This window comes from Pinus tabuliformis, chromosome 5_2 (assembly GCF_031772625.1).
Source record: "Pinus tabuliformis cultivar Carrire ecotype Pingquan chromosome 5_2, CPIR1, whole genome shotgun sequence".
NCBI classification, from domain to species: domain Eukaryota; kingdom Viridiplantae; phylum Streptophyta; class Pinopsida; order Pinales; family Pinaceae; genus Pinus; species Pinus tabuliformis.
Window position 1 is genome coordinate 747,996,115 of NC_142306.1, and position 144,179 is coordinate 748,140,293.

The 144,179-nt window shown below is 39.3% G+C and overlaps 1 pseudogene; it reads right to left on the bottom strand.

Moving 5' to 3' along the window:
* Positions 1-2,820: 2,820 nt before the first annotated feature.
* LOC149161399 (COP9 signalosome complex subunit 5 pseudogene) lies at positions 2,821-103,051 on the bottom strand (annotated as a pseudogene).
* Positions 103,052-144,179: the final 41,128 nt, after the last annotated feature.

Genomic DNA, 144,179 nt, shown 5'->3' on the forward strand with positions numbered 1-144,179 from the left:
GTGATGAATGTATGTTGAGTCTTTTGGTGATAGGAAGGTCTTCTTTAATGTATAAGTCTTTGTTCTTCTTGAAGAACATCTTTTGCAGATCTTGCCTACAGTCAAGGGGAGCATGAACAACACTTGATAAGCAGGACGGATAGATTGGTACACTTTGGCATACACAAAGGGGAAGCACACTTGGAGATTTCAGCATGTACTCAGGGGGAGTATGGACAGCAGTATGGACAGCAGAAGGAATACCAAGGAAGAGAATATTTTGGTCCACCCTTTGCCCTTGATGTCAAAGGGGGAGAGTGACTTGGTGTGGTGGTTGCCATCAAGTCCAAAGGGGGAGATTGTTGGCATTATGGTTCAAGTGTTGTCCTTGATGGCAACTCACTCAGTGGATGGTACAGGTGCTCAGAGGTTAGTACAGGTGATGGCAACTTAATCAGAAGACAGATCTCAGTACAGCATGCCAAGGAAGCTCATACACGCTGTTTCGTTAAGCCCAAGTCGCGTGTACACGCAAGTTCGACTCAGAAAAAGTGCGTGTATGTGTAAAGGTTCCTTTGGTTCATGGTGGTTAGTCCTTGGAAGTTGTGCCTATGATTTCGGACCATTATGTCTCGACAGGCGTGTCGATCCCTAGTTTTAAAGTTGATGGTATTGTGTTACTATGGTTTTGGCTCTTGGTATTGAGAAAGGCCTAAGGCTATATAAGGAGAAGAAGATCATTAGGCAAAGATCATCTTTCGACAAGGCATGAATATCTAAGAGAGAAAGAGATCTGATATGCAGGTTCTGAGTTGGTTGATCTAAGCCAAGGAGAGATCACATCGGTTAATGGAAGACTAGATCTAAGGATAGATCGGGATCTAATGGTTTGAATTGCACTATCATGATATGGTTGATTATGCGTATTTCTAGATCTGCATATTGTCGCAATGTTACGTTCTGAGTCTAACTAATATCTGGTACAGCTGCAAATTGAGAAAGTTTATTTTTAGATCTGTACGCAGGTTGGCTTCGGTAAAAGGGCGTGTATACGCGGTTTCTGCTCATTAAAGTAGCGTATATCTTTTGAAGCTTGATTTGGGTTTACAGTGGGGTCTGACTGTTATTACAGAGTTCTGTAGTCTGCTCTGTGTTCTGGTAACTGGTGATTGACAGGGCTCAGTGGTTCAGTGATTCAAAGTTGGGTTGTTTTATGCTTCAATGATCTGTTGTGAAATTGAATGAATTGTGGTCTTCAGATTGTAATGTTGTGCTTCAGGAATATCCAAGTCTGAAAATGTATGAAAAGTGATACCTGGAAGAAGGAAGATTGTAGGTCAGCACCTACGTACTAGTATCTTGGCTAGTACAAAAGCAAAAGGGGGTTGAAGCTCCCTTCCAAGGAAGTTTGGAGAACGAGAGAAGGTTGAAGCCTTCTGCAGGTTGTAGCCTGCGTACTGGTATAAGGCTGCACCAGTACAAAAGATTGTAAACTGAAGTTTCATATTAAGAAAGATAGAGACAACTTGCAGCAGGTGGTTTTCACCCACATTGGGTTTCCACCTTATATCTTGGTGTTCATGTGTGTGGCTTTTTATCTGTTCTGTTATACTGCACATGTTTACTGTTAATATGATGAATAATGTCCTGATGCACTTAATTGAAGAATAAGCCAACTAAATTGTGAGTTTTCTGCTTATACGCTGTTTTACTTCGTCACAGTAGCGTGTACACGCTGGTTCACTTAACTGAAGTAGCGTATATGTTTTGGGCATTTAAAAAGTTTGATTAATCTGATAATACTGATTCACCCCCCCTCTCAGTATTATTTCCAACAATATATATGTAGACAAAAACTATAATGAGTTTTAAATACAATGCTACACTGGGGTAGCAGCAACTGCAAACTTGCTTGGATCCTTCAAATACTCCACTTTCAAAGCAGAAATGATGGCTATCAAAACTTCAACAACTATAGCACCATGTCTTGGACAAGACTTGAATGCTCATATATAAATGCTTTGACTAAGGTACGAAAAAATATTCTCTGATCTACCCACTTCTTCAAAGAAAAAAAATCTACCCTTATATATCACACAGAATTTATGGAGAGCTAACAACGCATATGCCAGAATGCAATATATAGATAGTCAACGATACCTCTAATATTATAATAAGAATGATGAACACAACAATGATCCACTTGTAGGAGCTACACACCAATGAAAGAATTATTCCACATGTTCATGCATGTATGAATGCACAGCGATGAATCGACTAGCTCATTTCTTTAACACACAACTTCTCTTGTGCAAGTCTCTCTGCTCTCCACGCCACCTACAAAGCTATTCTGTGGTGCTTCTGATTCTCTAGGCTTTCACATCTATAACTATTTGATCATATCGATCATGTTGAGGCTTTTGCAAGATAAGATAGAAAATATATTCAATTTGTTAAACACAAATATTTCACACATAACCTCCATCATATGGTTGATCTTCAAAATATATATCGACCAGAATATAACTCCAATTCCTAGTCAACACATGTTGTTAATAAAAATGATTTAATGTAGGTTCATTCAGTATTCCACCAGTGATCAACACTCCAACATCATCCATGGTCTTCCACCAAAAGCATAGCAACGTTTATGGGAACAAAAATATCAGATGCTTCTTGGCTAATGGTATTTTACCACTGCCCAGCAAATGATGGAAATGATTTACAGATTCAGAAAAAGAGACTGATGCGATGGAAAAATATCAAATCAATGAAATATAAAAATGAGACATCAATTGGCAAATGAATTTGCACAATTAGCTAGGCCTTTTCAGTCAAGCATCAGGTCTCAACCATGGGCTCAAGTCCTGATCCCTCACCAAAAGCAATTTCGGTTTTTTTGTTGATTGGTGAATTGAATTAAACAAGATGTCCTTGATAACCTGTGACATCAGTCCATGCACTTTATCAATAGTAATTTTTGAGCTGTCCTTCGTAATCTTTGCAAGTTGTGATTCCTCCTCCTTCTTCCTTTGTGGAGGCGTCGGGAATGAGCTTACACGTGAATATGCCAATTGACTTTCTGCTTGCTCTAGCTTCTTTGCAAGATCTGAAATTTGACCTACAACATAATCTTGATTCCCTAAGAGTGGCGAAGATGAAAGAGTATTCAACAAATATTTATTCCATAAGAGGTCTAAGAGGTGAGAATCAAAGGATGATTTGAAGTATGTAATATCCAAAGCATAATACCGCTTGCAGTGAACACCAAAATCCTCAATTTTATTCAAAGGGATATTTGATACTCAGAGGCAGGCTCATTAGGAGGTTTGTATTCATCAGGGTATGTTCGAAAAGCACCAATGTCAACTTTTCCAGCAGATACAGTTCTTGTGGGGTCTATGGCTACTGCTAAGAAAGGTTCTTGAAACAGTTGATTAGAAACTTGTGTATGCACATCAATACCAGAAAGCCAGCGACCAAATTGAGGCTCAACTCAGCCACTCTTATGGTAGATGCTTGAAGCACTCTTGCAAAATCAATCTTGATGCTTTCTCCTGGAATCAAATATAAACTAAAATCAAAATGAAAATCATAGAGATCAAGGAACACATTCGTTCTTCTTGGTAGAAGCTTGTTTCTTCTTCGCGGCTTCGAGTTTCATCAGGGAAAGAGATTGATTGACCTTCAAGCAGTGGTAGAGAGGAAGGATGAGTCTGAAACAAAATGGCAGACAAAGAATCAAGATAGATTTTCTATCAAGGGAAAGAGGTAGAGGACAAATAATAATGGTAGTGGAGTTACGATGCAAAAACCTAAATTTGAAACCTGCGCTTTAGCTGTCAGTGATGTCAGTTTCTGCAATATGGGTAGAACAGGCAAACCATTTCAAGGTTGTGCATTATATGAAAGAACGGATTATATCATGTCATGGCAACACATTATATATGCATCAGGATTATATGTCAGGGCAGCACACTGTTATATGCAGGTAATTATAAAAAACTGGTCAGAGAAGAGCAGAGGGACATCACTCTGGATGCAAGGCAGAAAATAGCCAGAATAGGGAGTTACAAAGCAGAGGAAAGGCAAAAATGGTTCTGGAGAAATGACAGAGGTGGCAACTAGAATTTAGCTGAGAAAATATTCATAAGTGATGGCAGAAATGACCTGCACATACAAACCATAAAGCAAATGGCTCAAAGTAATTATGCAGGGTAGAAATACACCTACTCTGATACCATGTTAAACACACACATGGCAGCAACATAATCTGACAAATAAAACATGAAAATACAATTTTATTAACAAATGATATACATTTATAGTACATATTGTGACCTTTGGGTTCCACATCCCAAGGTCTCTTGGACTCCTTTTGTCTATTCGGCTTCCATACTAACCCAGTGAGGATTAGGTGTCCAAAAGATCTCAGTCAAGATGAATGGATTAGGTAAAGGATTTTAGGCTAGGTGTGTTAGCTCGAAAGGTTTTGATTGAATTTTTTGGTGTTTTGTTGGATCAGATGGAGCTGGGCAGTTTAGGTCTAGGAAATTAGTTCAGAAATGCAAGGCGTTCTATGGAGCAAGGTAGGAATAGGCTTTAGCACTTTAGGCTTAATGGTGTGAGGTGTTTAAGACTAATGAGGAGCTTAGGAGGGCATGTGACAATCATGGATCCTTCTCAAACAGTAGAAAACATGAAATATTGGATGATTTCCCAAGGCAGAGCACTGTTACAATGGATTCTACCTATCAAACTTGATAACATTCAATAAGAAGCAATGAAATGGATGATGGAATACATAAAACATGTAATAAAATGATTACAAAAGAAGAAACTGTGCTAAAACTCCATACCACAGGGATCCCATAAAAGTAGCTGCAAATCCTATTAATCTCCTTGCCAAACTGCTTACAATGATTTACAATCAAGCTCTGAGCATCCAAGTGAGTCCAACCTCTACAAATGACTCAGAAAACACATGATATAGGCATCAAAACAACCCACTATAGCATCAGGGGTCGAATCCATGAGAAGAGGAGCTGATCTAATTGATACTAAACAAGGAATAGGAATATAGGCATTATCAACAACTTGCCTCCAAAAGTGAAAAAATGATTCATTTGATTTCAAACTAACTCCTAAAGCAATGAATCTACCCTCTACAACTTTTTAACCATCATATTTACAAGCCATGACATCATTTACAATATTAAATCATCCACCATGAGAGAGGATCCATGATCATAGTCAAAAATTGGAAAAATAGGCATCTTGAGCAAAATTTTCTCTACACGCAGCCCCTCTGGCTCAACGCGTAGTGCCATTTTTAGGTCCCTTTTGAATGCCTTACCGGCATCCAAATTGAGCCCATGATAGCTCATTGGAAAGGTCTTCAATCATATTTTCTAGAACACCTAGAAGTTCTGCATTGGGAGCTCATTTGACCCCTCACAACTTGATTTTCCCAAGGCTGCTTCTGTGTGTCCAAAAAGTGGTAGAAAGGTCATTTTTAGGGTGTTTTTTGACCTTTTGGTGGACTAATTTTGCTCCACCAAATTCTAAAAATTTCTAGGATGCATTTCCTCACTACCCTGAATCCAAAAATGTAAGCCATTCCTCCATTGGGTTCGCCTAGGAAAAGCGCAGTGCTGGTGGCGCCGTTCTTCTGGGCAGTTTTCCTGTGTATTAAAATTCAAAATTTACAAACGACAAAATTTCCCCAAAACTTTCCCAAAAAATGTGTGAAGCACCACCATCATGTGCTTTGATGAGCCAAGGAAGCCTCAACCAACATTCTAAGTCTACATTCCTCTTTCTTTCCATTCAAGGCCTGCCTTAACCTAGCTTTCAACTTTTTGATTTCTTATGTTGCAAATCCTATTGCGAGTCCTGTAATGAGGGGCCATGTGCCTTATCATCTGATTGTCTCTGTTGGCCTTCTGTAGCATCTTCTCAAGGTGTAGATTGACTCTCTCAAGCCAAATCTCCCTATCATTTTCAATCTACTGCTCAATAGGGGTCAAAGTAACTTGTGCCTCTTTGCCACTTTGTCGTTTCATCTTTAGCATTTCTAACTCCATGAGGACTTGTTTGTCACTCAACTATTTGTTTTCTTGCTCTAAGTATGTAATGACATACTTCGCCCTCTCCAAATTATCCGCAAAAGCTTGTATTTGAGCTTCCCTTTCCTTATGATGATGTCCTTTATTGTTTTCCTCTCCTGAGCCTCTAAGTCAATGGTCTCAATGTCATGCTACTCAGGTTCATCAAGTTTTACCAACTCAAAGTCCCTTTCCTCCTCATCATCATCTGGCATCTTTTCCTTTCCCTTATGCAACTATTGTACCTGTACTTGATAAGTCGATGAAGAAGGCAAGGTCCCTTCCACATTCCATGGAGCAAACACTTGCCTATTAGTTGCAAACAATCTCCTTGTGCCTCTTTGATATGTCAAGTAGACTAGCACCTCAACAGTTCTTGTCTCCTTGATCTCTTTCCTCGTTTCCACATGACTAGAAGGCCCACCTATTTCTTGAAACATTGATGGAGGAATATGAGGACCCTTAAACATGTCATGAGCAATAAATTTCTCCCAAGAGATGCTGAGGAGATTGAGATGATGAAGAACAATAATTTTGATCAAGGAGTAGTGATAGATGTTGCTCATCTGCTGAGGGTATGGCTTCTTCTGCACAAGGTAAGCCATTTTCTCAATGTTTCTGAACAAAAAGTATGGGAGGTTTAACATCTTCACCCTTGTAAAATGCATGAGGAGCCTGATGTGGTAAGTGTACAACCTGGAAAATCTGCCCTCACAAGTGAAGTATTTGATGATGATTCTCATCAAGGGGACATACTTGTTCTCAAGAAATTTGAAAGGAAAAAGCCTCTTCACCTGATTTCTATACTGAGGTTTAATGTAAGGCTCATAATAATGTTCATCAAGATCTTGGGCCTTATACCACTTTTCACCAACATTTGGAATCCTGGTGGCATCTGAAATGATGGATGGTGACACTATGAAAGTTACCCCAGCAAGGGTCACTTTATTGTTTTGAAGATGAGCTACAAAGAGTCTAGTGAGCTCTGGTGAAATTGTACTCTCTCCACTTGTTCACAAAACTCATAGCATCCCTAATATCTAAAACATGAAACAACCAACTGAGAAGCCTACAATTCCCTTAGGTTTTTTGGCTCTTCTCTTGTGATCTTGCCTCCCTTATGAGGTTTTTTGTGCTGCCTGGCTCAATCTGCTGAATTGTCACTAGCTATGTTTTCCTCTTCATATTCATGATCTTCTCTATCCATGTTTACAAGATTTGTATTTGCACACCTTTAGAAAGGGTTGAAGGGAATGAGTGGGAGCCTTTAGGATTATTGTGATGTGTTTAGGGTAGATTTAAACAAAATATGAATTATGGGAGTGAGGGAAAGGGTTTTTAGGATGAGGGATATAATGAGGGGATATGGATGAGGGGATGGGTAATGATGTAAAAAGGGTTTTAGTTCTAGCGATGGGTGATGGGAAACAAAGCAGTTAGGGTTTTGTAGAAGAAACTAGGGTTTGATTTTAAGTGTGAAGAAAATGTCTGTAACTTTCATTGTGCAAGCTAAAATAAAGTGGAGAAGGGAAACTTACTTGTAAAAGAGGAAATAGTAGAGAATTTGGTGAATCTTTTGGTGTTATGGATGATTTGGTGGCTTACTGCCCAGATGCGCAACGCCTAGTCCTACGCGCAGTTCCTTTGTAAATTTGAATTGGTGAAAATCACCAGGAGTGCAGCGCCCTACTCTACACACAGTGCCTCGTCCCCTACATGCAACGCCTTCCTATTTTCTCTAGAAGCGCAACACCTTACTGCCTACGCGCAACACCTATTTTCTTCTACCCAAACTCACTTGAATTTTACATTTCGCTCTTACCTTTGGACTTATTTGCTTGCAAGATGAGCAAAATGACTTAGAAAATGGAATGTGAGGGTTCATATATGAGTACAATTTTGATTTTTCACTTTAGAAAAACCCATTTTCCAATGTTCCTTGTCTTTTTCAAAACTCTGTTTTTTAATGCCTTTTCTCATTGTGTCTTTACAGGTGGATAATGCTAAAACTAACTTGATTTTTGCAGTGTTTCTTTGTCATGCAGTGAGGAGAGGTGCTTAGATGCAGCTGGGATCCATTATTACATATAAAAACTTAAAATTACATAGGAAATATAAACAAATTCCTAATACTCTATTTTCACCTCAAAAACATGTTTTTGAGGTGAAAATTACATTAAGTTACGAAAATAATATTTTCAGTAGGTTATGACTTCCAAGCCATCATGCTTGATTTATTGATCATCCTCATACCCTTGCGAACTTTATTCACATTTAAAAATCAGTTTCTTGACCTTGGTAATGAAACCCTAGACCTAATGAAATCAAACCCTAGAACCTAATGAAATGGACTGCATATTTTTTATGAACCATGACTAAACCATGATTGAAGACAATTATTGAGGAAGATCAACAAATATAGTCCATGAGGGAAAAACTGAATAGAACACAACCATCAGTGGATCCATGACCTAATGGAATGATGCAACCTTGTCAGTATGGGACTCCTACTATGAAAATGCAAAAGAGCAAATTTTGATCACTGATGGAAGTATGAAAAGACTGACACTAACATTGGCTCCAATGGGGATGGTAGCTCCTTGGAGGTGCCAAGAACATCGTAGACCTAGTAGCCTTATCCATTGGGCATGGAGTAAGAAAAACTCAATCTGAAATACATGACTGAATATGGATGATTCAAAGACACAAATTGACTTTTACTCAACTAAAAACTGACTCGATACTAAAACACAACTAACAAACTGGAAAATATGCTCAAAATAGAGCTTATTCAATAAAAACTTCTCTAATTGTTCCATTCATCACCTGATCAAGTGAAATGAAACAACCAATGCAACCAAGTAAGCATTTTGGCTGCTGTTTGAATTCTCCGCAAGTGATTGTTTATAAGCAAGAAGAGAGAACTACTGAAATGCAACTCCCATGAAAACTTGTAAACAGATCCAAATTTTCCCATATTGAATAATATGGATTCTCTATTTGACTTCAAAAATATTGCATAAGGATCTAGAAATTCATGTGCATTGGGACTTAGTTGATCCAATGGATTATTTTGCTTCTCCTCATAGCATGAATGCAAACTTTCATCTGAGATTTGCAACGAGACTCCTGAAAATGACACAGAAACCGGCTGCTGGATCGAGTTTGTATCAATACTTTTTTCAAACTCATAGTTAGCTAATGGAGAAGGACTTTGACTGCAGATATCATCCAACACATTAGCTATTGGATTGTGAAAAACTTGAAAAGACTATTGCAACCCATTTTCTATTGGTTCCAAGGAGATTGGATGATTTTCTACGGGCTGCTCATTTGAAGATATACTATGCAAAATTCCCTTTAAAAAATGAAATGATTCAAAGCATAACGGTATGAAATCATCTTGCATCATTTGATCATATGTTCCAACTTCCAAGTCTTCATCTGCAACCTAACATTCAATGGCATTCGGGGGCTGCAAATCTAGATACGAGAAGTATTGAACAAGGATTTCATTACCCTCTAGATGGTCCAGATCAAAACTCATCGACGGTTGATTTCTGATTGCATGAAAGTTATCTCTGATGAACTGAAACAAAGTAAAACAAAGAGGCAAAGATCCTTCACTTACTTTAGAATTTGCTGCACTTTCCTCCTCACTTCCATAGCTAATATGCAATGGCTGATCACCAAGCTGCTGAAAGTGAACTTCCTCCTTCCACAAACCAGCTGCTGATTTGTCTGCAAGACTTGTTTCTGTTTGGAGAACATAATCATCATCATACTGATCAAACTTAGGAAAATCATTAGTATAAAACACATCATCAAGCATACATGTCAGATCAACAGATCTCTCTTCTCCAAGATGATCTATAAAACAATCATTTTCAGATCTATGAAAACTTGGATAAGAAATAAAATGTTTTGGATCAGCCACTTGTTCTTCTTCAATCAGTGAGCCATGGTCTTGAAAATCATACTCATTCCTTGTGGTGATCTTTTGCATCATCTCTTCCACCGCACTTACCAAAATGTCAAGCTTTACCTCTAAAGACATTGATTCCTCTGGATCTATGTTCTTCCTCTCTTCTCCCTTCAACTTTGCCCTTCTGATCAGAAAATTATCCTCTACATATACTGCACTGTTCTGCATCTCTTCAAGTGTTGCAAGGTTCCTTTTCCTCAACTGAAACTCCATTTTCGGATCAAAGGCTTCCGGGTAGTGTAAGAGAGCGGATCTAGGAGGAGGTCTTATATTAATAGGCATCGAACAATAAACTTGTTTAAATCTGGTAGAAAATTGTTGTACTCTCTCCCTTGGTAGTATTTTCAGTTGATTACATTAGTCTAGAATAAAGAAAGGGTTCTATCTGACCACCCACTTGTTGAGGAAAACTTTGACGAACCACTAGAAATCTGAGATGCTCCCATCAGGCAGGGTTTTTAACCAAATCTTGAATTTGCCTCACAAAGAAAGAGCAAAAAGCCTAATACTAACATCCTCTTCATCAACTTCAAAAATGTCAAGAAAAGACTCAAAATTTAGTACATATCTCTCAGCAGTGATGTTGTCACATTCACCATCAAATCTTGGTAGATATAGGTAATGATTTTTAGGGAAAGCATGGGATATAGGAGGTATAATCAGAGGCTTGTATCTATCTGGAGTTTTACAAGGTATAGGAATATGTACAGAAGGTGTAGAATCAATCTTGGTCTCTTGAGGCTCATCAGTTTGAAGACAGTCATCATAATATTCAGAAGAAGGGTCTTGATCAAGATCAAAGGCATGTGAATATTTTGTATTCGCAATCCCCAAAGGGAAAGAATCATATGTAGGTCCAGGATCTTTTCTCAAATATAGTATACTTTGTAAAACCTTCTTGACATTCTCGGGAAAATAGAAGAAATAATTTATAACAAAGAACATAAAGTCTTGGATGAAATTCTAACTTGAATACCTGAACTTTCCATATTGTCCTTTCATGTTTCTTTTGGTCAGGTTCATCCTCCAGTGGAGTCCTTGGATCTGATCTCGAAACTGATGTAGAGTTGCCAGGTGAATGATTTCAGCCTTTCAGTGTCTGATCATTGTCCACCATCAACAATTAGATCTAGATATGAACTTGATACATAATTTTTGCTGAGGAACATAAAACTATGTTCCCCAGTATGGTCGCCACTATGTTATAACTTAGATTGACCTCAGGCTGAAGGGAGGCAATTCTAGGATAACCACAAACCAAGCTTAGCATGGTAGCTAGCCCTACCAGGTTGTGAGAGGGCTCTCCCCGTAAGGATCTCAGTCAAGATGACTGGATCAGGTAAAGGATTTTAGGCTAGGTATAGTAGCTAAAAAGGTTTTGATTGAATTCGTTGGTGTTTTGCTGGATTAGATGGAGCTGGGTAGTTTAGGTCTGGGAAATTAGGTTAGAAATGCAGGGTGTTCTATGGGGCAAGGTAGGAATAGGCATTAGCACTTTAGGCTTAATGGTGTGAGGTGTTTAAGATTGATGAGGAGCTGAGTATGGCATGTGACAATTGTGGATCCTTTTCAAATAGTAGAAAACATGAAATATTGAATGATTTCCCAAGGCAGAGCACTGTTACTGCTATCACTAAAAAAGAAAAAAGAAAAAAAACTCCAAAATTTTGGACAACTAGTATGGTTCCAAAGTTTTATGTTAGCCTTGGTCAAGTTTTTTTTTTTTTTTTAAGAGTCTAAGTCATAGAGTGGGGTCTTGTTCACTAAATAAGGTCAACAATCTTGTTTTACTTACCATTGATCCCACATTATTTCATAAGTGTCTTGTGTTAAGGCTATTTCAAAATTGACATGAGCTATAAAATTGCCTAGGATTTTTCGTAGCACAAAACTCAGAAAATACACTATGTGCGCTATGAAATCAGGGATTCGTAGTTGGGAGTTTTCGTAGCGCAAAACCCAAAATTTGCACTAGATGTGCTACGGAATCGAGGATTCATGCTGATTCATGCCAAATCTTGTCTAGTTGTCGAATCCATCAAAATCCGTTAATGTTTCATCATCAGGTGTCAGTCCATGAACCTTGCTTATCACCTGTAGCCATCCACCCTCATCATTAGATTCATTAGGGGTTTTGTACGCACTCTTTTAAAATTTCAAAAAGGGTAAGGTAAGGTGAATTGGTCTTGGTATTTTTCGTGTTCCTTTCATGCATAAGAGACAATTGGCAAGCTCAGGGACGACATTCACCATAGTTATTTAAAAGCTCAAGTGAGGTAGTCCTTTGTTTCATCTCAAGCGAGGCAGTGTTCAAACTAGCTCAGTGCAGGTTTTTTCAAGTCTCCTTGTTGGGGTCTCGCAGAAATGTCTAAAGAAAAGAAAAATCATAGACCAGGTCGGTGTCTTAGAGCTGAGCCTGAAGGTTTAGATGTTCTCACGAGGAACAAAGAGGTTGAAGATGCATTCAAATAGGTAGGCTACTGGAGGTTTTGTGAAAAAATTTAGGGAGGTCACATTCAAGTAACCAAGGATTTGTCTTTCAATTTCACTGGTTTGAATTCAAAGGTTGGAGTGCTAGAAATACCAGTTTCTCCTGAGGTTATATCTACAGTCACAGAGATTCCTAGAGGCCAGGAGAGATGGTTTAAGAACTTCAAATTTGACATGGTACCTTGCAAGGAATTTCTGAAGCCAAAATACATAGACTCGGACTTAACCAAATCAGTGCCTAGAAGCTTTGTAAAAGATTCATATTCCAGCTTACTTTCATGCATCCAAAGATATTTTACATGTGAAGGGAGATACCATAAGGTGTACTCTTACCATTTTAAGCTTCTATTACATCTCACTGGAAAAATATCTCTAGATCTTCCTTTTGTATCTGTTTCGTAGCTTAGGCAAGATGTTTGATAAGGTTCAATTGAAGAAAGAAGCTTGTGAAACCTCGTTGTTCCATCATGCTTTGATAAAATGAATTTTTTTAGATGAGATTTAGAAGATAGGCAGAGAATGATTTGCTTTCTTGTTTATGACAGGCTTTAGAATCGAAACAGGCCTTAGCCCTAAGGCTAAGAAAATATCTTCACTAGTAGTAAGTCATCATAACAAAGAAAGATCAAGCAGGTTTGTGAAATTGAAAGCCAAAAAGTAGGTGAAGGAGCCTATGACACCACTAGTGGTTCAAGATATCCCTCAAGAGTAACTAGAAGTCAGTTAGCTAAGGAGAAGGGGAAAACATGGATTAATAATGAAAGGCCAGCTTCAAAGGGAATTTTGAACAATCTCCTCCAGGCTATCGACATAAAAGAGTCACCTCTGGTCCAAGAAAATCTACTTGAACCCAACAAGAATAAAACCAAAAAGGTTAAATTTTCCAAAAAGCTTCAATTTGATGACCAGGTCTTAGAGTTTGTGCTCAAACCAAGAAGATTTGTGACAAGGCATTCAAGAAGAGTACAAGAGGCACCGCCTAAAGTAAGTGAGATAGGGGAGGTAGCATAATTACATGAAGAACCTGTGGCTCCATTAGAAACATCATTACATTGCACAAAGATGACAGAGGTAAAGCAATTATTACTCAACAAGAGGAATATATCTTTGAGGAGGTTAAAAAGAAGTTGGTATCTGAAAATCTTGAGATTGCCCAACTCAAGGAAAGAGCAAGAAAACATACGGTTGAAAAGGTAAATTTCAAAAGAGCAAAGGCTAGTTGGGAAGATGGGAAAGTTCCAAGGTATGAAATAGTGACACAAAAATTGAGAACTAAAAATTTGGATGTTGAAAAGATAGGTTGAAGACTTAAAGGTTTAGTTGAATGAAACAGAGGAATAGCCTCAACATAAATGAACCTAACAGTAAGTGAATAAATTTTAACTCAATTTTGATGTGAAAAATTACTTTTTGAAGATTGAAGGTTTTTGTTTGGATGGATAATATTAGTTTTGTTCAGTCCCTTAGCATGTAGAGAAGTTATTAAGAAAAAAGAAATCACAAGAAACGACAAAAACTATGCTCTTGAAACTGCTAAAAATGACATATAATGCACAGCAGTTTCGTAGCGCGCTACGAAACTGCTGAAGATGCCAATTTTGTTTCTGAATCAATTTTGAAATGAAAAGGGGGAAATATATGAAAAATGCTACTGTAGAAGGCACAAAAGGGCCACCTCAGAAGTTTTGAATACAAAGCAAAGGCAAATTCAAAGAATAAGAAGCATTTAATATCTCCAAACTCTACGCTACGAAAACAACAATTATTTCATAGCTCAGACAACTGTCATGCTTCAACAAACACCTAAGGGGTTTTGTCTTAGCATGAGTATTTGAGCAGGATCATGGGACTAATTCAAGGAATCACAGGCTATTAAAAGGGATAAGATGGTTAGCAGTATTCAAGGAACCACTTTGGAGACTAAAGCAGAAAAAACAGGGGCAGTTTTCCTAATATCCAGAGACAGTTGAAGGCAAGTAATCAAATGCCAGTACAAAGTTTAAATTCAGCACTCAATCCAAAGATGAAGAGGGACAGATGTCAAGTAATGAGTTAGTTTCATAGTTAAGTTGTTGCCAACATAGATAAGCAGTTACACTCCTAGTCAAAGTGGGTCTCTAAGACTGTTAGTTTACAGTCAGTTGTAATTAATAGTTTTTTTAAAGTTCAATAGGTGTCAAGTCTATAGAAATTCGAATTCCCCTCTTGCTGGAGCAAGGAATTCAAGCTTGTAAGGAAACTCTATATATGACATGGGTTGTAATGCACTAGTGGTTGGAAATTTTCAAAAAAAATACTCATATTGTGTTACTGTACCTGATTATGTTTTTATGAATACAGACTTTGGCTTTACTTCTCAGGATTTAGAAAGAGTTCAATGGTGGCTTGTTTATGTTTGTCTTTATTTCTTTATTTGCAGTAGTACAAATGTATGACATTTAGAACTCATTGGCAATGCTCTAACTTCATTCATGCATCTGTAAACTGTGTTTCCTACATGTTCCTATGTGTTAACTGATATATTGAACTTTGATGCCCTGACTTCCATGTTTAGCTAAATTTGTTGTCATACAAAGCATTTTCTAACTCCGTAAGCCCAATGGATATTTAATGACTATGTTTCAACCATTCACACTTCTTCATTTGTTCCATAGAGTTAGTCATCTAATCCATTTTCAAAATCTTTAATCTATTGAGAGAGCCCTCTAAGGTTGAGGAGGCTAAGCCTTAGCCAAAAGTTGGTTTGAAACAGTTACCCAAAGTCTTCTTGATCAGCAGCCTATCAGGTTTAGGTTTTGAGATAACAGTTATAATGGATTCTACCTATCAAACTTGATAACATTCAATAAGAATAAATGAAATGGATGATGGCATACATAAAGCATGTAATCAAATGATTACAAAAGAAGAAACTGTGCTAAAAATACATACCATAGGGATCCCATCAAAATAGCTGCAAATTCTATTAATCTCCTTGCCAAACTGCTTACAATGATTTACAGTCAAGATCTGAGCATCCACGTGAGTCCAACCTCTACAAATGACTCATAAAACACATGATATAGGCATCAAAACAACCCACTCTAGCCTTAGGGGTCGAATCCATGATAAGAGGAGCTGGTCTAACTGATACTAAACAAGGAACATGAATATAGGCATTATCAACAACTTGCTTCCAAAAGTGAAAAACTAATTCATTTGACTTCAAACTAACTCCTAAAGCAATGAATCTACCCTCTACAACTTTTTAACCATTATATTTACAAGCCATGACATTATTTACAATAGTAAATCATCCACCATGAGAGAGAATCCATGATCGTAGCCAAAAACTGGAAAAATAGGCATCCTGAGCAAAATTTTCTCTACGCACAGCGCCAGTGGCTCAACGCGTACATTAGCCCTTGCCAAACATGAAGAGAAATCAAAACGCTACTTCTGCATTGAAGAATCCAAATTCATTGCTAGGGTTGATCATTTCCACTACAAGAAACTTAGGGATGCAATCAAAATCGAAAGGCATGCTAGTAACCTTAATAGGGATGATGGGTGGAAATTAAGTAAACGTTGGATTCCAACCCTCTCATCATGACTCCTCCTCTCCTTTTTTCTCCTTTCTCCCTGCATCTCCTCCTAAGTTTGTTCTTTCCTCTTCTAGTCTTATCCCCTAGTTTCCTCTTTAATTATCTTTATCTTCATTTGTCTAATATGATCGGCTTATTATATCTTTTTTAACATCCTTTTTTTTAATCTTGATTTCATTTTGCAATGAATAATATTCTTAGCTATTAATATTGCAGTTAATCTTTAGGGTTATCTCTGCTTTCCTCCTATTTAAGGACAAGTTTTCCTCTAATTAGGAATAATCATATTAAATGGACAACATTAATAAATTATTCTTATTAGTGAAATTGATAATATTAATAAATTTATCACTAAAATATAGTGAAATAATTTTTGTGTTAGTATTTATATATATATATATATATATATATATATATATTTAATTATTGTTAAAATATATTTTTAATTTTGGATTATTCCTAACAGTTAGTTTTCAACCGAATTTATTTTAATAAGTCAATTCATATTATATAAATTAACTATTACCATATAAACTGTTATCATTAAATTATTATTTTATAATATCGAAATTAAATAATTAATTATCACATAACAACTAGTTTTTAACTAAATTTTGACTTATTAAATAGATAATCCCTTACCACTTTTCTTAAAATAATATTTTACCAACAGCTAGTTTCCAATGGAAAACTCTGGGCAATGATGCATCCATGCTATTTATTCCTTTAGACCGATTGATTTCTCACCTTGTCTTGACGATGAACCACATTAGTTGGTTCGAAATGTTGAACAAATCCTAATGATGTGATTAATCCAAAATATTTATAACTAAAACATGCATTTGACATGCCAAACTTTGCTTTCACATACAACAACATCATTGTCCCGAGCTGACTAGACTTTGATTTACTGCCAGGTCCAAAGAGAGGGGTGGTGGAAGCAAATTTTAGGATTTTGAATAATGTATCAATGATATGAGCATCATCCCCTAGCTCATCGTTATGGAATGAATCTAACAACATTACCTCCATGGCAGTCATATCCCATAGGTAGTCATCCATACCAACCTCTATTTGATTTCCTCCATTTCCAACTTGTAGTGAAGAACTAGTATTGTTGTAGTCATTCCTATTTGGTGAATATGGAAGTAGTGGATATTGAATGGGTGGTTGATTCAATCATTATTTGTATGATCCTCTCCAATTCTTGCTCTTAATGCATCCTTCACTCGATTTAACATTGTAGTGGGGTGCACTAGATGATGGTAGGTGGGTTGCTCATCATCACTAGAATCCTAATTTCAAAGAATATTGAACATCATTAGTATGATATAAATGATATTAGTAACCACATTAATTCAATTGGTTTGTTTAAATTACATTATACTAAACAATTATTACCATCGTTGTTACATGTCATTTTGTCGCATTGAGAAAATGACCATCGATTTTGTAGAAATTTTGAATAATTTAACACATATTCAATGGAGATTATCCTGATCATGTACTATTGCGGAAAACATACACAATACATAAAATCCTCTACGTTGATCATCAATATAGCAGCATCAATAACAATAAAACATCAACAGCATTCACACATTAACACAGTATGTATCCCGGGGAAAGCATCTCGCTAAAAACCCCAACTATCTGTATATTAATGATTGAGTCATGTAACATTACACAACATAATACTTCTCACAAGTATCTCCACCTCTGTTACACACAATACAGCTCAGATCTGATCTCCAAATCTCTTCCACTGCTTGCCTGCCTCCACTGCTCAATACCTGCTCAAGAACTGATGAGAATGGCTCACCAAACTCGTTTTTCACCTGCAAAATAGTCACTCACACTTTGTTGGACGTATGTGGGCAAATACGTGAGCAAACTCATTGGCATACTCAATCCCTTGATTGTGCAAGATCTGGTGCACAACTATAGTCACAACTGATAACAATCTGATTCTCTACCACCTGTCCCTGTTGAACTGAACATGCACTGACATGCAACTGAGTTAACTGATGTATTCATTAGTTGTATTATGAGTTAATAACTTGTGAATTAATTAATAACTAATTCACCCAACTCATCTCTAGTCTATTTGCTAGTTAGACTAAATACAACCAGTTTAACAAAGCTAAATGTAACACAACTCCATCAACTCCACAATCAACTCCACCAAACTCAACTGATTGAGTTCTAACTGAAGTCATGCATGCAACAACTCAACTGATTCATAAGAAAAGCGTATTTCCTTCTGACAGCTGCATGTGCCACCTCTGTAGCTCAAACTAAAGTGCTCCAAGAGAATAAGATTAACTTTTTAGTCCAAATATTATTGTGATAATATTTGACTTTTCTATTTTTGACAGCCAGTCTAAAAATAGACTTTGATCACTCACACTGTGATCACTCACACTTTCATCAAAAATAGAAGTCCATCTATTTTTTCCCAACTTGATCAATCATCCATAAAAAACAACCTGAAATCCATAGACATGATCCATATGTCTAAAAATAGACATAGTCTAAAAATAGACTTGCGCCAAAAATAGCCTGCGGGCCCACTTAGTGAAGGCGACTCGTTTCACTAAGCTCCATCATCTTGTTGCAATCTCAACACTCCCTCTCGACAAGATATGGATTATCAGCAACCCCTATCCTGCCTCGGTGGTACTCGAATTTGCTCCTGGTGAGAGCCTTCGTCAGAATATCAGCATCCTGATCCTCCGTTGGAATGTACGAAAGTAACATGATCCTCCGCTGCACACATTCTCTGATATGATGGTACCTGATGTCAATATGTTTAGATCTATCATGAAATACAGGATTAGCCGAGAGTTTAATGCAACTCTGGTTATCACAGTAAATCACAGTAGGATCCAAATGAGAACTGAACAAACCAACCAGGATCTTCCTCATCCATATAGCCTCGCATGCAGCCAAACTTGCTGCCATATACTCGGCCTCCGTTGAACTGAGTGCCACGGATCTCTGTTTCCTGCTGTACCAAGAAACTGCTGTCGATCCAATACTGAAGACCCCTCCTGATGTGCTCTTTCTGTCTGTTGGGCTCCCTGCCCAATCTGCATCCGTGAAGCCACATAGCTTCACCTCATCCTCCTGTCTGTACCACAAACCATATCCCGATGTGCCTCTTAAGTAGCGCAATACATTCTTGCCCGCCTTCAAGAAGAGCTTGGTAGGCTTAACCATAGATTGTGAAAGCTGGTTAACTGCATAGCATATATCAGGTCGTGTATTGACCAAATACATCAGCGACCCAACTAACTGTCGATAAACAGTGGCATCCACTTCTTCTCCCGAAGTGGAATCCTCCTTCCTCCAACCTCCAGGAAGAGGAGTATCAACAGGCTTGCAGCCATGCATGTTGAACTTCTCCAGTATCTCCCGAGCATACTTGCCCTGAGAAACAAACAGTCCACCATTGCACTGCCATATTTCCAATCCCAGGAAATAGTGAAGGAGGCCCAAATCCTTCATCTCAAACTCTGTAGCAAGATCCTTCTTGCATGACAGTATCAACAGCTCATCACTTGTTAGAATCAAATCATCAACATACAGTACAATGATAAGCAACTTACCCTCCACCACAATCTAGTATAGGTTCGGATCCGCCTCGCTCTTGGAGAATCCAAGTCCTGTGAAATAGCTGTCTATCCGTGTGTACCAAGCACATGGTGCTTGCTTCAACCCATACAGCGCTCTCTTGAGCCTGCACACATGTGACTCACTGCTGAAGACTTCAAAGCCTTCGGGTTGCTCAATGTACACCTCCTCCTCAATGACTTCGTTGAGGAACGCAGTCTTCACATCCATCTGATGAATGTGCCATCCCATCTGCGCTGAGAGAGCAAGAATCGTCCGTATGGAAGAATACCTTGCGACAGGTGCAAAGGTCTCCTCATAATCGATCCCCTCAATCTGTGAAAAGCCTCGGGCAACAAATCTTGCCTTGTACTTCTCCACACTCCCGTCAGCTGCCTGCTTAACTTTGTAGATCCATCTCGAACCCACCACTGATTTCCCTTCCGGTCTAGGAACAATCTCCCATGCACTGTTTCTGACAATAGAATCATACTCTTCCACCATGGCATCTACCCATACGGGATCCTCCACAGCTTCCTCGAAAGAGGATGGCTCAGTCACAACACACTTGCTCATAAGAGCCATGTATCCAGTGTACCGATCAGGTGACTGTCTCTGCCTACATTGGGCTGAAGGTGGTCCTACAACTTTCTCTGCATCTTGAGCCAGTCGCTCAGCTTCTGTCAAGCGATTTCGCCCTCTGATGGTTGGCGCTGCATGAGTGAACTTGTCCACTCCATGAACCTCATCCTGTGGCTGATCCACATCCTGAAGCTCATCCTTAGGAACTAATAGCTCCTCATCTGCATGCAAGCGTAGCTCCCTCTCAAGCGAACACTTCATGGCTTTCTCCTCCTGAAATTTTATATCCCGTCGCACAACAGTTTTACCACTGTCTGGCAAATACACACGATAGTTGTGGGGCGTATCAGTGTACCCCACAAATATCCCAACCTCTGCGGTCGGCTCCAACTTCTTCCTGGAATCCTTCGTCACATGCATGTAAACTTTAGCACAAAAAATCCTCAAATGAGAAAGATCAGGCTTCTTACCAGAATAAGTCTCCTCAGGTGTACTCATGCCAAGTATCCTATGAGGACAACGGTTCTGCACATAAACCACTGTATTGCATGCTTCCACCCACAAGTGAAGGGGTAGGCCCTGATCATGCAACATTTCCTGTGCAGCACCCACAATCGTTCTATTCTTACGCTCAGCTACCCCGTTCTACTGTGGGTTATGGGGAGCTATGAGCTCTCTACGAATCCCTTCTGTCTTGCAGAAATCCTTGAACTCGTCCGAGATGTATTCACCACCATTATCACTCCTAAGAGCCTTCACCTTCTTCCCCGACTCCTTCTCGACCAGTGCTTTGAATTCACAGAACTTTGAATATGTCTCGCTCTTCTTGTGCATGAAGAAGATCCAACACTTACGAGAGAAATCATCAACAAAAATCACATAATACCTGTGTTTTGCTGTCGAAGCAACTGAGAAAGGTCCACACAAGCCTGTGTGAATTCTCTCAAGGATCGTCGTGGCGCGACTATCCTTCTCGTGAAAGGTGGCTTTCACAAACTTCCCCAAAGTACACCCCTTGCACTGATCTGACTGCGCAAGTGTGCCTTTAGGAAGCCTTGTAGTGATCTGCTGCAGTATCTTCAAGGCTCCATGGTGAAGGTGACCCAATCTCCTGTGCCACAACTCGCCATCATCCCAGCTCACCAATCCTTCTGCCTTGCCTGCCATTGCTGCGCATCCATATACATGCAACTGATAAAGGTTCCTCACTCAAACCCCTATCTTCCGGGTCTCACCAGTTGTCTTGCTGCGCAGGAAGGCCTTTCCCTCGCTGAAAACAACATCATACCCCTTGTCTTCCAACATCGCCACTGAGATGAGATTCTTCTTCAATCCTGGAACATGCATTACTTCCTTCAATACAAAGGGTTTACTAGACTCCCTCTCAAAGGAAATGGTACCGATACCGGTCGCACTGAATCTACCATCATCGCCCATCTCGATGTGCACTCCAAGATCTTTGTCCTCCAGATCAGAGAACAAATCTCTATCTCCCGTCATGTGAAAAGACGCACCACTGTCCAAGAAACACACTGATCCCATCACACTTGAAACCAAGCATGCGATCAATGAAAAATCAAGCTCAAACTGAGAAGCTAAGGCCTCTCCCCTGCAGATCCAGCAGCTTGCTTGTTCTTCTTCTTCTGCGGACAATTTTGTGGCATAGTGTCCGTGCTGGTGACAGTGAAAACACTTCACCTTGGACATATCCTACTTCTTGCCTTTCGCATCGGAATGAGAAGCTTTCTCGTTCTTCCCCTTCTTTGCTTTGGCAGCCAAAGCACAATTCTCTTCATCAGATACCTTTGATGAAGATCCATTCTCACCTTTATTATTTCTGAGTTTATCCTTGAGTGCCAGGTCGCTCTTGCTTTGGAATAACATTTGCAATCTGTTGAAAGACATTTCAACAACACTGCTGCAAATTCGATTTCCACCAGCTCCAAACTCAACCGCCTCCGATCTAGAATTCGTGAGAACACAATATTTCTCGTACAGAGATTGACTGTATGGGCATTCACCGGATATCTCACCTTCCAAAGGAAGGATGAATCCAGAGGCTACCTGGCCCGATTACAGACTCTGCCTGAAGAAATAGAATGTAAACACTTCCTGAATAGTAGATCTGATGATCAACAGCTCCGATACCATGTAGAAACTTTTTCTACAATTATCTAGCTCGCTCTGATACCATGTAGAAATTTTGAATAATTTAACACATATTCAATGGAGATTATCCTGATCATGTACTATTGCAGAAAACATACACAATACATAAAATCCTCTACATTGATCATCAATATAGCAGCATCAATAACAATAAAACATCAAGAGCATTCACACATTAACACAGTATGTATCCCGGGGAAAGCATCTCGCTAAAAACCCCAACTATCTGTATATTAAAGATTGAGTCATGTAACATTACACAGCATAATACTTCTCACAAGTATCTCCACCTCTGTTACACACAATACAGCTCAGATCTGATCTCCAAATCTCTTCCACTGCTTGCCTGCCTCCACTGCTCAATACCTACTCAAGAACTGATGAGAATGGATCACCAAACTCGTTTTTCACCTGCAAAATAGTCACTCACACTTTGTTGGACGTGAGCACAAGCTATAATGTGGGAAAATACGTGAGAAAACTCATTGGCATACTCAATCCCTTGATTGTGCAAGATCTGGTGCACAACTATAGTCACAAATGATAGCAATCTGATTCTCTACCACTTGTCCCTGTTGAACTGAACATGAACTGACATGCAACTGAGTTAACTGATGTATTCATTAGTTGTATTATGAGTTAATAACTTGTGAATTAATTAATAACTAATTCACCCAACTCATCTCTAGTCTATTTTCCAGTTAGACTAAATACAACCAGTTTAACAAAGCTAAACTGAACACAACTCCATCAACTCCACAATCAACTCCACCAAACTCAACGGATTGAGTTCTAACTGAAGTCATGCATGCAACAACTCAACTGACTCATAAGAAAAGCGTATTTCCTTCTGACAGCTGCATGTGCCACCTCTGTAGCTCAAACTGAAGTGCTCTAAGAGAATAAGATTAAGTTTATAGTCCAAATATTATTGTGAGATAATAATATTTGACTTTTCTATTTTTGACAGCCAGTCTAAAAATAGACTTTGATCACTCACACTGTGATCACTCACACTTTCATCAAAAATAGAAGTCCATCTATTTTTTCCCAACTTGATCAATCATCCATAAACAGCAACCTGCAATCCATAGACATGATCCATATGTCTAAAAATAGACTTACGCCAAAAATAGCCTGCGGGCCCACTTAGTGAAGGCGACTCTTTTCACTACGCTCCATCATCTTGTTGCAATCTCAACAAATTTGAATCTTTTGCTATCCATAAATGTGTCCAAGGTATTCCCCTGAAAAGTCAAAATCAAAAATATACCAAAGAAGGTGAAATTACTAGATCCCATGGTTCACAACCTTGATTTTGGCTTCATGTGCAGTTCCCTAGTCAATCTTTGTGCATACGCAGAGACGCCCATTAGAAACTGCATATAAGTGTGCTCTATCTTACATTGTGGCATGTGCACCTAACTTAATGAATGTAAAATAAAAAGTAACTTATAGAAGCATTGTTGGTTGTATCTATCCCAACCAACAAGCTTCGAATATGTGCCTATTCAACCCTGATCCCTCCCATCATGGAGAAAATCCCTTTCTTTTTGGAACCCTATCCCACTATTAGTGCATCTCATCCCTTGGAGAATGGATCCCAAACTTCCCATTCTTGCCCTATAAAGCTACGACATGTCTGAGGATTGGAAGAGGATTGTTGGAAGTAGGTTTATGCTATTGGAATAAGGTTGGAAGGATATTCATTCAAGGAGAAGGTTCGAGATTATGGGAGGGGACTTGCAACATCAAGGATTCAAGGTTGTAAGTTTATTCTCCATTTTTATTAATATAAAGGAAACTGTTCTTTCTCAATTATCTCTTTATTGTTATAATCTTCAAGATTCCTTGATCACCTACATAGGCTTTGAATGCATATTGATCCATTTTGGTTTATTATTAGGCTCATTAGTCCATTATCTTTTATGCTATATGTTGGATGCTTTGATCTTGTGTGTGTTTCCATATATGCAAATCTCCTTCAAGACATCTCAAAGAAGCTGCGAGAAGTGATGGAAAGATCTCTAAAGCATCGAGGAGAAGTAGATGGTCGAAAGATCTGAACATGACTTCATCAGGCATTTCGATTTAAACGATAAGTGGCTTCTATCATACTATTGGTTTCGGTCAATCATATTCTAGAGAAAGGTAGCATTCTTGGTTATTTGTTACTAGGTTTCTCTGAAGTCTAGGGAGATCAATCTTTTCTGCAAGAGGATAAGTCCACATAAAAATTTTGTGACTCCGTTGGGGACTCATATCACTCTCCATTATTTTCCTTGTTTGACCTTTTGAACCTTCAGTAGAATCCCTCTCTCAATGTTTGGAAATTTTAAAAATCTCGATTTTGGGTTTTATTTGACTTGTTTTTTTTTTTTTTTCCAAAATTTCCCACTATGAGCACTTTAGCTTTAGGCATAGAGTGCACTCCTGCGCAATTTTCTCTTTGCAACAATGCATATGCACATTGTATTTTTCTATGACCTACACATATACCTGGAATTTTTGAAAATTTAAGTTTTCTCCTCATCATGTCCAGGAATTTTGATTTTTCCTATTTAATTACACTTGTTGTACCTTCAATAAATCTCCATCAACTTGATTTTTTGTTTTGAATTTCATTTTTGAGAAATTCTTAAGTTGATTTCCTTTGGTCATTACTCAAAGGTTTGTCTCAGTTTATTAACAATTTTTACATGTTTTTTCTTTCATTTTCCCTCCTCATTCGGGGGGGGGGGGTTCTGAATTGTGACTGAGTGTTAATTGCCATTGAGTGTCTTCAATTTTGATCTTCAGAATTTTCACCCAATTTCCTTTACTTACACTCGATTTATTCTTTAGTTACATTGGTGAAGGAAAATAGTCTTGCTTTTCTTTCGCTGATTTTCAATTGTCTTGTGTTTGTTTTGAAGAATTCTCTTGCATAGATTGCATTTGCATGGTTAGAATTCTCATTTCATCATATGAATGGAAATTGTGCATATATTACATTTGTATAGTTGTTATGAAATCAACTCAAAAAATAGAAGAAAAGATAGAGCAACGACTTCAAAATTAGCCTCTTCGAGGGGAAAACCTCCTTTACATTACATAAATGAATAATTCTTGGATGCTACAAATGAGAAGACATCCTTTATATATATAGGAGTCTAAGGGGTCAAAATATAGTTAAAGCCGACATGAAAATTATAATTTATGGGCACGATAATAACAATAATGGGCTTATATGGGGAACAATAATAACAATATGGGGACAACATGGGCACAACAATAACAATAAGGGATACAATGACAATAATAATAAAGGAATACACTAGTATTATAGGGATGTAACATGCCCCTCTTCTTCATATAAGTGTTGTCCTCAACGCTTGAGTAGTTCTGGATGCTTATGTATAAAATTCTCATCATCCCATCTGGAATCTTCAGCGGGAAAGTTATTCTACTTGATGAGATAATCTGAAATTGATCGATTTCGTAACTGTTGAGTTCTTGTTTCTACGACTGCTTCAGTTTCCAATATTATTTTTCCTTCCTCCTCTAGTTCTAGCAATATTGTTTGAACTCAGAGCTTGTCACCTATAACCTTCTTTAAGAATGAAACATGGAAAATTGGGTGCACTCGGGAAGTTATAGGAAGCTCCAATTTGTATGCCATAGTACCAATATTTTGCAACACCTTGTACAAGCCATAATACTTTGGTGATAATTTATCCTCCTTCTTAGCTTGGTTGAGGGACATTTTCTTGTATTGTTGTAGTTGTAGAAATATCTAGTCGACTACATCAAAACTTCTTTCGCTGCAATGTTGATTTGCCTATTGTTTTTTTATTCTGTGCCAATGTGAGGTTATCCTTTAAGAGTTGGAGAACTTGTTGTTGACGCTTGATGTGATCTTCCACTGCTTGAACCTTAGAATTTTATATTAAATATGATGTGATGGATGGTGGATGATATCCATAAAGTGCCATAAATGGGGTCATTTTTGCTACAATATGGAAGGAAGTTTTATACCACCATTCATCTAGAGGCAACAATTTGACCCATTGTGTATGTTTATCGGATACGAAGAAATAGAGATATCCTTCCAAACATTTGTTCACTATCTCAGTTTGCCCAACAGATTGAGGATGATAAGATGAGCTATGAGTTAATTGAGTACCCAGACAAGAAGATAATTCTATCCAAAAATTTCCAGTGAAAATGGGATCTCTATCACTTACAATAATTTCTGGGTTTCCATGGAGCTTTTGAATTGTTTCCATAAATGCAGTAGAAATTGTACTAGATTTAAAGGGATGAGATAATGCACAAAAGTGTGCATACTTGGTAAGTCTATCAACTACCACCATGATGATACTCTTTCCTTCAGACTTGGGTAAGCCTGTGATAAAATCCATTGAAACCTCCTCCCAACATTGACTTGGAATGGATAAAGGTTGTAATAGACTTGGGGTCATAATTGTTTCAACATTATTTTGTTGGAAAACCAAACATTCTGCCACAAACTTTTGAATATTATATTTAAGGCCACCCCAAAAAAATTCCTTCTTAACCTTGTGGTAAGTTTTTAAAAATCCCGAGTGCCCTCCTAAGGGAGAGGTGTGGAATTCCATGCAAATCTTTTGTTTGAGTTGGGAATTCTTACAGAGTTATAAGTCATCTTTTTACCATAGTGAATCATTTTTCCAGCTAAATGTATCAAATGTACTGGGGTCTTGCTGTAACTTTTGAATGAGTGCCCACACTTCTTCGTCATTCTTCCATTCATCCCTTGCTTCATTTATCCAATTTGGTTGGATAATAGAAATGGCGCAAAGAAATGCTTCCACATCCTCATCCTTTCTTGAGAGTGAATCTGCAACAATGTTTTTCTTCCCTTTTTTTAGATGATTTCAAAGTCATAACCCAAGATATTTGTGACCCATTTTTGATCCTCTTTTGAAGAAAAGATTTGTTCTAAAAATTATTTATGATTATCATGATCTATTTTTATCTTGAAGTGTATTCCCATTAGGTAAGGTCGCCATTTCTTAAGTGCATGTAGTATTGCCAACATTATCTTCTCATAAATAGCTTTGTGTAAATACTTTCCTTTGATTAGACGACTTTTGAAAGCAATGGGTCTTTCTTCTTGCACTAAAACAACCCCAATTCCATTTCCTGAGGCATCACATTCCACAATAAAGGTTTTTTTGAAGTCTGGCGTAGCTAAGACTAGTGCTTGGCACATTGCCTCTTAAGATGTTCAAAGGCTTTTGTTGCTTCTGGAGTCCAAGAAAATGCATCTTTCGTGAGTAATGTTGTTAGAGGTGCTGCTATTCTCCCATAATTCTCAACAAACTTGCGATAATACCATGTCAACTTGAGGAATCTTTGCAGATGCTTTATGGATGTTGGGATTTTCCATTCCTTAATGGCATTATTTTTTCTAGGGTCTACCTTAACACCTTCATGAGATACAATATGACTCAAATATTCCACCTCTTGTACTCCAAAGAAACATTTGGAGGTTTTTGCATATAACTATTTCTCCTCCAATAGTTTGAGCACTCTATCAACATGTTGAACATGATCTTTCCAAGACTATATATTAGTATATCATCAAAAAATACTAACGCAAATTTTCTAAGGAAGGTTTGAAAATGGAATTCACCAAACCTTGAATGTATAAGGTGCATTAGTAAGGCCAACAGGCATGACCAAAAATTCATAATGACCATCATAAGTTCTAAATGTTGTTTTTGAAATGTCTTCAATCTTCATTTTGATTTGATGATATCCTGAAAGAAGGTCCAACTTGGTGAAGTAAATTGCTCCATGCAATTCATCCAATAATAAATCAATGACAGGAATGGGAAATTTATATTTAATAGTGAGCTTGTTGATCTCCCTATCATTCAGACACATGTGCCATGATCCATTCTTTTTTTGCACCAATACTACTAGAGTAGAGAAAGAACTTTAGATAGGTTGAATTATACAAGCCTCTAGCATTTCTCCAACCATACGTTCACTTTTATGGGCATAAGGATATATGTAAGGCCTGATGTTTGGAGGAACACTTCCTGGAATCAAATGATTATCATGATCATGTTCACAAATAGGTGGGAGGCCTTTGGGAGTCTCAAATACCTTGGAATGATTGTCCAATACCTTTTAGAGATTTGGAGAAATAGGTGATTTCGATGTGGGAAACTCTAGTGAACATAATTGTGAAATTACCTCACGTTGTTATTTCTTTATAAGCTTTGTCATGCCATTAGAGATGATTATCTTCCTTGGTTTCCCTATGATATCCATTAATTCAACTTCCTTTCATTTTGAAAAAAATAATTCAAGAAAAGTTCTTGAAAATTAAAAACTATCGTACTCGAAGATTGTATCCATTGGATTCTTAGTACAACATAAGCACGACCCCTTGGAATGGAAAGCATTGGAATATTCAACACATATTCTCCCATGGATAGCTTGATATTATGGCACTTTCTAGAGAAATTTATGGTTCTTCCATTTGCAACCATCACTTGACATTCCGGTGTTGGATATAGGAATAAATTAAATTCCTTTGTTATCTTACAATAAATAAAATTATGGGTACTTCTCGAATCAATCAACACTATTATCTTTTTCTTCTCGATATGTCCTTATATCTTGATAGTTTGAGGAGTGGTTATTCCAGCCAATGTATTACAAGATATGATTAGATTCATTTCTTCTTTCTCTAGGATTTTTTTCTCGTGTGTATCCTCTTCTTTTGATGTTTCTTATTCATTTTCTTCTTCGTCTTCACAATCTATGTAAAATAATTTCTTCTCAGCACACTTCTGACCTTTAGTGTATTTTCTATCACAGCTGTAACAAAAGCCCTTTTGCTATTTTTTCTTCCAATTGTTATGGTGTCAACCTTGTAGGTTGCGGAATGCTATGGGCAACAACACTTCCATCTTTATAGTTGTGATTGGTAGGCTTCCTTGTTTCCATAATTTTTTTCAATTTTTCTTGCCAACCTAAATGCTTTCTCCAATGAATAAGGTTCCCAAAGTCAAACCTCATGTTGGATGTTATCCTTTAATGTCCCTATGAACACATCAGTCCTATGCTCCTCTAGAATATCTTTTACCCTTATATTCAATTTTTGGAAGTCCTCAATGTGCTCCACCCTTGAAACTTTTTTTTTTAGATTTATCAATTGGCTAAAAAGGTGTTTCTTTTTGTATCCTCATAATGTTCTATCATTTATTCCATAAAAATTTCGCAAGTCACAAATTTTTTACCAGAGAAAAGCCATTGATACCATACAAACTGATTGGATTCCAAATATAAAGTTGCAATGTTTACCTTTTGTGTGTTTTCCACATTATGGAGATCGAAATATTGCTCCATCTATAGTATCCATGTTACGAGATCCTTACCATCAAACTTCCTCATATTGATCTTTGGAACATGGTGGGTCTTCAATCCAACGTTAGAGTCTATGAAATCACAATTAACAATTTTTTTTCTCATCATGAGTTTCCTTTACTTCCCTTTTGCCATTAGTAAGTATTTCTTGCAATAGCTTTGTCAAATATATCTTAAAATATTCCATGTTCAGATCCATCCTAGCTTCCATGCCATCCATATTAGCTTCCATGCCATCCATCTTAGATTCCAAACCATTCATCTTAGCTTCCATGCCATTCTTTAAACCATCCATCTTATCTTCCATGCCTTTCTTTAAACCATCCATCTTAGCTTCTGTTACCTTTTGTGAGAGTGAAATTTGTTGCACTTGGTCTCGTAATTTTGATATATCATGTTGTATTTCTTCCCCTTCTTCATGAATCATGCTAGAGCTTTTAGGTTGCTTACTAGGTGTTTCCATTTTCTTTCATCGGGGCATCAATTAATGATAATTATGCTTCACTATGTCCTTTGAATTCCTTCAAACTATTTTTTCAAACCAAACTTATGCAAAATTTTAAAAAGACTACACACCTTTTTTGGTTTTGTAGGAGCTTGATTTTGAATCTATTGTATCTCTGTAATTTCGGATCTCCAAGGTTTGAAATTTCATCATGTGGTAGACCTATGAGTACTCATTCCAAATCCACAAGTCTGATCAAGATTGGATTCTCCAAGAAAGGGTTATTCCAAATCTCCTACGATGGCATTATTATAAACTAGTTCAATAGAGCGAACATGTACGAAGTGCCACATGTCACTGTTTCGACCTTCGGACCTAAAACCAATACAAAGAAAACTATAGTTCGTCCTATTTCTGTACCTTTTTACTAAACTTAAATCTAATTCTCATAGAGAAAGTTATGATAATTTTCCCTAGGTCACATGTTTGAGATATAACTCTGGAGCCTCCAAAATCCCTAAAGTCCTTGTATCATATAACTGAAAATATAGCGAGACAAGATATAAAACTTCCTACTTGAGGTTCATCAAGATTTGGTATCAAATGGGTTTTAATTTTAGCTTCTGAAACAATGTAGAAAAAAATTTATAGCAAAAATTCCACGATGACCTATTTGAAGCTGCAAAACCCTAGAATCCAAAGCTCTGATACCAATTGTTATGAAACTAGCTCAAAAATAGAAGAAAAGATAGAGAAATGAATTCAAAATAAGCCTCTTCAAGGGGTAAACCTCCTTTACTTACAAAAATGAAAATTTTTTGGATGCTATAAATGACAAGACCTCCTTTTTATATATAGGAGTCTAAGGGGTCACAATAGAGTCAAAGCCGACATGACAATAATAATGTAAGGGGACACCAATGTTATATACCTAGGGGGGATAATATGGGGTACCAAGAGAGGTACCCAAGGTAATAATGTAATAATGAGATGGGCCATAGTAATAAATAAGGTGGTTAACCCATGTCATGTAAGGGACCACAAGTAGTTAATAATAATGTAAAGGGCCCATGGTATTAGTTGATGGTATGAGGAAACCATGGTAATGATGCATGGTATTGTATGTATGAGGCCTATATAAAGGCTAGAGACTCCACATGGAGGGATATGAAGATGAAGTGAATTATTATTGTATGAACAGGCATATGGCTTGTGGAGTGCTCTCCTTCCTTAAGGAGTGAATGTATGGTGTTGCCCTACCTTAAGGGTTTGATTTATGAAGAAGCATTTCTATCTATTTCTCTCTTACTGTTTCTTGGGTTATTTATATTCTCATATATTTTTGGATTAGATCTATAACAATTGGTATCAGAGCACTTTCTTGGGCAAACCGTGGAGAATTTTTTTTTGCAGGGTTTCTGGGGCGGCGAGTTTGCAGATCAGATCTGGAAGTCCTGGCACAAGATCTGCAAAATATAATTGTAGATCTGTATTCTTTGTGAAAAAATAGCCGATTTCAAAAAAAAAATCGGTCGAATCGGAGTCCGGATGAAGGAGATATCGCTGATCTAAAAATCAGTGGGGTTGCAGACAAATTTTCGGGGCAGCGAATTTGCGGCGCAGATCTAGACATATTGGCACCAGATCTGCAAAATATAATTGTAGATCTGGAATCTTTGAGAAAAAACACCTGATTTCAAAAAAAAAATCAGTCGAATCGGAGTCCGGATGAGGGAGATATCGTTGATTTAAAATCAGCTCTTTTTGCAGAAATTTTGGGTGACGACGGGAGAGTAGCAGTGCAGATCAGAAATTCCAGTGTCTGAATCAGGATTTCTATCACATGGGCAAATGCAGAATGGTTGTTCCATTTTCAAAAACAGGTTATAATAGAGATTCTGAGCAATATTGACGAAACTGTGACATTTTCAAATTTTCGCCAAGTAAGTGAATTTTTTCCAAACCCTTCATGGCTTCTAGCAAGGATCCATATTTTACAGGAAAAGATGATGGTCCTACTATTGAAGAATTCATACAAAGATACAAGTCCAAATTTGGGACAACAAGTTGTGGGACATTTTGGAAGTTTCAAATGCTGTCTAACTTTAGAGGTGAGGCTCAAAAATGGAATTTATTACTTGACTACGAGCAGTTGAACAAAATTTCAGATGCAGAATTTGAAAAAGTCTTTTTGGACAAATGGTCTCGGGCTAGGAAAAAGGAGAATGAGACACATAAAGGGTTAATTCCTACTGGTATATCCTTATTGCAGATTCATGGATTGCTTCAGAAAGAGAAGATCATTGTTTCTATCAATCCTAGTTGTAAACATAATTTTATCAGTGTTAATTTGGCAAAAAAATTGCAAGTCCCAGCAAAACAAATTGAACATACACAGGTTGATAATGAGGATGTTCAAGTGTACAAGGATTTGAAGATTTCTATGGATAAATATGTGTTGCATGGTGATTTTTATGCTTCAGAGATGGATAATATGGATGTTATTTTTGGATATCCTTGGATGGAATCCGTGGGTACCATCAATATTAATGTGCAGAAGAAATTCCTGAAGCTATGGTATAAAAAGAAGAAAATTACATTACAGGATATTTCCATCCATAAACAGGTAGAGCACATGGAGGCTGAAGCAGAAGATGTTCAAGGGATTGACATACCAGATGATGAGCCTTTGATGATCGACAATCAAACACAAACAGAGGCTGCAGAAGAAAAGGTTACAGGTGATGATACATCAGAGGAGGGCTCAGTGGTTGAAGTCATATTGAAAAAGAAGACACCACAACAGGCACCACAGCAGGGTGAAGTCAAGCAAAAGCCATCGTGGGTTAAAACTTCAACATATCATCACCCACATCACCTAGCAAGACAACCATCAAGATGGAAACCAAGTAGTCACATGATGGATAGAAAGGAGAGACGATCCACCTACTACACATCAACACAAAAGTACTACCATGGTCAACTTCCATCTCAAGCGAGCGAGGCACCAGTGAGATCCAGGGTTCACCTTTCCCTTGGATGGCTAGATGCACGTGCATGGTATCAGTGGACTACTCTTTTGAGTAGATCTTATTATTTGTGTTCTTCCCATGTTTCGGGGACGAAACATGCTTAGGGGGGTGGAATGTTATATACCTAGGGGGGATAATATGGGGTACCAAGGGAGGTACCCAAGGTAATAATGTAATAATAGGATGGGCCATAGTAATAAATAAGGTGGTTAACCCATGTCATGTAAGGGACCACAAGTAGTTAATAATAATGTAATGGGCCCATGGTATTAGTTGATGGTATGAGGGAACCATGGTAATGATGCATGGTATTGTATGTATGAGGCCTATATAGAGGCTAGAGACTCCACATGGAGAGAGATGAAGTGAATTATTATTGTATGAACAGGCATATGGCTTGTGGAGTGCTCTCCTTCCTTAAGGAGTGAATGTATGGTGTTGCCCTACCTTAAGGGTTTGATTTATAAAGAAGCATTTCTATCTATTTCTCTACGATACCACTTGTTGTAGATCTGATCCAAAAGATATATGAGAATAGAAATAACCCAAGAATAACAAGATCAAATATAGATAAATGCTTCTTTATTATCAAACCCTTAAGGTAGGGCAACACCATACATTTACTCCTTAAGGAAGGAGAGCACTCCACAAGCCATATGCCTGTTCATACAATAATAATTCACTTCATCTCTCTCCATGTGGAGTCTCTAGCCTCTATATAGGCCTCATACATACAATACCATGCATCATTACAATGGTTCCCTCATACCATCAACTAATACCATGGGCCCATTACATTATTATTAACCACTTGTGGTCCCTTACATGACATGGGTTAACCACCTTATTTATTACTATGGCCCATCCTATTATTACATTATTACCTTGGGTACCTCCCTTGGTACCCCATATTATCCCCCCTAGGTATATAACAAACAATAACAATAGTGGGCTTCTATGGGGTACAATAATAACAATATGGGTATAACATGGGCACAAAAATAGCAATAAGAGAGAGAATGACAATAATAATAAGGGAATACATTAGTATTATAGGGACCTAACAATAGTTTTCAAGAAAATTGTGCATAGATTTCATTGCATGGTTTGGAACTTAGGTCTCTGAATTGCATTGAAAAATTAGAAGTGGATTTTTTTTGGAGCTAATATTTTAAAGAAGAAACTCTCTCCTTACTTTAGCTAGGATTCATCGAAATGAAAATACCACAATATCATGTTCAATTGCATTAGATTTTTGAGTGAGGTTATAACACCATCCGTTTCACGTCCATTTACACTGAAAGTAAATAACAACTCTTAAAATCAATGTTAATAAAATCAATCTAGATTTTTTATTTTATTTTTGGGGTTGCTTTTCACCTACAGTAGATTAGGTTGTAGGGATTTGGAATAGGGAAGTGAGTTAAATTTCCAAAGTTGTAAACAAACATTAGCATCTTGGGACAGGGAGAAAAATCCATTCGCTGCAATTTGTCTCTAGGAAGCTGCCCTTATAAAGGAGTCAAGCATGAGATCATATTGGACCCAATGAAGTGATCGACCCTAATTCATTGGCTATGGTAGAGTGATGTATACATACTAAAAACGACGCTGAAAGGTACTTGGGAGTCACTTGAAAGTAAACCTCAGATTAATCATGTTGAGGAACTTTCAAGGGGATTGAGCTTTCTTACTCTGCCCTTGCGTGTATGTTCGATCTGCGATTATACCTCCAGGTTAAATTGTTTTGTGTGGTAACCTTAGAGGCTATAATGTTATGGATTTTACCCAAGGTGACGACGAAGGGGAAGTCTTTGCTATATGCGGAACACACATTGGCTAGACTCACTTGGACCTTTCTGGAGGGTATTCTTCATTTGAGATGGCATAAATTAAGTTTACTTGCACCAGATTGTGTACATTCAATAGGTTGCCAACGTAATTGGTTGCACCCACTTTATCTATAGCCACTTTTCACTTTGATCTATGCGATGTTAGGTTTCATCACAAACTAGTGATTTGGCTATGAAAATCTTGTTTGCATGGTTTGAATCCTTAGATTTACTAGTGCGTGTTAATTGTTCATTTTTACTTTTTTACAAACCTTAGGTGTGGATTATGTTTTTTAATTTATAATATTGATAGTAAATTTATATAAGTTGAATCTAATGACAACAATGCCAGAAGTTACCGATAAAGATCTCCCTTTTAATGGGAACCCTAATCCTCTCCTTGATTTTGCAAATGTTGGTCCTTATATGGCTACGTTGTCACTTCCGAGATTCATGATAGGTTTACCGATGTGGTTGTATTCAATTTCTTTGATCCCAAATACCCAAACTACTCCACCTTAATTGAGTTTTTCACCTCAACTAAGTTCACCATCTCAAAATCACCAACCTCTTGTTAACCCTTTACGTTCTTCACCCAACATGTCATCTTATCCTTCTTCTTCTTCACATGGTAAAATCCTTGATGCTTCTAACGAGGTGAATAAGAAGAAGAAGAAAAGGAAGAAGAAGAATAAGCAAGATAAAAAAGAAGTCAACGAACCAACCATTGATGTAGGTAATGGTAATGTTAAGGAAACTTCTAGCATGCATCACAAGCCTAGATACCCTTGCAATCCTTGTAAGAGCAACCACTTCCTTATTGATTATCTTGGTATTCCTGAGGTGTTGGAACTATCGTCAAAAAATTCTTATCAACCTACTGTTCATCCATCAACCAGTGATTGTGAGGTTCCTAGGAAAAAGGGTAAAGTTGGGTTTCCCTGTAATTTGTGAAAAGGGATTCATTATAGTCACCTTTTCACTCATATGTATGAAGCCTCAAAATTGTCAGAATAAATTACTGTTTTATAGCAACAACTTCAAACTGGTTACTGTAAACTTTCTACTACCATTAGTTGATGAAGTGATTGATCTAATTCCAAGTATAGTAAATCACACTCTTCCACTGTAGAGTGAAATCCATATCACTAAGGTTGATGAACCATCGGTTGATCAAGTGGTTGACTCGATTCCTCATTTGGTCAATCTCACTCTCCCTTTAGAGAGTGAAATTAATACCGCTCAGGTTCTTCTTGTTACTTCAGATTCTTCTACACATGGGCGCATGTCACTTGTTTCCATTGATTCCCCTCCAAGTTATGTGGCTACTTCCTTTGATTCAAGTAGAATGCCAGGACCTTGTCTTCCTTCTTCCACCCCTTTCCAAATCATTGTGAAAGAATATGGTAAGAATGTGCAATGCATAAATGTAGATGAAGGTACCTCTATCAGTATTTTTTCCTAATCTGCTTGGCAAGATTTGGGTTCCCCTCATCTTGTACCTATTACATATAATATTTTGTCTTTTAATAGAACCATTAGTGAGCCTTTAGGGATCCTTCCTAAGTTACCTATTAATTTGGAAGGTAAAACTGTCTGTATTGATCTTATGGTAGTCCAAGATCCCTTAGATTTCAATTTGCTCCTTGGGCTAGACTATGTCTATGCCATGTGTTAGGGTCCTTAAATTTTTATAGGATTTATTGATTATAGCCGATTATTATTATTTCAAATATTGTAAATAATATTCCATGTTGTAAATTATTTCTAGAAAGGTCAAAACCTTGATAAAATAAAAAAATATGCTTGCAAGTCGAAATGCAACATTAGAGAATAATGAAGTGTGTTTAGATTAAATTAATCACTTCATTTAAATGTGATTAAATAAATTGTAGTAAGGCGCATATGAACAAATTTGTTCTCTCTTATATGGTTAAAGGACGCTTCTGTCAAAGCATCGGGATTCCCCACTAATCTCGATCAACGATTCATATCTTTTTTCGTCCTCCCCTCTCCATCCTACACTTACTATCCGGGTTGGGGGGGGGGTCCGAAAAGGACATTTCTCCCATTGTTCCCCATCCACCTAATGGTAGATTCCCCACATTTCTCACCCCACCAGCCTATACCACCTAACACTCCCTAACCCCTCCAAAAACAGCTTCCCCCTCGCCCCTTTACCGTTGTCCCTACCCAACACCTCCGCTACTCCTATCCCGCCACGTATCCTTCGCTTATTACTCCCACGCCAAGGTCCACCCACCATGTCCTCCCCATATTCCACTCCTATTTTACAACCTAGTCATATTTCCACCAACCATGTGCCTCCATGACACCTCCCGCCTCCACGTCATATGTCTCTTTCATAGTCAAGTAAACTATGTTTTTCCATATACAACGCAGTAATTGAAAACGTGGTTTAAAAACAACTGAGAATGTATTTTCACAAACTGAAAGATTTTTTTGTTTATAAAATCCGAATTCACACAAACCTCTCTCAGTTTTGTAACATATGTTATTTTTTGGGAGATGCTAATGATTCTTTGAAGGCGTATTTTCCAGAAATTTCTTGTTTTCAACCATTGTTTTCAAATGCAGTTTCCGAGTAGGTGGTAATGAATTTTCAAAAAATGAAAGAGGGTTTTGTTTACAACATCATCATTTACGAAAACCTCTACAGTTTTCTAACAGATATAATGGTTTGAGATATAAAAAGGTATTACTAGACCCTATTTTTCAGAATTTCGGGAGGAAAAATCTCAAAGGCAGTTAGTGACTTGGATGCCACCTCATCAAATATGAGTTTCTATCAAATTCAAATTTCTCTTCTTTGTCACCAACAATCAACAAAGATAGTGCCAAGTAGATTCATTAGTTTTTAATGTCCTATATTTTAGTTCTATTTTTGTAAGACAGTTTGAGATATTCGTAAACAAATCTTGATATCTTTTCAAGATATTTTTATAAATACTTCATCATTTGAAATAAGAGAAGTTGATTTCTGAATGTAATTTCCTCTTCATATTGTAATTTTTCAAAGTTGCTGGAGCATATATAATACAGGGAAATTTTCACTTGATTCATGTGGTGTACCAAATGGTGATGTGTTTCTTCAGTTTATTTGTTTAAACATTGTTTTTCCCTCTGTTATTCTAAATATCTCAATTACTTCACATAAACTGTGATGATTGGAATATGTTATTTAGAGCACCCTATTCTGGTTATTAGTAATTTTCATGTTTTCTGCTGAAGTCAAATTAAGGAATTCTTAAGTTCTCCTTAATTTCTACTGAACCTTACACTTATGTTATTTCACAATCCATTTAATATTCTGAAAGATCCAAATGGTGCAACCTAGCTTGCCCTATGAAACACCTCTAAAATTTGATGCCAAATCTAGTTAAATATTCAGACTCCATAGCCCAATGGAATTATAACACTCAAATTTATAGAGATATCCCTCTCTGAAGCTGGCAGGGCTAGATCCCAGCTTCGAAAGGATTTGATGCTGTCCTATGTGTTTACCCACTCAAGCTCAAAAATACAGAATGACAACATAGTGGCGACCATACTGGGGAAAACCTAGAAAAGTGTATCAAGTTCCAGATCTAATTACTGATGGTGGAGAGTGATCAGACACAAGAAGGTTGTATCATTCACCTGGTGACTCCACGTTCAAAGTATCCAGAACTCAAAGCTTTCATGGTGACTCAATTTTCAAAGAATCCAGATTTGTAGAAAACTCATGGTGACTCCACTGTAGGTTGATTAGATTTCTTGCTAAACAAGATGACAGGTTATGTGGCAAATCCTCTGTCTTGTGAAGTTTAAAAAAAGTCATGGATAAATTAGCTGATTTTCAAATTGATGAAGATTTTTCAATTACCGTGTTTCGTTGTTTGAAATCGAGCAATTTTTCTCTTGAAAGTAAAGTTTGTTTTCTTGAGTTAGTTGTTGAAATATTCGAGAAGGATATTGAACTTTTGGATTATAATATTCAGTCTTATAATTTCTAAGATCTTAAACAACGCTTGGAAAATCTTCCTTCTCCAAAAAAAGAGGAGATTGTATTTCCTTTTGATTTGCAGATTGATAAGAATTATCTTTTCGAGTACAAGACTGAAATTGAACAGTGGGAATCAGGGTTTAACCTTGAGAATACAACTGAAGAAATTTTCCACGCTCAATTGGTTAATGAAGGCCTGCAAGGTAGACTAATTAATCACGCCTTTACTGATCCTATAACAAACTACATGGAGATTCTTTTTAGCTCAAGTGTTCAATCATGTTTTCATGACCAGATCCAACAATATTTGCCATTTCACTCTACAACTTTGATTTTATGGACGAAAAGGAAAGTTGTCCTTTTGATTGTGCTAACAAACAGGCAAGTGGCCCACTTGTTTAAGCAACTACTTGACTGGCTTCATTGGCATATTTTTATTATTTGAGTCAGCATAATTTTCAGCAGTGTAGAGTAGGTAGCAGTGTGCAAATAAGCTCAGCACTTCAAGCATCTTTTTCAAGCATTCTTTCCCATTTCAGTTTCACATTGTAATTTCAGATTTTAGTTCAAGTGTGTATTTCAGTTTTCAGTGTGCAGAATCGTTTTGATTCCAGTTTGAAGATTATCAGTGGCAGATATTTTTTATGACAAAGAAGGTTGCATATTTGGGATCGACCCAATGGATCAGGCTACTAATCTACGGTGTTCTTGACACTTCATCAGGAAGTGCCATCCCTAGCTGATGATGATGAGCCACTGTGGATGGCTCGAAACGTCGATTCAAATAATTATGGATGTGAGAACTCTGGAAGAAAACTGCACACAAAGCACTAATCGCAGAACCCTCAAAACAATGATTATTATATTTTTGATATTGTAAATAATATTCCATTTTTTAAATTATTTCCAAAAAGGTCAAAACCCTGAGAAAATTAAAAAATATTCTTGCAAGTCGAAATGCAGCATTAGAGAATAATTAAGTGTGTTTATATTAAATTAATCACATCATTTAAATGCAATTAAATAAATTGTAATAAGGCACATATGAACAAAGTTGTTCTGTCTTATATGGTTAAAGGACGTTGCTTTTAGAGCATCAAGATTCACCACTAATCTCGATCAACGACTCATATCTTTTTTCGCCCCCCCTCTCCATTCTACCTTTACCATCGCGGGGGGGGGGGCTCCGAAAAGGTAATTTTTACCTCTGGGACCCATCCATACGTGGCGCCTTCCCCACATTTCACAACCCCCTAGCCTATACCACCTATCGCTTCTTACCCCCTTCGAAACCCACTTCCCCCTCGTCCCTTTACCGTTGTCCCTACCTGACACCTCCGCCACTCCTATCCTACCACATATCCTCCACCTACTACTCCCGCACCAACATCTACCCGCCATGTCCATCCTCATCTTCCAATCCTATTCTGCCACCTATTCATATTTCCGCCAACCATGTCACCTCCCGCCTCCACGTCACATGCCTGTTTCATGGTCAAGTAAAACTATGTTTTTCCCTATACAACACAATAATTTCAAACGTGGTTTACAGAAAAATTATAACACATTTTCACAAAATGAAAGAGATTTTGTTTCTAGCATCCTCATGCACAAAAACCTCTCTCCATTTTGTAACAACTATTATTGTTTGGGAGATGCTAATGATTCTTTGAAGACATGTTTTCCAAAAATTTCTTGTTTTGAGTTAGTATTTTCAAATGCAGTTTCCATGTAGGTGGAAATTAATTTTCAAAAATGGAAAGAGGTTATTGTTTCCAACATCATCATTTACGAAAACCTCTCTTAGTGTTCTAACAACTATAATGGTTTAGGATATAAAAAGGTATTACAAGACTCTAGTTTTCAGAATTTCAAGAGGAAAAATATCAAAGGCAGTTAGTGACTTGGATGCCACCTCATTAAATAAGAGTTTCTATTAAATTCAAATTTCTCTTCTTTTTCATCAGCAATTGACAAAGATAGTGCCAAGTAGATTCATTAGTTTTAAATGTTCTATATTTTAGCTATATTTGTGTAAGAAAGTTTGAGATATTTGTAAGCAAATCTTGATATTTTTTCAAGATACTTTTATAAATACTTCATCATTTGAAGTAAGAGATGTTGATTTCTGAGTGTAATTTCCTCTGCATATTGTAATTTTTCAAAGTTGTTGAAGCATCAATAATACAGGACATTTTCACGGGATTCATGTGGTGTACCAAATGGTTATGTGTTTCTTCAGTTTGTTTGTTTAAACATTTTTTTCCCTCTTCGTTATTCTGAATATCTCAATTACTTAACATAAAATGTGATCATTAGGATATGTTATTTAGAGCACCCAATTTTGGCTATTAGTAATTTTCATGTTTTCTGCTGAATTCAAATTAAATAATTCTTAGTTGCTCCTTAATTTCTACTGAACCTTACACTTCTACTATTTCACAATCCATTTAATATTTTGAAAGATCCAAATAGTGAAACCTAGCTTGCCCTGTGAAACTCCTCTAAAATTTGATGCCAAATCGAGTTAAATCTTCAGACTCTATAGTCCAATGGAATTATAACACTTAAATCAACCAAACCATTTAAACAAAACAATCAGTACAATCATAACTAGTCTAAAATTTACATAAACCAAAGCTAAATTTTACAAAGAGATCCCTATCTAAAGCTAGCAGGGTTATATCCTAGCTTCCAAAGTGGTTTTGATGCTTTCCTATGTGTTTACTCCCTCAACCTCAAAAATACAGAATGACAACACCATGGAATTTGTCGTATCGACACTATTTCATGTGATGTCTTTTCCCCACATTGGAAACATTGTGACTATTGAACAACATTCGTTGACCTTGATTTGACTACCGACCATTCATCATCCCTAAATGTTCCTTATATGAAAGTGGTATCTACCCTACCAAGGGTTAATTATGTGGCAACCAATCTTGTGTTTTTAGTTACTAATACAAGCGAGCCTCTCACTGTTTTCTCAACTTATTATGGCCTATATCTGGTAATTGACATAAGGAAACCTATGGGGGATTTTGGAATGGGTTTTCTTAACCATTTTGATTCTCTTCACATGTCTTCTTTCCAGAGATCTATTCTTCCTTCTGATGAAGATATTTTGGAAGACATGGTCGGGAAGTATCCCTTAGCATGTGTTTCTTCCAAATGGACGCCATGATCCAATTTACTATGAGGATGGTTTTTTTACTGTGTCAATTTCGTTAAAAAATGAAACATGGTTCTAAGAGGATAATTCTTCTATCATGTCAACCTCGTTAAAAAATGGAATAGGTTGTTATGAGCACAGTTCTTTTCTTATGCCATGATCGTTAAAAAATGAAACACTACCCATGAGGACAGTTCTTTTATTGTGTCAATCTCGTTAAAAAATGAAATGGGGGATTATGAGCATAGTTCTTTTCCTACGTCAAGCTCGTTAAAAAATGATTCATTACCCATGGGGATAGTTCTTTTATTGTGTCAACCTTGTTAAAAAATAAAACATGTCACCATGAGCATAGTTCTTTCCCGTGTCAAGCTCATTAAAAAATGAAACAAATCCTCCCCTAATTAAGTTTAGTCTTTCACCTGATCTCGTAAATGAACCTTCATTTCATTTGCCTATTAGTGTCTATTAGTCTACTCATGCAGACCAAACTAATATTGGGGAGCATGTGCTTATGTCATTATGCTAGGGGCATGAAAAATTATTTCAAGAATAATTTCCTCTTTATTTCAAGCTTGTGTAAAAATGAAACCACTCTCAAGCATAGTTTTTCTCTGTTTCAAGCTTGTATACAAATGAAACCTATCTTGAGTCCATTTTGTTTATTATTTTAAATACTCATTAAACTCATGAAAATATTGAGCATATTTTTCTATATTTAAATGCTCGTAAAACATACATTAAAATGTCGAGTTATTTCTATCTTTTCCTACTCTTTAATTAAATTGAAAGTCAGTGATATTGATTATGTTCTTATCACATTTTCAGACTCGTTAAAACTTATGTCAAAGAGAAACAAGGATTAACTTTACGCCCTTTTCATATGCATTAAAAATGAAACGATCTCCAAGTACATGATTGTTCGAAGTCATAAAAGTAAATGAACAACTGTTTATTAAGTATAAGTTTACCCCTTTTATGGGTTGCATTAGACTTTTTACAAAAAAGGTATGTGTTGACTAATCATGGTCAATAGAGTTCCCTCATGCATTATTTTATCCTTTTTCGAGCTAAGGGACTCAATTTATGAAAAAGGATAATATGGAATTTACTTATGTTTTTCTCCTCACTTCCTAAAACTAAAAACACTGAGGTTTAATTTCTCTGGTCCTGTTAATTTTTTTTGTTGAAAGAGATGAAAGAGTTTTATTTTTGTGTCTTTTCAAATTCTTTAAACATGAAAACGATATCAATTTATCCCTTCAATGGATTCGTAAATACCTAAACAGTGTAGGACTCATTAAGCATGAGGAGACCGAACCACTCCTTCTTAGGGACTTGTTAAGCATGCAAGACAAGAATATGTTATCCTCCTCAATCTTGTAAAAAATAAAGAGGTACTTGCCAGTAATGGCAGGGGAAAAGTGAGAAAGAACCTATGTTTTAGTTTTATAAATGGCAATATGTTTCTCTTGAACATGACACTCTATCACTTTTTTCCGGGTTGGGAAATCCATTTTCCTCTTAGTTAACCAAACCTCATTGAAAGTCTTCAGTTGGTTTGGGTGTTATTTTTTATTCAAATACTACCAAGTCATCATGTCATGCCTCTGATATGTTCAAGAGAAGTTTAACCTCAGTCAAATTACTTTTCCATTCATTACCCTTCAGTTGCATCAACCATCCCTGAGTTAGTCCTGGATTACTCTAAACTATTCTTATTTAAAACTTGACATGAGTTTTGTGTCATAGGACTTCCTGCGATGGGTCACTTCCTATTGACTTCAGTTCATTATCTAGGAAGTTGAGTTAGAAACCTTCAGTACCTTGGAGCCTGCATACCTTAATGGTAGGTTTCACTACCAAAATGTTACATTTCACTACAGGAGTCTTTGAATCCATCTGCAACATTAAATTTAGAGACAAATGGGTCTTTGGATCCATATACAGTTTTAAAATTATGAATACCCTTTTGTCTCTAAATTTTAGCACTGCAGGTAGATTCAAAGATCCCCTTCTTTGAAACAATATGTAGTGTTAAATTTAGAGGCAAAGGGGTCTCTGAGTCCATTTGTAGTGTTAAAATTTAGAGACCCCTTTAAGAGGGTCTCTAAATCTGTCTGCAATGTTAAAATTATTTAGGTAGATGGATTCAACGACCCCCATAAAGGGGTCCATGAATCCATCTATAATGCTAAAATTATAATAATTTTATACATTATAGAGTATAAGTTTACAATATATAATAGTTTTATACTCTCTTTGGAAGGAGGGACAAGAAAGAGAGACATAATTCTTAAATACTTGTTCAAGAAGATTGATCATGGGAAGATTCAAATATGACCCAAGCACCTTATGATTCTTCTTTTACCATGGTTAAGACCCCAAGTGCCATACATGGTGCAAAAAAACTCCTAATGATATTGAGGCCAAACTTAGAGGCCCCAAGACCCAACTATGGCACACAAAACATTCAAATAACACCCATAACATCAAAATTGAAGCTAGATATATCTTAGATAAGATATGTGTGGTGGTTTGAGGCCTTATTCATGTCCATTGAACTACTAGAGAAATTTTGTTTAGGGACTAAGGATCTTATTTTCCTTCCCTATCCATCATAAAGGCCATAAACCCCATTCTTATTATGCAAAACATACTAATTGTGCTCATATTCCCATTATAATATTTTGTTCATGGACATTAAACATGAGAAATATTTTTTTTAGGCCTAAGGCCCTTTTTCATTCCTTGGTCAAGATATAAGCCCTAACTCCCATATATTATGTGGAAAACCTCATAATGGAGCCTTTATCCTAGATGGAGGCCTAAATTCCCTCAAAGATGATTTATATTGTTCTTTATGGTCTTTTTCATGTAGTGTAAGCTAAATAAGTTTCATTTTGGGCTTGAGGCCATTGTTTTCATTCCTTTGCCATGGTACAAGCCTAAGACCCATAATTCTTACTATGTAAAACATACCAATGAAACTAAAGATCCCCCATAGATGCCTAAGATCCCCTATAGTGGTCATGTGTGGTTCTTTGAGAACTACTTCACAAAGCTTAATCATTAATGATTCAAATAAGGCCTAAGCCCCTTCTGTTCTTATTTTGACCAACTCTACACTTGTAAGCATCATATGTGATTTAAAAACCCCCTAATTTCATTAAGGTCCAATGATGAAGCCCCAAGACCCAATCACGATGTGAAAAGTATTTTAATGGAAGACACATCCCTCATAGAGGCCAAGAATATCCCTTAGAGAATATAATTAATGTGGTGGTTTGAAGCCTTTTTAATGACCACTAATTATTTAGGACTTAAGTTGCTTTTATAAAATTTCCTTCCTTGTCCATAGTAAAGGTCATGAGACCCATTCTTATTATGTAAAACATACTAAATTCCCATATTCCCAGCTAGAGGTCTTGTTCATGGAAGTTAAGCATGAGAAAGATTAATTTAGGGACTAAGGCCCTTGCCCTCCTCTCCTAATCATAACATAGACACTAACTCCCATATGTGGTGATAAATACCTCTTATGGTGCCTATATACTGTCTTAAGACCAAAGATTCATTAAAGAAGATCTATGTGGTTTTTAAGTCTAGCTCACAACCCTTGAGACCAAAAAGCTTCTTGTAAGGCCTAATGCCCTTGATTACCTGCCCTACCCATGGTACATTCCTTGACTCCTATACATGGTGTGAAAAAAATCCTAATAGAATTGATATCCCATATTATCCCTAAAATTATTTAGAGATGATCTATGTGGTTGTTCAATGTCAAATTCATGGCCCTTGAGCACAAGAAGCTTCATTTTAGAAGTAGAGACCTTTTTCTCCTTACCCCATACTAATTTTTATTATGCAAAGAATAGTAATGATGCCCATATTCATAGTCTAAGGCCCTTTTCACGTCCATTGGTAAAGGCCTTGAGAATTATTCCTAGTGTGCAAAATGTGGTAATATTAGTAAAGATAAAGGCCCCAATAGAAATTTCTCCATTGTTCATAACATTTCATAATGTTAAATGTGGGCAATTGGCCTCATTGTAATAGGAGGAAGCTTAGTTCAAAAAAATAATAATTGTCAAAGTTTTAGGAGAGGGTATGTTATCATACATTTCTATGTCTATGTTGAAACAAGAAGAAACCTTGACATGATTTTAATGCTGAGTCTTTTAATTTATCTCAATACATGAAAAATGGTGTCCACATTAAAAAAATCATACTCTTTGACACACATAAATATAATTACATAGAACCACAAATTACATTGTTTAAAACTTAAATTTTACATATTATATAGTTTATATACAACTAATATTGTGTTTATTTCTATTAAAATTTTAAATTAATGCTATGTATAATCATTTTTTTTTATAAATATTATTATCATATGTAATTTTCGCTATAGAATTGGATTTTCAACCCAACGAATCTTCTCGCTCGCTTTTAGTTGTTCCCTCTTATCATAATTAAAATTTGGAAGCCACATATAAAACCCACATATAATTAACACATGGAAACCACATAAAACCCAACTACAATAGCAAAAGCTTTTGCAACAGATTGAGCGACAATTAATTTTAAAATATTTTGCAATAGAAAGAGTGTCAATTGATTCTAAAGCACGATCAGATCTCAGACAATGGAATTGTGGGAAGCACTGGTGCCAACCAGATCTAGGACTCATCCAAGCTGCCTGACGTCTTTCCTGAAACCATCTCATGACAGAAAATTTGCCGTTAAAATGCGTTGCCTTTGAAGGGCATAGAATGTAGTGACCGAGATGATGCATGGACTCTTTCAAAAAACCCTAGGACCTCGACAATTTTTACACCTTATCGAATTATTTCCTGCCACCAACATATAACATTCTTGAGATACATTACAATAGTGATACCCATCTATAGTTATGCAAAGACATGTTATATGAACCCCGAAATCCATACCCACATTATTTTCTATTTTGTTTGGGTCCCTGCACAATTCATCACTTAGACTAGCAAAAGTGTTCCTTGTACAAAATTTCCTTATAGCCCGCTGGACTTTAAGGCCTTTAGGTAGAAGACATTTTTCCCACCACAAGGGTAACTTCATTAATAAAATTTGCGAATATATCATGCGGGGCAGATGGGGTCTCTTACAGCAGGATTCAATGCCTTCCACATTACCCCCATTGATGATCACAAAAGTTCTGTTGAGGACACAGTTAGAACTAGAAATGACCTTCGAATTCTTCAATTGGGCAGAACGAAAAAACAGAGTAAGACATAGTTTATAGGGCTGGTGTGTCATGGTCAATATTTTGAGCTTTGTTAGAATATTTCAAATGTAATAACTATGATTCACCACTCAATATCAGGTCATGAGACCTGCAATGAGGTATTTGACGGGCTTCTAGAGACATCAAACTAGTGCAATTGGAATCTTGTGGTGTTTGATATGCTCATCAAGGCTTATGTCCAGTGTGGGAGGATGCGAGACATTTCTCAGATATTCAGGCTAATGGAAGTTATTGATTCTATTCCTTACATCGCTTCCTACAATAGCATTCTGAATGGTTTATTGAAGTCCAATTGTATCAATATGTGCTAGGAAATCTATATTGAAATGGGTAAGAGACAAATACCTCCCAATGCTTTTACTTTCAATATAATAATTCATTCTTTATGCAGAGAAGGTAACTTGGAAGAGGGCTTTCAGTTTCATATTGTAACATATAATACTCTCATTGATGGGTATTATAAGCCCTCTCCACTATATAGAAGCTACAAGAGAACCCTCCAGAATATGGTACTCCATGTGTTCGATAGAATTGTAGTCGCACAAGGGTGGCAAGCCTCGTCACTCCCCTCTTTAATTGTATGTAGAGTCAATGGGGTGAGGGGTAACCTCCCTGGAACCCATTTGTCACTTGTGTATCCACCCCATAAGGGAATAATTAAATTGTATTTTTAATAATATTATGTAATTTCATTGATAAGAAAACCAATAATATATATATATATATATATATATATATATATATATATATATATATAGATGTACGTATGTATGTATGTATGTATGTATATGGAAAAAAATGATAATATGTAGTTCACTCATGAGCTCACATAGTAATACGCTTATGCAATAAAAACATTTTCACATTTTAAAACTTATATTTGTGTCATTTTATTGTCAAAAAGTGTTTTCTCTATGGAATTGGCTGGAAAACACTGTTTAGCCCTGCCAATCTCCTTGCTCCCTCTTCGTCATTCTCTCTTATCATAATTCAATGCGTGGAAACCATTTGTTACTCACTTCGTACATGGTTCTTTGAGTCTCGTTTACTCCACATATAAAACCCAACTGTAATTCCAAAAGCTTTTGCAACAGAAAGAGAGACAATTGATTTTCAAGCATCATCAGATCTCTAACAATGGAATTGTGGGCAACACTGGTGCCACTTGGATCTAGGACTCATTCAAGCTACTTGACGTCTGCATCAGAGTTTTTATCGGTGTGTCTCACATAAAAATTCAGACACTTGAGAAGGAAGACTGTGTTGAGAACCACGAGCCACGCCAAGGTTTCTTCCTTGTAGTCGCTGACTCAGACTTGAGTCCACTGAGTCTTTTTGAAATTTGTGAGTAGGTTGAAGTTTGTAGGGCTCCATGTCATAGATCTAAGATCTCCAATGATGATAGGAGCCGATGGAAATGGACTCAGGAGTGTATGCTTCAGGTTTCACTGCCAATAACTCTTTGGGCACATTAAAAATGAACATACATAATTCCTTCACTTCTTCTTATTCTTCTCAATAAAAAATTCCCTTGATTTCAATAACTTAACCATTTTCATCGATCTTCAATTGAACATCAGTTGTGGACTCCATGTTTATGAGTCAAAAGCAAATAGTCTCGGAAGAAACATAGGAGAAGAGGTTGGAAATATGTGAGATAGTTGAGCAACTACGAAACCTTATATGGAGCTTCTCTGGTTAATGAATACATAGATCCGACTAGAGGAATTGGGTGCTAAAAACTTTCTTTATTTCCTTCCTTTGAAACAACACCCAACATGGGTCCTTATACAATGGCTTTGTAGACAATATCTTTCACATGTTTAACAAGATTTTTAATTTACACTGAAAGGTGTTTTATCTATGGAGTTGGTTGGGAAAACACTATTTATCCCAACCAATCTCCTTGCTCCATTTTTGTCATTCCCTCCCACAAAAATTCAACACGTGGAAACCATTTTTTCCTTGTTGTCAGTCCATTCATCTAGAACAGGGTTCTTCGAGTCTCGTTTACTCCACATATAAAACATATAGAACTGTTGGCTCACATGTTCTAGTGATATAAATTCAAGCACCATTCTTCAAACTTCTTTCCGCCTTCCGCTTGTTTCAACAAGTTCCAACAATTCCATGAAGATTATTGCAGAAGAAAGTTCCAACAATTCCATGAAGATTGTTGCGAGAGGGCAGCGGAATGATAGATGCTTCCCAACAATGATATGGACAATGCAGCCGTTGAATGTATCATTGCTTTTTCCCTGTTTCTACACCGAAAATCACTACTTGTTCTTTTTTGTTGGACCCCTTGGTAGCCTTTGCCTTCTTAGTGGCCTTGGGCCCCTTGACATTTGTTTCAGGCTTCGCTGTAACAACTTCATTGGTGGGCATAGAAAATCCTTCAACAGGAGAATTCTCGGCAGATGTGAGGGCAATGATTTTGTTTCACATGATTCAATCACAAGAAAATCTCAAAGAATTGCAGGGGACTAACGACTCCAACACACAACAATGCAAACATGCCAAGGCAATAGAAGAATGCGCATGTATAAATTCAAGAGAGCAGTAAGTAAATTCTATATAACATAAGGAAAGAATTTATTAAGTGACTAATGTAGCATGGGTGTCTTCTGGCATGTAAATTAATGGAATGAATTGGCTAGACAACTACGTGTGACAACAAGGTGAATTTGTGAAATGCCATGTATGTACCAAAACAGAGTATTGTCACCTGAATTTTGATTGCCAAACAATGCCACTGAGGTTCCTCTTCTTCACATACAACACCTATACAAATTGAATCATTGAATGTATACTTTAGAGACATGAGGATTATTCAATGAAGAGAAAGATGGGCTATTAGAGTTAGCCTCTGTATTCAACACATAAGATTCTGAAAAATCATGAACTCATGTATCATTTAGTGGAACTCGAGAAGATTTCAACCATTCTCTAAAATGTGAAATCTTAAAATCAATTTCCACACATGGTGATTGGTAGAGACAATAGCTTGATTTCAGGGTTTAGTTTTGAGTCACATTTCAAAAATATAGAATCCTAGTGTAGATATCATGTCAATTGTTTACTATGTAGCATGATATTTCTCTCACAACGATAATGAATTAGACTTCCACAAATTTGAAACGGCCTGTTGATTTAGTGTACAAGAGGGTTTCCACCATTAGCCACTCACCTCTCGGTTTAAATGGTAGAGTCACTCATGGTCATGCAATTGAGTCATCAGAGGGCAATGATTGTATAACACACAGAGATTTTTGAAGTCCCTTGGAGTATATAAAATCACTAGGTCGTAGGTGTTCTAGCACTATAAACAAAGGTGAAAGCTCTACTGTAGGGAAAACCTTGAACAAGGAGGTGGATAAATGCAGTAAGGCTTCTATTTTTTCGACTGGGATTCAAGGAAGGAGAGCTCTCAATCATTTCTTTAGGCCATATTAGACTCGAAGTATCGGGCATGGAAGATGATTCTACTATGTGGATAAATAAATTATACAACACTTTATACCAAGAGGGTCGTGATGATGGATTGACAATCCATGACACCTTTTGGTTATCATATATTTCTCAGCTCAGGTTTGGTTCTTACTATTCATTTCTCAAACTTGGAAACTATACCATATTCTCATCACAAAAATTTTGTTTTGATATCCAATGAGATGGAAAAAAATATCGACGAAAACCGATTTGCGTAGGTGAGACACTCTTCTCCTGATACCTTTGGTGCTTTGTTATGGTAAAATGGTTGAAACTTGAAAGTATATATTTTTAGGTTATAAGTCTAGCTCCCCTTCATTTTGTGTTGGAGTTGACGTATTTCTCCCACTGCCACTATATTGGTCTTCTAATTTCCTCTTTACCAAACTCCTTCAGGGCTGAGTTGACTCAAGTCTAACACTAATCTTTGGGGAAATAATAAAATCAAGCCCATTAAGAGATAACTTGGTTCAAAACATTTTCGTAATAGTCAAATTATCTATAAAACTTTATTCTATCTCCAAAAGGACAAAAAAAAGTCATTATCATTGTTTATTTATCCAATTTCATAACTTGGTCTCATAACATACAGATGGAAAACCACCTGTCAATGCTATAAAACAAAAAGAATCAAGTAGAGATCACATCCATTGACATGACCCCTTTTGATGGCAAGGATTAGAGTGGTTCATGAGGTCTGGAGATTAGAAAGTTTTTGCCCTTCAATGTGGCATTGTGCACCACATAAGGTAACACTGATGATGTACCCTAACATGTAGGATAAGGAGATAGTTTCCTTCCACATTCCCAACTCCTTCTTTTGGCATTCCATTGCACCTCTTGGTGAAATTTCTAGTTTTATAAACATTTGTACTTGAGGTGGGCTTCACCCCATCCTATCCTAAGCGTTATTTTTGTTGGCCTCCAACAAATTACACAATGACTTCCAGGAAAGTTTCGTAGAATTTTGGGTGAGTTTCAACCATTCAAGTCGAGCTTTCAACTCATTTCAAGAAAGTATTCAGCATGACTCATAAGTCTTGGGCAATATCAATAATCCATCGTGAATGATTGATTTGATAAATTTGTAGGTTCCACTCTTCTATAGCACAGGGAGCTACATTTTGCACAGGAAACCCTCCAGGGAAGGAAAGAAGGAACCACAAACCCATACCCTCCATTCACTCAAAACAAAGGATCACCTTCCAGAGAAAGAAAATCTTGTGAGATCATAATTTTTTATAGTTTGGCATGGGGATACTTCTGTTAGGTCCCTATAATACTAGTGATGCCCCCATTAATATTGTAATTGTATCCCTTATTAATATTGTTGTGCCCCTATTGTCCCCATATTGTTATTACTGTGCCCCATAGAATCCCTCTATTGTTATTTTTGTGCGTTTATATTATTATTTTTAGGTCGGCTTAGTTATATTGTGATCCCTTAGACTCCTATATATAGAAAGGAGTTTTTGTCATTTGAATAATCCAAGAATTTTTCATTTATGTAATGTAAAGGAGGTTTCCCCCTTGAAGAGGCTGAATTCTAAGGCGTTGAACTATCTTTTCTATCTTTTTGTGAGCTGGTTTCATAACATTTGGTATCAGAGCTTTGGATTCTAGGGTTTCACTGCTCCAAATAAGTCATTGTGGAATTTTCACTATAAATTTTTTTTCTGCGACGTTTCGGAAGCGAAAAAAAACCCAGTTGAGAAGAAATCGCGCTGAACCTTGTGTCCGAATTTCAGAGCTTTTCGCACTATATTTGCGAAGATATGATCTGACGAAGTTGGTCTTTTTGCAGACTCCTGAATTACATTCCAAACAGGTTACCTAGGGAAAATAATCATAACTTTCTATCTGAGCATCGGATTGAAATTTTGGAAGAAGTTATAGAAAGAGGACAGACTTTAGTTTCTTGTATACATTTTTCAGAGCCAAAGGTCAAAACAGTGACACGTGGCACTTCATACAATTTCTCTCTTCTGGAAAGGTCTATAATCAGGTCATCTTGGGAGATTGTGCATAACTCTTCCTTAGAGAATCCAATTTGGATCAGACTGGTGGCATTGGAAAGAGGATTTAGAGGGCTACTACAATTCACAATTTTAGAACTGGATGATCCAAAATTACAGAGATACATCAGATTCAATATCAAGCTCCTACAAAGTGAAAAAAGGTGTGTAGTTTTTTTAAATTTTTTCATAAGCTCGGTTTGAAAAATTAGTTTGAAGGAATTCAAAGGGCATAGTAAAGCATTATTATCGGTAATTGATGCCCTGAGGAAAGAAAATGCAAACACCTAGTAAGCAACCTGAAAGCTCTAGCATGACTCATGAAGAAGAGGAAGAAATGCAACATGATATATCAAGATTATGAGACCAAGTGCAACAAGTGTCACTTGCACAAAAAGTAACAGAATATAAGATGGGTGGTTTAAAGAAAGATGTAGAAGCTAAGATGGATGGTTTAAAGAAAGGTGTAGAAGCTAAGATGGATTGCTTAAAAAAATGATTAGAAGCTAAAATGGATGGCATGGATGATAAGACGGAAGAATTGAAGATAAATATGAATAAGTTGATACAAGAAATGATCACTAATGGTGAAAGGGTAGTAAAGGAAACTCATGATGAGAACAAAAGAAATGTTAATCATGATTCCATAGACTCTAATGTTGGATCGAAGACCCACCATATTCCAAAAATAGATATGAAGAATTTTGATGGCAAGGATCCCGTAACATGGATATTGCAGATGGAGCAATTTTTCAATCTCAATAATGTGCAAAACACACAAAAGGTACGTATTGCAACTTTATATTTGGAAGCAAATCAGTTTGTACGGTATAAATGGATTTTCTCTCGTAAACAAATTATCAATTGGGCCATTTTTACGGAAGAATTGACAACACATTATGAGGATACAAAAAGCAACACTTTTTTTAGCCAATTGATAAGTCTCAAACAAAAGGGTTCAATAATGGAGCACATTGAGGAGTTCCAAAAATTTAACATAAGGGTAAAAAATATTCCAGAGGAGCATAGGATTGATGTGTTCATAGGGAATTTAAAGGATAAAAACCAACATGATGTTCGCCTTTGGGAACCTGATTCATTAGAAGGCATTCAAGTTAGGAAGAAAAATGGAAAGCAGAATTATGGCAACCAGGAAGCATACCACTCACAACTATAAATATGGAAGTGTTGTTTCCTCTAGCCTTCCACAACCTATAAGGTTGACACCACAACCATTGGAAGAAAAAAGAGCAAAAGGGCTTTGTTACAGTTGTGATAGAAAATACACTAAAGGTCATAAATGTGCTGAGAAGAAATTATTCTACATAGATTGTGAAGAGGAAGAAGAAAAGGAGCAAGAAAGGTCAAAAGAAGAGGATATACTCTAGGAACAAAGCCTAGATAAAGAAGAAATGAATCCGACCATATATTGTAATGCATTGGCTGGAATTACCAGTCCTCAAACCATCAAGATAGAAGAACAAATCAAGAAGAAAAAGGTAATAGTGTTGATTGATTCAGGGAGTACCCACAATTTTATTCATTGTAAGATAGCAAAAGAATTGAATTGCTTCCTATATCTAGCACCAAAGTGTCAAGTGATCGTTGCAAATGGAGGAACGATAAATTTCTCTGGAAAGTGCCATAATATCAATCTATCCATGGGAGAATATGTATTGGAAAGCCCAATGCTTTCCATTCCAATGGGAGGTGCTGATTGTTGTACTGGGAGTCCAATGGCTACAATCCTTGGGAACAATAGCTTTTAATTTTCAAGAAATTTTCATGAAATTTTATGCAGAAGGAAAGGAATTTGAATTAAGGGGTATTGCAAGGAAACCAGAAAAGATAATAAGCTCTAATGGTATAACATAGCTTCTAAAAAAGGAACAACGAGGTGTAATTGCACAATTATGTTTGCTAGATGTTTCCACATCAAAATCATCTATTTCTCCAGATCTCCAAAATGTCTTGGAAAATCATTCCAAGGTATTTGAGACTCCCAAAGGTCTCCCACCTATTCGTGATCATGATCATGCTATTCATTTGATTTTAGGAAGTGTTCCTCCAAACATCAGGCCGTACAGATATCCCTATGCCCAAAAGAGTGAAATTGAACATATGGTTGCAGAAATGCTTGAGGCTGGTATAATTCAACCTAGCCAAAGTTCTTTCTCTGCTCCAGTAGTATTGGTGCACAAGAAGGATGGATCATGGCGCATGTGTCCAGATTATAGGGAGCTCAACAAGCTCACTATTAAAGATAAGTTTCCCATTCCTGTCATTGATGAATTATTGGATGAATTGCATGGATCAATTTACTTCACCAAGTTAGATCTTCGTTCAGGATATCATCAAATAAGAATGAAGGCTGAAGACATTCCAAAAATAGCATTTAGAACTCATGAGGTGACGTCACTATGAGTTTTTTGTCATGCCTTTTGGCCTTACCAATGCACCTTCTACATTTCAAGGTTTGATGAATTCCATTTTCAAACCCTTCCTTAGAAAATTTTTGTTAGTATTTTTTTGATGATATGCTAATCTACAGCAAGTATTGGAAGGATCATGTTGAACACGTTGACAGGGTGCTACAACTATTGGAGGAGAAACAATTATATGCAAAAAGATCAAAATGTTTTATTGGAGTACAAGAGGTGGAATAAATGGGTCATATTGTATCTCATGAAGGAGTTAAGGTAGACCCTAGCAAAATTAAAGCCATTAAGGAATGGGAAATCCCCACGTACATAAAGAATTTGCGAGGATTTCTCGGATTGACAGGGTATTATCACAAGTTTGTTAAGAATTATTGGAAAATAGCATCACCTCTAACAACATTGTTGAAGAAAGATGCATTTTCATGGACTCCAGAAGCAACAAAGGCCTTCGAATATATTAAAGAGACAATGTGCCAAGCACCAGTCTTAGCTACACCAAACTTCACAAAAACCTTTATTGAGGAATGTGATGCTTTCATAAATGGAATTGGTGCTATTTTAATGCAAGATGAAAGACCCATTGCTTTCGAAAGTCGTCCAATCAAGGGAATGTATTTACACAAAGCTATTTATGAGAAGGAAATGTTGGCAATACTACTGCACTTAAGAAATGGCGGCCCTACCTAATGGGAAGACACTTCAAGGTAAAAATGGATCATGATAACCTTAAGTAATTTTTAGAACAAAGATTATCCTTTGAAGGAAAACAAAAATGGGTCACAAAGATGTCGGGTTATGGCTTTGAAATCATATACAAAAAAGGGAAGAAAAATGTTGTGGCAGATGCACTCTCAAGAAAGGATGAGGATGTGAAAGCATTGTTGAGCACCATATCTATTATCCAACCAGATTGGATAAACAAAGCAAGGGAGGAATGGAAGAATGACGAAGAAGTGTGGGAACTTATTCAAAAGTTACAACAAGGTTCTAGTACATCTGATACATTTAGTTGGAAAAATGATTATTTATGGTACAAGGATCGCTTATACCTCTTTAAGAATTCCCAACTCAAACAAAAGATGCTTCTAGAATTGCATGCTTCTCCCTTAGGAGGGCACTCAGGATTTTTAAAAACTTACCACAGGGTTAAGAAGGAATTTTTCTGGGATGGCCTTAAATCGTATATTCAAAAGTTTGTGGCAGAATGTTTGGTATGCCAACAAAATAAAGCTGAAACAATTAAGACACCAGGTCTATTACAACCTTTATCCATTCCAAGCCAACATTGGGAGGAGGTTTCAATGGCTTTTATCACAGGTTTACCCAAGTCTGAGGGAAAGAGTGTCATCATGGTGGTAGTTGATAGACTTACCAGGTATGCACACTTTTGTGCATTATCACATCCATTTAAAGCCAGTACAGTTTCTACGGAATTTATGGAAACAATTCAAAAGCTACATGGAAACCCAAAGATTATTGTAAGTGACAGAGATCCCATTTTTACAGGAAATTTTTGGACAAAATTATTTTCCTGTCTTGGTACTCAGTTATCTCATAGCTCATCTTATCATCCTCAATCTTATGGGCAAACAGAGATAGTAAACAAATGTTTGGAAGGATATCTTCGTTTCTTTGCATCAGATAAACAGACACAATGGGTCAAATGGTTGCCTCTGGATGAATGGTGGTATAACACTTCCTTCCATACTGCAACAAAAATGACCCCATTTATGGCACTTTATGGATATCAGCCACCATCCATCACATCATATTTAAGAGAGAATTCTAATTATTACCTTTTTCTATGCAGAAAATGAAGAAAATGGAAGATCACCATTCTAGAGGAAAGGACAAGGCAAAACCAACTACTGTCCCTTTGACAGGGAACCACATCGAGACAAGGCAATCTAGATCGGAGTGCATGAGCCAGGAAAAGGAAGAAGAAATGCCATATCATCACAAGAGGATGAAGAGATAACTGAAGGATAATGATATGGCGAATCCCTCAGGATCCTTTGATCCTGAGGGATCACAACATTAAGAATATATGTATCTTTGGTATTTCCAACTGGCCACTATAAAAAGGGACAGCGCTGTTAGCCCAAGGGGTGGATTATGGTTGTTTTTATAGAATCTGTTGTTGCAAACTAAACTTTGATCATCAACTCTCTTTAAAGAGTGATTACTGTAACTTTGTTTTCATGATTAATACATAAACTTTGTTGCTGTTCCGTCTTTGATTCTGGAGTAACCGCAGCAGTGCGTCCCTGGTGGCTAAGGGCCCGACCCTAGTGGATCACTTGCTTTCTGTACCATTATTTTCCGATTACAAGTCGTTTGTGGTTTGATTTCTTTTACTTGCTTCATTCAGTAATCTGCCGTTCCTTGACATTTCATTTACTGGCTCTGTTATATTTAATTCGTATTTGAATAGTAAGGTTATCATTTGCAACTAAAATGTTATGCTGTGTATTCTGAAATCATATCACATTGCTGTTCTTTTACAGATTGACATTACTGTTCGTTTATAGAGTAACATTGCTATTCATTTACAAATTGGTAATGTTGTTCATTTAGCTACATGTTACCTCTAATTATGATTTTTGTTCATTCGGATTGTGTTCCATTGCAACTGCAATTGTTGTTCCTTTATAACCGTGGTTAATATTTATTATGCTCAGATTACTGATTCTATCATTATAGATTCACCGTGTGTTAACATTTGAATTAGTTCATTGTGCGTTTACATTTGCTTTAGCTCGCTGTTCAATATTTCATAGACTTACTTAAGTTTGCTGTTCCATTCTTGGTTTGCTGTTCAATTCATTCACTAGTTAAAATATTGTTGCTCAGTTCCTTTATATTACGATTGCTGCTTAATTCATTCCTGTAAGTTAAAGCTTTTTTGTTCAATCTTTTCAATAGATTAGTTGTTGCTCCCTTTTCTGTTAATCGAACTATCATTTCGAGTGATTTCTTTGGTGTGAACAGAATGATCTGCAACTGTAGCGAACATTGACTATTGCCGTCTAGTTCCTAGATTGGAGATCTTCTCTTTTATTGCTTTTCATTTGCATCAGTTTACAAAGGAAAGAGTTATCATTACTGCATCCTTGACTGATAAGTGTTGTAGTTTCTTAAATAAATAGTTTAGCTACAAAGCATTTCAATTTCTTGCCTTTACATTTAGAGTTTGTTTCTAGCATTTATTTAGTTCTGTAGAAAACACTATACTACTAGCATTACTCTTGACAAGTGACCGCCTCAGACTGAGTACACTCTTGAGATAAATTTTTTTACCTGGATTGATAATTAATGTAGGGTAAATAGAGGTTAAAAAGACCCTTTTAACTGCTCAGCATTTTGGTGCCGTTGTTGGGGAAGAGTGTAACCATTTGTTTCTATTGAGAGTAGTGTAAGTACTTGCTAGGAGAGAATTGGGTTTTAAAAATGGAAGGTAAGAACCTGCGTACGGAGCATATAACAGCCCTGCTCCCCCACCCACTTTCCTGCAGATTTGTTGTTATTTTGGGTAAAAATCAACATTTGATTTGTGTGCATGACTAAGCAAAAAAAGCCTGAAAAGAATCTTAAACCACTACCCAAGCCTGATAAAGCTAAGGGGCCGTTGACCCTTAGCCGATCGACCTTTATAGATGAAATCCTTAAAAAGGCAGAATCTCAGCCTTCAGTAGGACCTAGGAAAGCTGCTTCTAGACAACCTACTAGTTCCCTTCAGGCCACAGGATCACCATCTGTAGCCTTTGTTGAGGTGCACAACCAAACTGAGGAGCAATATTTTCAAGAAATTGAGAATTCTAGTCCAAAATCATTGCAAGAAGGGAACCTTAGTAATCTCTATGAGGGAAGAGGAGAAACAGGGGAAACTGAAGAACCAAGATCTCCTCTTGAAATAATTCAGCCATTAAGTAGCCCAGATAAGGGAAGTGCTGTAAAAATCATCCAGAACGAAGAACCTCAAGAGCTAAAATCCCCCCAAACATTAGGAACTCTCATCATCCCAAACAAAGGAAGTGTTGTTAAGGCCATTCCTGCTCCGTCTAACCAGCCTAGGAATACCCTCCTAGAAATCCCAGAAGGTTATTGGCACATATTTGACCAAATGGCCCAGAACCAGCAAACCCCCCAAACCTCCACACTGCAATATCCCATTGTAGATACTATAGTTAATGCACCTATGAAGGCAATTCCTCTCCAACATATCGCTACATTCCATGGCTAACATTGAAAGACCTAGATGCATTTTTGTTTGAATTCAATGTGCTCTGCAGGGGATACGACTATACCACCGATCCCCAAAAGCTGAAACTGTTTCCCTCTACATTAAAAGGAGATGCTTTATGATGGTTTATGAGGTTAGGTGGAGGTGTTATAAATGATTAAGATTAGATGAAAGGTGCCTTCCTGAAGAAATATCAGGATTATTGTACATCTAGAGAGTTAAAGGATGAAATATTTCAGATGGTAGCTAGATCTAATGAGAGACTAGAAGAATATTTTGAATGTTTTCAATATAATCTTCAAAGATCTCCTTATGCATCATTACCCTTACCGGACAATGTATTAAAAACAACATTAATTAAAGGTATGAAGGAAGAATGGATTGAAACACTGAATATTATGGGAAAAGGAGACATCTATTAAGAAGATTTTGCTAACATCATTGATTTATGTATCAGGAGCTCACGAGGTAGCACAAGGCTAAAACCAGCGAAACATGGCAGGTTTACAAGGGACAACAAAATCTCTAGAGAAGGAGTAACTCGCGCAGAAATCAGAAATTTACTGGAGAATTTCAAAACTAATATATTGGGGACTTTGAAAACGCAACTTGATATTATGCAAGTGAAACAGAAACAAGCAGAAGCAGAAAATTTTTTGGCAATATTCTGTCCCAGATGCAGAAAGAAACACAGTGACAAAGAGTGCCCACTAGCCGCAGTTCAAGTCTGCGCCATTTGTACGAAAGACCACTCTATAGAGAGATGCCCTTCACTTCTTGGTTTGAAATCAATATACAAAGAAGTAGAAGAAGAACCAGAACCAGTGTACCTACTTAATCAGCGCCGTCAATGGCAGCTGCGACAATCAGGTATGTTCACCGATCCATCTTCTTCTTTCCGGCGTCTGCAATATCATGCTCAGCAATATAGTACAATATGGAAAAATCAACCTCCCTTCTCAAATTGGTCACCACAACCATTTTTTTCATCATCACCATGTTCGAATCTAGCAAGCCAATCTAATTGGCCAAATTTTCCCTACACTCCACCATATTGGCAAAATAATGCATATCCAACACAATGGTCCCCTCTGACTTTCCAGAGTCAAACCTGGTAGACAAACTGGCAAAATATCGATGAATCAACCAGTAGGAACCATTCCACTCCCTCAACCTACACTGCCAGCACTACAACAAAACCTCCAGTCCAACTTAAGACTGAAATTCCCAGCCCAACCCAACCCGAACCCAAATAATAGACCGATTCAATCTGTTCAAATAATTGAAACACCAAAACTAGAAACCGATCTAAGGGAGTGCAACGACCTTCAATCAAGGTCTGGGTGCATTATAGAAACTGAGGGAGATAAAAATGTTGAAGTTGAAAATCAGTTACTCGCAGAACAACCATTACAAGAAGAAGATGTGGTCAAACAACAGACTCATGACCAAGCAACCACATCTTCTCCCCCATTCCCAAAATGATTAATTATACTATGCCCTACAGAACATCCTAACTTTGATATTCTGGGAGAACTAAAGAATTTGTTGTAGAAATTTTTAATAATTTAACACATATTCACAGAGATTATCCTGATCATACAATTATAAGCGGAACATGTATAATACATAATCTCCTCTACGTTGATCATCAATTTACAGAAGCAAAAACATTCACAGGCACACATAGAAGCATCAATCAAACTCATAAACACAGTATGTGTCCCGGGGAAAGCATCTCGCTAAAAACCCCACACTATCTGTATATTATATTGATTGAATCATGTAACATTACACAGCATAATACTTCTCACAAGTATCTCCACCTGTTACACACAATACAGCTCAGATCTGATCTCCAAATCTATTCCACTGCTTGCCTGCCTCCACTGCTCAATACCTGCTCAAGAACTGATGAGAATGGCTTCCCAAACTCGTATTTCACCTGCAAAATAGTCACTCACACTTTTTTGGACGTGAGCACAAGCTATAATGTGGGCAAATACGTGAGCAAACTCATTGGCATACTCAATCCCTTTATTGTGCAAGATCTGGTGCACAACTATAGTCACAACTGATAGCAATCTGATTCTCTAACACCTGTCCCTGCTGAACTGAACATGCACTGACATGCAACTGAGTTAACTGATGTATTCTATAGTTGTATTATGAGCTAATAACTTGTGAATTAATTAATAACTAATTCACCCAACTCATCTCTAGTCTATTGATCAGTTAGACTAAATACAACCAGTTTAACAAAGCTAAACTGAACACAACTCCATCAACTGCACCTCCAGTCCACTAAACTCAACTCACTTGAGTTCTAACTGAAGTCCTGCATGCAAATATTAGTCATCCCATAGGTAACCACGTATTTCCCTCTGGGATCTGCATGTACCACATCCGTAGCTCATCCTGAAGTGCTCCAAGAGAATAAGATTAAGTTTATAGTCCAAATATTATTGTGAGATAATAATATTTGACTTTTCTAATTTTGACTTTGATCACTCACACTGTGATCACTCACACTTTCATCAAAAATAGAAGTCCATCTATTTTTTTCCCAACTTGACCAATCATCCATAAACAACAACCTACAATCCATATACATGATCCATATGTCTAAAAATAGACATAGTCTAAAAATAGACTTGCGCCAAAAATAGCCTGCGGGCCCACTTAGTGAAGGCGACTCTTTTCACTAAGCTCCATCATCTTGTTGCAATCTCAACAAGCATTTCTTGTTGCACACTTTTCAACATTTGTACATAAAAATCCCACTCCTCCAAGCTATCCAAGATATTCCAATATATGCAAAGTCCATCAAAGAGCTATGTATTAAAAAAACAAGGAGGAGAGTAACAAATAACCCAGTAGTCCAAGTAGTTGGCACCCTATCTGATATATTATCAGGAAGAGAGGCACCTGTCAAATATGAAGACCCAGGAAATCTAATAGTGACAGTGCAAATCAGTGGACAAACTTTTTCAAATGCCTTAGTTGATTTAGGGGCTACAATTAATATTTTAACAACCACCACCTGTCAAAAACTGGGCATTACATCAGTAGAACCATCCTCCACCTTATTAGAACTGCCTGAACGATCAGTGGTTAGGCTAGAAGGTACACTACATGATGTCATGGTATTTGTTGATTCTTGGGAATATCCTACCAACTTTCTAATAGTAAACCCTAAAAACCGACTCGATGGACATCCGTTAATTTTAGGCAGACCTTGGCTTGTGACCGCTGATGCTTACATTAGCTATCGACAAGGCAGTATGACCATAACTAGAGGGAGTAACATCAAGAATCTAGCCCTATACCCTCCAGCCCAGCCAAGTGTAACAATAATAAAAACTAACAAACATCCTGTATCATACCTCACCGAAAACATTAGATCCCCATTAACCATAGAAGATGCCCTCAATTTTAAAGATCAAACAGAGGATGATGTTATTAACAACTTCATTAACCAAGCTGAATCCAGATCCCACGTACAATGTCACATGATAGAGGCAGCATTTGACAATGAACTAGAAGAAGATCCTCTCAAAGACACTCATGATTAGACAATACCCACTACCTCTGTTTCAAATAGCAAAACTATAGAGATTGAGCCAGGAAAAACCTTAAACATCAATAATAACCTAACTCCTAAATAAGAAGAGAAGTTGGTCCAACTACTGAGAAAATACAAGGAAGATTTTGCATGGGATTATTCAGACATGAAGGGAATCGATCCCCAGCTATGTACATACAACATTTATACAGAAAAGGATGCGAGACTTGTTCGCCAACCCCAACGGAGACTTAACCCTCACCTGAAAGACATTGTGAAAGCTGAATTACAAAAACTTTGGGATGTAAACTTTATTTATCCGATATACGATAGAAAATGGGTCTCTCTACTAGTAGTAGTGCCAAAGAGGAATGGAAAGTGGAAGATTTGTGTAGATTATAGAGAATTAAACAAAGCAACCTAGAAATACCACTTTCCCCTTCCATTCATTGACCATGTATTAGATACATTAGCAGGAAAGGAATTCTTTTCTTTCTTGGATGGCTTCAGTGGGTACAATCAGATTCAGATTGCCCCTGAAGACTAGGACAAAACTACTTTTACCTGTCCTTGGGGAATGTTTTCCTACAGAGTCCTACCCTTTGGCCTATGCAGTGCCCCTGCCACATTTCAAAGGGCCATCCTTAGCATCTTTTTAGTTTTAATAAATGAAGGGATCGAAGTATACATGGATGATTTCACACCATACAGAGATGATTTCGACCCAGCACTAGACACATTGGAAAAGGTGCTGCAATGATGTATCGCCACCAGGGTCTGCTTGAGCCATGAAAAGTGCTATATGATGATGATTGAAGAAATAATCCTAGGTAATTATATCTCAGTGGTGGGAATAAAGGTAGATCTGACCAAAATTCAATTAATTTTGTTAATACCTACTCCTACCACACAGACAGATGTACATAATTTTCTTGGATCTTCTGGTTATTATAGGAGATTTATAGAACATTTTTCTCAAATAGCTACACCTCTATATGCACTAACAGGGAACATTGATTTTGTTTGGACAGATAAATGTGACCGTGCTTTTGAGGATCTGAAAAAGCTTGCGTCAATAGCCCCAGTGCTCAGAGGCCCAAATTGGGACCTGCCATTTCAAATTTCAACAAATGCTTTGGACATGGCTATTGGAGCAGTCCTTAGGCGGGAAGAAGACAAAAAACCATATGCAATCTATTATATTAGCAAGAATTTGTCTCCTTCTGAGCTAAACTATACTATTACTGAATTTTTTTTTTAGCTGTAATACATGTTGTGAATAAATTTCAGCATTATATCACTAGATATCCTGTTGTTTTATATACAAATCACTCTACCATAAAATATTTAACAAATAAACCAATTACAAATTGTAGAGTAACAAGATGGATGATTTTATTGCAGGAATTCAACATCACAATAAAAGATCGACCTGGGAAAGAGAATCCTGTAGCTGATTTTCTCTCATGAATGCCAAAGCCATTGGATGCAACAGCAGTCGAAGATCAATTTCTAGATGAACATTTATTCGTTGTTATTGTCAAGACACCCTGGTATGCTGATGTTGCAAATTATTTAGCAGTAGTCAAATTACCAAAGCATCTGACCCCCAATGAACGAAAATAGATTGTTCAACGTAGTACCCGATTTTCTTGGATTGGGGGCTACCTATTTCATACAAGGGTAGATATGCACATCAGAAGATGCATTTGTGAAGATGAAATATTTGACATTATGAAAGCCTGTCATGACGGACCATGTGGCGGACATTTCGCAGATCGAAGAGCTGGTCACAAAGTTTTGCAAACAGGGTATTACTGGCCCACAATCTTCAAAGATGCAAGGAAATTTGTTCAAGCTTGTGATAGTTGCCAAATAGCAGGATGCCCTGGACAGTCCGATGAAATGCCTTTGAACCCACAACTACTAATTGAACCATTTGAGCGTTGGGCGCTCGATTTTGTTGGTTCAATCAACCCATCATCAAACTAGAAAACATATATTCTGGTAGCAACTGAGTATGTTACCAAATGGGTTGAAGCAGAGGCACTTCCAAGAGCTACAGAGGACTCTGTCATTCATTTTTTGTTCCAGATATTTGTGCGATATGGCCTTGCAAGAGACATAATCACAGACGGCAGACCACAGTTTGTAGGTAATAAAATTGCTGCAACATTTAAAAACTATCATATTCAGCATAAGACTACTACTCCGTACCACCTTTTATCACTCAGGTTGTCCTTAAGATCCGGAAAAGGATACGACCGAGGTTACCACAGACCAACTTTGGACTGCAAGTTCTAGCCAACCTGCAATCAGAGAGGGCTCTCTCTTTATGATTTAGCTTTGTTGAAAAGGATTTTAGGCTAGGTCTTGGGTTCAGAGGGTTTTGTTTTGTTTTTGGTGGGAAAATTGATGTTTCAGGTAGAGAGGCAGAGCATAGTCCAAGGGTTTCGAACCATTGGGCGTGGAGTCGAGGAGAAAAACTGCTGGCGCTTTTCCTTAATAACAGTGAGGGAAAATGGAGCAATATAGCTGAGCATGAAACAATGTTTCAGGTTTAAGGGATGGAAAGAAGTGCTAAGTAATGAGAGGCAGTTAAGAATCTTTCAATTATGCTTAACAAGGGAAGATAACAGGGCGCTACCTAGGGGCATTTAAGAATCCCTAGGTAATTGGCTAACACAGGTGAATCGGGGTAAACATGAGCCAGAAGGAATTCATATTCATAACCAATTCAATCAGAGGAAAACATAAAGAAATAGCAGAAATTGAGCATAGAGAGTATTTAAACTAATTCTAGGCTATTCTTTCTTCCTGCTATTTAGATAGTGATAAACAACAAACAGAGATAAGAGGCACTTATTGTTCCAGGCTACAGCACAAGAATTCCATCTTCATATCTCCAAAAACATTCATTCACAACAGGCAGTTTGCTCTCCAAGCTTTCGGCAATATTTGATTATGGAAAAAACTTAGGTATACACAGCGAGTCTCTAGTGAAATTCCCAATTGACCAACCCTTAAAACTATACAGAGGGTGGTATATATAGCCCAAAAACTCTCTACAGAGTTTCTTTATTACAACTTGACCTAATTAGGTCTGAAAGAAAGATGATTACTTAACCTAATCCTATCCAGAAATAAATGCAAAAAATATCTCGGGCTGCGCTGAGGGCGGCCGCATTAAAACTGAATGAATTCTGTTGTCCTTGGTGGCTTAGTGCAGGTGCTTCTGAAATAAATGTGTATGGGTTTCTGCATCTTTGCTGTCTGTCTGCATTTAAAGCTTTAAACCTGATTTTAGGGCAAGGATGGGCTCCTCTTGATTTGACTTTCTGGGGGGGCTCATCAATGTTCAGGTGCTTCGAGCCCCTAAAAAATTTTCGGCTGATACTATTTGGCTTCTCTTGTTCATCTGATACTCTTTGGAAATAAACCGATGCTATTCTGACATGCTGTGGGTTTAAATCATCATTTAATGGCCGTTGTTCGGCCTCTGCTTCCTTCAAAACTGTTTTCTGCTCCTCTCGGCAAGCTTCGCAAAGAAAAATGGGTCTTTCGGCGCCTTTCGGGCTTCCTGGGGGCTGCAAAATGAAAATATTCCCTGAAGATTCCCCATTCTAGCCCAAAAAATCTAGCGATGAGCCATTTGCACAAATCGCTCATCAAAAACTGCCTCAGAAACTGATTCCGGGGCTCTGAAGTGCGATTTTTGCTCCTTCGCGCCAAAAAGTGATGATGACGTCAGCATGACGTGATATTGTACAGCGGGTGACATCAGCATGATGACGTGGTGAGATGACGTCATCATGACATCATCATGTACGGATGGTGACGTGGCATGACACGTGGCAAGGGGCCACGCAGGCAGATGACTCGACATGTGACTGGGCAGAGGGGGGTGAAGTAAGCGGTGACTGTGCAGGGGGGTGATGTAAGCGGTGACATCACCGAGCAGGAGGCGGTAAGTGGTTTTGTGGCGCACCACCTTTGGGGGGGGAGCGGTTTTGTCAGAGGGGGCTCCGCCACAGCCTAGGAGCTGACGCATGGCGGGAGGTACGGCGGTACTAGCGTCCATCTCCCGGACGCTAAAGCTCGGGCGTTTTGGAGATGGGACCGCTGGCCAGCCGTTGATCTGCGGGGCAGGCGATCCAACAGTTGGCGGTAAGGACGAGGCGACGGCAGGTTAGGGCGGGAATATGCGCAGAATATTCCTCTTTAATACGGCGCGCGGGTAGTTTAGACTTAGGGAATGGGGGTTTTTGGGTTAAAAATGCGTGGGGTTTAATGTATTTATGCAGAAATTTTGGGTTAGGGGCAAAAAAGGGGGTTTTTGAGGGTTTTTTAGGGCTAGGGAAGAGGTTATTAATCTGGCCAGGTGTCAGATTAATCCCTTTTAAGACACGGATGGACTAAAAACAGCCCCAAATGGACCGTTTTTTCCCGGACTTATAAAAATATGGCTATATCGCCAGGGAGGGGATATTTACATAGGGGAATTTTATATACAACGTTTTAGTAGGGGAAATGGGAAAAATGATAGGGATTTATATAATACTAGAGTTAGTAGTTAATATGGAGGTGATAAGCAGGCGCCAAGGTCACGGACCTTAGGCCAATTTTGGGGAAAAGAGTTTTAAACAAATAAAATCCTTGAGTGAAGCAGATCTTCACCAAGGCAACTGATATGGATGATGATGAAACTAAGAGGAATCAAGCAGATCTTGACCTCTTTGGGAAGTTAGTAAGTGACTTTGGGGAATTAGAAGAAGGGGGAGTTAGTGATGTCTAGCTCTGAGCTCTTCTGAATGAAACTGTCTGATGACTGTGATCTGGAAAGGTAAACATTTTGCACCACAAAATTGATCATAAATCACCATTCTACAACCACAGCTACCTACCCAGCCTATTGACCTAACATTTTTTCTTCTTTTTGGTTTGGGTGCACTTAGACTTGCAGACCCAGATTTACAATTTTTCTTTTGAATTTTTCCTATCTAAATCTACACTTATTTCTGCCAGGGCCCAGATTAAACAGTTGGGTCCCTTTGATTCTCTACCTATCTACAGATCTGCCAAGATTAAACTGTTTGGACAGATATCATTCTCTATATTCTAAAACAGGAAATTGAAACCTAGGGAGACCAAGATTAAACTATTTGGACCTCCCTTAAATGAAAACTCTTCAAAACTGGAACAACTCATCAAAAATTGGAATCAGCAGTGGCATTTGGACTAGCGCACTTCATGGCTTCCTTCTTTGGTCTCTCCTGGAAATATGGAACACTGCAGCTTGCAAAGTATGACATATTTGGCATGTAAAAATGTCAATCATGAAAAATGATACCTGCTGCAGCAGGAGGCTAACAATGGCTCCACTTGGGGATAGCTTTTCCTTGTGAAATGTCAAGAACAATAGGTCAGACTGCCTTGATTTTCTATTTGTTGCTGTAGACTGGAAATACTTCTTTGTTCTGGCTGTAAAGAATGTGGAACTTTGAAATTTGAACCATTCTCTCCTCTAGCGGGTTAGTGTGAACTGCATAGCATCACCTGCTTTCTTCTGCGTGCTTGATTATTATGTACAATGCTGCTGGAACATGTCTTTGACTACAAATAGTTCTTTTATACCCTGCATTGCATGTAATGTGACAGTTTTCCTCATGCTGTTTTGCTGAAATTGGTGTAGAGACAGCGCCTTTAAAACTGGAATACTTGCATCGGCTGGATCTTCACAGATTTACTGCTACTTCTTAAAAAATCGGCTTGCTTATAAAAATGAAAACAAAGTGTTGATATATACACATAAGACTGTACAAAGATATATACAAAACTGCATTGTGTCCTTTAAACGGGATCATGGTAGTGTTTCAGCATCCGGCCATTGACAGGGCCTTCTTCAACAGTGCTGTCCTATATAGACCTGAGAAAATAGGTGTTATTTCCCTGAACAACAGAAACAAGAAATGGACCTTTCCATAAAAAATCAAACTTGGCATGTTTACCCTTGTCTTCCCTTCTTGAGTCCCATCTTAGAACTTTGTCACCAACATTGAAATCCTTAGCCTTAGCTCTCTTATCAAACATCCTTTTGAGCTTTTCTTGCACAATTTGAGCTCTGTCATAAACTTGTTCTCTGGTTTGCTGCAGATGGATGGTCTGATTGATTCTTCTTTGAATGTCATTCGGTTCAGCCTGAATCTCTTGTAACAGCTTGATAGTAGGAATGCCCAGGGATGAGGGAAATCTGGCCTCCATGCCATATACTAGCTCATAAGGGCTCATCCCAATTGATCTTTTGCTTGAAAGTCTGTCTGCCCATAGGGCATTTACCAGCTTTTTGTGCCAGTTCTTCTTGTTTTCTTCCAGCATTTTCTTTATGATGTTGATGAGACTTTTGTTAGATGATTTAGCCAAGCCATTACCTTGGGGGTAATAGGCTGTGGAGTGGCCCAAGGTAATATGAAATCTGTGGAAAAAATTGATAATCTTTTTGGACTTAAAGGCAACGACATTGTCAGTGATGATTTTCTCAGGGCAGCCAAATCTGGAAAGGATATTGCACTCAAGGAATTGGATAATGATGGTGTCATTGGCTTGTCTACAGGGAATGGCTTCAACCCACTTAGTGAAATAGTCAGTGGCTGTTAGGATCCATTTGTGCTGGCCTGAGGAAGAGGGATGGATTTCTCCCATGAAGTCAAGACCCCATTGTTGAAAAGGTTTTTCTGTGGAGATGGGTTTGAGGGGCAGGGGTAACAACTTTCTTTTGCCCTCAAAATTTTGGCATTTGTGACATGACATGGCAAACTTCTTTACATCTGCAAAAAGAGAGGGCCAATAAAAAACAACCCTTAAAATTTTATTAGCAGTGGACTTCTAGTATAGATGTCCTCCACAGTCACCTGCATGGAATTCTTTCATGACATTGTTAGTTTCATTCATGGTTAAACAATTTAGCAATATACCTTCATGATTTCTCCAAAATAGCGCACCATCTATAACACAAAACTTTAAAGCCTTCATTTTCAAAAATCTTTTCTTGGTTCTGGACAATCCTGGGGGAGCACACAGGTTTAACAATACAAAGCATATATCAGTGTACCACGGGGATTGTAAAAATATTTCACTGATCTGTGGAGTCGCCAGCTCCGGTTCATTGTCCAGCTGGTTAATGTCTAAGGCTTGAAAATTTGTTTCGGACATCAGTTTAGCTAAACCTTGTCCCTTTATCAGCTTGGTTGGTTTTTATTTCTATGTTGTATTCAAGGATGTTTGCAATCCACTTGCCTCTTTTGCCTTCTAATCCCTCTTGGGTCTATATGTCTTTAAGCAGCATGTGGGACATAGGCAATCACGTGTGAATATAAAATGTACACTCTGAAATCCTTGATGGCCTTAACAAGTGCGTAGGCCTGCTTTTCCATTATCGGGTACTTCAAAGGGGCGTCTCTTAGAGCTCGGCTGGAAAAAGCGTTTGGTTTTTCAGCTCCCTGTTCATCCTTTTGCAAAAGGACAACGACTATAGTGTGATCAGATGCAAATGAAAATATGATAAAATCTTTATCAAACTGTGGGCTAGTTAGGACAGGGGTTTGTGTTAAGGCTGATTTGATACTCTCAAATGCTTGCTTGGTTTCAAGAGACCATTTTACCTTGGCATCCTTCTTTAACATGTTGCTTAACAATCTTATCAGCTCAGCTAGATTTGGAATAAATCTTCTCAAGAAGTTGATTTTCCCAAGGAATGCTTGTAGCTCTTTAATGTTTCTTGGAAATGGGATTTGGAGGATGGCTTGTATTCTTTCAGGATCAATTCTGATCCCATCCTTTGATATGATGTGGCCAAGTAATTTGCCTTCTTCAAGGCCAAACAGAGACTTCTTGGGGTTCAAGGAAATGCCATATTTCCTACATGTCATGAAAATTTGCCTGAGATGCTTGAGGTGTTCTTCATCAGATTTGGAAAATGGGGTTAAGTCATCAAGGTAGACAACTAGGAAGTCATGTATTTCTTTGGCGAAAGCAATATCCATTGCTCGTTGAAAGGTAGCTCCAGCATTTTTAAGACCGAATGGCATCTTTACATACTTAAATGTTCCCCAGGGTGTAGTAAAAGCTGTTTTGTCTTGGTCGTCTGGGTGAACAAGTATTTGGTTAAAACCTGAAAAACCATCTAGAAAAGAGATTCTAGATGACCCCACTACTCTCTGTAAGATATGGTCCATTTTAGGCAAAGGGTAATGGTCTTTTAGGGAGACTTGATTTAAATTTCTGAGGTCTACACAAAGTCTGATTTCGCCTGTTTTTTTTCTCGTAGGAACAAGATTGGACACCCATTCAGAAAATTTGATGGGTGCTATTATGCATGCTTCAAACATTCTCTTTACTTCTCAATCGGAGGAAGAAGCATAGGGTTAATTCTTCTAAGTTTCTGCTTGAAGGGTTTCTGGTTTGGTTTTAAAGGAATGGTGTGTTGGATCACCGAGGTGTCATAGGATTTCAGATCCTCGTAGCTCCAAGCAAATACATCTTGGAACTCTTTGAATAAGTCAATGTACTTGGGATTTTGATCAAGTGGTAAATTTTTGGACTGTTTGATCATTTTTGGCTTTTTTGTTGTCCTGATGTTATGTTCCTCTATCTCAGTGTTTATGGGCTGCAATTTTGGCTTTCTGGGCACGTCATTAGCATCAAACATATCTTCTAATGGGGTTAGGCCAGCAGGCAGAAAGTTATTCTTTAAGTCAATGATGTCTGCCTCTGTTTTGGCTATATCCTCCAAGTGTATTTGTTTCAACTGTTCTAGGTTTTCTTTGTTAAAATAGTTGGTTTCAGGATTTGCTTTGCTGTTACAGCTGTTATATCTTACTGATTTTCAGTTGTTTGGTGTTCTGTATCTGTCATAGCATCCATGTCAATGTTGATACTTGAAAACTCATGCTCAAGGGTGAGGAAATTATTAATCTAGGCATCATTTTCGAATACTTGCCAGTATTTAACGTTATTTGGGACTGCGAGCCTACGTTTTATTTCAGCTGTGAAGTGATGGTTTGGGTCAAAAGGAAGCTTGCATGTGCTAGCAAAGGTGGCTAGGTTGTGCGCATGAATGTTGTGATTTCTTGAAATCTTGTCAAGCTTGAATTCAGTGAATGCCTGGAGTATATTAGTAGCAGTAGTCCTATAGGCTCTCATTCTATTGTCGTTGGTTACAAAATTACCTTTCATCTGTTGTATGATTAAATCAGAGTCTCCTAGAATAGACACTTTTGCAGCTCCTAGAGCTTTGAGGAGTTTGAGGCATAAAAGCGGAGCCTCATACTCTGCCATGTTATTCGTGCATTTGAAGTTCAGTCTGTAGGCATGGCCTTCTGCATGATTGTTAAATGTATTGTGAATCCATACACCTGCCCCTGATCCTAACTTGTTAACATAGCCATCAAACTCTAAATACCATGTGATTTCTTGCTTATTGTCAGTATCAAGAGATTGAGCTGTTTTAGGATTGGGCAGATTTAAAATTTATGTTTGGGGAACTCCTTTTGGTATGCTGGTTGCATTAGCTGTTGTGACAGTTTCATGGGTATGTGCAACCGACTCTTCGTTGATGTGTGCTTGTTGCTCTAAAGTGAAGGGATCATTATCAATTGAAACATTTGTATTATCATTAAACAAAATAAAGGAATCCATATCAGAGTGGATTGAGTAAATGGGAAAATTTTCAGGCTTGCTCTCACTACTTACCACATATTTCATGAGCGTTTCTCTATACAGTCTCTTTGGTTGCCCAAATACTGAAATGGTGGCATAGGAAAGGTCTAATTGAAGGGATCCTTGGAGCTTTGCTCCCCATGATCTTGACAGGAGCATATCGTACTTTGGTGGAATGTCAGCAACCACTACATCCATGAGGATGGTCTTGTTGGGATATTGGACTAAGGAGACACACAAGTCTTTGATGAGACCTAGGCATTTCACTTGACTTGAGTCAAATGAGTACAGATTTTTGTAAGGTCTTGTAACATCAAGATTCAGTTTTTCCATAACTGCTTTGGGCATAAGATTGTGCGATGCCCCTGAGTCAAACATAGCATTGTGCAAAACTTTGACATGTATATGAAAACTGACATAAAAGGGTGGGACCGGTCCATGTGTTGTTTTTCCATTAACTTCTGGGCCAAACAGCAGTTCTGGGGTGTCGTCTAAAACATTTACATCATCCTTAACCTCTGGCATTTGAAGTGATCTTTGAATTTGCTGCCTATATACATCGTGTTTGGCCAATTCTGAGAGGGGAATGGATATTTTTAACTTAGCTATTTCTGTCTCTAAGTTAAATGGCTTTTCCAATGGAGTCTTGGTGTTGATAATGGCAGTTTTTTCTGTTTCATTTGAATTGCCTGTATTTTTCTCTTGTTTATCACTACTATGGGAAGTTTTTGCTTGCGGTTTTTCAACTTCAGGAAATTTTTTGGGAACCCTGCTCGAGCTTTCTTTCGAGGAAGAAGGTGGCAAAGGCTGATCTTTGGAAGGCTGTATTTCTGTTATGTCTTCTACAGTCACTTGATGCGGGTGTGGAACAGGTATATCAGCTGGTTCTGTTATGACAGCCTTGCCTTTAGTCTTGTTGGGTTGTTTGCCTTCCTTTGTTTTACTAGGTTCGGAAATGTCAATGGTCCTAGTTCGCAGCTTATATTGTTTGTGTACTTCATACACAGCGGTATCATAACCTTGTTTGAAATCAAATGACTCACCAGACCTAGTTTGAAACTGATTGTAATCGGGTTCATTTTGGTCTTCTTGGGACAAGAAAGTTTGGTGATCACCCTTTAGATCCATTAAGTTCATGTGAGTTTCCTCTATGGGTTCACTAGAAGTAGATCCTTCAACATAATTATCTTGGAAAGGGGGTCTTATATCATGGTCTTGGTTAGGCCTACCAACATTTGTGTTCTGCATTTTCCTAAAATTTGGGTTCCTTATGGTATTAGACTGTTGTCCTTCCCATGATGCTTTTCTCTCAACATTTTCTACTCTTTCTCCCAGCCTTTGCAAGCCACTGATGATAGAATCAAGCTTTTGATCAAAAGCTGAGAGTTCTTCTTTGAAGGTGGTTCTTCTTTCCATTCTAGCTCTGTTTCTTTTGGCAATTAAATTGGCTTCTACGCTGACAACAACATTTTGCATGTCCGCAAGGGTTTGTGGAGCTCTTTCCTTTAACTGGTATGCCATATCTGGGTCGAATCCATCGGGAAATTTGTACAAGGCCAGATAAGGTGGAGGCCTTAAGTTCTGTGGTATTGCGTTATATACATTATTGAATCTTGCATAGTACTCCAAAAATAGTCTCTTGAGGACCTCTTTTGATCGTATCATATTCAGCTAGTATGTGCAAGGGGTCTTTCTTTTTCTCCCATCTGTTGGTAAAGGATTGGTAAAGCTCATCTGGGGTAGTTATGGAATTTTCAGCAAGTGATCTGAACCAAGTTCTTACATCACCTGTTAAACTTTGAACAAAAATTCTCATTCTTACACTATCATCGTCTATCTCATAGTTTTCAAAATAGTCCTGCATCTTTTTGGTGTGTTGAATGGCTGTGAAAGGACCGGTGGAATTAAAATATGTGATTTTCGATTGGTACTCTTGAGGTAAAGCCCCAGCATTAGCAGGTAATTGCAGGGGTGCATATCTATTATCCATATTGGTAGGTATAAGTGGAACAACGAGGATAAGTGGAACAACTGGAGTAACGGGGATCATAGGAGTAACTGGGACGCTGGAAACAACAGTAGTGTTAGTATGTGCAGTGAATGAAGGTGTGGAAGGAGTACTACGAGATGTAGCTGATGAACTAAGGGAAATAGGGGTTGAACATGTTAGCTACCTATACCAATAGGTTTCATATTTCATGATTGGCAAAGGAAAGTCCCAAATATGCTCTGCTTTGATGATGCAAAGATCCCATATTTCCAAGAAAACACAAGGTGTGTATATAGCTTGATATGGACTCAATTTTGATGGATGGTCCAACAACCTAATCTGGATCATGCCATGTTTTAAATTTTCAGTTGTAGAATAGAGAAAGAAGTCTGTCCAAACTGTTTAATCTTGGCAGACAAATAGCTTAGGTAGAGAAGTAAGGTTCCCAACTGCTTAATCTGGGACCTTGGAAGCAATAAGGGTAGCATTAGATAGAAAATCAAAAAGAAAAAAGCCAGAGAAAAGAAAAGGCAAATAAGGGTCTGCAATTCTAAGTGCACCCTCCAAGAAGAAACAAAAAATGCTAGGCAAATAGATGGGTAGGCAGATGGGGTTGCAGAAGTGTCATTCCTTACAATTGAAGGTATGCTAACCTATTTTCACAAAGCAAAATCAATAGATGGAGAAGGTCTTCTTCTCTATCAGGTTGCAGCGAAGCAAAGAAGCATGTCTAACTTCCCAATTTTCCCCTTTTCCATTCATTACTAACATCCCCTCATCAATTGAGATTCATGGAAGAATTGGTGGTTTTATGGTGGTTCTTAGTCCTTCAAAAAGCCACATTTCTTGTCTAAAATCTTTTCATTTTGATCTACTCCCTAAGCTAAGTGATTTTCAAATAAACTTAGTGTTATCACTCTCCATCCACCCTTTTCATCTATGTTAACCCCTAACATCTATTATATAATTCCCCTATGTTACCCTTTCCCTACTATTATAACACCATGGTTTATAAACCCCAAACATTGTATAAATATCCGTCCCCTTGGCATTATAGCCATATGTCCTCTGTCAGGGATCAAATGGACATCTGGTCAGTTTGAGAAACCTAAGCCTTACCCCCCTTCCCCCTTCTGAATCCATTTGACCCATTAAACCTTCATTTGCAAAGAAAACCTTATGAAAAACCCTTTTTTCCCCATAACCCGCTTCATTTGCAAAAAGCGCACAAAACCCACTTTTTTGACTTATCCAAAGTATCGGCGCCATATTATTTTTATTTGAATATACATTGAAAAACCATTACAATCTGCCGCATCCCAAAGGTTTCTGCCGAGCACAAATCCCGAAAGAAATATTAATTTAATCCTGCCCCCCTTTCGTATTATCCGATCACCTCACTGATCCGTCAACCGTCGGATCAGACCCTTTTGATCCGACAGCCCTCATCCATATCGGACCGGCCCCGACGTCCGATAGATACCTTCCGATATCTGTTAGAGGGTGACGTCAGGCCTCTGCCACGCGTCACCCCCACAACGTATCGGAGGTACGCCTGACAATTCTGCTTCCGTATCAAAAGCGGTGCGATGAGAAACCGCTAACCACTTCCGGTTTCGGTGGATCCGCCCGGCCAACGTCATCACCACGTCAGACCCACGTCGGTGCCACCACGCCGTCGCGTCAGCACCCTTGTCCGCCCCTGCGCTAATATGCCTGCCACCTCATTTTCCCCGTGGACCAATCTCAGCTTGCCACATCACCCGATGACGTCATCCGGCCTTGACCCCACCTGATGACGTCATGCTGACGTCATCCAAAAAAGGCGCCAATGTCCCAAAAAATCCATATTTTGGCCGAATTTTCGCGTTTTTTATACTTTTTGCCAAAACGATGTTGCTTTCTCTGCATGGTTTTTACGTTCAAACGTTCACCACCTTGCTCGATTCGACCTGGAGACCTTCAGCGCGTCATTTCTACCTGCATTCATGACCGTTGCTCGCTATATACCAGGTATTTATCCTCGTAAATCCATCATACACCTGATTTGTCTGTAAATTCCCTCAAAAAAGCTTAAGAGACAAAGAAACTTGCAATTCGCCAGCAAAATCCCTGTGCCTAGTCCCCATTTGCAACTGTGAGGTCGAAAATCATCAGCTGAGCCTTGTTTGCCTAAATTTCACCAAAAAACTGCACTCTGCTCGCGCAATCGCGAACCGGTTACTCAAATTATACCTACTTGTTATAAGAGAGAGACTAAGACCAGACATTAGTCTCGTCTGCACTTTAAAGCAGTATTTCAATTGCTGCAGCTGATCATTTATCCTTTATCCCTGAATAATTCACATTTCTCTAATAAAGAAAACTCCTTTGTGTTGCTCTGCATAGCAACACCCATCTATAATCCTAGGAGAAACCATGGATCCACCAGTGGCCCCGGTGGCATTAAACGTTGCTCCATTGAATGCCCCTCAGAGACAATTGGAGTGGCAGCCTCTGGCAGACATGGACTATCAAATTTCAGAGGAAATGCTGATGAGGACCAAGTTCCACATCCACCTGCTCAATGAATTGAAGGCCAAACATGAGACTGGAACAGATGTGCTGGGCATATGGGAGTCTTTCCTCCCTATTTTCAAGCTCCCTCAGGTTAACCAATTCCCTGATTTGATCCACCTATGTGCTGAAAACTATGACCCTACTCAGAGGGCAGTTCTTGACCCTTCAGGCTCAGCTGTGTTTTATATCACCCCAGAAGCTATCAAAGAGATGCTCTGCTTCAGGACTGAGAAGAAACTGGTCCCTCTATCACTCATAGACTTGATAAATCAAGGAGCCAGATTGACAGATGCTCAGGTCACCAAATTAAATCAGCTGTACATTGACTCTGACTCTGTGATGTATCCTCCTATCAATCAGGTATACCTCAATCAATTGGGCAGAGATCTTGCGGACATGATTAGTCCCACTTTGGGCTACAATTCAATTGAGTTTGTTGATGAAACTGTGCTGGTAATGATGCTTATGTTTGCCCCTGGCAAGTCTCCTATCTGCTATGACTATGCCACCTATATATCAGACAAAATACATGAACAATTAATGAACCTGGCAAGAGAAAGGGTGTTCAGATACACCTCTTACATTTACCACTCAATCTTATATCATCAACATCAGAAGTTCTCTTTTCCAATCAAAAGAGTGGATGCCCAAGGAAATCCCAGATTAGTGGTCTATTGGTCCTCTGTTTTCCACTGTAGATTTGAGTCTCCTTATACTTATTGTGAGTTCATAGATCTCTTCATCCACCCAGCTATGTCTATGTTGATGAGCTCACCTCCTCCAAGGCTCACTGATGACATGCAAAGGATCCTGCAGTTATCCAAATCATACAGCATTGGGGACTGGTACTTTTACCAGAACCATACCGTCATCAGGATATATGGGTGTGAATTGCCTCCCTACAGACTACCCAGATATGTGCCTATGAGGCTGTTTGCCCTAGAATACTTCAGGCAGTTTGGCAATGTTGATGTGCTTCACTTTTCAGGCAGAGGCAAGAAAGCACAGTTGAAGGTCAGGAACCAACTTGGCCACTTTGTCTATAACCAAAGGGAGGAAGGTTGGAAAGAAGCAGACAGGATGCTTGAGTCCCTTGGCCTTCAAACCAGTTTATTTTGGAAACCTTATGACCCCAATCACTTCATAGCTTTGAGAAGGCTCAAATATAAGCTGTCTGGCTATGATCATGTAAAGATTCCTCACATTGAAAAATATGCAAACCAAGTAAAATGGAGGAGAGGAACCTTAGAAGAGCCTGTTACACAAGAAGAGCTGAATCAAAGAGCGGTGAGGAATCTAAAGAAGATGGCTGACCTTGAACTTTGTTCACAGGTGTTTTCCCTTCCAAGCACACAAGTGGGAGCAGTTGCATCCTCCTCGACTGCAAATCAGCAAGCAGCCAAAGCCACTGAGAATATATCTAGCAAAGGCCAGGAAAAGGAAATGGAGACCGAACAGCCACCTCATGAGAAGGTGCAGCAACAACAACAACAGGTAGAACAACAACAACAACAGGAATTACAGCAAGAAGAAGGGCAGCATGACAAAGAGCAGCCCCCACAGCAAGAAGGGGCAGTTGAGGTCCCAATTTTCACTGAGCAGCAGGCACAAAACACGGTGCCTCCTAGGCAAGAAGTTACTACCGAAACATCAATCCTCCAAACTCCACAAAAGGAGGATATAAACAGAAAAAGGGACAGAGAGACTCCCTTAACCACATCGATAAGTCATAGTGAGAAAAGGCACAGAATGAATCCTTTCTCTGAGGAGGAAATGCCAATAGGGCAGTCTCTGGGCATGGGCCCACCTAGTAGAGAAGCATCTGCTAGCTCCTTCCAGCAGGGACAAGACAGAACAATAGGAGGAGAAGTCAGCTCCTCAAGCCACCAAAGAGAAGATGAAGGAGGGATCAAACAGCAGTTTATTGATATTAAGAGGAGGAGTGAGCCAATAAAGATACAACTATACAATCATCTGTTGAAAATGGCTCCCACTAACCAACAAAGACTGATGTCTGCGTATGATGTTAGTGAAGGTAAAATGATCATGAGTCATTTTTTGCCAGCTGTAGCACAGCCCCAGTCCCCTGCAGATTATATAAGGACGAATCTTGAGGTCCTTGCCAAGGACATCCACCCGATGGACAAAATTGAACTACACAAACAAACGGGTGAGATGGTGTATGCCTCCTTGGCAGACAAGACATTGGACAATTATAAGCTAGAGAATAGCCTTAATAATACAGCAGCCCAACTTGAGTTGGAGAGAGCATCCTCTCAAGCAAAGGACAACAGAATTAGGTCCTTAGAAGATATAATCATTGAGATTGGGCATGATCCAAAGGATATCAAGGGCATACAGGAAATATTGAAGTTGAGGGATGCAGACATGGCAGCTTTGAGGAGAAATATCAAAATTCCAGCCACAATTCACCCTCAAATAGATGAAGTTGCCCAGCAGAGGCATGATCAAGATGCCATAGCCTTGCTGGTGTCCCTATATAAGCAGCTAATCCAGACTCAAGAAAAGCTGGGAGAATCAGAGGCTTCACAGGCAGCATTACAGGCAGCTTTGAAACAAAAAGAAGAAGGTTAGACCTCCCTCCTCAACAAACTGAATAGGCAGCAACATCAACCTCAGCAGCTCCACCAACAACAGAGTAGGCCCCAAGCCTGGACATGCAAAAGCTGAGAAATGAGATTCAGGCCTTGGAAGCACAAATGACAGAACTAAATGAGGCCAGAGAGAAACTAGCCAAGGTAAATGAAAGATATGACAAATCCAAGCAGACTGTGGCAGAAAAGGGCAGGGAAATAAAAGCCCTCAAAGACAGGATAAAGGAGCTAGAAAAGGAGCTCCAACTGGATAAAGTGGTGGCTGAGATCAAGACAGTGCTATGGGCAAATATTGGCCAGTCTATTACTGACCAATGACAGTATATTGACACAATCCATGAGCAGTTGGAGCTCATTGGAAAAGCACAGAAGGAAATTCAGAGATCAAGGGCAGCTCTAGGCAATATGCCTGAAGTTGCCACCAGGATGATCAATGTGCTCAATAATAGAACAAGTTCTCAGTTCGCAACTATGGGAATTCCTAATAGGACTGAGACTATTATGTTGATAAAAAGGGTCCTTACACTGAGAAACTTAGTGTAGACATTGGAGAGAAGGACCCAAGACATGCAGACCGAGGTGAACAAATTTATGGACAAATTTGTGGTGTTACAGAACAAAGGTCTCCCTGGATTACTGAACAGTGCAGGAAAACTGCTCACCCATGAGCAATATGCCAAGAGGGTCAATACATTCACCACAAGTCATATCACTGAAAGGCCCAGCACCTTAGAGGAAATAGGGCCAGCTACAGGGCAAAGTCTCTACAACAGAGTGGAGAATCTATTCTTTATAATGAATGAAATTAATCACCTGTTTGAAGTGCCTCCTAACTTCTATAAATACACAGAGGCAGATGAGACTATGGATGCAATTCTTAGGCATCAACTGCCCACACAAGAATGGTGGACTAAGGCAATACAGATGATCTTGTAGACCAGGAAGCCATTCACTAAGTTTTTTCAGCAAAAATACTAGGTGGCATGCACAGGAAAAGTTAATAAAACCAGCATGCATAAAAGGTGAAAGCTGAGCCAACTCAGCAGAACTTTCGGCCAGCAGGTCAAGATGGACAGCTACAGGTGACAGGGCCGAAAAGTTACAGCAGAGCATCCACAAAAGCGCATTTTCCAGCATTTAAAGCAGATCATTCCAACCGACTCGGTGGCCTCCAAAGGCCAAAATATCTTCTGACTGATATAAATGAGCATTTATGTTGTATTAAAAGCAGCAATAACTTCTTATCTGCTATTTTGTACAAAGTTGATGAAACATTTATTTCTCAGATGACTCAACGCCTTAGATATTTTGTATTACCGTTTGTATATATTTGCCCCTCGCATAAGCTTGCAGGGGTTGTTGTTGATTTCTCTTGAAGAAGTTCCTATGCTGTAATCTTTGCAGAGTTTAATAACAGAAGTAATGGAATTTCTGAAGTTCTGAGTTGTTTTGAATGCGTTCATAGTGTTTGTTGATGTCGGCAGGATCCCTGTGCATCTCATACACAATAAGTTTTCTGTAACTCTCTTCGTTTTGTGTTTCAGTCTTTTGCAATCCATAAATGTTTCTAAGTTTCTAAATATTTAGCAGCAAAGAAAAAGAATAGCTTTCAGGTTTTATTCATGGAATACCCTGAGCTCAATCTATGTTGTTAATGAATGTTTTCCTCAGTTATAATCTTGATAAGTGTAATTCTTAATTGCTGCACTTTCAGAATATATCTTTCACAGTGACCCTTGTTTCAGGAATTCAAGTTTGCTCCTGAAGCAACATATTTCACTTTCACAACATTAGCTTAATGGAGAATTCTTAATTGCTTTCCATTGGCTAAACATGCATCATCATACATCATCACTTAAGCTTTAAATTTTGTTTGTTGAGATACCCAATAGGCCCTGCATTCTGAACATTCCCACTGAAGCAATTCAAACATTTCACAGCTCTAGACTCCATTGCCCAATGAAATACAACTGTCTAAACATTACATCTTAGGTATTGAAAGACATCCTTCAACCAAAACATAAACAAAACCTGAGCAAAATAGCTAGCCTAAAATACTATCATAACAGAGACAAATCATAAAGAGAGAGCCCTCTCTGATTACAGTTTGGCTAGAAACTGTAATCCAAATATTGGTTAGTGGTTACCCCGGCCGTATTCCCTTGGGAGTCATAGGGAACAACCTGGGTGTTAACAGAACAGAACAAAACCTTGACAGGAGTCGGAAAACAGCTAGGGTAAGTTGTTTCAGGGCTCAAATCAGCAGAATTTTCCTGTCCTTCTTGCTTCCTAAGGATTTTCGAGATTATGTTAGGGTTTTCAAAAACAACTGGAGGGTTGGGATCTGGATTAGACCTTGTATATCGTGGATTTTTCTTGGGAGCCAGCTTCCGAATTGTTTTTTGGGTATTTTTCCTGGGAATGTTTTTTTAATCGACAAGGGACTAATTAAAATATGGGACAACTTATTTGTAACTTAAAACTAGCATGAAGATTGACTGAAGCAGCATTTATTTACTCCCGTTATTGCAAAGCAAAAAACAGTCTCAAAGGATTCCTGGCTGACATTCAGGCTTCATCTGTAGTTTTAAGAGATAAACAGCAATTGGAAAGTTTGATTTATGGTCTCAGCAGAGCTTTCTTACCTTCTTCATGAAACTATCTGAGGAAGGTCCCCAGTGGAGTCGCCATTATGTTATCACTCAGGTTGTCCTTAAGCTCCGGAAAAGGATACGGACGAGGTAACCACAGACCAACTTTGGACTGCAAGTTCTAGCCAACCTGCAATCAGAGAGGGCTCTCTCTTTATGATTTAGCTTTGTTGAAAAGGATTTTAGGCTAGGTCTTGGGTTCAGAGGGTTTTGTTTTGTTTTTGGTGGGAAAATTGATGTTTCAGGTAGAGAGGCAGAGCATAGTCTAAGGGTTTCGAACCATTGGGCGTGGAGTCGAGGAGAAAAACTGCTGGCGCTTTTACTTAATAACAGTGAGGGAAAATGGAGCAAGATAGCTGAGCATGAAACAATGTTTCAGGTTTAAGGGATGGAAAGAAGTGCTAAGTAATGAGAGGCAGTTAAGAATCTCTCAATTATGCTTAACAAGGGAAGATAACAGGGCGCTACCTAGGGGCAGTTAAGAATCCCTAGGTAATTGGCTAACACAGGTGAATCGGGGTAAACATGAGCCAAAAGGAATTCATATTCATAACCAATTCAATCAGAGGAAAACATAAAGAAATAGCAGAAATTGAGCATAGAGAGTATTTAAACTAATTCTAGGCTATTCTTTCTTCCTGCTATTTAGATAGTGATAAACAACAAATAGAGATAAGAGGCACTTATTGTTCCAGGCTACAACACAAGAATTCCATATTCATATCTCCAAAAACATTCATTCACAACAGACAATTTTCTCTCCAAGCTTTCGGCAATCTTTGATTATGGAAAAAACTTAGGTATACACAGCGAGTCTCTAGTGAAATTCTCAATTGACCAACCCTTAAAACTATACAGAGGGCGGTATATATAGGGAAAAAACTCTCTGCAGAGTTTCTTTATTACAACTTGACCTAATTAGGTCTGAAAGAAAGATGATTACTTAACCTAATCCTATCCAGAAATAAATGCAAAAAATATCTCTGGCTGCACTGAGGGCGACCGCATTAAAACTGAATGAATTCTGTTGTCCTTGGTGGCTTAGTGCAGGTGCTTCTAAAATAAATGTGTATGGGTTTATGCATCTTTGCTGTCTGTCTGCATTTAAAGCTTTAACTCTGATTTGAGGGCAAGGATGGGCTTACGCCTCTTGATTTGACTTTTTGGGGGGGCTCATCAATGTTCAGGTGCTTCGAGCCCCTAAAAAATCTTCGGCTGATACTCTTTGGCAATAAACCGATGTTGTTCTGACGTGCTGTGGGTTTAAATCATCATTTAATGGCCGCTGTTCGGCCTCTGCTTCCTTCAAAACTATTTTCTGCTCCTCTCGGCAAGCTTCGCGAAGAAAAATGGGTCTTTCGGCGCCTTTCGGGCTTCCTGGGGGCTGCAAAATGAAAATATTCCCTGAAGATTCCCCATTCTAGCCAAAAAAATCTAGTGATGAGCGATTTGGCGCAAATTGCTCATCAAAAACTGCCTCAAAAACTGATTCCGGGGCTCCGAAGTGTGATTTTTGCTCCTTCGCGCCAAAAAGTGATGATGACGTTAGCATGACATCAGCATGACGTGTTGTACGGCAGGTGACATTAGTGATGACATCAGCATGATGATGTGGTGGGATGACATCATCATGACGTCATCATGTACGGACGGTGACATGGCATGACACGTGGCAAGGGGCCACGCAGGCAGATGACTCGACATGTGACTGGGCAGAGGGGGGTGAAGTAAGCGGTGACTGTGCAGGGGGGTGATGTAAGCGGTGACGTCACCGGGCAGGAGGCGGTAAGTGGTTTTGTGGCGCACCACCTTTGGGGGGGGAGCGGTTTTGTCAGAGGGGGCTCCACCACAGCTCAGGAGCTGACGCGTGGCGGGAGGTACGACGGTAATACCGCCCATCTCCCGGACGCTAAAGCTCGGGCGTTTTGGAGATGGGACGGCCCACCAGCCGTTGATCTGCGGGGCAGGCGATCCAACGGTTGGCGGTAAGGACGAGGCGACGGCGGGTTAGGGCGGGAATATGCGCAGAATATTCCCCTTTAATACGGCGCGCGGGTAGTTTAGACTTAGGGAATGGGGGTTTTTGGGTTAAAAATGCGCGGGGTTTAATGTATTTATGCAGAAACTTTGGGTTAGGGGCAAAAAAGGGGGTTTTTGAGGGTTTTTTAGGGCTAGGGAAGAGGTTATTAATCCGGCCAGGTGTCAGATTAATCCCTTTTAAGACACGGATGGGCTAAAAACAACCCCGAATGGACCGTTTTTTCCCGGACTTATAAAAATATGGCTATATTGCTAGGAAGGGGATATTTACATAGGGGAATTTTATATACAACGTTTTAATAGGGGAAAGGAGAAAACTGATAGGGAGTTATATAATACTAGAGTTAGTAGTTAATATGGAGGTGATAAGCAGGCACCAAGGTCAGGGACCTTAGGCCAATTTTGGGGAAAAGAGTTTTGAACAAATAAAATCCTTGAGTGAAGCAGATCTTCACCAAGGCAACTGATATGGATGATGATGAAACTAAGAGGAATCAAGCAGATCTTGACCTCTTTGGGAAGTTAGTAAGTGACTTTGGGGAATTAGAAGAAGGGGGAGTTAGTGATGTCCAGCTCTGAGCTCTTCTGAATGAAACTGCCTGATGACTGTGATCTGGAAAGGTAAACATTTTGCACCACAAAATTGATCATAAATCACCATTCTGCAACCACAGCTACCTACCCAGCCTATTTCCCTAACATTTTTTCTTCTTTTTGGTTTGGGTGCACTTAGACTTGCAGACCCAGATTTACAATTTTTCTTTTGAATTTTTCCTATCTAAATCTACACTTATTTCTGTCAGGGCCTAGATTAAACAATTGGGTCCCTTTGATTCTCTACCTATCTACAGATCTGCCAAGATTAAACTGTTTGGACAGATATCATTCTTTATATTCTAAAATAGGAAATTGAAACCTAGGGAGACCAAGATTAAACTGTTTGGACCTCCCTTAAATGAAAACTCTTCAAAACTGGAACAACTCATCAAAAATTGGAATCAGCAGTGGCATTTAGACTAGCACACTTCATGGCTTTCTTCTTTGGTCTCTCCTGGAAATATGGAACACTGCAGCTTGCAAAGTATGACATATTTGGCATGTAAAAATGTCAATCATGAAAAATGATACCTGTTGCAGCAGGAGGCTAACACCACCCATAGGTAAATGGCCAAGTAGAGAGCACAAAGAAAGTGATAGAAGCAATATTAACAAAAACCATTGCATCACACAGACACGATTGGGCTACAAGATTGCCAAAAGCCTTGTCGGCATACTGAACAACGTGGAGAAACACCACCTGTTATTCACCATATCAGCTAGTATTTGGAAAGCAACCCATCTTTCCAATAGAGTTCAAAATACAAATGTTGAGAACAACACAGAAGGTCAGTCTAGATTTAAATGAGGCCCAGATTAATAGACTACAGAAAATCAATGAGCTAGATGAAATTAGGCTCTTGGCTCTTCAACATACTGCATTAATACAAAAACAAAGAGCAAAATGGCACAACACCCTGATCAAAAAGAAAATATTCCACGAAGGAGATTGGGCACTCCTATACGATTCCAGGTTTCAAGATTTTCCGTGAAAACTTCAGACTCGCTGGCTGGGACCGTATTAAATTGAGAAAATGCATGACAATGGCACTATTAATTTGACTACTATTGATGGATCTAGACATACCTTTAAAAAAAATGGCCACCGAGTTCAACTGTACCACAAACTGCTTACTCGAGAATCCTTCTACCAGCAACTCTGGGAAGATTTCGACATGTAGATTCTGGCCGAGGAGGAGAACTCTTCCTCGCCTTTGGTTCACTAAATAATTTGATTGCTTTTAAATTTTGTACATAACTTTTTCTATTCTGTTTGTGTAAATTACTTTCTGTACAGATTTCTGCATTTCTGCAATTTTTTTACATTTTCTTGTTCTTTTCCAAAGGAACAACACTTTCACCGGTTTTCTGTTCCTTTTCAAAGGAACAACACTTTTTGCATTTTTTTGTTCCTTTCCAAAGGAACAACATTTTTTCCGTTTTGCTGTTCGTTTTCGAAGGAACAACACTTTCGTATTTTTCTGTTCCTTTCCAAGGGAACATCATTTCTTCCTTTTTGTTGTTCCTTTCTGAAGGAACAACACTTTCACGTTTTGTTATTCCTTTCCGAAGAACAACACTTTCATTTTTTTGTTGTTCCTTTCCGAAGGAACAACACTTTCATTTTTTTCTATTCCTTTGTGAAGGAATAACACATCCGCATTTCTGTTGTTCCTTTCTGAGGAAAAACAATTTCGTCTTTCTACTGTTCCTTCGGAAAGGAACAACACTTTCATTTTTCTGTTGTTCCTTTCCAAAGGAACAACACTTCCGTTCTTTTGTTGTTCCTTTCCAAAGGAACAAAACTTTCATTTCTATTGTTCCTTTCCGAAGGAACAACATTTCCGCATCTTTTGTTTGCGCTTGCTTTAGCTGCTGTTCCTCTCAAGGAACAACAGTTTCAAGTATGTTTTTTCCTTTTTCTTATGGTTTTTGTGTGAAAATATTCTTTTGTTGTCCCTCTAAAGAAACATAAGCTATTCCATCTAAAGAGCAACACTTTTTGAGTGCATTTTTCTTCTTTTTGTGTTTATGTGTGTTTCACCATTTAGATGATTTTTGTGAGCAATGGTCATCTAAGGCATAGCTATATATTTATGCAAGAATACAAAAACTAGAGGATACTGAAATCAGCAAATTAAAGAAAAATCGTTGTCTTTAAAAGAAATTGCTTTGAATTGATAAGAGAAAAGAGGAAAGGACACAACTATTTATATCACTTTGCTCTCAGTATTTTCACTAATACCAATGTGATTGATTATTTTTATCATGATGGTTCTTTCTAAATCCCCATAATTCTCTTTGATCATTATTATTGGATATGAATAAGGGCATATTTTTCTCTATTGAGATGTTCGACTTCTTACACCATCCCTACTTTTAAGGAGTGTTGAGCCACTCTCTGTATATAAAGAGGAAAATGCTATATAAAAGAAAAAAGAATAAGAAAATATACATATCTATATGATTATTAACATGATTTGACAGATGAAGGATAGGGGGTCTCATCAAGAGTCAGCCCACCATGATCATAAGGAAGAAAGTGAAGTGGCATTCCCATTATGGCCACCACACTAGGGATATGATCCAAGAGGCACATCAGAAAAATAAAAAAAGTCCTTGGAACAAGAGGTCTCATCACGAGCTGGCCTGTCCACCTTTCGCTCCTTCCTAGTGAATGGCATTGTGATTCATTTGGTTACTAAGCCAACACAATGGCCTTCATCCTAACATTCACAACACTTTCCTAGGCATACACAAAGGATTATGGTTCCAAGGGTGAAGTAAGCAACTCTGTCAAGGTTATGGACACCTGTGGGCAACAGAGCTTTGCTGACGGTATTGAAGTCATAATTTTCATACACCAATAGTCATTATAAACCCTTCTTCTTTTATCTTTATAAGTGATTTCACATGAGATTATGTCATATAACCCTTTCGAACCTTTGATACATGAAAATCATTTACAAATGAATCATGATGGTTAAAGTGGATAATGACCACATAAGAACTTTTATTCACATCAGTTGTCCTATTCTCCATTTTTCGCATCATATCACGGCATTTCCATATTTATTAGCGATTTCATCATACGCCTCGATTTCGATAATCCGCTCATTTTTGTAAACATGTCATATCTATATGTTGTTCCTTTATTCCACTGTATGACTGCAGTTCAGCATGCTGCTCCTTTATTTGACGGCATTTCAGGGGGTCGCGGGTGATCCCCATAATTCATTGGCATAAGTGTCAGCTCATTATTCGGAGGTATTATGACTTCACCAAAAATCAGGAATAACAAGTCTAATAGTATTTTGTTTCCTAATATGTATGGCTTGCTATTCGAATGCCATTTCCGTGTTTTGCTCTTCAAAAACTAGTAGTGAATTAAAGTCTGAATAGCTTGCTATTCCATCATCTTCTCTGTGTTTTTTTAACAGTGAGCTGAAAATTTGAACAACTTGCTGTTCCATTGTCGTCTCTGTGTTTTTACAGTGTGCTAAGCATGAATAAGATGGGAGGAAGATAAATTCATAGTGAGCCACATGTGTTAATGGTCTTTGATGCTGCACAAGAAATCTTAGCAAGGGCAGGATGGATAGCCTACCTTAACTGTCTACAACAATCTAACGAGACGGTGGCAATTGAATTTCTATAGAATTTGCAGGAAAATCATTCCATGGTGAGAGGGAGATAGATAGTAGTCACAGATGACATAATTGCTGAAGTTTCGGGACTACCAGCCATTGGACCTGTATGGACTCTGAAAAAGGTGAGACTGGGAGACGCCATAACCATCTTCCGGGACAAAGGGCAGAACCTTACTGTCAAAGGGAAAGGAGTCCTGCCGAAAACCTTGGGAGAGCCTTGGGCAGAATTGGCGAGAATTATCCAAAGATGCATCACTTGCGATGGCAGAAAAGACGTGGTAAGACCACGCCATCTCAAACTATTAGCAGTGTTAAAGCAAAAATGTGCTGTGAATTTTCCTGCATTCTTAAATTTTTTATTACATGATGTTGCCCGAAGCATGAAAAAATCTCGCCATGTAGAGTCAGTAGTAAGCCATCATGGTTTAATTTGGTTTATAGTCAGTTACAGTCTTGCCCAACAACAGAGTAGTTGGGAAGCATTGATTTTCTCAATAGATGGGGGCCTGGCCTTGTCAGCCCCAAAATGAAAACATATTGATAGCACATTGAGTAGACCACCGAAACAAAGACAATCTGTCAGATTGGAAAGGAGCAAAGGAATGCTGAGGAATTCCCAGGGAAACATTAGCTAGCCTATGGAAATACATGATTTAGAAGATGAGCAATCCCCACAACTTGAAGGTGGGGAAAATGAAGAAGAATTAGAGGGAAATGAAGAAGAAGAACTAGAGGAGGAGACGGAGCAATCTGGTCAGGAAGAGGAGGAGGAAACAAAGCAACACAGCGAAAGTCCACTGCAAAACCCTCTGCAAGAAGATGAATTGGCCCAAATTTTGGCCAATATGGGCGAGTATGTCCAACCTCATAGCCCACTTAACCCCCATATTGAAGAAGGGCCGCAGGAATGCTCTGCTCATGATAAAAGTGCATCTGAGGAAATGTGTGACAGCGAGGAAAAAGAAGAGGATCACTCTGCTCATGATGAGAGTGTATCTGGGGAGAAGAGTGACGAGGAGGAGGAAGAAGAACAATTTGTTCCTAGCTAGAATACACCCGAAGAATTACATGATGAAGAAGAGGTAGAAGAAGAAGCTGCCCATGAGACAACAAAACAAACGAGGGTTTCTACCCCTGAAAAACCCAATCAACAGAACACTGAAGAAGTGTTCCAAGAAGGAGAAATGGAAATTGGCCAAGGTGGAGGTACAATACCTGAAGTGAAAAGCCCAGGCCTGAGAAAAGAAATGACTATTCCTTCTAAGAAAACAGACGAAATTAAAAAGTTGTGAAAGGAACAACAGAGATTGCTTAATGTAATTAAGTAACTTCGACAACAAATAAGAGTCTTAAAAATGGGGAAGAACTCAAAAGGAACCTCTGGGACAAAGTGCTTGGCCACCCAAGCAAAACCCCATAAGAAAAAGACCAAGAGGACTCAATTCAAACCTGTTATTCAGAATCGCAAGGAACAACATTTGGCTGTTGCAAATGCAGAAGCACAAACGGACAACACACTGGCCTGTGATAAGGAAGTCCAGACATAGGCAATATCCTTTAGCACGCGTGAGAAGGAAACTCAAACCATAAAAGCTAGATGTCGCAATAAGGAGATCCAAGTAGATCTCTAGCCTAAAATTGTCATGGTGGATAATGACCCGAGGATAGTAACTCTGCAAAAAGATTTGGCACAAGCCCAACAAACGATAGAGAAAATCACAGAGGAAATTGTTCCTCAAGAAAAATATCAGAAGTTACAACAGCAGCTAAATCACATCATTGCATCGAAAAGCCAGGCCTTCGATGGATGGCGAAGGGTAGAGGAAAGAGTCAAAGAGGTAACCCATAGACTAAACACAGTTATAAATCAAATGGATACCTTATGTTCTCTGTATACTGATGTTATAGTGTGTAGGGCACCCGCCATAAACAATGATTTGTTTTTTATGGAAAGATATTACAATTTAAAATTAAGGCTGTCAAGGCAGGAGTGCCTATAGAGATAAAAACCATTGATGATTTCATAAACTATTGTAAGCATTACGAGTTGAAAGTGAAGCAATTGTTATGTGAATTTTTTTTGCACAATCTTGTGTTAGATGGAGAAATAGAATAGAACCCTAGCCCTTTTGTGGGCGATGTCCAACTTTAGGCATTTATTTCTTTTGGTGTTAATAAGATAAAGTGGCTTAAAGCCTAAAATGTCTTCCAGAGACAGGAGAATGGGTTAGATCTGGGGTAAGGGGTGAACTTAGAAACCCATTGTAATTATGGAATATACATAGGAGCTTAATGAGAACTCAGGGTGTGATCCAGACATTGGGATCTATTCACACAACAGTCATTCGGAAAGGGGTAGAGTACTTCCTAACCATCAAAGACCTTGTGATAGCAGTAGCTAAATTCCGATACCAAACTTCTAATCAAAATAGCCAAAACAGATAGCCATTCAATTATGAGAATTTTAAGCTAGCTGCTGATCGCTTGGTTATCTGTGGTGACCTCATCTTGAGAGAAGGCCCGTATTGGTTAGGCTGCAGGTTCCGAAGTCCAATCATTTGGTATCTTGTACCAGGGTATAGATCCTTATATGAATTTCCTGAAGGTCAGACAGGGCATATTTTTGAAATCTTAGCTAGGAATCATGGTTGTAGACCACCGACTGAGAATCCTTCTCCAGCCTATTCCCTAATTTCCCTGCATGTCAATTACAATGTTTTCATGAGGGCATGAAAAAGGGTAAGCGGGGAGGTGTGTTGAGCATTAGGAAAGGCATGTAATTGCCACTTATTTCTTTATATTTTCTTTTAATTCATAACTTCTTTACATTATGATATGGGCATATGATGAAGGATTATGATAAAGTTAAAGAGATTTGTGAGTAACGTAAAATGACTAATTATTACCTTTTTCTATGCAGAAAATGAAGAAAATGGAAGATCGCCATTTCAGAGGAAAGGACAAGGCAAAATCGACTGTTGTCACTTTGACAGGGAACTACATCCAAACGAGGCAATCCAGATCGGAGTGCATGAGCCAAGAAAAGGAAGAAGAAACGCCATATCAGTGCAAGAGGACGAAGAGATACTAAAGGATAACGATATGGTGAATCCCTCAAGATCCTTTGATCCTGAGGGATCACTACCTTAAGAATATCTGTATCTTTGGTATTTCTGCCAAGCCACTATAAAAAGGAACAACCCTGCTAGCCCAAGGGGTGGATTATGGTTGTTTTTATAGAATCTGCTGTTGCAAATTAAAATTTGATCATCGAATCTATTTAAAGAGCGATTTCTGTAACTCTGTTTTCATGATTAATACATAAAATTTGTTGCTATTCTGTCTTTGATTCTGGAGTAACTGCAACAATGTGTCCCTTGTGGCTAAGGGCCTGGCCCTAGTGGATCACTTGCTTTTTGTACCATTATTTTATGATTACAAGTCATTTGTGGTTTGATTTCTGTTACTTGCTTCATTCAGTAATATGTCGTTCCTTGACATTTCATTTACTGGCTCTATTATATTTAATTCGTATCTGAATAGTAAGGTCATCATTTGCAACTAAAATGTTATGCTGTGCATTCTGAAATCATATCGCATTGTTGTTCCTTTACAGATTGACATTACTGCATATCATTGCTGTTCCTTTATAGATTGACATTACTATTCGTTTACAGAGTAACATTGTTGTTCATTTACAGATCGGTATTTTTGTTCATTTAGCTACGAGTTACCTCTAATTATGATTGTTGTTCATTCGGATTACCGTTCCATTGCAACTGCAATTGCTGTTCATTTATAACCATGGTTAATATTTATTATGCTCAGATTACTGATTCCATCATTATAGATTTGCTGTGTGTTAACATTTGATTTAGTTTGTTGTGCGTTTACATTTGATTTAGTTCACTTTTCAGTATTTTGTAGACTTACTTAAGTTTGATATTCCATTCTTGGTTTGCTGTTCAATTCATTCACTAGTCAAAAGATTGCTACTCAATTCCTTTAGATTATGATTGCTGCTTAATTCATTCCTGTAAGTTAAAGCTTCATTGTTCGATCATTTCAATAGATTAGTTGTTGTTCCCTTTTATGTTAATCAAATTATCATTTCAATCAATTGCTTTGGTGTGAATAGAACGATCTACAACTGTAGTGAACATTGGCTATTGCTGTCTAGTTCCCAGATTGGAGATCTTCTCTTTGATTGCTTTTCATTTGCATCCGTTTACAAAGGAAAGAGTTATCATTACTGCATCCTTGACTGATGAGTGCTGTAGTTTCTTAAATAAATAGTTTAGTTACAAAGCATTTCAATTTATTGCCATTACATTTAGAGTTTGTTTCTAGCATTTATTTAGTTTTGTAGAAGGCACTATACTACTAGCATTACTCTTGACAAGTGACCTCCTCAGGCTGAGTACACTCTTGAGATAACAAATCGTACCTGGATTGATAATTAATGTAGGGTAAATAGAGGTTAAAAAGACCCTTTTTACTACTCAACAATTGGGATATCTAAAAAATTTAACCTTTTATAGTGCATTTGACAGTCAGTTGTCTGGCTCAATTTCAGCCAGTTTCAAGAATTTGCATTATAGATATAGTTTTCTTGCAAATCCCTACGTATGCATGGATCTAGATTTCGGGCTTAGGGTTATACGAAAATATTAGGAAGAAGGTCCCAAGTGAAAGCACTCTCTCAGGAGACGGACTAGGTCCTCCAGCCCTCAACAACATGCATACTCCCCCAGGCAACGATTTATGGGACAATCGACACTTTCCACTGATGCTTCATTGGGACAAAAAAATTTGTAGGGTTTTCTTTAGTGTTCTTCATTCAACCTTGAATGTTAGCAGAGAAAGGATCACCTTCCAGAGAAATAAAAGATTGTGAGATTATAATTTTTTATAGTTCAGCATGGGGATACTTCGACATTTCATCCATGAGGCTAGCCCGTGTGACTGATGAGCCCATCCATGAAAAACTAGAAACGCTTATTAGCTTGACAACCCTAAATCTTTCTGATAACAAGTTGAGTGGGTAGTTGCCACAAAAATTGGGTACACATTCTAATTTGTCTAATTGATGTTTCATGAAACGATTTTGAGGGACATCTACCTTGAAATCCACGTAGGGAGGAACTTTTTTTGAGTTGGCTATATCTGCAAATAATTTTAGTGGGAATTTGTAACCCTTGGACTCTTGTATTAGTCTGCAATATCTAAAGATTGACAACAATCAATTCAGCATAATGATTTCTGCATAGATTGGACAACTGATGAATCTCTTAAAGTTTAGTGTAAGAAATAACAAACTATTTGGGCCTCTTCCTGATGAGCTTGCATACATTCCATGCCTCTCAGACCTCAATCTTGTAAACAATCGATTAATAGGTGAGATTTATGCATTGTTAGGTTCCTTGGAAAATTTAAGCCTTCTATATTTGCCAAACAATCAACTTGAGGGGAACATTCCTCCTGAATTTGGATAACTAAAAAATTTAACCTTTTATAGCATATTTGGAAACCAATTGTCTGGCTCAATTTTAGCCAGTTTCAAGAATTTTGATTATAGATTTAGTTTTCTTGCCAACCCCTACCTATGCGCAGATATGGCTTTGGGGCTTAGGATTAGACCAAAATATCATGAAGAAGCTCCCTAGTGAAAGCCATCTCTTGGGAGACAGACTAGGTCCTCTAGACCTCAACAACGTGCGTACTCCTCAGGCAATGATTTATTGGACAATCGACACTTTCCACTGACCCTTCATCGGTCAACAGACTTTGTGGAGTTTTCTTCAGTGTTCTTCATTCAGCCTCAGATGTTAGGAGAGATGGGTCTAATCCTCGACCCATTATATCATGATCCTCTTCGCCAGGGCATTCCATACATTGTATCATTTATGTTCCTGCATTGTGTCTTTTATATTCATACATTATATTTTGTATAGGAGATCGTTCATTGTACTCTATAGTCCCTTTGACCTACTTTGTGGTCAATAGCTGAACATAAATATAATTATCATATATTATCTTATCATCTCTCCCCTACAACCAAGTATTTGAGATTTCTCAAATACAGAAGCTAGAAGGCAAAGACCCAAAGAACAAATTACTGCCCACATCCAACAACTGTAGGTTTTCATAGTCCCCTAATTCATCAGGCAAAATACCATAAGAAAGTTCGTTTTAGCATTCATGTGAGCCATAGAATTTGGAATGCATATTTGATTGGGAAAGTTTTTGACAAGACTATTGAACGAGAGGTTGAACCCCACAAGCCTCCCACATTGTGATGATTCAAGGCATTCGAATCATTGACGACTCATAAACTCTCTTCTGGCATTTGTAACCAAGACATTTAAAGGCTTTGTTTTAATTTTGAACTTCCTGGAGGGGTATTTGAGTCTGTAAATCATTCTATATGTCTTTTAGTTCCGAGGTCAACAATCTTATCACTTTTCTTAATGTGGCTACTTGCATCAAGCATACAACTCCCTGAATTATTCAAGTATTAAGAAAACAGGTTTTTTCAAAGGCCATTTCATCCATGGTAATCTTGTTATCTCCTATGATAATATTACGTCAACCAAGAAAACACTTGGATATTAGTAAATATATTACCCATTCTAAATGCTAGCCAACAAATCCCATGTACACTGACATCGATCCCAACGTTTACAAAGAAAATTAAGAATAGAATTATCGGCCAGAAAAGAAGAAAGAATAGGCTCGCTTCACATATATGCATACCTAAAGCATGGAATAGTTGGCCTACCAATAGATAACATGGAATAGTTGTCCTACCAATAGATAGTTTGAAGAATCGTTCCATGAGAAATTGGGTAAACAAGAATAGGTAAAAGGTCCTTTTTTGACAGCACATAAAACAAATTTTAGTGGGAGGAAATTCTTGATATGATATAATGGCTGAAGTAGTCAAAACAGGTTCTTCAAATGGCTCTACTAGTTTGTGTTAATGGACAACTATCAGTAGTGGATCTGCTTCACCATTGCATTAGATAGGGTTGTCTTTGGCCTCTTATTTATATGTTGTTGTAGTCAATGCTCTAGGATATCCTTTTGCAGTTGTTGAACTCAATTTTTTTTTTTTTTAGGAACTCACTTCTTAATTAAGAGCAGTTACCATTTTGTTGATGGCTCAGTTCACACCCCCAAACTATCCATATTCTTGGATTTCTCAAAGAAAAACACTATAATAATACACCATAGGTCTCTCCAAGGCAAAAATAATCAACTTAGAGTGACAATGGTGAAGGGGATGCCACATGTTTCTTTTTCAAGCAAAACACCTCCTTCGATGAAACATCTTTAACCAAGCAGGTAAACACCTCATGTTGCTTATTCTCCTTTGGAATGCTCTTCGATGATGGCCTCATAACATGTAAATTTGTTCCCTATGTGCAATTTGTTTTCCATCATGTGCATTCTGTAATCACAATCTTCCCAAATAACCAAAATGATCAAGAAACAAAGGTTGGGCATTTCTCAAAACATTGATCAAAATGTGGTGAGGGTTTTAAGGTGATGGATTTGTAGCCACCATATCTCCCAGCAAGATTTGTCCAAATTTCAATTATGACCCTAATTTTAAAATTCTGCAACAATTTTGCATTTATTGGCACTCATTTGGCAACAATTTGGGAACTTGTCAAAAGGTGTATGCTCAAGAGCTAGGATGCCCCTCCAATAAAGTTATCACACTCCTCCATAAGTAAATCTCATAGATAAGTGGGCAAGCAATGGTCAAATAGTTGTTATGAAAACTCCTCAAAGGGTGACCTCAATATCTGTGCCAATATTTGGTAGAGGGAAAATTCCCCCTAGTGTTTTTTGGGTTGAAACACTAGCAGACTGAAAGTTATCTATTCAAAGAAACATGCATTCATACAGCCATTATGCTATTATAAGCAAATTCTATGATAGGGGTATGTACCTTCGGTCCTACGTTTGAGAAGGCCCTTAGGGTCCAAACCCTTCTTGGAGTTCCCTTCTTCTCTTTTGTCCTGCAAAACAACCAATTCAAAGAACACAGCAGTATATGGACAAAAACTTATAAAGAAACCATATTCATGTTATAAAGAAAGGTAGTTAGTTATGAAATCCAAACAACCATTTACATATGAATTCTAAACATGAGTATCATTAACATAAAGAAGATTCATTTCGGGAACCAAGACATGTGTTTCTTTTATTATAGACAAATAAAGTACATAAAAAAGGAATATTTTCACCTGAGTCACCTTCAGCAGGCTCCAAGCAAAGCTTCCTTCCAGATCCGTTCCAGCCTCAAGCCTCTAACAAACTCCTTCCGTGCCTCTCTCCATGATGTCATAAATGGTGGATGAACATCAACACACAAGGAAACCAAAGGTTTCCAGTACAAAATGGGGGAAGTGCAGAAGGCACAAGGGACTTCAGACCTGGTCAAGGGAAAAATCTCAGCACAATAACCTTTCTCTCTCTTCTCTCCTCCCTTAGGCCTTCCCTTTGAGGTATTTTTATACCACTCCCAAAGTAGTTTTTTAGTTAGGAGTTGGTTGGGAACAGTTGGGCCACGGGCACTAACAGGTGATCAGGAGGTAAAACCCACGATCTCTGCCCAAAAATAAGGAGTTTTATATTTTTTTAAGTGTTTTAATACATACACGCGGGTTGGCTATACACATACCCGCGTATACATGCGTTTAACTCAGGGAAATGTCGCGTATAAGGGATAAAACATTGTTTTTTAAATTTTAGGACCAGGTCTGGAAGGAGGGGTTTCCCTAGGCCATGAGTACAACATCACAAACCATAAGAGTGAGATTTGGAGCTATAACAGATGCCCCCTAATAGTTGAGGTCAGAAGGGGTACATGATGGCCGAAATATATTATGCGAGTACATGGAAAGGAAGTCTGTCAAAAACCGAGGAGGACTTCACCAGAATTTAGCCTGCCAAGCGACCAAAGGAGATCAGAAAGAAACACTGTCTGAGGCGGGCATACCATGCTCAAAAAAGTAAAGCATGTCTGCATATCAAGTACAAGCGGATCCACTAAGTATACAAGTATAAATGACTGAAAGATACATAATGGATCATCTGATCATAATGAACAAGTACATGTCTGAATATCACATATAAGACTATCAATGATGCTGAAAGATGCAACGGATCACTGATATCAAAGACTGATCCCAAAAGGTACCAACTGAAGATGATGGAATAGGATGGTACTACACTGCAAACTCAGGTGCCAGCATATAGAATGTCGCCATGACTGACAGCAACATATAAAGTGGAGTGGTATCAACTAGCAGCAATAGGAGCAACTGTCAAGTGAACCAATGAATGTTGATACAACCTGAGGTCTTCACCGACTGCCGTGGTACATTTTTACACCATGGGAATAAATGATCTGAAGTCGACCATGTGAGAAATCGTTTGATTACCGATCATTGATGTATACCGTTAACAAACGCGAGACTACTCACCGATAATGATAATGAGCATCAAGGTACCCAGTACAATCTAACGAGTGTGAATAGATGAGCTAAAGTTGAACACCTGTAAGAATCTATCGATCAGGAGACAATGATGGTTTCCCACTGTCGATAATGAAGGATATGCCACTAATGACTGCAAACCCCAAGGTACTGCCAAATGGACTCTATATCTTTGCCCCAGAGCAATGAGTCGGAGTCGATAGGGAAAGATCTGCTAGAATGAAAGCATTAAGGCATCCTTCATCAATCTAGCGCGAGTGTAACCCGTAGGCCAATAATGTGGAAGGAATCAGACGAAAAAGATGTAGTAACCCAATCGAAGTATGTTTCCGGCATACACAAGATGTGGCTAGCGCATGGAAAAAACCCTCTGAACCAACCAATAATGAAAGCTAACACAGAGGCGAGGTATCCACCAATAGGGTCAAATGGAAACCAAGGTACGGCACAAATCCCAATGTGTGATAATGTAAGCTGATGTCGAACACAAGGGAAACCACTCAATCAAAGACCCATGATACTGATCGATGCTGAGCACAAGGTAACCTATCAATAATGAAAATAGGGCTAGGGTGCAGCTCTAGGCCTATCCTCAGAGCAAGATGTCGTTGTCGATAAGGACAAGACTTGCCATCAAGAAGTCAATGGGGACCTTCTCAAACCTGCATGAGTAAAGGACCAATATAACTGATGTGATGATAGACATGACACTAACAACCAGGGATGGCCCACTGAAAAATGAGTCAAGAGACATCGCAGAGAGGCCGACTCAGGCTAACTTCCCTTGAACAAAAGCACGACTCAATGTGACTATGTGGCAGCATATGATGACTCTGTATAAGTTCGCCATGCAGGAGGCACAAACGAACCCTCCATATGATTGGAAGAGATAACCAATTGGGGGAGAACTGACTCAATAACAAGGTTATGGCATACCTAAGTCAAACTAAATCCCACCCATGCGGAGGAGACTTTGTTTTGAGTGCTTTGTTCAAGGGCAATGTTAACACCAAGGTCGTTCCCTATGACTCCCAAGGGAATATGGCCGGGGTAACCACTAACCAAGATTTGGATTATAGGTCCTAGCCTACCTGTAATCAGAGAGGGCTCTCTCTTTGACTGTTTTAAATTTGTTCTTAAGAATTTAGGCTAGATATGAGGTGAGGGTTTGGTTTGAAAGTTTTGGTTGAATGATGTCTCTCAGTACCTAAGGTGATATCTTCATACAGCTTTAGACCATTGGGCAATGGAGTCTGTGGTTACAGGCTGTTTGAAGTGTTTGAGTGTGATTATTAAAGCAACAGGGCCATTTAAATATTTCATGAAACAAACTTGAAATTGTAATGATGAAATGTGTTTAACCAGTGGAAGGCATTTAAGAAATTTCCACTAAGTTGGTGAAGTGAGAAAGAGATGTATTGACTAGGAGTAGGTTTGAATTCCTGAACGATAATCACTGTGAAAGGTATAGTTTGGAAGTGCAGCAATTAAAATTACACTCTTATAACTATAACTGAGGAAAACATACATAATAGCTTAGATTGAGTTCAGGGTATTCTATGAATAAATCCTGAAACTATTCTTTTTCTTTGCCATTAAACTTGTAAAACAGAACATGAATGAATTATGAAGAAAATAACAAACATAACGAACAGGTTAAAGAGACTTATTGTTCCATGAAATACGCAGGAATCCTGTAGCATTCAGCAAGCACAACAAAACGCATCAGACAACACAGAACTTTGGAAATTCCATCAGCTTTTTTGTATTAAAACTCTGAACATTTACAGCATAGTATCTCCTGAAGAGAAAATCAACAACCCCTGCAAGCTTATGCAAGGGGGAATATATACAATCGGTTATACAAAAATATCTGAACCGCTGAGTCACTTGATAGATAAATGCGCTCACCAACTTTACAAAATAGCAGATAAGGAAGTTATTACTGCTCTAAATACAAAATGAATACTCTTTAATTCTGTCAGAAGTCTTTTTGACCTTTGGAGGCCACTGAGTCGGTTGAGCGTTCTGCATTAATGCTGAATGATGTGTCTTTATGGCTTTGTCATGCTGTAGCTTTCTCAGCCCTGTCATCTGTAGCTGTCAGTATTGCTTTAGTGGCCGAATTGGTTTGCTGAGCTGGCTCAGTCCATTCTTCTCCAGACATACTGAATGCATCAAATTTTTCTGAACATGATGACTTATATTTTTTGATGAAAAAACTTGATGAAAGCCTCTTGTTTATAGTAACAACTGTATCATTTTGGTCCACCATTCCTGTGTAGGCAGTTGATGTCTCAAAATTGCATCTAAGGTTTCATCTGCCTCTGTGTATTTGTAGAAGTTTGGAGGCACTTCAAACAAATGTTTGATCTCATTCATAATAAAAAATAAGTTCTCTACTCTGTCATAGAGACTTTGCCCTGATGCTGGCCCTGTTTCCTCTGAGGTGCTTGATCCTGCAGTGATCTGATTGGTGGCAAAAGTATTCACCCTCTTGGCATAATTTTCATGTGAAAGTAGCCTCCCTGCACTGTTCAGCAAGCCAGGAAGGCCTCTTCTCTGTAATGCTGCAAACTTATCCATGAATCTGTTTACTTCTGTTTGCATGTCCTGGCTTCTTCTATCCAGTGTTTGTACCAGGCTTCTCAATGTAAGGACCCTCTTTATCAGCAGGATGGTTTCAGTTCTATTGGGGATCCCAATTGCTGCCAGCTGAGGACCTGTGCGGTTATTGAGAACGTTGATCATTTTATTGGCTATCTCAGGCATATTGCCTAGAGATGCCCTTGCCCTTTGGACTTCCCTGTGTGCCTTGGCTATGAGCTCCATTTGCTCATGAATTGTCTCTATATACTGCCACTGATCTGTTATTGATTGGCCAATGTTGGCCCATAAAACTGTCTTGACCTCAGCTACAACCTTGTCAAGGGTGAGCTCTTTCTCCAGCTCCTTTATCTTCTCCTTGAGAGCCTTCACTTCTCTGCCCTTTTCAGCTACATTTTGCTTAGACTTGTCATATTTTTCATTCAGCTTAGCTAAATTCTCCTTGGCTTCATTTAGCTCTGCCATTTGGGCTTCCAGGGCTTGAATCTCGTTCATCAGCTTCTGCATGTCAAGGCTTGGAGCCTGCTCTGATGTTGGTGCTGGTGCTGATGTAGATGGAGCTGTCTCGACTGTTTGCACTGTAGGAGGAGTGACAATTTGAGGGGGTTCCTCAAGGTTGATTACTTGTGGAGGGGGCTGAACTGTTTGGCCTCCTTCTTTCTGCTGTAGGGCTGCCTGCAATGCAGCCTCTGTTTCTATTAATTTTTCTTCAGTCTGCACCAACTGTTTGTGTAGTGTTACCAGCAATGTTGCTGTATCCTGGTCTTTCCTTTGCTGGGCAACCTCCTCTGTTTGGGGGTGAAAGGTTGCTGGGATCTTTATCATCTTCCTTAGAGCTGCAATATCTGCATCTCTTTCTTTTAGTAGTGCCTGCACAGCTTTGGGATCCTTTGGGTCATGCCCAAGCTCTATGATTATTTCCTCCAGAGACCTGATCCTGTTGTCTTTAGCCTGGGAGGATGCCTTTTCTAACTCCAATTGTGCAGTGGTATTATTCAAAGAATTCTGCAATCTATAATTTGTCAATGTATTATCTGCTAGGGTAGCATACACCATCTCACCCATCTGTTTATGCAATTCAATTTGATCCATTGGGTGGATTTCCTTGGACAAGATTTCCAAGTTTGTTCTTATATAATCAGCTGCAGACTGTGGCTGCAGCGCTGTGGGCTTGAAATGGCTCATTATCATTTTTCCCTCTTGCACATCATATGCAGACATCAACCTCTGCTGGTTTGTAGGAGCCATTTTCAATAAGTGGTTGTATAGCTGTAACCTCAATGGCTCATTTCTGGTCTTGATGTCTATGAATTGTTTCTTTATGCTAGACTCACCCTTTCTTTGTTGCCCTGAGGAGCTGACCTCTCCTCCAAGTGTTCTTTGCTGCTCTTGTTGTAATGAGCTAGCTGATACCTCTATGCTGGGGGGACCTATCTGTGTTTGAGCAAAAGGCATCTCCTCCTTTGAGAAAGGATCGAGCCTCTGTCTCTTTTCCCCTTGCTGTGATGTTGCGGTGCTAAGGGGAGTCTGTTCCTCTCTATCTCTCTTCTTACCCCTCTCTTCATTTATAGGGGTTTGGAGCACCGAAGTCTCCACTGTAACATTATGCACTGAGGCCTCATTTTCTTGCGTTTGCTGATCATTAGGACCAGGAGCCTCTGCCATTTCTTCCCGCTGTTCAGGATGATTTTCAGGCTGTTCTTCTTGGGCTGAATGCTGCTCTTCAGGGGCCTCTTGTTGTTCTGTTTCCTTGCCTTTATCCTTGGCTGAAGTTTCTGCTGTAATTGGGGCTTGGGCTGCCTTTTGTGGAGCTGTAGATGATGAGGCAGCTGCTCCCACTTGAGTGCCTGGCAGAGAAAATACCTGTGAACAAAGCTCCAAGTCAGCCAACTTTTGGAGATTTCTCATTCCTCTTTGAGCTAGTTCTTCTTGTGTAGTAGCTTCTTCTAAGGTGCCTTCCCTCCATTCTAGTTGATTTGCATATTTTTCTATGTGAGGCAACCTTACGTGACCATAACTGGCTAGCCTATATCTGATCCTTCTTAAGCTTATGAAATGAGTGGGGTCGTATGGTTTCCAAAGGAAACTGGTCTGTAAGCCAAGGCTTTCCAGCATTCTATCTGCCTCTTGCCAACCTTCCTCCCTTTTGTTGTAAATGAAGTGGCCTAATTGGTTTCTAACTTTAAGTTGTGCCTTCTTTCCCCTGCTTGAAAAATGGAGTACATCAGCATTCCCAAATTGCCTGAAGTACTCGAGGGCAAACAATCTCATGGGCACATATCTGGGCAATCTGTATGGGGGCAACTCACACCCATATATTCTGATAACTGTGTGGTTTTGGTAAAAATACCAATCCCCAATGCTGTATACCTTGGACAACTGAAGAATCCTCTGCATCTCATCAGTTAGTCTTGGAGGAGGTGAGCTCAGAAGCAGAGACATGGCTGGGTGGATGAAAAGGTCTATAAACTCACAATAAGTGTATGGGGAATAAGATCTGCAGTGGAAAGCAGAGGACCAATAGACCACTGACCTTGGATTGCCTTGTGCATCCACTCTTTTCACAGGAAAAGGAAATTTCTCATGCTGATAGTATAGGATTAAATGGTAGACATAGGAGGTGTATCTGAACACCCTTTCTCTTGCCAAGTCTATCAATTGCTCATGTATTTTATTGGAGATGTAGGTGGCATAGTCATAACAGATTGGGGGCTTACCAGGGGAAAACATGGCCATCATCACCAGCACAGTTTCATCAACAAATTCTATTGAGTTATAGCCCAGTATGGGACTAATCATATCTGCAAGGTCTCTGCCCAATTGATTCAGGTATACATGAGAAATGGGAGGGTACTTCATAGTCTCAGAGGTTGAATCAATGAACAATTGATTTATCTTAGTGATTTGAGCATCTGTCAGTTTAGCTCCTTGTTTTATCAGATCCAATAGTGACAAAGGGACTAATTTCTTATCAGTCTTGAAGTTCAGCATCTCTCTGATGGCTTCAGGGGTGACATAAAAAACTACTGAGCCTGAAGGGTCAAGCACAACCCTCTGAGTGGGGTCATAGCAGTCGGCACATCGGTGGATTAGGTTAGGGAACTGGTTGACCTGAGGGAGCTTGAAGATGGGGAGGAAAGAGTCCCAAATGCCCAATATATCCATTCCACTGTCATGCTTGAGTTTCAATTCATTTAGCAAGTGAATGTGATACTTGCTATGCATTAGCATTTCCTCTGATATTTGGTAATCTTGATCTACTAATGGTTTCCACTCCAATTCTCTCTGAGGGGCATTCAATGGAGCAACATTCAGGGCAACTGGTGCTACTGGTGTATCCATGTTTTACCAGTGAATTTGGTTTGAATTTCGACTATTTCTGGGAGAAATACCGTCCTGCGCGGTAGGTTAGGTAATTTGCTGAATTACAGTCTGTTTCAGAGCAACAGGGGTGTAATTGGGCACAATTGGCCGGTTTAAAAAGGAATTAACTTAGTTTCAAGGTGTAGCAGGCCTATTTCTCAGGTGAAAATGGTCAATTTCCTGGTTTTTAATCAATGCAGGACGTAACAGAGTGTGCAGTCGGAGAATTTGTAAATACCTGGTGTTATAACGATGGAGGAGCTTGGTTGCAGTCAAATGCTGAGCGGCAGCAGCTCTGGAACGGTCTTGGTAGGTTGGCGGTAGCAAAGGACGTGAAAATGCATGCAGGAGGCAGAGCAGAAAAACATATGAAAATGCGCAAAAACGGCAAAATTCGGCCAAATATGGACTTTTGGGCGTTGGCGCGAAAATTTGGATGACGTCAGCATGACGTCATCAGGTGGGGTCAGGGTCGGGTGACGTCAGCATGACGTCATCGGTTGACGTGGCGGTCTGTGATTGGTACACGGGGACTGCGTAGGTGGCGCGACAGCTCGGAGCGATGCCGGGCGGGGGTGCTGACGCGGCGGTGAAGTGGCGTGACGTTGGCATGACAGGACAGCTGAAAACCGGGAGTGGTAAGCGGTATGATATCACACCGCTCTTCATACGGAAGCGGGATTGTCAGAAGGCGGCCCGATAAGATTTGGGGGCGACGCGTGGCAGAGGCCTGACGTCACCCTCTGACAAATTTCGGGAGGTAACGTCCGGTCTTCGGGGCCCGTCCGATATGGATGTGGGCCGTCGGATGGGAAAGCCCAGATCCGACGGTCGACGGGTTGATAAGGTGCCAGGACAATACGGCAGCGGGCGAGGAATATTTAATTGTTTTTCTGGAAATGCGCGCCCAGGCGGACCTTTGGACTTTGGCGGGTTTACGGGTTTTTTCACTGTTTTTTCGTAAAAGAGCGCATTTACAAATAAACTTTGGATAAAGGGTAAAAGTGGGTTTTTACAGGGCTTCTTTGCAAATAGAGTGGGCAAATGATTTCAAAGGTTTGTAAAGGGGAACGGGGTGTAGCTTAGGTTATTAGACTGACCAGGGGTCAATTTAATCCCTGCTTTTGGGCATATGGCTATAATTGCCAGGGGGAGGGAATATTTATACATTGCTTGGGGTTTATACACCATAGTGTTTATAATAGTAGGGGAAAAGGGGAACATAGGGGATTTAGATAATAAGAAGTTAGGAGTTAATATGAGTGGAAGAGGTGGATGAAGGGGAAAAAACACTAAGTTTTATATGGAATCAACCTAGTTTAGGAAGTAGATCAAAATGAAAAGAATTTTACACAAGAAATGTGGCTTTTAAAGAGATAAGAATCAACAAAAAAGTTAGACTTTCTTTCATGAACATAGGCAGTAGTGGGATGTTAGCAATGAGTGTGATGGGGGATGATCTGGAAGTTAGACATGCTTCATTGAGTTGCTGCAAAAACTGCTGAATAAGAGACCTGCACTGGCACCATGTTTTTTCCTTTGCTTGAGCCAGTGACAAAGGAATCATGCTTCTGCAACCCCTATCTACCTACCCATCTACTGCCTAGCATTTTTTGTTACTTCAAGGAGGGTGCACTTGGACTTGCAAACCCTTATGTACCTTTTTCTTTTCCTTTGGCTTTTTCTTTTTGATTTTCTATCTACAACTAACCTTATTACTTCCAAGGCCCCAGATTAAGCAGTTGGGAACCTTAATTCTCTACCTAACTACTAGCCTGCCAAGATTAAACAGTTTGGATAGGCTTCTTTCTCTATTCTAATGACAAGAAATTGAAACATGGCATGATCCAGATTAGGCTATTGGACCATCCATCCAAAATTCAGTCAACATCAAGCTATGTACACATATTGCATTCCCTTGGAAATATGGGATCTTTGCATCACCAAAGCAGAGCATATTTGGAACTTTCTTTGCCAATCATGAAATATGAAACCTATTGGTATAGGTATCTAACAGGCGACACGACTAACTCTAGCTGCCAACAATAAATGGAAATACTGTCCCATTCCCGCTCTTTTTTGGAATATTTAATTTTTTTGTCTTTTTCTATTAAGTTGGAAAAAGAATAAAAGAATGCTATGATACAGTGGAAAGAACGAGCATCGGTGAAACAGATGATCTAGTTCCTGGGAAAGGAACGTTCCTATAATCAATGCAGGGAGGTGAAAACTGGTCAGTGACACTCAAAGGTATGTTCCTTCCACGGGTCAAGGTGTGTCAAGCTGCAGAAGTCAAAGGTATACAAGGTTGATTTTGCAGATGTCATGGTCAAAAGTTGGCTTAAACATGAGTCCAAGTGAAGCCGGCACTAGGCCAAAAGGTGCAGGTGGTCAACATGCAATGCAGTAGTACAACTCAACACAAAGGAGCCTCTAGGGTATAAGGCTAGAACGAAACGAAGAAGCTAAGATGAATGAGTCTTCAATGCATAAGTCATGGCGGGACTACAGAGGACTCCCGAGCCTAGTGATGAGCCCCAAATTTGGTAACATTTTGGGCTCATTTGGCCTAACTACCCTTGCTCAATCCTTCATTTTTCATAACTTATGCATCATTTTTTAGTATGTTTATGTCATTTGTACGAATAAGGGTAGTCAGTATTCCTAGGTGGCTAACACGTGCTCATTTCAGGATTTTTTGACACATGTTGGAGCAAAACCGAGCAAACAAGGACTAGGAGACAGCCAAGCTGGGGTTGAGGATTCGTAGGGGGGTTGTCTACGACATTAAATAACCTTCCTTGGGATCTTCACCCCAAACTACGAGCTCCAAAAGCCACCAAAACCGGATCTAGAAGGCAGCCAAACAGATTTTGTGGAAGCAGCTGTTCACTCCCAGTTTGGTCAGCCAAGTCCCATAGATTTAGGAGGCCAGCTTGGGCCTCGTGATGTATAAATGATAAGGCTTCAGCCTTCGAAGAGGACTTTTGAAAAACTTTTGCACATTTTGCACTACAAGCTGCCAGCTCTGTTTTGTTCTTTTGTAGCCATTATTGGCATAACTCTTGACTTATGATTATTATTTTTTAATGGGAAGCAGCTAGATTTGATCTCAGCTCTGAGTTTCTAGAGGAGCCATAGCTCTCGGGGTTGGGCCCAACCTGAGAGCCTAGGGCCTCCTTCTTTGTATTGATATCTTTCCTTTCAGCATTATGATTTTCCTTGTATGCATTTGAAACGCAGTTTGTTGAGTTAGATTTTGTTGTGTGGTTAAGTGGGTCATTGTTGAAAAATAGAGTTGCTTCAGATGTCTAGAATATAGTAATGAGATAAGAATTGATAAAAGCTCTAGAAAAGGGTTGCCTGCACTCTCATTTTCACCTCTTCCTAGGGGCTGGAATTGCAGACAGTGCTGCCCAACAAAAACGCTAGTTTGCTCACTCATGCAATCTCTGGTGCAATGTTTTCATTTATAGGAGTTATTCATGTGTTCAGACCTCTTGGAATGTTTCTTTGCTTTAGTACTATACATGGTTCTCTTTAGAAATAACACTGTTGTTCATTGGTTTCATTAACAGTTACGATAGATCAGTTAATATTTTGATTGTGTGCAGGAGGTGGTTGATTTGGTTAAGTATACACTGTGCAGTGCATCTCCATCACTCTCTTGTCCATCTAAGCTTCGTCCGGGCCAACTGCTCCATCTCCAAGTTAGGTCCCTTGTCTCACAACTACTCTTTTGCCCACGTCACCCTACCTTCTTGGCCTTCCATTGCCTCAACCCTCTTTAAGACAAGCTAGCTTTCCACACCCTCTCATCACTTCATCCCTCTGGAAATAAGTCATTGCAGACCCCTATCCTACCTCCCTATCCATTCATGCATCCTCCTTCACTCACCCATCATCCAAAATCCAATCGTAGGACATCCTGTAGAAATTTCTGAACATCCTGTAGAAATTCTGAAACATCCTGTAGAACCCCTGCAGACTTCCTATAGAAGCTCACAAATGAGGTTTCTTGATAGCCAAACTTTGTGACACTCTCTGGAAGGGTGTTCGAGACTCCTTAGACCCCCTCTGAACCTTCCCAACCTTTTCCAATCCTTTCTCCTCCTCGATCCACCCCTGCATAGTAAAAAGCCAGTTAAAAGCACATGCATCATAATTGTAATAACTTATTCAAAAATACAAAAAGATGTTTTCTTCAGGTAGAAGTAGTCTAGACACATGTATCTTACCTTCATAGAAGTAATGGCATCTCTTTCAGTAGTTTTCATTCTCATCTTTGCATCAGTAGGACTAGCTGGTAGAATTAGGGTTTGCTAGGGTTTGCATTTCTTTTTGGCTTTCAGTTTCTTTCCGCAAGTAGATTAGCTTCCTTTGAGTTAGATTTCATCCATCAGTTAAAAAAGCTTCTTCTAAGAGCTCATAGAAGTTGGCTTAAGCCCCTAGTAGACTTGTGCCAGCTGACCAAGTGACAGCTGCAGCAAGAGCTAGTACTTGTGCATACAACACCATCGCTTCCAAGTTTGTTACGAACTACCGGGTTGATAAAATTAAAGAAGGGAGTTCCAGGAGTTGCAGCATTATTGCTGCAATACTGGAGCCCACCATCTTTTTAGTGCCATTGCCGGGGAAGCATCAGAGTATTGGTGATTGTTGCTTTTCTTCTATTTTCCACTACAACCTTCTGCTAAGTAGTTTATTTCATTTCCATTCTGCAATTTCATTTCCGCAAAAGTAGCGTAGACATTTCCTGCTTTCATAGATTAGCATTTCAATTCCACAATTTCATTTCCTGCTTTCATAGATTAGCTTTTCAATTCCGCAATTTCATTTCCTGCTTTCATAGATTAGCATTTCAATTCCGCAATTTCATTTCTGCAAGCATAGATCAGCATTTCAATTCCGCATTTCCATTTCAGCAAGATAGTTAGTTGCAGTTCAATTCATTTTAGTTTTGCAGGTACCAGAAAAAAAACAAAATCAATCAAAAGTATTTCCATTTCATGCCTCGTAGAAATCAAGATAAAATAGGCAAATTCTTACCCAACACCCCCACCACTTCACTGAGTCACCCTTCTCTCTTCTTTGGTGACAGTGATCCAGAAGAACCAATAGGCGAGCCTCCTGAGATATACGAAGATCCTATAACAGAAGAAGAGTTAGAGAACACTCCATCTGAAGCCATGGCTTACAATAGAAGAGAAGATGAGAGAATAGAAGGTGCCTTTCCCATCTGAGAGACCAATGGAGACATGAAAATGAAAAACATAATCCCCTATGCTTTACCTCACTTCCATGGACTGACTACTGAAGACCCTGATACCTTCCTGTTTGAGTTTGCTGTCCTTTGTCGAACCTATGACTATACCGAAGATGAGCAAAAACTGAAACTCTTCCCCTCTACCCTTAAGGATGCAACATTACGCTGGTTCATGGGCTTACCTGGGAACAGTATCACCACTTGGGCTCAGATGCAGCAAACTTTCAATACCAAATACCGGGACTACTGTAGGTCCAAGGAAGCCAAGGGAGAAATCTTTCGGATGACCATGGGAAATGATGAGTCTTTAGAAGATTACGAGGAAAGGTTCCAACTTAGCCATAAACGGGCCAAGTGCACACTTGACCCTGAATCTCTCAAGTTGGTCCTGCTCCGAGGAGTCCCTGAAGACCTTCTAGATACCCTTCACATGCTAGCTGGAGGAGATATTTACCAACTACCTTATGAGGATATAAAGACTGTGTTTAGAAACCACTCTAGGGCAGCCCGGAAAAGAGGTAGAGGAAACTCCCTCTCAGCTAGTATTCCTTTCTCCAAACATGAGTTTGCAAATCAATTAGAGGACCTCAAGAGTGAGGTGAGACAGACCATTGCCATGCAACTTGATACATTCCAAATCCAGCAGAAGAATGAGGAAGCTGAGAGGGCTTTGGCTATCTTCTGCCCTAGGTGTACAAGGAAGCACCCTAAGAACGAGTGCCCATTACATTGGTTGAGGTATGTTTCATTTGTGAGGAGGACCACCCCACAAACCAATGCCCAACCTTACCTGGGCTTAAAGCCATGTACCAATGAATGGAGGCACCCACAGAACCTCTCTATTTCCTCAACCAAAGGAGGCCACATGGACCTAGACCTTACTAGCAGGGGATGCAAGGGACATCGCAAGCATATTATAGCCCCAACCAATCTGCTCCTATGCCTTCCTGGGGTCCCCCTGCTCATCCTTCTTGGTCTGTACCTCCCCCATGGTCTTACCCACCTCAATACCATACTCAGCCCACTACTCATTCGTTTCGCTCACATGCCCAGCCACAGCCTCAGTGGAATGCACCTCAACCGGGGTGGAGGCCCCTGTACAATACTCCTCCCGCCATTTGCCTCCACCACCAGCTCAACCACAACCATTACTTGCTGCTCCCTCAAGACAACCCAAAATGCCTGCTCAACTGAACCCGAATCCCAACAACCGATAGGCCCAGCAGGTATATACTGGGGAAACAACATGCCCTACCTATGCTGTGGAGATCCAGGAGATCAACCTGCGATCTGGAAAGACTCTTCTGGATCGCCAACCTCCTCCCCCAGAGGACGAGGAAGATAAACAGGAAAGTGAACCAAAAGCCATTCCACCCTTTCCTGAGAGACTAACAGCAACCACACAACCCAACCCAGAGGAGGATGAGCTTCTGGGAGAACTCAAATAGTTGTGTGTGAAAATACCACTTCTCCAAGCCATCAAAGATGTACCGATATACAACAAACGGGTTAAGGAAAAGTGTTTCAGACACCTAGGCAGGCGAAAAAGAGATGCCTCAACCATCAACGTCATAGGACAACTATCTGATCTTATGTTGGGGCAAGTAATCTGCCCAAAGTATTTGGATCCTGGGAGTCCTGTAGTTGATGTCCACATCAGTGGCACCATCATACCCCACACTTTGATTGATCTAGGGGCTGCCATTAATGTGATGACCAGAGATACCATGCTCAAACTCAACCTTCAGGGTTACTTAAGAAATACCTCGACAATCCTGCAGCTAGCAGATCGCTCCACCGTGACTCCCGAAGGGATTGTGGAGGATGTCTCGGTCTCTGTTGACTCTTGGGAGTACCCTGCGGACTTCTTGGTTCTTCAACCAAAGGCAAAGCTTACTGGATACCCCCTTATTTTGGGAAGGCCTTGGTTAGCCACTGTGGATGCTTACATAAGCTGCCGTGCAGGAAACATGACCATCAAAAATGGTCCTATGTCCAAGCAGCTAGTCCTATATCCTCCTGCCCAACCTCTATTAGAGCACGACTTACCACTTTGGTTGGAAGAAGGAGAAGAGGATGAGGTGTACTCTGCACCCTTGTGCACCTTAGAAACCACCAGGGGAGGTCCTCAAACCGAGGATGATTTGATTGAGACCTTGATTCAGAATCCACCTCCCAGTGCATTGTCCTTAGAGAAATTGGTGGAGGATACCCAAGCCGGCACCTTAGTGGACCTTTGTGTGACCAATCCAATCACTCCCAGAGTCAAAAATGTGGAGTTTGGCCCCGAGAGAACGTTAAAGATCAACTCCTCCCTATCTCCTTCCCAGGAAAAGGAGCTGTGTAGTCTGTTGGCCAGTCATCTAGATGCTTTTGCTTGGAGCTATAAGGAGATGAAAGGAGTCCATCCTTCGGTCTATACCCATCACCTCTACATCAAAGAAGATTGTAAACCGGTCAGGCAACCCCAAAGGAGAATGAATCCAACCCTTAAGGACATCGTCAAGGAAGAATTGCAAAAACTGTTGGATGCAGGATTCATTTACCCCATCTCGGATAGCGAGTGGGTGTCCCCTCTAGTGTTGGTTCCCAAGAAAAACGGGAAGTGGAGAATCTGTGTGGACTACCGGGAACTGAACAAAGCCACCAAGACCACTTTCCTCTACCCTTCATAGATCAAGTTTTGGATGGACTGGCGGGAAAGAAGTTTTTCTCTTTCCTAGATGGGTTTTGCGGGTATAATCGGATCCAAATCAGCCTGGAAGATCAAGATAAGATCACCTTCACTTGTCCTTGGGGTACCTTTGCTTACCGAGTTCTTCCCTTTGGGCTATGCAACGCTCCTACCACCTTCCAGAGAGCCATCTTGAGCATCTTTTCTGAGCTGGTCCATGACTCGGTGGAAATCTATATGGATGACTTCACTCCTTATGGGTCCAACTTCCAGGAAGCATTGTCCAATCTGGGAAAAGTCCTAACCAAGTGCATTTAGATGAACCTGTCCCTTAGTCCTGAAAAATGTGAGTTCTTGATGACTGAAGGGACCATGCTAGGACATACCATTTCTCGCCAAGGGTTACAGGTGGATCCTAACAAAATTGCTCTCATCAAAAAGGTTCCACCTCCACAGAAGGTAAGAGATGTTCGAAGTTTCTTAGGTTTAGCAGGGTATTATAGGAGATTCATTAAAGACTTCAGTAAGCTAGCCTCGCCATTGTTTGGCCTCTTAGCAAAAGATGTCGAGTTTAAATGGACTGACGATTGTCAGAGGGCTCTGAATGAATTAAAGGATAAGTTGGTGTCTGCCCCAATCTTGAGAGGTCCAAATTGGGCCCTACCTTTGCACATCCACACTGATGCCTCGAACAAAGCCGTAGGGGCAGCCTTAGGACAAGTTGAAAAAAAACTTCCATACGCCATATACTTTGTCAGCAAAAACTTATCCAAGGCAGAACTGAATTATACTGTAACTGAGAAAGAATTCTTGGCCGTGGTCCATGCACTAAACAAGTTCCGAAATTACATCACTGGATATCAAACATTTGTACATACTGATCATGCTGCAATTAGATATTTAATGAATAAACCGGATGTGAATGCTCGTGTTATTATATGGCTACTTTTGTTGCAGCAGTTTGATTTGACTATCATTGACAAACCAGGTAAAGAAAATGTTGTTGTTGACTTCTTGTCTAGATTGGATTTACCTGTAGGTGAGGATGGAACAGTGGATGACCAGATGCAAGATGAACATCTGTTTGCTATCTCAGTACTCTCTCCATGGTTTGCTGATATAGCAAATTACCTTGTCTCAACGCAGTTCCCTCCGCACCTATCCTAAAAAGAGAAGAGCAGAATTGTAAAGAAGAGTGCCTCATTCACTTGGATCGGGGGCAACCTGTTCAAGCTTGGCCCCGATCAAATATTTAGGCGTTGTGTAAGGGAGGAGGAAGTCTTTGACATCCTCCTAACCTGTCATGACGGGCCTTGTGGAGGACATTTTGCAGCCAAAAGAACTACCTTCAAAATTCTACAGGCAGGCTACTATTGGCCCACGCTGCATCAAGATGCCAGAAGATATATCAGCCAATGTGACCGATGCCAAAGGATGGGGAAACCGACTCCAAGGGATGAAATGCCTCTCCAACCTCAAGTGACTCTTGAGCCATTTTAGAAGTCGGGTATGGATTTTGTGGGTCCTATCAATCCTCCTTGAAGGCAAAGGTCTGACATCATTGTGTGCACAGACTATCTGACAAAGTGGGCAGAAACCAAGGCAATCAAAGCAGTGACAGAAGAAAAGGTGGTTGCGTTTTTAAGAGAAAACATCTTCGACAAATTTGGCTACCCAAGAGAGCTAGTCACCGATCAAGGAAGCCAGTTCACCTCCAACTTAATTGAAGACCTACTCGCTCATCACAAAATCAAGCATAGGACTTCCACCCCCTATCATCCTCAAGCAAATGGGCAGGTGGAAGTCACCAATAGAGCATTAGAAGGGATCTTGACTAAGGTGGTGAGCAGCAATAGAAAAGACTGGGAAGATCGCCTGGTTGAGGCCACTTGAGCTTACAACACCACTTGGAAGACCACAACCGGCTTCACACCTTATGAGCTGGTCTATGGGAAGAGAGCTTTGCTGTCAATTGAGTTCGAGTACAACACCTTGAGGATGGAAGCTCAGCTGGACCTAGATCTCAGTCATGCCCAACGAGAAAGGTTATTGCAGCTGAATGAACACCGAATGCAGGCCCTTCTCCACTCAGAGGTGGTTCAACTTCAGAGGAAGGTATGGCATGACCGGCACCTCAATGACAAGCAATTCCAGCCGGGAGATTGGGCACTGTTGTACGATTCTAGACATAAGTATTTTAAGGGGAAGCTTAGAACAAGATGACTGGGACCATATGCAGTGGAGAAGTGTAATGACAATGGGTCTGTCCTTGTTCGGACCATTGATGAGGAAGCCATCCCCATGCTCGTCAATGGGCATCGACTAAAGATCTACAGGAAACCTCTTTCGAGGCAAGAATTCATCAAAACTGTGGAAAAATAAGTGCTGGTCATAGAGAAGGGTTCTGCCTCTGTTTTGGGCATACCCTGAACATCAAAAAAAAAAAAAAAGAAGAAGAAAAAATAAAGATCATTGGGTGAAAACCTTTCTAAGGCTCCCAAGGCAGATGGTAGGGGTGAAAACCTCATTGAGGCGCCCCTGTTGTCTTTCTGAAAATTTTTGAATAAAAAAGACCCTTGGGTGAAAACCTCTCTGAGGCGCTCAAGGCAGATGGTAGGGGTGAAAACCTCACTGAGGCGCCCCTGCTGTATTTCAAAAAAAAGAAAAAAGAAAAAAGAAAAAGAAGAAATAAAAAACAAACAAAGAAAAAGAAAACAGAAAAGAAGGAAGCAGAAACAGGAAAACAGGCTCAAGATTTGACAATTCATGCAGGTTGCAGGTATTCCATGCTGGAAAGGAGGCCTTTCAACTCAAGGACAAAGGTCCCTACTATGCTACCAAGTGACCTCACCAGCACTCCCTCCAGAAACACTCATCTCTTCCAAGGTCTGGGCACGATTTGATCACAGTTTAGCCTTCTACAGGAAGCTACAGGACTTTCTACAGGAAGTTCTGTATTTCTACAGGAAACTTCCTGTAGAATCTTTGGATGGCCCAGGACTGACTGTGTGGAAGAATTTGAAGCCCGAAGTCCAATAAGGAGGCATGCAACTAATGTTTTTCTCCATCACCCACTGCTGTCGCCTCCTTCTACCACCCCTGCTTCCATACAATGGAAATACTTGTACAGTCAAATCAGAACGTTGGATTCTTAGAAGAAACAATTCTCAAATGGAATAAAATATGAAGAGGCCCAATGCGCTACTTATCAAAGCAATCCGAGGACCCTGCAACCGTGACCGTGATTCCACCGTTTCGGCATGCACCCTAGGAGGAGAAACGGCTACAGGATATCCTACAGGAATCCTGTAGCAGTCGATCTAGCTAGAGCATACACCATGAAGGGACCTGCAACTCATAAAGCTGGCGCATGCACCATCCGCAGCCAGGCAACTGGTCTCGTAACCAGCAGCAGTCGACAAGAAGTAACTCCCGTGCCTGTGCATGAAGCAGCAGCAAGCGGATCCGTCACCCTCGTACTGAAGCATGAAAATAACATCACGGCCGCACAGGTAAGTGCCTCACCCTATTTCGTCAAATTACATGAACAATGCTCTAAAATGTGTGCGAGTATGGAAATGAATGGGTTGAGCAAGTCGGGTAGCCATTCAACTGGCCACCATGACCAGTCCAATGGTCTCGTCCGATCCGGAAAGCGTTGGTTGTGTCAAACAAGACAGGAAATGGACACGTGGGAAGCGTCCAGTCGGGGAGAAGTAGCGATCTAACAAAAGTGGCAGTGGTAGATATGCAGGGAATGATTCGGCGGTCAGGTAGACTTACAGTGGAATGATAACAGGTGACGTTGTCCAACGGTCCGGCAGGGACAGCTCACCCCCGCGCCACGAGTTCCGCAGGGATTCAAATCCACCAGCTAGATCACATATGGCACTCCACTCATTTATCCTCAACCGCTTTGCAGTCGAGTAAGCATCCGAAATTTCCTGAAGCTTGTTACTCCGAGTCCTCGGCCTGTTCAAACGTCTGGTGGTTGCACAGAAGGCCCAGAACCACTGACGCGCTCTCCAGAACCCGTGCACGACTTCTACAGGAAGCTGCGCTACAGGAAGCTCACCGCTACGGAGGAAATTAATCTATTCACGTCAAAGGTGGCAAGTTGGAATGAGGTAAGCCTGAACCTAGTCCTCCCATGCAATTGGTTCGAAGGGTGGCGAAGTCGACGTCCTAAAAGAGTAGAATTACAGTCTGTGCATGAATTTGCAAGCGTCGTCTTACTTCTGCATGAGAATTGTCGTCGTAGTGTGTATGCGGGGTTTTCTACAGGGTTTGGTTCATAATTGAGCCACTGTCAAGGCTCACCTGTAGAGAGTCATGAATTTACAAACTGTGTGCATGACAGAGGCGTAATTCTGCGCTCTGTCTAAGGAAATCCCAAAGGTCCATCTTTTTATACGCGCCAGCCAGCTCTAGCTAACACATCAAGCTTTCACCATGCCGGGTGGGTTCATTAGGAAAGAACCGACAGACTCAAAGAAGCTACGGGAAAATCCTGAGGTGGTAGACCTGTTTTCTCGTGCACGGTGGATGTCGTTCTGCGACAAGCTTCAAGGTTACGATGATGAGGTGGCAGAAGAATTCCTGCGAGCTTTGAAGCCAAAATCAAAAATGCTGGCCGTTGTCAATTTCAGAGGTTTGAACCTCAGACTCACCCCACAGTTCATCAGCAGAGTCACTGATCTCCCGATGGGGGTACCGTGGGATAAGGAGGAGAGAAAAATGGGCCAGAAGGCTAAGAAGGAGTTCTTTCTGCCGGAGGAGCAATTCTCAGAGGACAAGAACGGAGTTCGAAGAGACAGCCTACAGCCGCTCTGGAGTGAGGTCAGCCTCCAAATTATGAAGTATATCACGTGCGAGGGGCGATTCAACATCGTGTATGGATACCATTTTCGGCTGCTCACAGAACTTAGGCACCAAATGGACCTACCCTCATAAAACAAGTTGAGTATTCCTTACTTCCTCCTGCAGTCTATGACTGAATGTGCAACCAAATTACGAGAGGGAACGCCAGACCAGGTAGCCCATCATGGGCTCATTAAGCTCCTCGTGGAGGATGCACTCCACACATACACCGTCCCTCTCTCGTGGGAAGCCTTTCAAAACTTGACTAAGGATGATGACATCAAAATTTTGGCTGAGGAGCTCACCTCCTCTAGCAGCGAGGAAAAGGAACCAATTCAAGCAGAGAAGAAAGGAAAAGGCCAAGAAACCATGACCAAAGCACCAAAGAAAGAACACAAGGGGAAATAAGAGAAACACCAGGCTGCCAAAACAGAGGATGACAAACCCACATTAACACCCAGGGAGGAAAGGTTACAGAGCAGGGTGGGAAGGACTGAACAAGTCCATGTCAGTGAAGGCACCTCTAAGGCAGCCTCAGCAAAGTCAAAAGACAAAGCACCCTCAGCCAAGCAGGCTAAAACGGTGCCACCTGTTTCTACAGGAAAATCAAAAACGGCTTCTACAGGAAGCCAGAAATCATCTGCTACAAGGATTTCTACAGGAAGTCCTGAGAAAGGAACATAGAAGGGGAAGACAGTCAAAATCCTTGCTAGGGAGGCAGTAGCTGTGCTGGCCACCCTAAGTACCCCTCCCAAGCCAAAGGAAAAACGAAAGAGGGAGACCCCTCTGTATTTCAAAGCAAGGAGAAGTGTAAGAATCAAAACAGGCAGGCCCCAACCTCCATCCAGCGACCCAATTACCATAGAAGACACCCCTACCTCACCAAGGGAGAGGTCCCCCTAAAACATATCAGTCACTTATGAGCGGGGGAGCCCGAAGACAACTGCCTGGAAGGAGAGAATGGAAAGGTTGGCTTCAAAAACCCTGCTACAGGATGCTGAGGCCATTCTACAGGAAACATTGGCCAGGCTCAAGGAGACCGAAAGAATGGAGGGAGAGGCAGCCACATCACCACCAAGGGAAGATGGAGGAGAGCCACGAAGGGAAGAAGAGGTAGAGCACATTCCGGAACCTAGTCCCCAGCCAAGCTTGAGCTCGTATTATAACTTTTTGGAGGCTGGAAAAATTATTCCATAGAAATTCACAGTGTCGCTTTTCTTTGCGTTGGAGGAAGAAAGAGTGAGAACCCACACGTGGATGAGGATAGCTAAATCTAAAGGAGTAGCAGATATAGGCCCCTTGGAGGAACAACTCAAGGAGGCACGAAGAGAATTAGCTATGGCCAAACACGTGGGAAACTGCCAGCGGGTATTCCTACAGGAAGAGAATGAGAAACTCAAACTGCAACTACAGGAATAGAGGAAAGCAAGGGGCACAACATTAGAGGACACTACAACAGAACCTCAAGGCAAAGAAGGACTGCAAGTTGGTCTTGGGGAACTAAACCAGCATCTACAGGAAAGGGAATTGCAAGCACAAATCGAGATACAAGCTCTCAAATAGCAGTTGCAACAAAAAGAAGCACAACTGGCCTGCATGGCCAGTTGGGCCATAGATGCTCTACAATGTAGACAACCGGCCAAATCTTATGGCCTATACCTACGGGATAGTGGATGCAATTCCAAATTAATGCATTAGCACAGAGGGGCATCTCCCAAATCCAAGACCCCCAGCAGTTCACAGAGTTATGCAATAGCAGTTCAATAGAGGACAAGGCCAAGCTATCAGAGTTCTATCTCCATAATTTGGCCCTTCCTAATGTGACTTCATGGGATCCCAACACAGTCGTGGGAAATATGCAGTTGATGGCATTTGCCTCATGGTTGAACCATGAAGAAAAGAGAGCAGCGAGGTCAAAGAGGTGATGAACCGAGAGTTACATGAGCCACTGCTGATTAGAGCAGAGCCAGGGGACCCCACTGCATTGATATCAACCCACCAACACTTAGCAACCGACTCTCAAGCTTTATTGAAATACATGGATCAGCAGGCTCAGGCTATAACACATTTCGAGGATATGGAGCGATTATTAGGGGACAATTGTGTTCATGCTTGCACCCGCCGGTGGAACACATTGTCCCACAACCTCAAAATTAGGGAATATCACACTCCAACTCGAATGAGGGAAGCTCTAGTACGGGTGCCCCTCTACAAGAAGCCCATACAGAACCTCCAAGCCAGCTGGATTGGCCTCAAGCTAAGCCCACCTTTGCTTTTAGGATTGATGGAAGGCAACACAGAGAAAGAAGAGCATAAGCAGTGGGAAGAGGTGGAAAGGAAGGCCAGGTTCCATGTCAGTGAGGAAGATACTACTTTAGAAGCCTGGGATGTGAGAGTGGTGGTGAAAGCAATGAAGGACGAGGAGCTGGATTAGTTGCTCAGGGATGAGCAATCATTTTAGCTGGGGGGTGATGATGAGCCCCAAATTTGGTAACATTTTGGGCTCATTTGGCCTAACTACCCTTGCTCAATCCTTCATTTTTCATAAATTATGCATCATTTTTTAGTATGTTTATGTCATTTGTACGAATAAGGGTAGTCACTATTCCTAGGTGGCTAACACGTGCTCATTTCAGGATTTTTTGACACATGTTGGAGCAAAACCGAGCAGACAAGGACTAGGAGACAGCCAAGCTGGGGTTGAGGATTCGTAGGGGGGTTTTCTACAACATTAAATAGCCTTCCTCAAGATCTTCACCCCCAACTCCGAGCTCCAAAAGCCACCAAAACCGGATCTAGAAGGCAGCCAAATAGATTTTGTGGAAGCAGCTGTTCACTCCCAGTTTGGTCAACCAAGTCCCATAGATTTAGGAGGCCATCTTGGGCCTCGTGATATATAAATGATAAGGCTTCAGCCTTCGAAGAGGACTTTTGAAAAACTTTTGCACATTCTGCACTACGAGCTGCCAGCTTAGTTTTGTTCTTTTGTAGCCATTATTGGCATAACTCTTGACTTATGATTATTATTTTTTAATGGGAAGCATCCAGATTTGATCTCAGCTCTGAGTTTCTAGAGGAGCCATAGCTCTCGGGGTTGGGCCCAACCTGAGAGCCTAGGGCCTCCTTCTTTGTATTGATATCTTTCCTTTCAGCATTATGTTTTCCTTGTATGCATTTGAAACGCAGTTTGTTGAGTTAGATTTCGTTGTGTGGTTAAGTAGGTCATTGTTGAAAAATAGAGTTGCTTCAGATGTCTAGAATAGAGTAATGAGATAAGAATTGATAAAAGCTCCAGAAAAGGGTTGCGTGCACTCTCATTTTCACCTCTTCCTAGGGGCTGGAATTGTAGACAGAGCCGCGCAACAAAAACACTAGTTTTCTCACTCATGCAATCTCTGGTGCAATGTTTTCATTTGTAGGAGTTATTCATGTGTTCAGACCTCTTGGAATGTTTCTTTGCTTTAGTACTATACATGGTTCTCTTTAGAAATAACGCTACTGTTCATTGGTTTCATTAACAGTTAGGATAGATCAGTTAATATTTTGATTGTGTGCAGGACGTGGTTGATTTGGTTAAGTATACACTATGTGGTGCATCTCCATCACTCTCTCGTCCATCTAAGCTTTGTCCGAGCCAACTGCTCCATCTCCAAGTTAGGTCCCTTGTCTCACAACTACTCTTTTGCCCACGTCACCCTACCTTCTTGGCCTTCCATTGCCTCAGCCCTCTTTAAGACAAGCTAGCTTTCCACACCCTCTCATCACTTCATCCCGCTGGCACTAAGTCATTGCAGACCCCTATCCTACCTCCCTATCCATTCATGCATCCTCCTTCACTCACCCATCATCCAAAATCCAATCGTAGAACATCCTGTAGAAATTTCTGAACATCCTGTAGAACCCCTGCAGACTTCCTGTAGAAGCTCACAAATGAGGTTTCTTGATAGCCAAACTTTGTGACACTCTCTGGAAGGGTGTTCGAGACTCCTTAGACCCCCTCTGAACCTTCCCAACCTTTTCCAAGCCTTTCTCCTCCTCGATCCACCCCTGCACAGTAAAAATCCAGTTAAAAGTACATGCATGATAATTCTAATAACTTATTCAAAAATACAAAAAGATGTTTTCTTCAGGTAGAAGTAGTCTAGACACATGTATCTTACCTTCATAGAAGTAATGGAATCTCTTTCAGTAGTTTGCATTCTCATCTTTGCATCAGTAGGACTATCTGGTAGAATTAGGGTTTGCTAGGGTTTGCGTTTCTTTTTGGCTTTCAGTTTCTTTCCGCAAGTAGATTAGCTTCCTGAGTTAGCTTTCATCCATTAGTTAAAAAATCTTCTTCTAAGAGCTCATAGAAGTTGGCTTAAGCCCCTAGCGGACTTGTGCCAGTTGACCAAGTGACAGCTGTGGCAAGAGCTAGTACTTGTGCATACAACACCGTCGCTTCCAAGTTTGTTACAAACTACCGGGTTGATAAAATTAAAGAAGGGAGTTCCAGGAGTTGCAGCATTATTGCTGCAATATTGGAGCCCACTAGCTAGGGATGAAAAAATCAGCATGAGTGCCAAGCGACAAAAAGGTACTAACTAGGGCACCCATGATAAGGTAGGCTCTACCACACAAGCCATGATACTTCTAAGCAATGAGAAGGTTCCGCACCATAACTTGGTGGGGTCGATCCTAAGGCCAAAATGGGAAAGGAAACTGATAAATGCACAATGCAGGTGGAAAAACCTAACCTATATGCCAGTTTCGAGAACCAATACCTGTCAGAACGGACCAACCATAAACTTCCAAAGGAGACATCTTCCAAGTTCTGTAAACATAAATAGGAACGCTAGACGAGAAGTTAATACATCCCACATATAAACTTCATATAAAATCTTTGTGTTATAGAATACAAAACTTGAAAATGCGTACCTAATATATACAATATGGTACAGGGAACCACGCAACCTTTCGGCTTACATATAATAGCTCTTCTGGACAAACCCCTTGTGGGGATCGGACAAAGGGCTCCTTTGGTAGTAATAACCCATGGCTTCAAAGAGTTCCTCTTGTGAAGGCAAAACAATTTCTAAGAAATCATGAGAACTACAAGGATCAAAAGAGGGAATTAAAGGGTCCCATGTCCCTATAAGAAGAATCTCTCGGTCAACTGCCGGGACCAAGTCCCAAGAAGGAGAACGATAAGTCAAAGGATCCTTCTCAAAAGCGATTGAACATTGAGGACTCAATGCCACATAATTCACCCATGGCGGGGTAGAGTCTACTTGAACACTTGGAACAAACCAAGGGGAATTCTGCAGTAAAGTCGAATTAGGGTGGTGATTGTCAGATGCAAGTTGATCAATAGTGACAATATTCCCGTTATGAGGAAAGCACATTACTCGAAAGAGTGAAGAAACCACAGCATTCATAGCATAGACATAATCACGCCCAAGTAGCATATTAAAGTCTAAAGGGCTGTCAACCACCATCATATCGATTAAGACAGTCTTCCCACCTAAAGTGATAGGCAATTGAGGAAGAACACCCATAGATTCACCAGGTCTTCTATCATAGGCTAACAACTGACTCTGAGCTGTCAAAAACTTTGGGGAACCCAAAGCTTTCCAAGTCAAAGAGGATATAATACTTGTAGAGGATACTTCATCCACCATACATCGATAGACATTTGTGGAATTAACTCTGACCTTTATTTGGAAAGGTGCAGCGGAAGGAAGACGAGGCTCAACAAGACTATCCCAATCAAAGGAAACACTCTTAAAACTTGGAGGGGGAACATTCGAAGAAACCGGAATGAACCCTACACCAGAGGACTCTGTACTAGAGATCAAACATACTCGTTTGTTAGGCACTTCACCCCCCAAAAGAGGAGTGTAATCGGCCAACGATTGCACTGTTTCTACCACATTATCAACCAATGGTTGATGGGATTGATGAGAAACCATATCAGGTTTAGGAGTAGAAGTACTTTCAGACTCAGACCATATCCTTTGAACCTCTAGAATACCAGGGCATAAATGAGTAAGATGGTCTCCCTTGCATATCTTACAAGGGAACTTAGGTTTAAAACTTCTACGTCCAGGTTTCTTATCAACCTCCATTCCGCCAACATGACTAGTAGTGGTTTGCAGAGAGGTCAGTGACTCTTTGCTAGTATGACTTGTAGTGACTAGACCTGTGCCCCCGGCATGACTTGCAGCGGCTGAAGACTCATCTTCAACATGACTCACAGAGGTTGATGATGAAGTGCTAGTGTGACTCGTAGTGACTAGACTTGAGCCCCCAGCATGACTTGCAGCGGCTGAAGACTCATCTTCAACATGACTCGCAGTGACTAGACTTGTGCCCCTAGCATGACTAGCAGTGGCTGAAGGCTCATCTCCAACATGACTTGCAGAGGTTGATGATGAAGTGCTAGTGTGACTCGCAGTGACTAGACTTGTGCCCCCAGCATGACTTACAGCGGTTGAAGACTCATCTTCAACATGACTCGCAGAGGTTGATGATGAAGTGCTAGTGTGAGTCACAATGACTAGACTTGTGCCCCCAGCATGACTAGCAGTGGCTGAAGGCTCATCTCCAACATGACTTGCAGAGGTTGAAGATGAAAGGATAAAATTATTCTTCTTCTTTGACTTCCTCTTTCTCTTCTTTTTAGATTTCTTGTGACAAGAATGAGGAGAAGAAGGAACCCTAGATTTCTTTTTGAGAGAAGATGAACAATTAGCACCCATGTGATGCCCTTGAAATAAAGCATTCAACTGAGAATCTTCAAGAGCATTTGGAATATTCGGAGTGGACCACAGCCAAACGGGTAGTCCAACATTCAACCCAGGAATATTCAAAGTGGCCATCAAGGGAGTACCAACGTTTCCAAAGAAAGGAAAAGCACAAGGATCCCCTTTTGGGAGGGCACCTTGGTTGGTTTCCACAGGAATATTGGCCATATCTAACTGATCTAAAGACCCTTCCCCTACGAGAATATAGAAATAACTTTTCAAGGAATATGGATAAGCAATCAAAACCTTTGCCCTTGAGGAGGCAACTCCACAACTTCTGGAAGAACAACAAAAAGCCTTTCAATATCGGTAGAGTGGTAAGCCGGTCACTCAGAACACAAAGTCCAAACGTGACTAGACAAAAATACCTAAAGCCAACTATATACAAGGAACAAAAAGCACACACTATAAAGTCCCTAAAGATATTAGCCAGTCTAACAACTTCCAAGTATTTCCGCTCCTGGTCATGAGGACCAGACACCAAAATACAAGAAAGTGGAGTAAGGGGCCTTCCGAAGATAGTCTGGGATAATGACGGCCCAGTCCTATCAGCGAAGGTAACAGAGGAAGTTACGCTGACCTCCTAACAACAGCCTGCGCCGGTACAAGCCCCCAAGCTTCGCAAGGGTGCCCTCCAGTAGTATTGTCGAGAGTGATGTAACGTCGACCTCAGGTGCCACGAGATTCCCCTCCGCAACCACCTGTGTAGATCCCTAGGAGTAGCAACTAAGGATACCAACTCGTCGCAGAAGCCAGGCAGAACAGTCGTGAGGTAAGTTCAGACAAGTAGGAGAGGGGGTATCTCTCTTCCCTGTCTTCACAGACCCTCGTGCTTAACTCCCAGATCCGGAGCTTTCCTGGTCTTCCTAACGCTATTGGATTTTCTCTCGTTATTCAGACTCCTACGTTTGACGTTTATATGGCCTTGGAGAGTTAACTCTCCACTCGCCTAATCCAAGGCCCTAGAATCCTAATCTTGTTGGTGTAACTAACTAAAACAAAAAGTTCTAGTGAATTTTAGTTAGAGCTTGATTTTAAATTAGGCTATTCTTTAAGTCACAAGGTAATGGAAGTGAAACTAGTGGTTTTTTTTGATGCAAAATAAATTAATAAAAACTTAACTACATGCACATGCACTTTTTCGTTTTTCGATGAAGAGCAATTTCTATAGGGTTCAGAGGAACTTCTAATAAAACAATTTTTTTTTTCTTTTCGTTAATGCACGCTTCACACTCAAAAAAGCTAACAAAGCTATGTATGCCTAAAAAGATATGAAAATCTATCCTAATGCAACAAATATATGCGGATGCAAGATTTTAAAACTACTCTAAAAACAAAAAATGAAAGTTGCTTGCTTATCAATCTTTATCTTGCCACTTAAAATGTCTAGATGGAATATGAGATGCTACAATTCATTTCGTCTAAACACTAAAAACAAGTTCTAAGACAAACATAAAGCACTTTCACTCACTAAAAGGAAACCAAATGAAAACCAAGTTCAAGAAAGAAAAACTAAGATTTTCAAAAAGATTTTCTTCAAAAGCAACAACAAAAAGAGTCTTTTCAAAAAATGCTCTCAACAACACTGAAACTTGTGATTGAAGAATAGGCAATCAAACACTTTTGCGAATCGACACCACTCAATGGATGAAAACTCAACAAAAATAAATGTGTTTAAAATCGCTCTTAACAATCAAAAGCAACAACGAAAGCTTTGGAAATGAAAACCAAAAAGATCAAAAAGACAAATTCCAAGAAAGTGTCAAACAACAACTTTCATGAAACAAAGAAGTGGATGGTCACAAAAAGTGAATTTTTTCAAGCAAACAAAAAGTCACCAAAAGCAAGGTTAACACAAAGATTGAGATCAATCTTCCTACCCTGATGAATCAGAGCAACCAAGATTCCTAGCAAGAAATCTTGCGTGATTTAGCAAAAAACGATGACGCTTGTAATCAACAAAAAACAAGACCAATACTCCTTATAATCAGAGAGAATTCGGAACAAGATGCTCGCTGTAAAAACAAAGGCTGATACTGGAAGGTGACTATTTCAGACTGAGTCAAACTGCCAAACAAACCTTCAGAGACACAAATATTTACAAATCTTGAAAATTGAAAGATATACGCGATTGTACTTATGTACAGAATGCATGTATACACTACTGTAACTAAGGAAACTTGCATATACGCGGGTTCACTTAAAGAAACATGCATACATATGCCTCTGTAACTAAGAAAAATAGCGTATATGAAAAGCTTCAAGAAAAATAAAAAACAAACTAACTGGCAAAGCTTAAAGTTCAAGAACAGACCAGACAGTAACAACAAGCAGAGAAGGCAGCTGAGCCCTGATTGGCTTGAAAAATACCCAAACTAGGAACAACAAGAGTGTTGTCCCCAGTGGAGTAGCCAATTCTGGTAGAGGGAAAAGTTCCCCTAGGGTTTTTTGGGTTGAAACCCTAGCAGACTGAAAGTTATCTATTCAAGGAAACATGCATCCATACAGCCATTATGCTATTATAAGCAAATTCTATGATAGGGGTACGTATGGTCCTACGTTTGAGAAGGCCCTTAGGGTCCAAACCCTTCTTGGAGTTCCCTTCTTCTCTTTTGTCCTGCAAAACAACCAATTCAAAGAACACAGCAGTATATGGACAAAAACTTACAAAGAAACCATCTTCATGTTATAAAGAAAGGTAGTTATGAAATCCAAACAACCATTTACATATGAATTCTAAACATGAGTATCATTAACATAAAGAAGATTCATTTCGGGAACCAAGACATGTGTTTCTTTTATTATAGAGAAATAAAGTACATAAAAAAGGAGTATTTTCACCTGAGTCACCTTCATCAGGCTCCAAGCAAAGCTTCCTTCTGGATCCGTTCCAACCTCAAGCCTCTAACAAACTCCTTCCATGCCTCTCTCCATGATGTCATAAATGGTGGATGAACATCAACACACAAGGAAACCAAAGGTTTCCAGTACAAAATGGGGGAAATGCAGAAGGCACAAGGGACTTCAGACCTGGTCAAGGGAAAAATCTCAGCATAATAACCTTTCTCTCTCTTCTCTCCTCCCTTAGGCCTTCCCTTTGAGGTCTTTTTATACCACTCCCAAAGTAGTTTTTTAGTTAGGAGTTGGTTGGGAACAGTTGGGCCACGGGCACTAACAGGTGATCAGCAGGTAAAACATGCGATCTCCGCTCGAAAATAAGGAGTTTTATATTTTTTTAAGTGTTTTAATACATACACATGGGTTGGCTATACACATACCCGCATATACACGCATTTAACTCAGGGAAATGTCGCGTATAAGGGATAAAACACTGTTTTTTAAATTTTAGGACCAGGTCTGGAAGGAGGGGTTGCCCTAGGCCATGAGTACAACATCACAAAACCATAAGAGTGATATTTGGAGCTATAACAATAATATGTGGGGCACTCCTCAAATCATGCCAACCAATCCCATATGTAGTGGATCTACGTAGATAGAACTGCAAAGCGGGAAATGATTGTAGTCTATACCATGGAATACCATAATATGCTTATAATCCTTAAATATGGACAAGGGTGTTTACCTCATGAGCATAAAACCATGCTAGATCATATTCAATCATCCCTAGGATAATTTCAATTCAAGTGATAACAGGAGGGGAATGGTAGAGTGTTGTACACCATCATGAAACTATTGAAATGATTATTTGAAAACGATGTTGGTTTACGATAAAATGATATGGGATTTCATCAAGTGAGTCATACATCAACATGTATCATTAACCATCTAATGATCACAGGGGCTTCACAACTAAGTCAACTAGTATGAAAAGAAAATAATCATCATCAAGGCAACCCAAACATTAACATTATCAAGCCATTTATGCTTACTACATAAATAACCTAATTAAATGCAATCACGACTCTAGGGCCATCTAAAGGTCAAACAAACTGTAAGCCTCCATTTTTGATGGAAACAACAAGAGTAGTGAAAACATTCACAAGTGTAGGCGTCATATAACATGAGAGATAACAAGCCAGAGAGGCAAATTCTCCAAGTGCAACCTGCTTCGGTGGGGTCTGTTGAAATGTGGGGACAAGAATATTCCAATTTAATTTGTCCTTGAATTAAATTGTGAATTAAAATTGAATTTAGTCTTAACAGCTTCTTGGAAATAATTAATTAAGTTATTTTGACTTAATTATTTGGAGAAATTCAAGTTAAAAGTCTTTCTGAAGTCATGCAAGAGTTATCCATTAAATTAAGGAGATAATATTGAGTTATATTTGAGATGTAATTAGTTAAGTCAGTTTACTAAGTTAAGTCTAAATTAGTTCCAAACTATTTGAAGAACTAAAAGTGAGTTAACAGTCAGTTGATGCATGCATGCACTCAATTAGTGTACTCTAGTTAACTGAATATTCCCTAATCAGAAACTCATGCATGTCTATTCTGAGAAAGACCTAGTTGAGATTAAAGTCAAGGACAATGTACTATCAATTTCATGTGTTTTCTTATAAAGAAAACTCATGCATGTAGTCAAGGAATCATTCCTTGAGGATTGCGCAGTTCTGACAGTGTGTGAGAGTGATCATCCACTGGGTAGAAGAGGCTTTCCACTTGGTTGAAGGACAATCATCTGAGAGGAACAACGCAAGGAAATAGGAGCTTGGAGGGAAGAGAGGAAGGTTGGAGTGTAGCCTAGATTGCCTATGACCATCTGTGAGGATTGTATTGAGAGCTGGCTAGCTGTGAGAGCTAAGGCTTTGTATAATTCCTATGTATTTCCACCTTGTATGATAATACAGATAGTGGGCTTTTTAGCTGAGGATTTCCCCAAAGTATTTTCATGTGTATTGTGCATTGATTCTTCTTTTTCTAGTTATATTGTTTAGCTCGATCTTTAAGCTTCAATAAATTGATAGTAGACGTAGCTTATAGTAGTCTGCTTTGATTTATATTGCATTGTCGGGTTAACCTACAATAGATTTTCTACATGGTATGAGAGCCAAGTTTATCAGAGCTGTGAATAGTAGACTGAGAAGAGAATTCGACGTTTGAAGTTTAGGGTTGTAGGTGCAAATTGAATTCATATCATACTTGAAGGTTGGCCAATGGCGTTATATGGCTTGAGACTCGAGTATGCCTTGGAAGGTAGCTCGAATTACATAGCATTGAAAGATAGAATGGAGGATGTTTTAGAAGACAATGGCTTGAAGGAATTCATTGATTAAGAAATCCCAAAGCCAGCTTCAACTAATGCACAACAGTTGGCTGAGTAGAAGAAGTGTGTGGCAAACGTGAGATGGATCATCCTTGAGGGAGTTTGATACCATATTGTCTCAAGTCTCCATGGGAGGTGTTAGCTACCTATACCAATAGGTTTCATTTTTCATGATTGGTAGGGGAAGTTCCAATATGATCTACTTTGGTGATGCAAAGATCTCATATTCTTGTGGAAAACACATATCTACAGTTGGTTGATGCTGTCCTACTTTTGAATGGGTGATACAACAGTCTAAGCTGGGTCATGCCATATTTCAATTTATTGTTGTAGACTAGAGAAAGAAATGTGTCCAAACTGTTTAATCTTGGCAGATAAGTAGCTAGGTAGAGAATGAAGGTTCCCAACTATTTAATCTGGGGCCTTGGAAGTAACAAGGCTAGCTTTAGATAGAAAATCAAAAGAAAAGCCAAAGGAAAAGAAAAGGCACATGAGGGTTTGCAAGTCTAAGTGCACCCTCCTTGAAGTAACAAAAAATGCTAGGCAATAGAATGGGTAGGTAGATGGGGTTGCAGAAGCATGATTTCTTTCATATCACTGGCCTAAGCAAAGGGAACACATGAGGGCTAATACAGATCTCTTATTCAGCAGTTTTGCAGCAACAAAATGAGGCATGTCTAACATCCCAAACATCCCCCATCACATTCCTTGCTAACATCCCAATGCCACCTTTGTCCATAAGAAAAACAAACTCATTGATTGATCCTTGCTGCATAAAGAGCCACATTTCCTGTGTAAAATTCTTTTCATTTTGATCTACTCTCCTAACTAAGTTGGTTCCCTAAAAAACTTAGTGTCTACCACCCTTCATTCATATCCCCCTCCCATATTAACTACTAACTCTATCTATGCTTAATTCCCTATGTTCCCCTTCCCCTATTACTATAGCACTGTGGTGTATAAAATCCCAAAAATATGTATATTCCCTCCCCTTCGGCATTATAGCCATATGCTCAAATATTGGAAAACCATGCAGAAACAAAGTCTTGTTGCAGATGGTTGCTCACAGTTGGGGATTAAACTAACCCCTGGTTGGTTTAATAACCTAAGCCCTACCCTTTTTCCCCTTACAACCCCTTCACAAAGCTTCACCCGCGCTATTTGCAAAAACATTGTAAAAACCCACTTTTTCCGCCTATCCAAAGTTTTGGGTTATAATGCGCATTTCACAAAAAACAAAGAAAATCATTAAAAAATGTCGTCGGGTCCCGCCGTATTGTCCTATCACCTTTGCAACACATCGTCCGTCGGGTCTGGGCTTTCCCATCCGACGGCCCATATCAATATCGGGCCACCCCCGATGTCCGGACGATAGCGCCCGAAAAATGTCAGAGGGTGACGTCAGGGCTCAGCCACGCATCGCTCCCAAATCGTATCAGGAGGCCGCCTGCCAATACCACCCCCGTACCATAAGCGGTCCGATGGAACCGCTTACCGTCCTCCGTATACCGCCTGCCCATGTCATGCCCACGTCATGCCAAGTCGGCCCCGCATCAGCGCCAAGCCTGCCACTGCTCCACTTTGTCCGCCACCTCACCAGTCCCCATGGACCACTCACAGGCTGCCACGTCACCCTGCCGTACCCGACCCCACCCGATGACGTCATGCTGACGTCATCCAAAAAACGCGCCAAAAGCCCAAAATGTCCATATTTTCGCCAAAATTTGCTTTTTTCTCATATTTTCACCAAAAGAACTATTGTGCTCTCTGCATGAAATTTACGTCCATTTCGTCACCAACCTGCAGAAATCGATTTAAAGACTGTGGGCGCCCTCAATTCGCCTGCAATTGCCACCATTGCCAGACTTTGCCAGGTATTTATCCAAGTTTCCCCTCCGCGCCTGGTTTTTTGTATGATTCACCAAAACAAGTGAGAAAAGAGAGAGAAATCACTGTAATTACCAGCAAATCCTCGGTGACCACCATTTATCTTCAGCTATAAGGTCGAATTCACCTACAGAAGTCCACATTGAGCCAAATTTCCATCAATTTTCAGTCAGTTTGCACATTCGTAAACTTAAACCTCTGTTGCACAAGCTCACCGGGAAAACAACTCTTAAGTCCTAGCATTTGCTCATTAAACCTTTTCAGGAGCATTTTAACTTGTTTTTACCATAATTCACCCTGTTTCCTCTATAAATTGCCTTGCTTCTGCAGAGTTCATTGCTTTGTATCATTGTGCCCAAAAAAACAAGTTCAAACACAATTCAAAGCACCAAAACCATGCAAACACCAGTTGCATTGAATGTTGCACCTCTTAATGCCCCACAAAGAGAGCTAGAGTGGCAGGCCCTGGCTGACAGAGACTACCAGATGGCAGAAGTACCCTCAATGGACACCAAATATCACATCCATGTACTTTATGACCTTAAAGCCAAACATCTCAGTGGTAATGATATCCTAGGGATTTGGGACTCCAACTTGCCCATTTTCAATCTCCCTCAAGTCAATATCCTCCCAGACTTGATACACAGATGTAGTGCCAACTATGACCCCTGTCAGAGAGCTGTCCTCAATTCCTCAGGCTCAGTTTTGTTCCATGTCACCCCTAAGGCCATAAATGAAATGCTACACTTTCATACTGCAAGGCCATTGACTCCCCTCTCCATCATGGATTTGATAAAGGAAGGAGGCAAGTTGTCCAGTGCCCAGATTGTGAAGATCAATCAGTTATTCATTCAATCAGGCTCTGAAACTGTGAGGTATCCCCCTATTGGAAATGCATATCTAAATGAGCTGGGCAAAATGCTTGTAGATATGATCAGTTATGTCCTGGGATACAGAACATCTGAGGATGTTGATGAAACCATTCTGGCCATGCTGTCCATCTTTTCCCCTGGAAAGCCTCCTGCTGTGCACTATGATTATGCTGCCTACATTGCCAATAAGATTCATGAGCAATTGATGAATCTAGAGAGGGAAAGGATATTCAGATATACTTCTTACATCTATCACCTGTTTCTTTTCTATCAGCCTGATAGCTTCCCTATTACTCTTAAGAGGCTTGATGCCCAAGGGAACCCAAGGTCTGTAGTGTTTTGGTCTTCAATCTTCCATCTAATATGTTTTTCACCATACAATTACTGTGAATTCATAGACTTGTTCATCCATCCAGCCATGTCCTTGCTGCTAAGTTCCCCTCCTCCAAGATTAACAGATGAGATGCAAAGGATTCTCCAGCTCTCAAAGGCCTACAGCATTGGGGATTGGTATTTTTACCAAAACCATACAGTGATCAGAATATATGGCTATGAGCTAGCCCCATATAGGCTGCCAAGGTATGTCCTTATGAGACTCTTTGCCTTGGAGTACTTCAGGCAGTTTGGAAATGCAGACATGGTCCATTTCCACAGCAAAAACAAGAAGGTACAGCTGAAAGTCAGAAATCAGCTACGCCCATTCATCTATAATAAAAGAGAAGAGGCATGGCAAGAAGCAGACAAGATCCTGCAACGCCTTGGATTGAAAACTAGTTTCCACTGGATACCCTATGATCCAAATCACTTCATTAGCCTTAGAAGGGTCAAATATAAATTGGCTAGCTATGATCATGTCAGGCTGCCCCATATTGAAAAATATGCCAATCTGTTAGGATGGAAAGAGGGCACATTAGAAGAAGCAAGTAAAAAAGAGGAAATTCTACAAAAAGAAGTAAGGAATCTTGAGAAAGAGGCTGACTTGGAAACTTGTGGGCAGGTTTCCTCCTCTTATCAAGTGCAACTCGGACCAGCTGCCTCATCCTCTGTAGCCCCCCAACAGGGAGCTAGAACTATTCCTCAGGCAGCCAGCAAAGGTAAAGAGAAATAGATGGAATAGGAGCAACCACCCCCTACAGGAGAACAGCAGAAGGAGCATCCCAAACAAAAGGAAGAAATGGCTGAAGCTCCCATATCTACAAAGCAGCAGTCTCAACAAAGTCTGCCTCCAAGGCAAGAAACAATAGTGGAGACCTCGGTGCTCCAAACTCCACTAAACGAGGAGAGAAGCAGGAAGAGGGATAGAGAGCAGGAAACTCCCCTCACCACATCAACAAATCAACAAGGGGAGAAAAGGCAAAGAATAAATCCCCTTTCTGAAGAAGAGATGCCTATTGGGCAATCCTTGGGTATGGGCCCCCCTAGTATGGAAGCATCTGCCAGTTCCTTTCAGCAGGAACAAGAAAGAACAATTGGAGGAGAGGTCAGCTCCTCAAGTCAGCAAAGGAGGGCTGAATCTGGCATAAAACAGCAATTCATTGACATCAAGAAGAGAAATGAGCCAATTAGACTCCAACTATATAACCATTTACTCAAAATGGCTCCCACAAACCAGCAGAGGCTTATGTCAGCATATGACATAACAGATGGGAAAATGACTTTGAGTCATTTCATGCCTACTATGCTGCAGCCATAGTCAGCTGTAGACTATATAAGAACCAATCTAGAGGTATTGGCAAAAGACATCCACCCAATGGACCAGATAAGGCTTCATAAGCAAACGGGTGAGATGGTCTACTCAACTCTGGCAGACAAGACCTTCCTGGCACACAAGTTGCAAAATAGCCTCGATAATACAACTACCCAACTTGAATTGGAGAAGGCATCCTCTCAGGCCAAAGACAATAGGATCAGGTCTTTGGAGGATATTATTATATAGCTTGGGCATGACCCAAAGGATCCCAAAGCTGTACAGGCACTACTAGAGGAAAAAGAGGCAGACATAGCAACTTTGAGGAAGATGGTAAAAATCCCAGCAACCCTTCACCCTCAAACAGAAGATGTTGCCCAACAAAGGAAGGACTAGGATGTAGCAGCCATGCTGCTAACACTACACAAACAGTTGGTGCAAACAGAAGGGAAGCTGGTAGAAACAGAGGCTGCGTTACAGGAAGCCCTGCAGCAGAAAGTGGGAGGCCAGAAATCTCAGCCCCCTCAGCAAGTTATAAACCTTGAGGAGCCCCCTCAAACTATCACTCCTCCCACAGGACAGATAGTTGAAACAAGTCCATCAACATCAACACTAGCAACAACATCAGAACAGGCTCCAAGCCTTGATATGCAGAAGATGATGAAGGAGATTCAAGTCCTAGAGGCCCAAATGGCAGAGCTAAATGAGGCCAAGGAGAAATTAGCCACAGTTAATGAAAAATATGATAAATCTAAGCAAACTATAGCTGAAAGAACAAGGGAAGTAAGAGCTCTGGAGAAAAGGATAAAAGAACTGGAGAAAGAGCTCTCCGTTGACAAGGTTGTGGCTGAGATTAAGAAAGTCTTATGGGCCAATATTGGCCAATCAATAACAGATCAATGGTAGTACATAGAAACCATTCATGAGCACATGGAGCTCATAGGCAGGGCACACAAGGAAAGCCAAAGAGCAAGGGCATCTCTAGGCACTATGCCTGAGATAGCCAATAGAATGATCAATGTCCTCAACAACCGCACAGGTCCTCAGCTGGAAACAATAGGAATCACCAATAGAACTGACACCATCTTACTGATAAAGAGGGTCCTCACTTTGAGAAATTTGGTGCAAACATTGGATAGGAGATGCCAGGAAATGCAAACAAAGGTGAACAAGTTCACAGAAAAGTTCACAGCATTACACAACAGAGGCCTCCCCAGCCTTCTAAATAGTGCACGTAGGTTGTTGTCACATGAAAACTATGCAAAAAGGGTGAATACATTTGCCACAAATCAGATCACAGCAGGATCAAGTACCCCAGAGGAAGCAGGGTCTGCATCTGGGCAGAGCCTCTATGATAAAATAGAAAATTTATTTTTTATCATGAACGAAATCAGACATCTGTTTGAAGTGCCTCCTAATTACTATAAATATACTGAGGCAGATGAAACACTAGGCACAATTTTGAGACATTAGTTGCCTACACAGGAATGGTGGACCAGCATGATACAGACATTGCTGTGAACAAACAGATTTTCATCAAGTTTTTACATCAAAAAACAAATCATCAAGTTCATACAATTGATATATTCACAGTGACTGTAAAAGAGTGGACTGAGCCAACTCAGCAAACCAATTCTGCCACTAAAGCAACCTCGACAGATGCAGGTGACAAGGCCGAGAAAGCTACAGCATGACAGAACACTAAAGGCATATCATTCAGAATTAATGCAGAGCACTCAACCGACTCAGTGGCCTCCAAAAGTCAAAAAGGTTTCTGACAGAACCAAAGGGTATTCATTGTAAATTTAAGACAGCAATAACTTTCTTATCTGCTATTCTAAAAGTTGGTGAACGCAGTTATTGAGTAAATGACTCAGCGTTCAGATATTTTGTAAAAACTGATTGTATATATTTCCCCTCGCATAAGCTTGCAGGGGTTGTTGATTTTCTCTTCTAGAGAACCTATGCTGTAAATTTCAGACTTTTAATACAGGGAGCTGATGGAATTTCCAAAGTTCTGAGTTGTTTTGATATGTTGTGGTGTGATTGCTTTCTACTACAGGATTCCTGCATATTTCATGGCACAAGAAGTCTCTTTAACCTTCTTGTTATGTATTTCATTCTTTCATAATCCTTTCATGCTCTATATTTCACAGTTTAATAGCACAGAAAAAGAATAGTTTCAAGGTTTGTTCACTGAATACCCTGAACTCAATCCATGCTGTTATGAATGTTTTCCTCTAACATTAGTTATGAAAGTGTAATTCTTAATTGCTTCACCTTCAGACTTAAACTTCACAGTGAGTATCATTCAGGAATTTAAATCTGCTCCTGAGTGATATATCTCATTCTCACATCACCAGCTTAGTGAAAAACTCTTAGTTGCCTTTCACTGGCTTGACATATTTCATTTTCACAATTTTAAGTTTGTTTCATGATATATCTAAATGGCCCTGCAGTTTTAGCAATCTTACTCAATACCTCTAACAACCCATAATCACAGACTCCACTGCCCAATGGACTGAAACCCTCTGAAGATCTCATCTTAGCTACTGGAAGACATCATTCAACCAAAATTTTAAACAAAGCCCTCACCTCATAACTAGCCTAAGATCCTAAAAAACAAAGTTAAAGACCAAAAGAGAGAGCCCTCTCTGATCACAGGTTGGCTAGAATCTGTAATCCAAAGCTTGGTTAGTGGTTACCCCGACCGTATTCCCTCAGGAGTCAAAGGGAACAACCTGGGTGTTAACATAAATGGCGACTCCACTGGGGACTGAATGAACTTTGTAACCCCCTGTCTGATTCTTAATACTGCAGATAAAGCCTGAGTGACAGCCAGACAGCCTTGGAAACTGCCCCTGATTTGCATTTGCAGGAGTATATAAAAGCTGCCTCAGTCAATCTTTATCCAGTCTTAATTTCCATACAGTTGTGCTATACCTGATCAGTCCTTGTCAAATATCACTAGCTCTCAGAAAATTCTCCTATAGAGAATCACAGAAACTGGCTCCTAAGAAGAAAACTCGCTATACAAGATCAAACCCGGATCCTGATCCATCACCTGAGTTCCAAAATCCAAACTTGATTTCAAGAATCCTTAAGAGACACAAATCAGAAGGGACTCTATCAGATTCAAATTCTGAAGCAGCATCTCAAACCAATATTTCAACCCCTGTTAAAGTTTCTTTACACCCTCATACCACTGTCCCACAACCTCCTAGTTCTTCATCCACTTCACAAGGTATCCTTTCAACCACTCCATCAACTACACATACCCCTCTCATCCCCTTCCCTCCGCTTGTCCCATTTCTTCCTGTTATCCCTATTGTCCCACCAAACATGGCTAATAGGTATGCTCCACTACAGTTACCTGCCAATCCAGGGCCTATGCCTCAAGATTACCAAAGCAAGATTTCATATTTTGATGGTACTGGCTCTTATCCAACCCTTCAACATACTAAGAAAATGCAGGACTACTTTGAAAATTATGAGATAGATGATGATGGGGTCAGGATGAAAATTTTTGTGCAAAGCCTAACAGGAGATGTAAGATCATAGTTTAGGTCACTTCCAGCAAACTCAATAGCTGACCCTGAAGCTCTGTATCAAACATTTATCAACAGATGGGAGAAGAAAAAGGATCCACTTCATATTTTATCTGAATACAATACTATCGAAAGAGGTCCCCAAGAAACTGTCTTGGATTATTGTGCTCGGTTCAACAATGTCTACAATGCTATTCCTCAAAATCTTAGACCCCCACCTGACCTAGCTCTATATACCTTTCCTGATGGGTTTGATTCAGATATTGCATACCAATTAAGAGAAAGAGCTCCCCGAACTTTAGCTGAAATGCAAGACATAGCAATGAGTGTAGAAGCCAACCTGATAGCTAGGAGAAATAGGACCAGAACTGAAAGAAAGACTACCTTCAAAGAAGAACCTTCAGGCTGGGATAAAAAATTGGATGCAATAATCACTGGTATGCATAGGTTAGGTGACATAGTAGAATCAGTTGAGAGGAAGTCAGCATGGGAAGCACCACAGAATAATCCTATTAGGAACCCCAACTTTAGAAGAAACCAAAATCCTAATGTTGGAAAGGCCAGGCCCTGAACTAGAAATTAGACCCCCATTCCAAGAAAACTATGCTGAAACATCAACTTCTAATGGGCTGATAGATGATACCCATATCAATTTTAATGCGCCTCAGCAATGATCAGCAAGTTTTTCTGAGTCTAGAAGATCATGAAGATGAAGACATCAAGCAGTTCCAAACCAAATCAGGTGAATCCTTTGACTTTAAACAAGGCTATGACACAGTTGTTTATGAAGTTCATAAACAATACAAATTAAGAAGCATAACTATAAATGTGACACAACCTGAGAAAACAAAGGATAGCCTGCAGTCTAAGAAAGCTATTGTCACAGAGCCTATTAACAAGACTGATTCAATTGCAAATGAAGTAACAGTTGAAGAGGTAACCGAACCATTTCCCTCAAATCAAGAACCAAGGGTTACACCTCCTTTACAGCAAAATCCAAGCAACACTTTCCAAAAGATGAGTAAAAAGGACAAGCCTCAAGATCAAAATGAGAGTAAAAAAGAAACCTCTAAGATCTCAATTGAGAGAGAAAAGGTTGTTAACCAGAACACCAAGATCCAATATGAAAAACCTTTTGACTTAGAAGCTGAAATTGGTAAATTGAAGATAGCCATTCCTCTTTCAGAGCTAGCCAAGCATAACATTTACAAACAACAAATCAAGAAGTCCCTTAAACTCACTCATAATAAAGATGATGTCAATGTGTTGGATGATACCCCAGAACTACTTTTCGGTCCAGAGGTTGATGGAAAGACAGCAGTTACTAGAATCCTACCTTTTTATGTCAGTTTGCATGTTCATGATAAGATATTACACAATGCAATGTTTGATTCAGGCGCCTCTCATAACCTTATGCCTAAATTAGTAATGGAAAGATTGAATCTAGACATCACAAGACCATATAAGGACCTATTTTCATTTGACTCCAGCCAAGTTAAGTGTTTAGGCTTAATAAAAGATCTATGTGTGTCCCTTGTCCAGTACCCAAATAAAACAATCTTAATGGATGTGGTAGTTGCTGATATCCCACCCAAGTATGGAATGCTGTTATCAAGATCATGGGGGGCTAAACTCCAAGGTTCCCTGCAATTAGACATGTCATATGCCACCATCTCTGTCTTTGGGCAACCAAAGAGGCTATACAGAGAATCACTCATGAAGTACATGGTGAGCAGTGAAGAAAAACCTCAAAATTTCCCTATTTATGCAGTCCATTCTGATATGGATTCCTTCATTCTGTTCAATGATGATATAAGTCCAATGAGTGATAACAAGTCTGTCATACTTGAACAAGATATGCATGTCAGTCAGCAATCAAATTCCCAAGAAATCAAGATTGAGAAATCAATTGATGAGGCAATTCTAGAAGACAAACCAGATGAAAGACAAGAACTCCAACTTATAATCCCAAGTCATAGAGAAGATGTTGAAAATTCCCTAAATCAAGAGATCCTGTGGTTTCTTGAGTTTGATGGATCAGTCAACAAATTAGGGGCAAGAGCTGGAGTATGGATTCATAACAAACAAAGCAATCATGCAGAAGGTCGGGCCTATAGGCTTAATTTCAGTTGTACTAATAATATGGCAAAGTATGAAGCTCTTCTGCTAGGCCTCAAACTGGTAAAATCCTTTCAAGCCACAAAAGTTTCAATCATGGGGGATTCAGACCTAATTATTCAACAAGTAAAAGGCAATTTTGTCACCAATGATGAAAGACTAAGATCATACAGGTCTGCTACTATTGAAATACTCAAAGCTTTCACTGAATTTCAAATGACCAAAATACCTAGGACCCACAACCTTCATGCACATAGTTTAGCTACATTTGCCAGTACATGCAAATTTCCTTTTGAACCCAACCATTGTTTTACAGCTGAGATAAAACACAGACCTTCTGTCCCAAACAATGTCAAAGATTGGCAAGTGTTTGAGGATGACACACAGATAAACAATTTCTTGACCTTACAGCATGAATTTTCAGGCTTGAACATTGATGTTGACTCCGTGAAGGACCCACAACCATTGAGTGAGCAAGACCAAACAACAATATCATTCAAAACAACAAATCAAATACTCTCTCCAACAACCTTTGACAAGGAAAACATACAAGCACTTAAACAATTGCATTTTGATGAAATAACAGAGGTAGAGGCTGAGGTCATACAGCTGAAGGACAATTTCCTACCAACAGGCCTAACTCCTTTAGAGGACATTTTTGACTCAAATGATGTTCCTAGAAAACCAAAAATGCAACCCCTTAATGCTGCCATTGAAGAATGCAACATTGGAACTACTGAAAAACCCAAGATAATAAAACTGCCTGCATCTTTACCCCCTGACCAGAAGCCTAAATACATTGACCTCTTTAAAGAGTTTCAAGATGTGTTTGCATGGAGTTATGAGGATTTGAAATCCTATGACACCTCTGTTATTCAACACACTATCCCTCTCAAGCCTAATCAAAAACCATTCAAACAAAAATTGAGAAGAATCAATCCTATGCTTCTCCCTTCAATTGAAAAAGAGGTGCAAAAAATGTTTCAAGCTGGTATCATAGCACCAATCAGGTTTTCAGACTGGATTTCAAACTTGGTCCCCACAAGAAAGAAAACTGGGGAGATAAGGCTTTGTTTCGATCTAAGGAATTTAAATCAGGTTTCCCTTAAAGACAATTATCCCTTACCAAAAATGGATCATATTCTCCAAAGAGTGGTGGGGGCTTCAAGAATCTCATTACTGGATGGATTTTCAGGTTTCAATCAGATCCTAGTCCACCCTGATGATCAAGATAAAATAGCTTTCACAACCCCATGGGGAACTTTCAAATATGTTAAAATGCCGTTTGGGTTGAAAAATGCAGGAGCTACATTTCAGAGAGCAATGGATATTGCTTTTGCTAAAGAGATTCGTGACTTCCTTGTTATTTACTTAGATTACCTCACACCTTTCTCAAAGTCTGACCAAGAACATCTAAAGCACTTGAGACAAATATTCATAACATGTAGGAAATATGGAATTTCCTTAAATCCTAAGAAGTCTCTATTTGGTTTGGAGGAGGGCAAGCTATTAGGTCATATCATTTCAAAGGATGGCATTAGGATTGACCCAGACAGAATACAAGCCATCTTGCAAATGCCCCATCCAAGAAACATTAAAGAATTACAAGCCTTCTTGGGAAAGATCAATTTTTTAAGGAGATTTATCCGAAACTTAGCAGAACTGATCAGATTGCTAAACAACATGCTAAAGAAGGATTCAAAAGTGAAGTGGACAGTAGAAGCAAATCAAGCTTTTGAAGGTATTAAATTGGCCCTTACTCAAACCCCAGTCTTAACAAATCCTCAATTTGACAGAGAATTTATCATTTTCTCTTTTGCCTCCCAGCATACCATTGCTGCTGTATTATTGCAGAAAGATGATCAAGGGAATGAAAAACCCATTGCTTTCTTTAGTAGAGCCCTTAGAGATGCACCTCTGAAATATCAGATCATGGAAAAGCAAGCTTATGCTTTGGTCAAAGCCATCAAAGACTTCAGGATTTACATCCTATATTCCCATGTTATTGCTTATGTACCAAGTCCCATTGTGAAAGACATACTGACTCAAGAAAACTTAGAGGGCAGAAGAGGAAAATGGATTGCTAACATTTTAGAATTTGACATTGAAATAAGACCTACAAAACTGATAAAAGGGCAAGGTTTGGCTAAATTAATGTCTGAAGCAAACTTCCAAGCCTTGGACATTAACCAACTGGACAATGAACCGGAGCTGGCGACTCCAAAGATCAATGCAGCCTTTGAACAATCCCTGTGGTATTTTGATATCTGTTATATATTGCAAAACCTGTGTGCTCCCCCAGGGTTGTCCAGAACCAAATCTAGATTTCTAAAAATGAAAGCTTCAAGATTTTGTGTTATAGATGGTAATTTACTATGGAAAAATCATGAAGGTATATTGTTGAATTGTCTAACTATGGATGAAACAAGCAATGTTATGAAAGAATTTCATGCAGGTGATTGTGGTGGACATTTGTAATGGAAGTCCACTGTGGATAAGATATTGAGGGCAGGTTATTATTGGCCCACTCTTTTCTCTGATGTTAAAAATTTTACAGCTTCATGTCACAAGTGTCAAGTGTTTGAGGGAAAAAGAAAGTTACTACCACTCCCCTTAAAGCCTATTGCAACAAAAAGGCCCTTTCAGCAATGGGGTTTGGATTTCATTGGGGAAATTCATCCTTCATCCTCAGGCCAACATAGATGGATTCTGACAGCCACAGATTACTTTACTAAATGGATTGAGGCTGTTCCATGCAGACAAGCAAATGATTCTACTATCATTCAGTTCCTTGAAACCAACATTCTTTCCAGATTTGGTTGTCCTGACAAGATTATAACAAGTTTAAGAGAAATTCTTCAGCGTAAATCACAAGATAAAACATTTGTCGACGCGTTTCGAACCAACTAGTGTGGTTCATCGTCAGGACAAGTTGAAGAGATAGATCCAGCTTAGCATGTTAAATAGTTTGAGCAGAGCCTCCAACGACCATCATGACTAACGGCTAATTTTGACCATAGGACCAAAGTCAAAATTAGTTATCTTAGGTGACCAAAAAATATATAAATTAATTTAAATGGTGTTTAAGGTTAGTTAAAAAAAGGGGTATAGTTTGTTAATTAAAAATTACCAATTAGCTAGAAAAAAGGGGGATAAGTTGTATAATTATTCATAACAACTAAAAGTTAGTTAGAGTTAATAAAAATAATGGATCGAAAAATAATAATAAAATAATAAATAAATAAAAAATAAAAAATAAAAATAAAATAAAAAATAAAATAGTAATAATAAAAAAACAAATTACATTTAAAAAAAAAAATAAAATTAAAAATTAAGAAAAGAAAAAAAATAATAATAAATAAATAAATAAATAAATGAATAAATAGATAAAAATAAAAAATATAAATATAAATATAAATAAATAAAAACAAAACAATTAATAAATAAATCAATAAATAAATCAATAAAATAAAATAAAATAAAGTAAAATAATAAAATAAACAGATAAATAATAAAAAATAGAAATAATTGTATTTAATAATTAATTTTTTTTTTAAATAAATAAACATTATTAAATTATTAATACTAATAAATAAATAAAATAAAATAAAAGTATAAAATAAAGATAATAGCAATAAAATTAAAATTAAAAATTAATAAGAATATATATCTATATATATATATATATATATATATATATATATATATATATATATATATATATATATATATATAGTTTAATTAAGAATGTTCTAAATGGTATTAAAAAATAAAAATAAAACTAATAATAAATAAATAATACTAATCATAGAATATTATTAACTTTAAAAAATAAATGAATAAATAATTATACTGCGCCAAAAGGAGAACTCTAGGATGAAGACAAGGCGTCAAGGAAAAAGATCCGCGAAATAAAGAGAGAACATCGAAAGCTAGAAAAAACAAGACTAGGAAGAAAGGGCAGGGATCTAGCAGCTACTGATCTTCCAGCCGTCATCTCTATTGAGATTGTTCGGCCTTTTTTCAATTTCAATAGCTTCCCTGAATTTACGGTGATGGAACTGAGCAACCTTGGCAATAACTTTGGCCTCCTCAATACACACCTGATGCTTGGTCTTTTCCGCATGCACAGCTAACGCTGAAGACTTGGTTTTGCCATGTCTTAGGTCAGCTGCATGTTCACTGATCCTTTGCTGAATGGAGCGCCCCGTTTCCCCGATATAGGGTGTCCCACAGGAACAAGGGATCAAGTAGACACCCTTCATAGATTATAACAGACAATGCTGCTGCTTTCAGATCTAAGAAGATGGTGAACTTTTGTCACAAATTCCACATTACTTCGGGCCATTCTATTGCATATTACCCTCAAGGCAATGGTCTAGCTGAGTCATCTAACAAAAGTCTTATCAACATCATTAAGAAGATACTAGAAGAGAATAAGAAAAATTGGCACAAGAAGCTTGTGAATGCCTTATGGGCAGACAGGCTAACAACCAAAAGATCTATTGG